The sequence below is a fragment of the Gallinula chloropus genome (assembly GCF_964237585.1).
Source record: "Gallinula chloropus genome assembly, chromosome: 2".
Taxonomy (NCBI): domain Eukaryota; kingdom Metazoa; phylum Chordata; class Aves; order Gruiformes; family Rallidae; genus Gallinula; species Gallinula chloropus.
In genome coordinates, this window is record NC_140086.1 from 70422569 (window position 1) to 70565048 (window position 142480).

Below are 142480 nucleotides of genomic sequence, written 5' to 3' on the forward strand. Positions count from 1 at the left end.
TTATCACAGTGTATGCTTTTGATTTTTAGGGAAGATTGTTCAAAGCAGCAGATACAGAATCAGAGCAATGACCACAGACCAAGCCAGTGATTTTAAATGTTTGATGTTGCTGCTCAGTTTAGATACCTGACACGGTATACATTGACACAGATTTTCAAAGGAGAAATGCTTAGTCCAGCATGGAAAATCAGGCTGCTGAAATGAGTGAGTCAGGCAAAACAGATCAGTAGACGTTATTGAGATGCATGAACTTACAGCAAAGTTCCTGCCAGTTTTTGAAGGTGGTTTGGTTTTGGTTTCTTTTTTAAAGTGCTCCCGAGAAACAACCTACCCCCCTTTTGCATTTGTTTGTTTTTTAATGAAGGTCTCAGAAAGACGTTTCCAAGATGTAGGAAGAATAAGAGAACTCCAACCCCTGCCCCACTTAACAGAGAGCATTTGCACTTGTTGGGATTCGTCATGCATCTGAAAACTATTGTGTGGCAAATCCAATAATCCAAATTATTGTTTGCTAATCCAATTAGGCATTTTAATTAAACTGTGCAAAGTTCAGCACTGCACTGTGAGTTTTTATATCTGGGTTTTGGTGGTTAATTTTATTTTATAATTCTCGGGTGTCATCAGACGACAGCGCTGTAGCTCGGAAAAACAAAGCGTCTGCATACTGGCATACCGAGTGGGTAGCTCTCAAACTTCCCTGTCACTTTTCCCTGAACAACCAAGCCAGATAAAATTGCAGGTCCTATCATTAGCAGAGGTACCCAGTCCATTTCTCTGCCACCAGCTCCCTCCTGGCCTGCATATTTACTTCTGCCTCCTTGTGACCTTCAGGTAACCTTTGAATTTGGCCAGAATACACTTACGGGATCCGAGCCCAAACTGATGTGAATGTTTTGTTACATAAACCAGCAAAGACCAGGAATAGACTGAGGGAGAAAGCACACGTGAACTCTGTGAATTCCACCTAAATAAGGCTAACTGAAGTATACCTAAGCTGCAGTTGCTCTGTACTTGACAGAAGAGCCCTACTATTCAAGCACACCCTTCACTCCACAGCACTCCTTGCTGCATGTATTCTCATGCTTGTGGGAAAGAAGGAAGAGGAGGAAAACATAACCCCCCTACAGCCACACATGGTAGTCCCGTCCCTTCATAGAAGAGAGTGGCCCACACAGTACCCTCTTCTCCCTAAGCGGAGTTGGAAGGAGGCAGAGAACCAACTCCCCGAGTAGAGAGGCTCAATAAGTTGACACGATCTAGTGTGACACTCTCAGGGTCAGTGTGAGCTTTCAACTCCAAGAGTGAGATATTTCCTTTTCCCTATGCACAAATAAGGCGGTTTCTGAACCAACTAAGAGTGACCCACCGGCCTCTTGGACAAACAATTTGAACATGACTCCTCCTCCTCCCCTCGTAGATGGGATATCAGACCTTGCCCACCTCTGGATGGATGGAAGAAACAGCTCCCTACCTGCAAAGGGGTAGGGCAGGCACCCGCCTCTCCTGATGCTTCTGGGGAGGAAGACTGGTGTAGCTTTAGCTCTCTTCTATGCTCCTACAGCACCATATGGACATGAGGGAGACTAGGAAAGTCGTCCTATATTTCTTTAATTTTATTCTTTGGAGATTTACTCTTTGCTACGTCCATATTGTCAGATTAATTATTTTTATTTTTCATTACTTTAAATATTATTTGATTATTTGATTTTTAATTATTTTAAATTCCTTTCACTTTGAATGATTATATACCTCCAAATGTCTCCTCCAAATCTCTCCATTTCAGGAAGACTAGAACAGGCCCTTTTCCCGCTGTGATGGGGGACATTAGACAGCCCTGCTGCTTGATGGGTGGAGAGCCAGGTTTCATGCTGGCAGTGAGGTTCTCATCAACTGCTGATTGAGATTTGTAAAATTATACATTAGCTGATAGCCGAGATCTGTAATTGCACTATTAACTATGCCTGCCAAAGGAGGCAGTAGAAAGATTCAGGCCAGAACACCAAATGCAAACCATCATTCTTGTTAGTACAATCATTAGCTCTGTCCTGCATCAGCATTTAGGATGTGCTTTACCTGGGACCGGACTTCAAGGCCACCCGGACATCAGCAGTGCGGCTACCCGTCTGCATGATGGATTCCCACCTTGGAAAACTCAGGTTTGGTGTCTCACAGGTTGTAATGTCTGCTTAATTGGTGGTTTTACTCTGTAGTAAGGTTGTTTATGATCTGGATTGTGGCTAACTCCCTGCTTACCCTTTTCCAGGGCTATCCAAGGAAGCAGCCAGGGAATTCTTTTCACCCCTCCTGACACTTGTTCTGTATCTCAGAGCAGGAGGTGTTACCCCTGGACAGGTCCCAGCTCTCCCAGTTGGCTGGGCAGAGCTCCAATTTGGGATCCAGTTTGGGACTGCTGCCAGGCTTATCTTATCTGTGAAGGTTTTTGTGCCTGAAGCCAGGCCTGGAGGGTTTTCTGTCCTCAGAAGTGAGTGGGATGTTTTGGTCTGACTTTTTCCAGAGGAGGCCATATCACTTTTGGTTCCCTCTCTTGTTTTCATGTAAACAACTCTGTAGTCTGCATAGATGTGCCTCCAGGCAGGTATAAGTACACTTTAGGAACGGAATAAATACCTCAGCTACACATTTGATCTTGGCAAGGAGGGAGTTACTTCACTGTGCAAGACTGAGATGGCCCTTGTTATGTAGGTAGATAAGAGGTAGTTTTCCAGAGCTACATCTCAATTCTAGCTTATACTTGGCAATGCTCCTATCTGAGTTATCTGAAGCTTCTAAAGTAAGATCCTTCTGTTCAGCGTGCTTGAAACATTCAGGGGTTTTATCCTTAAGAAAAGCTCAAATTTTCATGACTGGACCAGAGGCAAAAATAAAACGCATGCTGAATTTCAGTGTTCAAGGGAAGGGGGAGGTCACAGCACATCATTCAGAGAGAGCACGCAGCGACAGAGAGATCCAGCCACTCGGTAAGGCTGTGCACAGTCTCATTTCTTCTGTTACCCTTGGAAAATAAAATGAGATCACGTTTTCTCCACATGACTTTCTCCCCAGTGTCTTTCACAGACACTGTCTGACTGGCCCAGGGGGCTGGGCATACTCATCTGAAACACAATTTTCCTAGAAGCTGTTTTTTCAAAGAACTTGTGCATCAACAAATCAACACTCATCTCATTCCTATTTACTTGGTTTTATTGTTTTTTAACCAGAGAGTTGAGTCTTCCTCCCACAGTGAAGGAACCTTTGGCAAACCCATGCTTGGGCGCCCAGCCGCCCCTAATATCAGGAGCTGCATCTTGCAAATGCAGCTGTGGTGTTGCCACACTGTTGGGAGGGACTTGATCCCAGCTTTTCACCATATCCAACCGCTGCCTACAGCCCAGGCTCTGACCCCTCTAAAGACTGGATCACTGTGATCAGCATGTGCCTCTATTTCAGTTCTGACCTGGGTTTTGCTAGCTTCTGTCACTGGAGGCCCTTGTTGCAGCTCTGTTTGAGACTCTCTCTGCTCCAGTTTTCAAACGCAGTAAAACGTTAATTGCATTTGAACACATCAGCTGCTAACATTTAAGAGAGATTTTAATCGTAATGCTTTATCTCAATGTCTACATGTAAACCTAATTCAGTAACTTTCTGTTTACCTTTTCTGAATAACTCTATAAACCTGCTCAGCAGTTTCAGAAGACACTGAAACCACAAAACCCTGTTTTTAAATTTTATTTATTTATTTTTAAATTTAGTCTCCCAGAAAAGCCTGAGAAGTCATTAGAGCTCCAGACAAAAAGTAAGCACTCCATTTTTCCACATTCAAGAGGCATACCAGTAGCACACCAAAACTCTTTTCCACTCAGGTCAAATAAAATACATTGGCTCCAGTTCTCCATGAAACAGAATCCCATCATGAACACACTGGGGCTTGGATGTTGTGGGGTTCCAGGTTGCTGTCCCCTAGATGTGTGGCTTGATGGGCTAAGTTTTGTACAAGGAGTGCCCTGGGCAAGAAGTCAAGATGGTCCTATACCCCTGTGGGAAACAGGTCTAGCAGAGTTGAGATCTCCCTCACCTCCCTGGACCACAGGAGGGGAGCAGCTGGTAACCCTTGCTGCTAGACACAGGCCCCATTTCAGTGAAGCAGTGGCAAATCTTTTCCACCTCTCACTGATCCTCTGCATTCCTCCATGCAGGGCAACATCAGTGGACAAATGTTTATGCCCAGTCTGTTTTCCCATTTCATTTCCCTTCATCTATGATGGTGAGAATACTTAAATACCCAAACAGAGAACACTTACGGTTGCCTGCCTGTTAGCACAATTTTTTTACGCCTGCCTCCAAAACTGTAAACATGGGAATCAAACAACTGCTGTGTTTTCAGCAGGAGAAGGGATTACAGTGAGGTACAACTGCAAACGTTTTCTTTATTTCTAGCTTGGATTATTTTTTGTAATTGCTAAGAGTTTTAACACAATGATCTTACGCGCAGTATAAAAGAACTTACATTTAAATAGGCTTACAATTATTTTCACTATATATTAATAATTAGGATAACACATGCCTTGCTCTTTCATGAGCTGCCAGAATGAAAAAATCCCATCTAGCCCAGCAAACTTCTCTCTGCTTGGTTTCACACCAGTGAACAAGAAAGGAATGCTCCCTGAATCTCCAAGCTTCACCTAAAGCCGCCCAGTGACTTTGCCATGTCTGCCAGTGGTCCCATCTATCAGGGTTTAAGACAGATGTTTTCTGTGCTGCAGCTGTTAGAAGAGTTCACATGTTCAGACTTGTGAAAGAGACAGGCCACTGTGTTTTGAAATGTATCTGTGCCCAGTCAACAGAGTTCAGGTGTGGCTGAAGGCATGCCAAGTATTTCGGAGAAAATACCTATGGGGATTATTGTTCTCATTAAAAAATGAAGGTGTGTAAATGGATCTGCTCATTTCAGGCAGAATTCTCTTCATCAGCCATACTTGGTTTTAGAATGACTTAATTTTTAGCCAGATGTCTTGTGCGCCACAACTTGGACTACACTTAAGGGAAATTTAGGTAAACAAAAAAAAGTCATTTCTGTCTGTTACAATATTGCCAAAGCTATCAATGATATTATGATATTATGAAAATATCATTAAAAATACATATAAAGGATGCATATGATATTATATGACACTAATAAATTTTTTAACTTTTCCTGATCAAGATGTGGTACCCAGCACTTTGCTGTATGTCATTATACAATGATGCCTTCTGAGCAGAAGCTGTCCTTCATCAAATGCCCTTTGATGTTTGTTTTTTACAGAGAACATGTCTTTTTGTGTCTTTGTTTGACTTTTGAAAGATGAGAAAGATAAATAATTTTCTCTGCGTTCTTGGGACCCACCACCTTTCCTCCTGATGAAATTCACAGGATAGAGATTTCCTTCCACTGATGTAAGGAGGATCCTTCTGATCTCTCTGCATGCTCCAGCCAGTCTACATCACTTTAATTTTGGTTTTGGGAAAGGGCTTCTACAAACTTGCCAGAAGTTTTGCCCGGTGACTCAACTGGTAGATTGCCATAAGCATGGAAAGATCTCAAGAGATAGATGAGGACAGCCCTTTTCTACACTCGGTAGCACCATGGCCCTTTCTGCAGTCTAGCATCTCTCCAACTTACACTGCCATCATCTGACAGAGGATCTAGAGAGAATAAAAAAAAAACTTAAATAGAAATGTGTGTATGTGCCCAGAGAAAGAAAACAGCCTGAGAAGATCATTAGAGCAGTCTGACACCATCAGTGCAAGAGGGCACAGGACACTGTGCAAAGCACAGTGCATGGCAGTAAGAGGAAAGTGTTGAGCAAGAAGGAATGTCTGTGGACAGTCTGTGTACATATTAATATTTGATGGAGGAGAGGAAGGAGAGGAGGATTCAGAAAAGATTTCCTTCCGTTGGTGCTGTACTTAGGAAACAAACACCCCCCACCTCCCACACTCAGCAGGAAAGCAGCCTGTCAGAAAACTCAAGTGGTCAAGTAGCTGTTAAGTCGTTTAACAACTTCAAAATATTTTTCCCCTACTGGTCCTACATTGTGAAAAGATGCTGCTCTCCAACCATACCATGGAATTTTTAATGTACAATGAACTTTGATTTGTGTCTGACAACCAACCTTGGAAGCTAAAGTCACAGGAGAGGACTGTACGCTTCCCCACTGACATGCCATACAACAGACATGAAAAGCCATGCTGTGGGGCTGAATAAGTGACTCGGCCCTCCTTCCATCTTCCTCAGTGAGCATCAATGCAGGTTCCACTTTTGTGGCAGATTCCTGTTCTGGGGGAAGTAGATGGTATTTCATTTTATACTTGGGTTATGAGACACACAGACTACATTGTAATTAATATTCATTTTCTATTCTAAAATGAGCTGATTAATGCCTAGAAAAATGCAGTTTCTAAAAAAAAACAACAGCTACTGCACACTTCTACTTTATGAAGCAACTTTGTAATAACTCAACAGCTTGGTTCCACGTCCCTCAGCTTTCAGAAAAGCCTGTGGTAGAGAAGGTAAGTGTACAAATTGGAATACAAAAGGACTGCATTTTAAAAAATTTTTAATATTTAAACTTGATGGTTCAATCTTTCAGTCTACATTTGTTGACTAGTTTGTCTCCAAGGAGTTCCTCCTCTTGCAAGCACTAGTGCTCTGTCCTCCTTCCATCCTTTGTTCCCTGACTCTGAAACAGCCCAAGAGATAATGAGTCTGGCAGTTTTCACAACCAGTTCACTGCCCCACCATACCTATACAGCAAGGCACCATCCAACACCGCCGGGTCAGTCGAAGGGATATGGGTTGCAAAACTCAGGGTTTATTAATTCCTGCACAGCACAAGAAGCCATGGATCTCTCTTTTCAGTAGAGATATAATTAAAAAGCACATAATTACTGATAGAAAATATTTCAAGGAAACAGTTCCATCATGTGATGTTTGTTTATAGGTAATACTCTGAGCAATCTTCTAGTCTCCCCTAAGATTGAAATCAAAGTGGCGGAAAGATGCCTCGATTTTTCAGCTGAATATCTGGTATCTCTGCAATTTAACACAGCACTGAAAACCTTTCCTGTTATTGGTTTAAACCTAATTGTAGCTTTGAATATAAATAATTTCTATGCGTTGAGGTCAGAAGAAACTTGATAAACTCCTCACTAAAGGAAAGAATTATCTGATTAAGTCACATGGAACCTTCTTATTAGGTGGATGGGAGACATTGCAAAGTGTTCACTCAGCAAGAAAAATTTTCTGTAGATTTTCTGTAGAAAGGGTTTTGCTCTTACCTCCTTATCAACAAAACTCTCTGGCTATGCAAGAACACTCCTCTGAGCAGACACGCTTATTCTCCAGTGAATTACTTCTTTTATTTATTCTGACAGAAATAAAAAAGAAAATTTCTTTTCCGGAATATAAGGATTAACATGAACAGCAATAGCTGCCAAAATTAATTCCTGCTGTAACACTGGTATTGTTCCAAATGGAGAGGTATTAAATTTCTTTCCTAATGCAGTTCTTCTGTAACACTTGGGAGGAGATGGTTGATGGATTAGAAAGGAAAGCCCTGACTACCTATGGTCCTGCAGTACCTTTTGCAGGCACACATCCACTAGCCCCAGCATTGTGACCATGCAATCTGCATAATAAGCTTCTGCCTATCCCAATTCATATTTCCATTACAACTGTGTAAGAGGTTCTTAGTACTCTTCTCTGCTGTTAAACAGCTGCTGCATTTCAGTGTTGGTGAAATAGTTCTAGATACAATTTACTCTTTCCCCTCTTTTTCTTTGTAAGGAAAGGGCTTTGGGATCTCTCTAGCTGAGAGCTGGCATTGAAATGCAAATTATTCTTAGCCGTGTAACTCAGAATTATCTTTGCATTTTATTCTTGCTCTGTATATAAAGCAACCCTGGAAAACAGTGACATTAAAGCCTGCTCATATAACTGACATGCTTTGGGGCAATATAAAGGCAGGACTGCCAACTGCTACAGGAATGTTGTAATCCAATGAATGCTCATGCTTTAAAGTATCCCCTTTAATGAATTTCTGACGAAACAGTTTAATTTCATTTGTAAATTTGGAAAACAAAACCCAATCAATTTGTATGTGAAAGCCTGAGCTTTTTGGGTATGTTGTAACTCTTCAAGTTTCTTCCCCCCCCCCCCCCCCCGCCCGGTTTTATTAACACAGACATTTGGGCTCACACCAACACTTGTTCTTTGAATCCATTTATGTGAGTTCCCTTTAGTAATGACTGTAAAAAACCATATCCCGCCAGAAGCTTTCAAAATATAAGCTTGCTTAAGTTACTCAGTAAAGATACAATTTCTTCAAAAGTGCAGGAAAAGGAACTCTAGCTGCACACAAATTAAATTTAGATCCTTCCTTTGCAGACAGTGAAAGCCTGGCAGGCCAGGAAAAATCCATAACCTGACAGAAAGTAAAGGAAGGAAGAGGTCTCTGGTGTCCGGGCAGCGCGTGTGTACCCAGAGTGGGAGATGTCCCTTCACGGCAACGTCAGTGGTTCGCTCCCCATCCCCATCAGGTGGCTGCCTCCATTAACAAGCTTTCAAAAAAGCAAGCAGACAAGATCTGAATAAATCCAAAACTCTGAATGAAAGGGCAAGAATAAAGTGCTTGTCACACTCTTCTTATTTAGCCATGACCAGCAATAACATTGCCAGCGGTTACAGATATCCCATCCCGCTGCTGCTGCTGCTATGTAAATCTCAGTAAGGACTTTGATAAACACTCTCCTATTTACACAGCATTCAGCATTAGGGCAAAAAACACCTGTAAGGCTGGTTACTTGCAGAGATTGCTACCAGGGCTATGATAGGAGTTAGTACAAATGGTTCACCACCTTTCCTGTGGCAGTGATCAAATCATGACTCATGGTGAGACAGGAGTTCTGCTTGGGAGGCAGATGTTGTAGTGGAGGGCTATTTTAATAAAGATTTGAAAGTAAAGCCCTTAACTACAGCACAGGTGAGGACCACAGCAGTTTCTGCTTCTCTGTCTCACTAGAAAGCAAGCAAGAAGCAGACACTCTGAGAAGGAACTGTAAAGCAGAGGTAACAACCAACACAATCACTTTAGGGCTTGCCCACCTGAAAATCAAAAGAGGATGTAGATGGGTGGAACATAAGTAAAAACCCAAATGTAAATACTAGTTTAAATACCTCTCACCTTCCAATAAATGTATCATGGCATCCTCAGCACCTACAGATGCTCAAGGCTGTTGTTTCAGGGATAAAGATAACTCTGCTGGGGAACATGAGACAAAATAATGGTGGAACTGTTTTATTCCAAGAGTAGCTTTATTTCCTCCCACCACCAGCTCCTTCCAGAAGATCCTTTACCATGAGTGTTATCTCATATTGCTTAATATGGGACTGAATGGGACCTCAGCATCTCTGTGGTGGTTGGTTCTGTAAATATAGCACTGCCCCCAGGGTATGGCCACTGGCTTGCATCCTGGGGGCTGCTAATGCAAGTCAAGCAAGCCTAGGCTTTCCTATTGGGAAACGTCAGACTTCTGTCTTCATGACAAAAGTTGAGAAAGACAAAGGGCTGAAGTCTCACAGCTGGGTAAAGAACCTTCTCAGCGCTGCAAAAGGCTTTCTCGGTCCAGTCCTGAGTGATGCCAGACCTCCCTCCCACCCTGCTCTCCTTTACATCAGAACTGTTGTAGCTACCTCAGGAGACAATAGTATTTTTGCTGAATTTCCAGCCCTTAAGAAGATTTGTGTTGCTTATGGTATGCAAAAGAGCTGTGTAGGACTGTGGTATCTTCAGAGTGTTCAAGGTAACTGTGAAAGAACCCCCAGGTGCATATGCTGCACCCTTTGGGACCTGAAAGAAAATTCAAATTCTGCTCAAAAAAACCCAACAAACCACTTAAAATAAATCTATAATAAGGGTTCACTCTTGAACATTAGCAGGCAAAGATGAGCACCTTTCCACTCTGTTCCTATAAAAGTTCTTTCAGGCAGCTGTACAGCACAGGTTTGCAGATACGCCCCTGCCAAAGATCATGCAGTTTAGTGACGGTCTTGGCTGATGAGCCACTTCAAGCCCTGATACAGTGCCCTGAAGAAACACGGAAAAGGATGCACAAGCAGGAGGCAGTTACCTAATACTATCAAGTCTCAATAAAAAATGAGAAGCTGAGACATTTTGGCAGGCTCCCCGAATACCTAATAGGACAGTGCCTGTGTAAACCGGCCTGGAAGCAAGGTTAGGGGAAATAAATCGACAGCAGGGGAAAAAGAAAACAAACAAACAAACAAACAAAAATCCTGAAGCAGCAAATTCAGTTCAAAGCCCCTTAGATCACACCTGGCCGCGGGGTGATGGGATCAGCCCCACCGATTATTTCTGCAGGACACGATTCGCGGCCGGTATTTTACACACACACCAGCTCAGCAGCGGCTCTCCCGCCCGAGCCAGGACACATCAATATTGAACTTATTGGCGGAGGCGGCGTGGGTGCTCGCACCCGCAGGTTTGCGGTGGCACACCGACAGACCCGTGCTCACGGCCGCGGAAAGGAAAGGCGGCAAACCCCCCCCTCCCAGGGAAGAGCCGGAGGGTCCCGCGGGACTACATCCTCCTCTTTCCCCAAACACCCAGGCCACGGCGAGCGCAGAGGCAAGCGCGGGAGCGCTCCCACCCGCCGGGCAGGCGAGGCTGTGCGCAAAGGAGGGAGGCGGTGGCGGCGGGAGAGGCGGTGAGGTACCCTCCTCCTCTCCTCCTCCTCCTTCTCCCCGCGGGTCCCGCCGCTCCGGCCTCCCCCACCACAAGCGAGACGCGTCCTTCTGGCCGCGTCCTTCGTGGGTTTTTAATTCGCTGCTCACTTCCTCGGTTCCCGTCCGAAGGGGCGGATGCGGCAGACCGGGGAAAGACGCGGGGCGGAGGTGTGGGACAGAGCAGCGAGCTCGGCGCGAAGGACGGGCCGCCCCCCGTCCCGCCACGGCTGCGTGGCCGGGCGGTGGGTCCCGGCGGGCCGCTTCCCGGAGCGGAGAGAAACACCCGGAGGCGGCGGGCCCGGCCGCGAGAGGCGCCCCTGCCCCCGCAGGTGAAACCGGCAGCGCCCCCGCCCCGCCGCTCCTCTCCCCTCCCCGGCCCGGGGGCGGTGGCGAGGGGCAGCCACCGCGCAGACGCCGCCCCAACGGCCGTTCCGGCCGCCGCGGAGCCGGGGCAGTTGCTGGAAGAACAGCGCAGCGCTTCCCCCCGCCGCGCTGCGGGGCCGCGACCGACGGCGAGCGCGACTGAGGAGCGAGGAGCCGGCGAGCCGAAGGCGAACGCCCCGACCGCACCGCGACCGCCACCACAGGTGGCCTCTGGTCGCCCGCCTCAGCAGCTCCCCCTACCCGCCGCCCGCGTTCCCCCGCCTCAGCGGCGGCAGGAGAGACCGCGGCGCGGCCCGCCCCGCCCCGCCGGTGGCGGGCGGCGCTGCAGAGGGCGGAGCGGGCGGCAGGGGCGGGCCGGCCGGCGCCCGGCGCGGGCTGGCTCCCGGCGGGCGGCGCTGCTGCGTTGCTCTGGGAGGCGCCGTGGGGCCGGGCGCGGAGCTGCGGGCTCGGGGGTGTGAGCGGCCGGGCAGGGCGCCCCCAGGATGCTGCGGTTCCTGCGCAGGACCTTTGGCCGGCGGTCGATGCAGCGCTACGGGCGAGGAGCCGGGCGAGGTGGGCTCGGCGGCGAGGGGGACGAACGGGACGGGGGTCTGCGAGGAGCCGCCGCCGCCGTCGGCTCAGGAGGCTTCCCCTCCTCACCGCACCCCGGAGGGGTCGTGCACAGCGCCGGAGCCCCCGTCCACATCCCGGCGGCCGGCGGCAGTAAGCAGGTACTGCAGTGCCGCGTTCTCCTCCTGGACGGGACCGAAGTCAACGTGGAGCTGCCGGTGAGTAACGTGCACTTGCCTCCCCTGCCTGCGAAACGGCGCCTGCATGTATCTTCTTCCCTCCTCCGCATCGCTCCCCCTTTCCTCGTAACGGGCACCTGCGTTCGCCCCCCGCCCGCCCCCCCTGACGACTACACAACACGCGCCGTTCTCCGGGCAAGCCTCGCTAGCTGCTTCCTGGCCTCCGCGGGCGTCCTCGCCGGCCGTCCCCGCCTGCGTGCACCTGCTGCCAGGTACGCGGCGTGCCTCCCCGCCATGACCGACCGCCGCTCCGCTCGCCCCCCGCTGCCCGCCCCCTTTCTGCCGGCTGAAGCCGTCTGCGTCCTTCTTCCCTTTCCCCGGAGCCAGTGTGGAGGCGGACACCTGCTTTCCTTCGCCCCCACCACCACCCCCCCTCCCCCGCCGTTGACAAAATAACAGCCCCTCACGGCGGTGCCTTCAGCGGCCCCTCTCCCAGGAGGGGCCGCCCCCGTGGTGCGGGGCGCTACCTCTGTGTCCGCCCGGCTGCTGCGGACGGGGAGCGGAGCTGTCCGCAGACCCCTCCGGGCAGCAGCGCCGGCCTTAGGGGGGGAACCACGTCGTGCCACGGGGCGGGTGGGCGCTGAGCCTCTGCGGGGGGAGCGGTGCCTTTGACCTCGCCGTCCTCCGCCTTGCAGCCGGCCCGGGCGCCCCTAACCCCGCAGGCAGCACCTGTGGCGCCGGCAAGGGGGAACGGGGCGAGGCCGCGCTGCGCCCACCGCGGCTGGAGCCCGGCGGGGGCGCCGCCTCTTGATTTCTTGCTTCCCTACGCCCCCACCACCCTTCTGCCGGAGGGAGGCGAGCGGGGCTGGCTGAAGCGCTGCGGGGGCTTCACTCCGGCGTGCGACTCGAAGCCGCGCACAGCCTGCTTTCTGCTCGGAGGATGCCTGAGGCGCTGCCCCCGTCCCGGGCAAGCGCCTGCTCCGTGTGGGGAGGGACGCCCGGTTGCAGGGCCGCGGGGCCGGGGGACGCCCGGCCCGGCCCCCGAGGGTCCTGCCGCCCGCCCTCCAGCGGTGGGCCGTGAGGGGTTGGTCGGGCCGCCAGGGCTTCTGGCGGCGGCGGGGGGCCGGGGATCGGGCGGGTGCTCTGACGGTGCCGGCGCTGAACTTTCCCTCCTGCCGCCGTGCTGGAGGAATGAGGAAGGGACGGTGCCGGCCTGCGGAGCTCGGTGTGTGGGTTTCTGTTTGCCTGCTTGGTAGAGTTGGGTCGTGTTTGTAGGTGTTGGGCGTCCCCTTGCCTCTCTTAAAGGAGGCTGGACGGTGTGTTTTACTAAATTACAGAGCTTGCGTTCTGCCAGGCGTTTGTTCCCCGCAGCTGCTAAATACTTAGCACCTGTCCTTCTTTTCTGACCTTTTCCCTCCCTCTTGAAAACCAAGTTTTCCGTGTAATAGTGTGGAATTTTATCGTATCTGAGTAACATTTAATCCTCTTTCCGTTCCAACCCAAATAACCACCGGCTATTAAACAAAAACAGGTGGGGGATTTACTAATAATGAGTGTTAACAACCCGATAAATTGTGTGCTTTTTAATCTCAGGTAGTGTAAAAAGGTGGGTTTGTTTTTCTCAAAGTACCTCTTGCATCTTGTTAGGTGCCTGTCATATGAATAATTATCTGTATATACTGGCATAATTTCACTAAAACATGGAATTTGTCAACCCCGTGGTTTCAGCTTAAAAGAAATTGAAGAGATGGAGTAAGACTCTCACAAGTGAACATAGAAGCATGTGAATGGAGCCACCTAGGGATACTTGCTGCAGAATTACGAGGCCTGCCTTGCCTTATGGAGTAAATCGTGCATTTTCAGATACTGGAAATCCTAAAATATTTCCTTTCCTCCCTTCTCCTTAACAACTTGCTGCAGTCCTCCTGACAAATCTTTTCTAAAGAAGCCTTGATGAATGTTATCAGCGCGCTGAGGACTTACTTATAGAGCTCTATGTTGATAAGCACAGTAAATATTTTGCTTAAGGTTATACTCCCTCTGATTTATCAGAGCCTGGCTTTTGCTGTAGAGCCTGTTTAAGACAGTCTGATTTTTTTTGAAGCATCGGGAAATGAGGTAATGACGCTCTTCTAAAGAACCCGAGTATTGAAAATATATGGAAGCATCTGTTTAGTCCAGTAAAGCAGCTGTGGAATGCTCTTGCTTGCATTTGACCTCCAAATGAAGCCTACTAGGCTGTCAGCATTTTCAGACCACGAGCTGTGCATGTGGTGGTTGTAGTTTGTTTGTCCAAAGATGGGGTGAGAAGTTGGTACTTATTTTCACTTAAATCCCTAGTCTGGTGAAGGACTCTGGAGGACATAATAGCTGTTAATGTTTTGCGGATTAAAAGCTGTTCTGTTGAACTGCATATCTGCTCTTCAAGCTTCTTCTCTTTTCTTTCATGGAAAATAACACCCACACCAAGAGTTGGAAAAACTGAAAGAGGCGTTGCACCATTTATAGAAGTTGAGCAGTGAAGTTTCCTGAGCTGTGCAGCTCTAGATTTTATGGAGTTGGGGCCTGAAACAGAGTGTGCTTTAATACTCTGAAGCTGTGGTACTAGACTGATTAACCTGAATGAATTGAGTAGCATCATTTGTATTGAAAAAAAGTGTATGGTGATTTCTCCCCATTTCAGCTCAAGTTGTCTGTAAAGGGAGGGAGTGTGGGCTTCATCACCAGTGAGAAGCTTACTCATGAAGTCAAGTATGTAGATAATAGAGAATTTCACTGTGCTGCTGATTGTATCCACAAGCACTTATTTCAGCAGATACTGGCATTTGTAAAATATGTTCTTTTTACTACCTGCTAACATTACATATGTCTTTCCAGTGGAAAACTGAACTTGTTGATATTAGGACACGATACTCTTGCAATTACAACTGTTTAGGCTGCTACCTAAGACTTCACTTAGAAGTAATTGGAAGTTTTATTAGACTTGAAAGACCACAGGGTCTATTTGTGTGAAGGAGTGACAGAAGATTGACCTGGTGTAGAAAAAATGTTTCAGGGTTTTTTGACTTACTGGTTTTGTTGTTTTGTTTTGGGTTTTTCAACATATTCAAGTAATATTAAAACCCTGAAACTTTTGTCATGGTTAAATGTGCCGGGTTCTGCCCAAGTTTTCTTGAATATGAGGGCTGCTGGTGGTGGAAAAATAAGCCCTGCGTCAGTAGGTTGATAGCTATCTTTGGGGTTAACATTCTCCTTTATGAGATAGTATCTGCACATCATGAGCTCTTGCCTGCTCATGCTGGTAACAAAAGTAGAGACCTACCGTGATCTCCAAGTTCTTCCTTAGCCAGTCCTCCTCTGGGCTGTAGGGCAATATTGTGGCCAGAGTCACCTTCCTTTTATCTGCATTTCCACTCCTGCTGCTTTCTGGGCATTTTGCACTTCATTCATTCTCCTGCATGACCTCTGCCCTCGGACTACCCTCTGTGATAGCCTGCCTTCCCAAGGTGCTGTGCAGTCTTTCCCTTGGAGGTGCCCTCCAGCCTGCCTGGGTTTGCTTCCTACCTGGCTGTCCCCGTACAAATGTAAACATAAAATTACTCTGAGCACCGTAGGTTCCCCTGGATAATGGTTTCTATACTCAGCTTCTTGCATGAAATTTGAAGGATTGCTTAATGATACTGGCTTTTCTGTTCGCTCTTAAGGCAAGGATTGTGTACTTTGAAAGTCCTCTTTCTAAATAGAATAATGCACTGGATGGCTTTTTAAACCCGTGAACTCCTCAGGGCCCTGTGCTGAATGGGAGATGCTGTTAAGGTTTCATCTCTTGTATAGCAGTGAGTGGCAGTCAACCAGTTCTGCTGCTGTGGGGTGATTTCCCATGGGAAGGGGAGCATAAATGGTGTCGTTACTTCCTCTTGACCTGGCAACACAGGTCTGTGTATCTGAAATTTGGTTATAAGAATGGAGCGAGGAGAAAAATACTTAACTGAAACCATCCTTTCCTTCCTCTCACATGGGTATCGGTGTGTTTCTTCTGAGAAAGACCCATCTTCACTTCCACTGTTACAAACTCTAAACAAATCAATCAGCTGTTGGTAGATTGCCATTTGCTTGCTGCTGTCAAAACAGTCTTGCCTCTTTTCTTTTCTGGAGGACTCAGGACTTCAATGAAAGAAAAACTGGTTGTGGGTGATGCTGTGTTCTTACGTAAAGAATGTGGGGAAAGAGCATTGACTTTTATGCAGCAATGAGGATGCCTCCTAGTTAATATGTAAACAAAACTGTCTTTAGGTAGCTTTCAGGTAAGGCCAAAACCCCAAATTTTTGTTGACTTTACGTGGTTGCTAGCATTTCTAAAACCCAAGTCTGATGGCTAATTCAGTACATCTTAAGAAAGCTTATAGGTAGGATATGAAAGATGAATTTTTGGTGGGACTGTCCAGAGTAGCAGGAATTAATGTCCCTTAGTGCTACAGTATACCGCGATAAGCTGGGGGAGAGCAGGAGAGGAAGGAAGACATGTAGGGGGTTCTTGGGTTTGTTTTTTTGTTGGTTTGTTTTTCATCAAAGTGGGATAAATACGAGGGAACAAGTGGTAAGCTTACTGTACTGTGGAAATCCTCATCCTGCAAAGCCGATAAAGGATACCTCACATCTTCAGTGACATGAAACCACAGCAGTCAATGTGTTGTCTGTCATAAATATTCCTTTCTAAAATTCTCTTTGCTGTCATAAAATCTCTGTGCTGCTATGAATGTTGTTACAATGTGATGTATTAGAAAGTAGGTGATGTTTAATGATTAAATTAACGAACAAGTCAAATATAGGTCTGAGTTGTTCTCAGATGGATAGCTTTTGTATTATTTCTTTGCCTTCCTTTCGATGTATCTGTTTTAATAATTGTTTCGGCTGCTATGGAAACACTTCAGGGTAGGGATAGTAAATGTTCTTCAATACCCTTTTCTAATCTTCTATGTGTTGTAGCCTTTTCTTGTCTGAGTAAGGTGAACACAGCATAGAAGCCAAATATCAAATTTTCCTTACATGAAGTGTAAATGCTAAATTAACTCTTGAGTAGCCATCACCTAGCTGTGATTATTGTTTAGCCTATTTGACTTGATAAAAGTTATAAATATCAGGAGAGAAGTAGAACTCGTTATTTCTTTCTTGTGCATCACACATGATTTCCTAATGACATTTCAGGTATATTAACTCCAGAGAAGCGCACTAATGCGCGTGTAGGCACATTCAAGTTGTTCTCCTAACTGAGGAGTTACTCCACCCCACCCCAAAACAGCAGCATTATATCAGTTGCAGAACGTAATTTGTTATTCTTTAAAGCTTTTATCACTTAGGAAATTGATAATGTGCCTTCTTTATGCAGAAGTTACCTTTCAACAACATAAAATTAAGGTACATAAAACAAGGAAAAATGTTAAAAGCCTATTTGCAGCATAGGAAAGGCCTGTCGTGTGCATGAAGTCCTGTGGGCACCAGCGCCTGTACTCCCCTCCATAAAGCAATCAAGCTCCGTTTTTAGGAGGAGTTGGGTGGTTTGCTTCTGCAGCTCATGTTTGGATGCCTCCGCGTTACCTTACAGCTCTGATCAAGTGACTGTAGCCAGAGCTCCGAGTGTTGCCTTCTGGCAGTTGCCTTTACGCGTGTTGCTGGTGCTCTGTCGCGCTGCTGTGCGCACCGAAGGTGGGCGAGTAGCAGAGGTGGCAGGAGCACGCACTAACAGCCAGAGATGTAGGCAGCCCCAGGGAAGTAGGAGCGAGATGGGGTGCGCGCGTGTGACTGCAGCTGCGCTTCAGAAATGCGTGATGTGACAGGCTCTTGAGGGAGGAGGGGAAGTTTTAAGCCCTTGACACGCTCACCAAACGTCCCCAATAAATCTGCAGCAGGTGAAAGACATTTCCACAGTACGTAGTGAAAGAGGGAGACAGCCAACAGTGTTTTGTTTTGGCGTCTGTTAGATACGTTCTGCTTTAGAGTGAGTTCCACCGGTTGTTTATGGAAGCAAATACCATTTTTCAATGCAATACAGATAAGACAGGATAACAGGATCTCTGCTGCAAAGGACTGACAACCGGTGAGGGGGAGAAACCCAGCGATGGGAGAAGCATTCTGCAGAGACAAAAGTATGAGCACCTGGTGCTAATTCTCTGGAGAGCTTATGTGTTTGAAGAGATGGGGAGAGGATAAGACGGTTACATGCATTCTTTCGGAAGCCTTTTTACAATGGATTAGAACACAGCTATGCTTAGGAAAGTAACCATGTGAAATGCCGATGGGGCTGGGCCTCTTAGCACAAAAATGCATTTCAGTACCAGCTGTTTGCACTGGACTTAACTACACAATCATAACAGTGGAGAAACTCAGAAAACCACCATGGTTTGAAGTGGAGATAGTCAATCAGAAGGAAACTTTCGTCAGAGTTAGAAAATAACTGTTTGTTTTGTGTACAGCTAATATGTTTGGGATTTTTTTGCCTGTGTGGTTGTGTTCCAGACTAGATTGCTGAGTAGTAAATCTATAGCTTCAGGCTCTTAGTGTAGCAGTCCTAAAGAGGAAAAAGAATGTGTATGTGTGGTTTGTTTTTTTTTTTTTTTTTAAAAAAAAAAGTACTTAGGAGGTAGGGAATGTAAGCCAAAAGGCTTGGGAAGAGCAGCCCATATAGAACAGCAAGCAAGCAGAGGACTAGTTTTGTTGGGATTGCAGAAGACAGTACAGTTTCAAAGCCCACCTGGACACAGTCCAATGCAGCCCACTGTAGGTGAACCTGCTTTAGCAGGGGCTGTCCTGGTTCTGGCCAGGCCAGAGTGAATTCTCACAAGGAGCCAGCAGAGTGAGCTGAGCTGGCCATGGGGGTTTCCGCACCACATGACATCACGCCCCCATAAAAGGGGCCTGGTGGGGAGAGGTGTGTGTGGGGTGATCTGAGTGTGGGTTGTTGTTGGCGTGAGAGCTCTGTGTTATCCCTGTTTGTGTATATTCAGTCACGAGTACTGTCCTTGTTCCCCTCTCCCTGGGCTGTCCCAGCACACTGCCCTTCCTCCACCCCGGTTTGCCGGTTCTCCTGCCCATCCATCCTGCCGGGGGATGGAGGGGGAGCAATGTGCACCCAGTGCTCTGCTGCTCTAGATGATCTCCAGAGGTCCCTTCCAACCTCTACAGTTCTGTTGTTCCGTCATTCTGTCAGGCTGAAACAGTGAAGAAACTAGGAAGTGCCCCAAGTATGGGATGCACTATCAAGTTCTCTTCAGAAACTGAGGGGACAGCTATCTCTTCCCCTGCTTCTCTGTGTGTGCTTTCCTTTCTCACCTGCTTCTCGCAGCCCTTCTGTAAATGTCTTTAAACGCCCCCCACGCCCCCCCCCCCCCCACCCTGCAGAAGCCGTTTTCTTTGCATCCCAGGAGCAGCTGCAGAAACTGTGAAACAGTTCACTGCTGAGCATGTCTTCTGGGAGACACTTTAAAGAGTGATAGAGGTCTGCTTCCTCCTAGTTTGGGCCTCGAGCATCGTTCTCTGTCCTGTTCCCTCCTACCAGGTTAGATCACTTCCGTGGTTCTCTGCAGTTGCCAGAAATTTGAAATGCCCCTTCCTCATGAAAAAGCTGTTTCCCAGCTGTGGCCAGGTCTGTGGCCGGCTCAGCAGTGCATTCACTCAGGTTGGCTAGTAGAGGAATCTGGGTGTCAGGGCCAGGTGGCTGCTTGTCCCAGGTGCTCCCAGACGCCAGGCAGACAGAGGAACGTTGGTGGCAACTGGTGAAATAGTTAGTTCAAAGGTTAAAACATCCACGCTTTAAAAATGCATGGTTTCATATGAGACTACCAAAATGGACCTGAAAACTCAACTGGTGTGGGAAGGAGGTTGAAAAAAGAAGGGAGAACATATGTCATTGAATTTGTAGACCCTTTGCAAAGTAGAATAGAAGGATAAGTACAAGTAGTTTTTTGTTGTTGTTTTTTTTTCTGGAATGATGGAGTTGACAACTGTTTATGTACGGTATTGCTGGGTTTCTATTTTAACTTACTTGAGAAACGAATGGGGGTTTTAGTATTTGCTTTCCAATGCAGAGTGTGGTAAATGTTCTTTTTTTCTTTTTTCTTTCTGCAATGGAAATAAAAGGGTTGGAGGGTAATGAAGTGTTTAGAGTGACCATCTGCTCTTCATTTGACTTGATATTTCCATTTATTTCTACATTTCAATTTAAAAATGTCCTGGACCATTAGCTATGTTGTGATGAGATTATTTTGAAATATTTGTTGGAAGTTTTAAATTCAGACTCCAGCTATAAAGTGTGACAAATATTAAGAGTTAATTTATATTGGCTGTTTATTTTTTGATCTGTACAGATTCAGATTATTTTCCTTCCTTGTTGTTATGGAACCACAGTTTATCCAAACAAATACCAAATGTCATCTTTTTTTATCTAGTATACCAACAAACACATTGAATTGAGATGTTACTGTGTTTCATGGTTTTAATATATGTGGTGCAGTTTATGTGATAAATAGAGACTGGAAAACCTAATGGAGAATCCAGTTTAATGTTTGTGAAATACAATAAGTAACTCTACAGGAGTCCTTTCTTTTGTAGAACCTGGACTTGTATGAATGTAACAGTATCAAATACATAGGTAGGAAAGCATAGTGTTGTAACTTAGGGACTGTGACCTGTAATTAAATTACTGTAGACTACAACATTATTTCAAAGGTTAACTTACCCAAAGATGAATTACTTTGTGGCTGTTGGAAAAATAATGCTTTTCACAGCAGTTCCTTGCAGTACTAGTAGTAATTGATTGTAGGTGTTACTTTCATTGGTGTGCTATATATTCAAAAAAGTAGACTTGAGAGGAATTTCGTGGCTTAGCAGACTTGGCTGGGGAAACACCGGTTTCTTTTTCTGCCTGAATCAAGACTAAACAAGAAAGCCACTTCTCACTTTTAAGTTTAAATTCTCCTACTGTGTACGTTTCACTCTGTGAGGTTATGTGTTAGGCAGTAAGCGATTTCGGTTGGCTGCGTTGAACTTTAACATTGTCATAGGCTGTGAACAAATTCGTATTTTAATACTGATGGATAAAATAAACATGCTAACTGCATCACATCTTTTTTGTTGGTGTTAAGTCCAAACAAAATTACTTATGTTGAAATGTTACCTGCCCTGACTGTACGAGTGAGTGTTTTCCAAATTTTCTGAGAAAAGGAGCAGTTCTTTTGTGCTTTTTCCTCATCCTCCCTTGTTTCTATCCAGAATTGGTCAAGGCTGTTTTCTGTTGCTGTAATCTCTTTCATACCTTGTTAGTGGTTCCCAGAGCTGTGATATGGTATGATTTTAAATTGAGGGCTTGCATTTATGTAAAAAGACCAAACCCAAGAACTTCCATTTTTATAAGCAGATCTGAAAATGCCAGCACTGTGTACAATTGTGGTACAACAAAGATGGCTATTCAGCAGAGATGCAAATCCTCAGTATGGGGGTTTTATATTCAGGCTACTTACTGAGTAGAAATTCTTCCTGAATAATGAACCTTCCATGAGTGCTTTGCTTTGAGACATGATGAATGATGAGCCTGTTATCTCTTTGAATTAAGCAAGTAAGGGAAGAGGGGTGGTGTTCTTCAAAATAGGTCGTATCGCTAGGATGGGCAGCACCCTGGAAGTGTGAAGTCCAGTGGGCAGTATCCACTTCTCTTATGTTGTGATCTGTGGATGCCGATAAGTGTCTGTGAATTCAGACACCCTGCTGTAGCTTTGTGGAGGGAAGAGCTGGTTTAATAGAGCAGCAATATAACTTGCTTGTTGTGCAAAAGATTTTTGCTTCCTTTCTTCTCTCTTCCTGCTATTTTCTGTGTTCAGCTTGATTTAGTTCTTTTCCCTGCTGTTCAGCAGCCAGGAGATGGTGGCAGGGCGTTTTCTTACTTGTTACTGACATCCCTTTTCTCTGAGGAGGAGCGTTCCCAGCCAGCCCTGCTCCAGGGTGGCTCCATGAGTCCCACTTGCCCAGGCCGTGCTAGGAGCTGCAGCTTGGGACGCCTGGCAGTGGGGTGGCTCTGTGTGTGCCCAGGGCCTGCCTTGCACAATTAGTTCTGGGCCCAGCTCTCCGCAGCGCATTGGAGTTCTGTTCTTGACTTCCAGCTAATCAGAAGATGTTAATTTTGATGGGTTTTCTTGATGGGCCTCTATACTAAGATAGCTCGTTCCTTTTACAGAGGCTGGTGAAGCCATTAAATGCAGCACTTTCCCTCTTCTCCTTTAAACTCATTGCTTATGCTGTCATATACCTGTCTTTCTGCTCTCCCATCGCTCTCCTCCTCAAAATATCTCACAGCTGGCTTTTTTTTCTGGTGGATGAACTGTTGCAAAACTTGTAAAATAGGGAACTGAGCCCTTGGTTTTAAGTGTGAAACTGGGGGAATCTTTGGGGCATCAAAACCTTTGCCACAGTACTCAAAATGTTTGTTGCAAACAGTGGGCAGTTGGAGGGGAAATACTTTTCTTTCTTTACTGATGGATTTTGGTAGTTCATGAGAAGTGCTTGATATTTCTTAGGACATCAGTCTATGAGGAAATACACAACGCATAGTCTTACAGTATTCTTAAATTTAGAATTGGAAACAACATCAGGTTACTTGCTTTGTTTTCCTCTTGACTCCTCCAAGCCATTCCTTCTATTGTCAGTATTGCTTACAGTTGCTCTTTTCCTTGTGTAGCATGTTGATGCAGGATTTGCATTATAAATTTATCCTTTTGCAAAGCCTTTCTGATGCATGATTTCTGGCTTTAAAGAGTAAAGATGTTTTTCAAACTATGGGGAAGATGAGAGAGTTCAAGCATTTGTCTGTATTTCAGCAAAAATAGACAGAAGTTGACTGCATTTCTTGGAGGGGAGTGGGAATAGAAAAATTCAGCACTGTGAAACAAAAACAAGTGGGTTTTGTTTGCTGCTATTGAAGTTTCCCAGCAGATAAACTGTAAAATGAGAGTATGTACTTGGATTTTGATGTATCTTCACATTAAACAGCCAGCATATTTTGGTTTATAATTTGATCGTAAAGTGTGTTTAAAAAAAAAACCAAAAAAACTTGGGCAGTTTTCAGCAACCATTTTGCTTTAAGAATATGGTTATGGCCAGGAAAGGGGACCTTGATTTCTTCCCCTCATGTGTTATGGCTTTAGATACTGATTGAAGAACTTTTTCTACCTTTGATAGAGACAAACGGATCATCTGATAACATTTCCAGTGTGATCATAACCTCAAATTGTCAGACAAAGAAAAAAAAAAAAGATATTTCATAAATAGAAACTACTGCTAATCAAAAGTTTGTTTCAGAAAGCAGATTTTTCCCATTACAGCATTCAGTTTCTCAGCATTTGTGTAATGTCAGGAGTAGTGGAGACCTTCCCCAGCTGTTTCCTCAAGCTGAGTGCGGGAAGCTTTTCAGTCAGAGAAAATAGTCTGACCAACCCCTCTCCGGCTTCGCAGTGACTTTCAGTAGCTGTTGAAAGCAGCAAGCTGAAGTGCAGATGCTATCTTGAATAATAGTCCACAAAATGGGCTTTATTTCTTTTGCTTTCAGGTTTTCCAAGGCATCTCACTGTTTACTGAAATCAAATGTAATTTCTTAATTTGGCAGACAGAGCTTTAAAGTAATACCAAAGTCTTCAGCAAGGTCTTCAGAAAAGCTGTTTTTTTGCAGGCTACAGGGCAAACGTATGGCTAGGTTGCAAGGAAGATAGAGCAGTATTTAAAGAATATTAATTCCTCCTTGTTGCATATGCACTAACCTCATTAACAGGATAGGGCTGGCAAGATTAGGGCAGCACTAAGTGACTTGTGGGAGCTACCAAATATAGATCCTGTGGAAAGTCCCAGGCCCAAGGAGCTCTCCCTACAGAGAGCAGCTCTCCAAATGGTGCTGTCTGCTTTCCTGCAGGAATTCTGGGTCAGACCCAAGTGCTGGTATCTGCCTGGGCAGAAAGCTTTTCCTTCTGTGAATCTTAGAAGCCTGCAAACTGCTTGTATTGGTTTGCAGAAGGGCACAACAGTCGGTGGTGCGGAGCTGATACAGGTGAGATGGAGAATGAAGTTCTCCTTTTTGTTTCTGTGGTCCTGTACACGAAGTGAGAGCACTCACGGGAAACACACAGGCGGACAGTTGACTGACCCTGTATGATCCAACAGCAGTTTATAGTGCTCAAAAAATGTCCCTGAAGGCAAAATATGAATTCAGTGCAGTTCCAGAGGGACAAGATGTGACCACTTTGTCTGCTTCGATGACTGTCACCTGCTTTTCTTCAAAACTATGTTCTGTGAAATTCCAAACTCTGGTAACCTCTGCTTCTGCCTAGATGGTAGCTGAAGCCCTCTGAGATACGAACCAGGGAGTGGGAGACTGGGTGCAGGGCTGACAACAAAATCTGTGCTCTGCAATATACTTCTGTTTCTATTCTATGCATGGACATAACCTGCAGTGCTAATAAACTTGGAGTGGTTTTGGCTAAAGGACAGGTTATAAATGCAGAAACAGGCACCATAGTGCTAGGAGGCAAGTGTGCAGCTTCGGTTTCAGAGCTAAAGGAATTTATGGTGTTAGTCAAAGTGACTTTTGTATCTTAGTAGCTCCTGTGAGACTGCTGGTGGTGGTAAGGAATGAAATTGATGTCTGAGGTAGCTAGGATTTATGATGCATATTTTAATTTTTTTTTTTTGTACTTTTGTGCTTGAGTTGGTAGAAAAGAAAACGGGAGACAGTTTTCTTGTGGCCTAAGTGGCTACAAATTTATAAACACTAACAGGACTGTCTGTATTTATGAACAATTATTTTTCAAAGGGAATTGTTAGAGTGAAAGATTTACAGAAAATCACTTGTATGAAGTTTGTTATCTGTTTGTATTTTTTTTCCCTTTACCTTCTCTCTGAAGCCCTGGCAGCTTCACTGTTGCTTCCAATAGAGCTACTGCATTAGCTAAGAAAATTTGCTTTGGGTAGGTGGCTGGAAGAGGCTTTCTTTCTATTTCTTTGTCCTTTGAACAACTTCTGTTGAGGCTGTTATGATGATGTTAAATGGTAGTCAACTTGTTCTCCCTAGATATCATTTGGACAATCACTCTTTAAATTATATTGGAGAGTTAGTCATATAGATAGCTTGTAAATTAATAGCTTCTGGACTGTAGATTTGTTTCAGGTCAGAAAAGGATCATGGTGAACAATTAATCTGTTCTCCTTCCCTATTCAGTCTGCAGAACTTCTTCCAAGAAGGTGTTTTAAACCTGTCACTCTTCAGCATCATCTCTCTCCTTGGATCTCATTAGTTTGTCTGCCTTGGAGCCTTTAAGGTGGTTACTTATTCAGGCTGTATATGGACTCTTCAGAATAATAACAGGTCTTGAGCTATATCTGATATTCTTATGGTGTCTCTTATTCCCTGTTTGGGTACCTGAGCAGGCATGCCATGATGTCCTGAGACTATCAGGAAAAATATTCCCAGTGTGAAAGCACCTGAAATTGATATGCAAACCATCTCTTATCTTTGATTGTCTAAATAGGTAAAACCAAAATGTATTTCCAGATGCGTTTCAGACTGAAAATTATTCTTTGTAGCTTTGTTTCTGATTCTGTGTGTAGGGTACAGACCTTTGAGCTTTCACAGCAATGTTGCTATAGCGGTTTGCTGAATGTTAGCTGAAATGGCATCGCTCCTTATTCAATATTCCCTTGTTACACATTCAAGGCTAATGTTTACTTTCCCCACCGTAGCTTTATCTCATGGTCAGTTGTTTTGCTGTTGTTACACCAGAGTTATTACAGTGCTGCTGAAATCCAAGGCTCTATTTTTGACCTAGTGAGTGTGAGTGAAGCTTTTGTTCCTGTGTGTGTGACCTGTGGTTTCGCTGAATTTGGCTACAGGGCGTTGATGCAAATTGAAGCAATGAGAAGCAAATTGGTGTGTACAAGCAGCAAGACCCATCATCATCTGCTGCTGGTGCCAGTTTTGTGGAGTTCAGCATGAACAATTTTATTAGTTCTCTCCAAAGAAAAACTGGTGGTTGACTGTGAGCAGAACGCTTCAGGTGGCTGGCTGGCTGCATTTCTCCCTCTGTGTTTGGTTTGTTTTTTTTTTTTAAATCTGCCTGTCATGGACTACACACATTTATTTTAGGAATGCTTACACTCTCTTTTGTTGGGCTGTCTCATAGGCTGTGTTTTGAGAGTACAGGTGCTGTATGGTCAATGAGTTCACAGGTTTCTTGTCTTGTTCCTGTCCTGGTGCTGCAGGCAGATACATACCTGCCCTTTTAGCTGTTTGTGGGGCTGTGCTGAAAGCCAGGTCAGGGATCACATCCAGGGATGTTTCACTCCAAAAAATGATTTTTCAGCATTGTCAGAAATTTGTTAAAGGTATGGCATAAGTAAGAGGCCAAGCATTGGGGAAAAGCCTGACAAAGAGCATGGGAGCTCTGTAAGGCAAAAGTGCTATAATAAGCCCTGTGTTGTTGAACTGGGCCTTGAGGGTATAAATAATCACTTTATGAATGGTTTGATTGGTGTACTTAGTGCTCTCATAGCTTGATCATGTGAGTGCTCCCCACTAAAGTCAGGCAGATTAGTATGAAGTGGAGAAGAAAAGCTTAGTTGCTGCAGCGGTGTTCAATAACAGAATCTGTGGCAAGTAGCTCAAGCTAGATCAGCAAGAGCTCATCTCTGCCAAAGTCAGATACCTTGCAGAAACCTATTCTGAGATTCTTTGTTGCCACAATGAAGTATGTAGTCTTATGGAGGAAGAAGTTAGACTTTCTTTATGAGACTTAATTTTCTTGAAATCACGATGAGCGGTATAAATTATGCTGATATTAATTTATTGCTGATGGACCCAGTTGTCTCTGGTTTTTATCTTCAGACACTAATAAGGAGCAGTAATTGATAAGAATAACAAAGCTGATACTGAATTTAGAAAGATTCTAGGAACTATAGAGGATGCTTTTATAGGTTTCCCCTGTGGGCTTTCAAATGGAGCCAGGACTGATAAGATCATTTTATGGTCATTTACGGAGTGCACCCTCAGCAAGTTTGCTGGCAGTACTAAACTGTGAGGAGAATCACAGAACGTTAGGAGTTGGAAGGGACCTTGAAAGATGATCTAGTCCAATCTCCCTGTCAGAGCAGTATCACCTAGACTATCACATAGGAGAGGCTGATACACCAGAAGGGTGAGCTGCCATTCTGTGAGATCTCGACAGGCTAGAGAGAGTTGGGTGGAGAGAAACCAAATGAAATTAAACAAGGGCAAGCATAGGTTCCTGTATCTAAGGAGGAATAACCCCAGGCATCAGTACAGGTTAAGCGTTGGCCTGCTGGGAAGCAGCTCTGTGGAGAAGGACCTGGGAGTCCTGGTGCATAAGAAACTTGCCATGAGTCAGCAACATGCCCTTTTGGCCACGAAGGCCAGTGGTACCCTGGGGTGCATTAAGAGAAGCATGGCCAACAGGTTGAGGGAGGTTCTCCTCCTCCCTACTCTGCCCTGGTGAGGCCACATGTGTGGTACTGCACCTAGTTCTGGGATCCCCAGTTTAAGAAGGACAGGGAGCTACTGGCAAGACTCCAGTAGAGGGCTATGAGGATCACTGGGGGACAGGAACATCTCTCTTAATGAGGAAAGGTTGGGAGAGCTGCGTCTGTTTAGCCTGGAGAAGACTGAGAGGGGATCTGATCAATGTTTGTAAATATCTAAAAGGCAGCTGTTGGGAGAATGGCGTCAGAATCGCTTCAGTGGTGCTCAGTGACAGGACAGGTGGCACCAGGCACAAACTGAAACACATATCAGTATAAGGAAGCTCCATATCACCTATCAATATGAGGAAAAAAGTCCATGCTTTGAGTGTGTGAGAGAGCACTGGCACAGGCTGCCCAGAGAGGTTGCAGAGTCTCCATCTCTGGAGATACTCAAAACCTGCCTGCATGTGATCTTGTGCAGCCTGCTCTAGGTGACCCTGTTCTGGCAGAGGAGTTGGTCCATTCCAACCCTTGCTATTCTGTGGTTCTGTACTGGATGTGGATGTCCTGTGATGAAGTACTTCTACACTACTGAGCCCCCTTTGAGGCTGGCTGCAAGTGAGCTGAAGCTCTGGTGTTGAGGGAAAATGATGTCGCATTGAGCAGAGCCTGCCTAACCTGTCAGGGATCTGTAAATTTCAGGTGGTCTGAGTTTTAATTGTAAATCTTTATTTGTAGGTATAAAAAAATGAATCTTGCTGCTAGTACAAATGAAGTAATTCTTGATTGTGAGTAAAATGGAAAGATAAAAAATTCAAATTGAATTTTCACATTCCTCAGTTTTTAGTGTCTCAGAAACTGAACTGCAGATGATTTTGACTTCATGTTGCATTTTCCAAATTAGCCTTATTACATTTATGGGAATAAATTTTAAGAACATAATCTAAGCCAACGCTACTTCTTAAAAAGCAGGTGGAAGATTATTTATGTCTTTAAAGTACAAATGGACTGTTCTGAATCCTGCTGAAAAAGTTCCAGTGAAAAAAAGTGCTTTTAGTTCCAAATCCACCAGTTACGTTAGAAAGACAAGTTTCATCTAGAATGACAACTATTTCAAATATTTGAATAAACATACTTTAAAAAAAAAAAAAACCAAACCAAAACACAGGGGGAAAAATGTTTTGCTTCAGGACTTTCCTTCTTATGACCAACTAGTTGTGTTGTTCTGGTGGCTTGTGGAATTAATCCAACTTTCAGAATGCTTGAGTTCCCAGGCCCTCTTGTGCTTCTCTGTGGATATGTGTGCCTGCATCCATCCATATTCCATCGGGGTGGGGAGGGGGATCAACTTGAGTTCCTCCTTTGGGAAGCTAAAGGGTGAATGCATGCTGCCCAGAGACCTGAGAGGTGCTAGTTTTAGTGTTCATGGGTGAAGGTTTCCAATTTAAGATCCGATTATTTATTTATTTATTTATTTAAAGCCACAGGCATTTGCTGCTCCTCTGTGATGCTCCCAAAGCAATTTTGGAGCTGTTTCACTGTCACTAAGGTGACCCAAGCGTGTAATCCCCTTCTGGACAGAAAGACTTGAGGCTCTGATAAACCCTGAAAAGATGACTGGAGATTGCCTAAGGTGTTAGTGCCTTCAGGTGTCTGGCTCTGTGACTCAGCTGGCAGAAGGATGCATGGGCACCCTGTGCCTTAGCCTGCCTGTTGAATCACCAGATCTGAGTTTAAACTGTGAGATAGTGCAACTGAGATAATAGACATGTCTGCTCTGTGTCATGGAGGGAACGGTGACCTCCAGCAGGGATGTGGGAGCTTTGTAGAGAGCACTGCTCGGTTCAGTAGCTTCAGCACGATCGCTGATTTGGGCCTCATCGCTCTAAGGAAAAGCCTACTCTTCTAGCACGCTTCACCAGCAAAGAGTCACCAAATCCTTTGCTCTTGTGTTACCGTGATCTTGCTGCTTTAGTTTAGGAGCTCTGTGCCTGTAGTGTGACAGATGTCATGTGAGTGGAACACTGTTGGGGTTCTCTGAGGAGCTAAGAGCAGCAGTTGCTTGCTTTCAGCCTTTTTAGCATGGTTCTGAATTGCTCTTCCTGTATCCGTAGTATTCCTTTGTAGGGATTTTGTTTGGGAGACCCATGGAAACTACTACAGATGTACTACAGGAATAAATTTTGAGGGTTGGCGTTTTTTTGGGTGTTGTTTTATGTGGTGTGTGGTGGTTCTGGGTTTTTTTTTTTTTCCTTTCTGGCCAAAATAGGATCTTTTAGCACTGTCTTCAAGAGAAATGGGCTCTTCGTTGGACTGGCAAGCTACACAAGTGTAAGACGTACTGTATAGATGCAAAGTGTCTTGACTAGTGTAAGACTGAGAAAGTTAGTTTAGCCTTAGTGCCTTTTTATCTGGACTTTGTTCTAGAAGCAGAATTTCACCTTACACAAATACTGGAAGTTGACTAAAGGTATTGCAGTATTATAGTACAAAGTTCCTTTTGCTTTGTCATGTATTGGATTTAAACAACTGTCCTGTGATAACCTTGTAGGATGGAAAAGATGAACTTTACTTGTGGAACGCCCAGGGAGCCTGAATTAAAAACTTAAAGTTTTTTTTTACTTGAAGTTGTCCATGAAGAATTTGGTTAATGGTAGTGCTAAAGCACAAAGCTCACTAAATTAAGATTCTATCTGTACTACAACTAAGTACCTATAACTTGTCTAGCTATGTGTTAGTGACTTCCTACACTCTTGGAACTGCAGAAAACCAAACATTTGTCATGAACTTTTCAAATTGGTGGGTAAAATCTGGTTTGCTGTCTCCCAGTCCAAGTGCTTTAGATTAACAGTGTGGAGGGCTGGGCTTAGACAGCCAATTCCAAACCAATGAAGTTCAGGCCTCTGATTGCTGTGAGACTTTTGTTAAACATTTCTGCTGATTCTGAATGGGGGAGGAAGCAAAGTCCTTAACTGAATTTAAGTTTATGACTTGTCAAACACAGAAGTTACTCATTCTGTCATTTTGTATTAACACAATAAATGAAGATAGAGCTTAAATGCAATATTCTTATCTTGTGCATCATCCGAAATGCTTTAATATACTGTAGGTACAACTTTACCACTCTCAATGAAGTTGGTGCTTGCTTATAAATTGTCAGACAGCTGTCAGATAACAGCTATAACTGCTAGGCTGAGTGTGCAGTTCAGGGACTAGTAGCATGAGGGCTGTCTGCAGTTGTGACAGGCATGATGAATCACTCCACTGTGCTGTTTGTGCGTTTACAATTTTATGTATGTGTGTATGTATATAAACTTTTATACTTTTTGTAATAACCACATGTTTAAGGCTAGGGAACTGGCTTAAGTAGTAAATCTTAGTGTACTTTCTGGTAGAACCACGTTGATTGCCCCTTCCTTTCCTCTAGGAAGAAAAGGAAAGCTTTCTATCCTTATCGCTAATGCTGTTTTTAAGCTTCTGCATTCAAATCTGAAACTGTTGCCTTTAGTTGGGTGTGCTAGACCCACCAGACAAAAGAAAACTTTATACCACTGCCTGCCTTGGGTAACTAACTCCAGAGTAGAAAAAAGGTAAAGTTCGTGTTGCTTCTGTATTTTAACTTACCATCTTTGCATGCTTTTTCAAGGATGGTGTTGGTCTGAAAAGTGGCATTCCTGTAGTGCTGTGAAGTTGAACGTTGTTAATTTAATCTTACATTAAGGAATCTGAGGAGAGACAGAACAGCTTATTTTTCATCTAGTCTACCTCTCCTTCTGTTTTCAGGCTGATCAGCTTTCAAATTCAAGCTGGCGTCTTGTTCAAACTAGACCTTTTTTTTTTTTTAGTATGAAGTTATCACTGTAAGTTATGATCAAGATTTCAGCTATCATGTGAGTCTTAAATCTGATATCAGCGTGGCATGTGTCACCTGAATTGTCAGTGGCTTTGTATTGTGGGTAACAGGTGGAACAGAACTTAAAGAATGCTCAAATGAAGAAAGTCAGATCATGCCCTTAAGTAGAGCTGATTTCAGGCTGGTCCACCATTTTTTTGGGGGTGGGGTAAGGATGGGGGAGGAGTATTAACACTCTTTTTCTTTATGTCATCTGGAGTTCATTCTTTTTTTCCCCTCATGTTCCCAGGCGATATTTAGGACATCAGAGTCCCACTCTGTTGATATGTAAACCTCTGAGAATCTGCCAAGTGATAGTTGCATCCTTCTCCAAATCTCATGCTGCTGATACAGGAGACAGTTATTTTCCCATGCTAATCCTTTCCCATCAGATTCAGCTGTGCTGGCTGATATGTTCAAGGCTTTGCATTAATGTGACCAGTGGTGTAGCTGGATTTTTGTCTTGGTACGCCTCTAGCAGAGCTGACCAGTCTTCCCCAGTGGTTGTCCTCCCTGCAGCCGTTCCATGTGCTTTGTGTTTCTATGAATTTGACATACTCTTTGTTCTGGTGGGTGTATTGTTTTCCAGCTTAGTGGGCAGAATGTATACTCGCATAAATACTGGGGGGAGTGAGTCAGTCAATCAGTAGTTACCTTCTCCCATCTTCAGAAGCATAATCTTTTCTCTTGATGTTTTGTGTTGATCTTTGTCTTTTCTTAGAAATGTTTCATGGCTGGAACTTGTGGGGTTTCTTATGATATGAAGTGTGGTTTTGATATTTGATGACTGTATGTGGAAGAAGTGTTTACTGCCCATGTCTGAACTTGTTTTGTCTGAACTTGTGTGTTTTTGAGGAATCTGGGTCCTTTAAAATGTAAACCTGTGCAGGAAATTTCATTTCTGTGGATGGCATACCTTATGACTCTCATCTGTAAAGTAACATTTAAAAGTAAAGGCAGGAGAACGATGCTACCAACCTGTCAGACAGTCAAATAGCAGAGAGTTGCGATGCCCTGAAGCTGGGTGCTTCAGTGTGCAGTTTGTTTAAGCCAGGGGAAGAAATTTGACAAGGTGCTCTGCTTAGGGCTTCTAGTGAATAAGACCGTGTCTTGAAGCCCAGTAAAAAAATAATAGCCAAAAGGTGGGTTAAACTGGTTTTTATAACCTTAGTGATATTTGGATTTAGTTAAATGGAATGTTAAGCATTAACACATGAAAAGATTAATGGCAAAATATTGAAGTTAGAAACCGAACAGTTTATAGCAATCCATTTTAAGTGCATTTTTCTAAGCAAAGATGAACTCATATTTTTGTAATAAAGGCAGAGATTACATTAACTCTACTGGAAGCCTGTGTAATTTATCATAATTTGTTTATAATAGTAAGAAAGAATGTTACAAACCATGCAACTCAGCATAGTCGTTCTTCTTGTTGACACACTGAATTTGCATACTTACACAGCAGTCCTGACAAAAAAATCTGTCTTCAATTTGCTGCATGCTTTTAGGGGAGAAAAAACCTCAACCTGCGGTTGTCAGGCGTGTTTTTCCCCACCTTTAAGAATTTGAATGTGTTTGCTAACTCACATAGAAATAGGTGTAAAAGTGAGATGATGTGAGTTTGGAAAGTTTTGTGGGTTTGGTTTCTTTCAATACATAAACACTTGGTAAAGTTGATTCAAATCTTTTGCGTTCCTCAGTGATCTTATGCTCACGGAACGCAGTAACTTGGCATTTTTACTCCAATAATGCTAAAGTACACCTGTTGTTCAAACAAAACTTCATTACGTATGCTTTGTGACTATCTAATGATCGCTGTTTTGAGTTACCGTGACTCATGTGGGGATGGGCTGTGATGACAAACCAAACTCACAATTTTTGTTTTCTGCATTGCCTTCCTGAAGCTGTTGTGCTCTTCATATGAATTCTTAATGACCGTTTCCTGACTTCCTATCTTAATTGTATGTTGATGTATTCTGTGCTTGCTTTGGGCAAAGAAAACTCCAAGTACAGCTCTGGGATCGAAAGAACTACGAAGTGATAAAACCTTCTAAATTGGTAGATAAATAAACTGGCACCAGTATTTAGTGTTGGGAGAGTTGTCTTTGATGTAAAAGTAAACCTGAACTTGGGAAGATAAATGATGAGTTTATTTAGGGGGAAAAAAACCCCAACAAACTGTAGCTTTTGTCCTTCCACTGTCAGGGATGTACTTCTTCCGTTTAAAGGAAGAAATGGAATAAGAAAGAAAAGATTTGTGATCAAAGCCAGACTTGCATTCCTGAAACAAAAAGATTCTTTGATAGGGAAAAGACTTGACTGCTGTCATTAGGATAATAATCTCTTATGGTCAAGTAGTAGTCGAATAATTTCTGGTTGCCTTTATTATGGAGATTCTGTTATAAACAGCCAGAGGATCTTTATATAAAGTTAGGTTGAACAGCAATGCGTGTGTTTTCTAGAGTTGGATTCTTTTTTTCTTAAAAATTTCGTACTAACAGCTTTTAAAACCAGAGTCCTGGAAACCAGTGAGACCACAGCCTCTGCTGTGGAAGGTGTGGTGTAAAGGTTGGGAACCTTGTGTTAATTTACAATGTCACATGAAGGAAGGGCAAAGGCAGTAAAAATGTGACGCTGGCTGGCTGGCTGTGGCACGTGCGCAGCTTTTATGGCTCCAGATCACAAGCTGGCTTTGTTGATAGTCATCACCTCAGTGCACTTGCAGCAGTGTCATAGAACGAAGCAGGAATTGCGCTTCCTGGCTGATCACACTGGATGTTAGGCTTTGCTGTAGTAACACATGCAGGCAAGGTACATGTATATCTAATGTACGCCAATCCTGATTCTCCTTCCTGCATGCCCCCTCCTGCAGTAATTGTGACATCCAGTAATAAAGGTTCTCACAAGCACTTTGTACAATTTAAAAGTCTAGCAAAGATAAAGTACAGATTGTGATGCAGGGTAGGTTTGTTGTGTTTGGTGGTTTGGTTTTTTGTAGAAACTGGGATGAATGTGCCATCTTTCTGTTGAATTCGGGAATTCTGGCAGCCCAAAATGAGCAAGGAGGATAGTATGTAGTAGGGTGCAATATCTGAATAAGATCATTACTTTAACAAATACGTTTCTCCTAGAGTGATTTGGGAAAGTAGAGGCAGCTTATCCAGAAAACACCAGTCATTAAGTGCTGTTATTTATATTGTCCATTTAGCATGAGTGCCAATTTTCAGACAAAGGAAGTTGATGGGAACAGATTCAGGTCAACAGACTTGGGTTTAGCCCTGATGTTTAAGGGATTATATTCTTTGAGTTCATGTTGTTAGAAGCTTTTTGCCAGGAAAACCTATCAAAGATGAAATAAATCAACAATATGAACTTTATCCAATAGCTAAAATATCCTCTTGGCTGCAGTATTTATGTATTAAAATTGAACGCTTGTCTACTTTGCACAGGCCTTCCAAAGTAATTAACATGTATATATTGTTATATAGTAATTAAAACATAGGCAATTAAAAAGGCTCTATTAAACCCGAAAACGCCAGGCTTGAGGAAGCCATGTGTATGTGTGGTTGCTGGAGCAATTTGTCGTTTGAATTGAGAATGAAGGCCCTATTGAAAGCAAATGAACTAGGAAAGAACCAATCCAGCTGTATTGTAAATGGGCCTTAGAAATGAGTATAAGGCCAGTGTTCATTCAAACTGAAAATGTAAGATAGCTGTTTGTGACACTGGAAGGATATTTAACTGTTACATGATGAATTTATTTTTCCATAAGGATGTGAAGTAAGGAGGTAGAAGGCAGAGGGGGAAAGAAGCTTAAGAAAAAGTTGTAGCATGTTGCTTTTCATTAAGGGTTCTAAGCAAGCTGATCTGATGTCATGCTATTGGTCTTGATGCTAAATATGAGTTGTCTTGGGACTGCTACTTAAGTAGGGACTTGTGGTGAAAGTGTGTCCTTTCAAATGTCAGTGAATTGTAGTAGTTTGTAATTGGGTATTTTTACCTGCACGGATCCATTTTTGATGACGTACACTCTGGACATACTGAGACTAGGGTTTTTTTTGTCCAGTAGCATCATGTGTACAGCCTGTAGGCTCTTGCATTCCCCTCCTTGAAACCATGTTTTGGGTCCTATTTCATTGTAGTTCTTGGTCCCAGAGACCCATTTGCCTCTACAATGCTGTACTTGAAACGCAGGAAAAACACAACTGAGATTTCTGGACAGAACCAGAGTGAGATGAGTATTTCTGAGCTTATTGTGGTGCCAACAAGCTGGGACCTGCTTATTCCAGTGCTCCACCCATGTCAGGAGCCAAGCAGGCAGTGCAAACAGTAATATCTCAATAGGCCTTTCACCTGCTTAGAACAAACACAGATCTGGTAGACTATCTTGGCAGATGATGTGCATCCAACCGTGATGAATTTCTCTTCAATAGTTCAGATTTCATGGAGATCTGCTTCAGGCTGCCTTTTTTTCCTCTGTCTTCTCTATGCCTGCTTTTTAAATACAGTTTGGGGGGGTGGGGATTTGAGAAAGTAGTGAGTCAGTGCAAGCCGATCACTCAGCATCATTTAGGTGCCCTTCGGATTCATGTTTTGCCATTTTGGAAACTGGTTTGTTAAGAGAATAGACCAAGGCTGGTTCACCATGCAATAGAAATCTTTTGCAAGATTGCATTACTGATAACTGTCGGTGTTTTTCTTCGTACCTTGCATGTCACTATTTATAAAATTCTAGGAGGGGTGTGTTATACCAGCTACAGTTCAGTCTCCAGCAGTTTTTGGCTTGCATTGTTACAGCCTATATAGTAAGCTTTCAATATATAAGTTTTCAAGCCCTGTTCATGTACTGTATTCAGTTGCTCGTTCTTGAAGCTTACTCCCTGAAATCAATTCAGTGTGACGAGCTAGGTGTAGGCCACTATCTGCTTTAGTTAACTTGGGTTAAGGTGCTGCTGTGATCCTTCTACCTCCTCTTCCTACACTTTCTAGTTGCTTAGCATGTTGGGTTTGTTCAGATAAGCCAGAATGTTAATTGTACTCCTTCAAGTAATTTTTTTCTGCCTGGAAGATCTTTAGGTCCATTAGCTTTGTTGGTAGGGAAACACATGAGCAAATGAGGACTTTGTTCCTGGTTTGTCCAAGGAGACTGCTAGCTATCAGAGGTGCTCTTTTCCACTTGGAAAAGCACCATGGCAGCTTCTGCCTGTGTACAAAACTGGTTTTGTATTGGATGTCTGCGGGGCTGCTGCTTCTTCCTGAGTGTTCTTTCCCCAAAAATAATTCAGGAGTAGCCCAGTTCTTTTGTTCTTATTTAGGTGGCTAAAGGTAGCTGAGACTCAACCGATTCTTATCTTGCAGACTTTCAGATTTACTATTTGTTGCCACAAGTGGGATGAGAGTAGGCAGAATGTGAGGGAACAGATCTTACACAACCTGCGGTTGGTTGGACTGTTGAGTCTTACTTGGCTTGCGTTCCTCTTCTGCCCCCAGTTCTTCAGCACGGTTGATGCTGAGATGAGGCATTAGCAAGGGAAGTGGGACAGCAGAGACTAAGCTACCTTTATATAGAAATCCCCACATCTGGGGTGATTGAGGAGTTCTAGAGTCTCTGCTCTGCATGCCTGAGCAGTCTCCATGTACAGGGCCGGTTGGATACTGTCTGAAAAGGCTGTGGTGCTCGCCTGGGAGTTGTGAAATCCACAGAAATGTGTTTATCTTATAAAGACCCGGTTACTGAAGAGAGGCAATGGTGAGAGAGTTCTTCCAGCATACAAAATGGCACCATGTTCTGATCTTTCCAAGAGTGAGAGAGGCGCACAGAAGCTGCTGTTCTGAGCGCAGGTTCAGAGCAGAGGAGTGTTGCTGAGCACTGAAACCAAAATGAGGTTTTGATTCCTTTCTCTCCTGCCTGTCTTCTGATAAACGTGGAAACTCCAGCTACGTTTCGCAACCCTCACCTTTGGTATATGCCTTTTCATGTCATAATGTAATCTATTGTATGGTAATTAGCCATCCAGAGTATAACAGAAGCACGTAATGATTTTTATGCTAATTATGCTGCAGACTTCATTTTATTTCATGTCTAAGTGCTTGTGCATGGGAGGAAAAAAAATAACCACAGCACTGTCCACACAAAATTGATAGATCGGTTGCAGATAGCTTTATAACCTTGTCTGGTCATTGTAAATGACCTTTAGCAAGGAATTTTACAACTTGCACAGGTACCATGCTTGCCTGTGGTAATGAGAAGGGCTTCCAGGGCCTGCATAGATACTTACAGCAAAACCTACCCTCTATTTCAAGCTAAGGTGCAGATTTCTGGTGGTGGTCTACTTCTGTTGTACTCTGACAGATCTCCAGCGTGTTCACTGTGAGCTTGTGCTGTGATCTGCTGTAAAGGAGCTAGTAGTACAAACACTTCCATCTCTAATCTCTTACCCTATCAATAAGATTTGGCTGAAAACATCCGAAAAGACTTTTTTGAGTGCATGCCTAAATCCTGTTATGTAATACAGGTATGTATGACTTGTTGTTCAATCACTGAATGAAAAGATAAGAGAATTAACATTCCCTTAGAAAGATAATCAGTTTTCTTGCAATAGCTGCTTAAATAAATGAGAGATTGTGCTTTTCCCTGTCCTCCTTTCAAAAAAGGCTGAATTAATGGATGCTTTCATACCAGCCCTTAGGTATTCTGAATCTTAATTTAAGCTTGAATGAGGCTGGAATGTTGTTTGTTCTTGTGTGTGTGCCGTTTGAAAAAGACATTTATGCTACAGATCTTAGTAGTGACACCTGTTTTGTTTGATTCCTGTTTATTCTCTTTCTGTACTCCTAAATGACACGCATACCTGGAGGGTGTGCTTATTTTTTTTTAATGTAATTTTGAAGAAAACTAATTTTGGTGAATTTCTTGATGTACTTTAAGATGTTAAGGAGTTACACTCCTAGAATGGAGGACCCTTGATCTTACTCTGCATAAATATTTACATATAGGTTTGATTTTCTGAATACAGAAGAACTACTTCTGAAAGCTGATAGCATTTTTAAAAAAAGTGCAGACAAGTGTGGGATGTTTTTTGCTTTTGTGGGCTTTTTATTTTTTGTTGGTGGTTTTTTGGTTTGTTGGGTTGTTTGGGTTTTTTTATATGGGTCTTTTTAGTTTGGGTTTTTTTTTTTTTTTTTGGCTTTCCTGCATGGGAACAAATTACTGAGACAGAGCCATAGGAATGATGACATAGCTAACATGGATAAATATGGTTGTCCCCCAAACAAACTGGAAGCATGTGGAATAATTTTCTGCCAGTAAAGGTGCTGGAATCCCAGACAGAAGATAAGTTAGAAATTTCAGTAGATTAGAACATTTTGAGTATGTAGAAACTGGTCTGATTGCCTGTAATAAAGGAGCAGTGCTTCAGGTGAAAGCTGAACCCACATTCCAGGATTATCTGATCTGTATTATCAAGAAATGTTCCTCATGTGTTGGAGGAAATATAAACTCAGTGCTATTAAATAACCTGGAATAAAGCAGGCTTCTACCAGTCACAGCTTGCTTTTTTCAGTGTAATAATACACAGGAGAAACCAATGGAGAAAGAATCACTACAAACCTGAATTTCTCCACCTGAGTTTTGGGTGTTGAAACAGCAGAGTGATAACTGAGAATTTGCTTCTGTACTTGGAAGTAGACAGACATGCAAAGTGGCCCAGAATGAAGAACGCAATTACTAGCAATAATATTGGGAACAAATACAGCTTTTTATAAATTACATTCCTAATGGAATTACGTGGGCTTTGTGCAGGGTTAATTGAAAGTGCTACAGACCTCTGCCTGTGCTGCACATTGTTTATATCCCAAAACTTCAGAGACAGATGTTTCCCAAATTGGGAAAAGAAGGGACTGAAACAGTAGCAAAGTCTAGGGCTTAAAATCCGAAATCTGCCTCCTGGCACCAAGTTAGTTCTGTATGTTGTTGCCTTTCTTTTTGTTTTTAATGTATTCATTCTTCATTTGAACCTGAAGTACTGCTGAAAGTTACGTGCCTTGGAGGGTTGGTGCTGCGTGCCGGGATTTCACTTCATGGCAGTTGGGTGCTCGCTCCTTTGGGCTGCACGGTTAACACCAACCTCCATGCGTGCTTGGGGGGGGGTGGTGTTAAAGTCTTCATAGCATTTGTTTTGTTATATTTGATCTGGGCATCCATGTATATCAGCTCCCTGGTAGAGATGAGTCATATCTGAGACACTGTACAAGTACAGTGCTGTTTATCAAGTAGTAATTTCAGGCTTCATTTAAATACATTTCGTTTAGCTTGAAGGTGTGTGCGTGTTGAAGAACAGGCTTGACAAGATCTTGAAGTGTAAGTTGTAGCAAGGTAAATGTGATCTGTAAGAAGCTTATAGCTTTGAAGAGCAGTATTGAGACTTGAAATGATGCAGAGAACAGAAGAAAGATTTGCTAGCACATGAAAAATACAAAGGAAAGGAGGGAATGGAAAAAGTATAAGTTAAATGGGTTGCTCAAATCAATCTTGAACAGAATATAGCTTATAGAATGAAAGTTCTACTATGCACTTTAAAGCTAAGCTAATAAAAAGGCTGAAAAAGAGTAAAAAATAAGTAGAAATTAAAAAGGAATAAACAACAAGAAAAGAGTATTTAAGTCTTTTAAAATATGCCTAAATGCTGTGTGATGTTGTCCATGCACATGTGTGTGGGTGAGACTTCAGTGTTTTGAACTGTGGTAGGTTAGGACCTTCTTTGCATTTTGTGACTCCTAACTCTTGCACTAAAGCACGGAAAAGAGAACCTGCCCCCTCTCTCAAGTTGGTCTTACAGCAGTGGTAGGGAGACAATCTAGAAACCATTTAATCTTTTATCTTTCTTAGAAGTCGAAGACTGGATTGTGCTTTGGTTATTTGGTAGGAATGCTTACTCATTCTGTCCCTTAGTAAAGGCAAGTGCCGGCAGGACTAACCCCATGCACCAGCACATGCTGACCAGCTAGAAAGCAGCTTAGCAGGAAAGGACCTGGACTGCTGGTGGACACCAAGTGGAACGTGAGCTGCCAGTGCTTCTCACAAGGAAGGCTGATGGTATCCTGGGCTGCCTCAGGCGAAACATTGCTAGCAGGTCAAGGAAGGTGGTGCTTCCCCTTTATTCAGCACTGGTGAGGCCCCAGCTGGAGTGCTGTGTCTAGTTCTGGACTCCCCAAAACTAGAGAGATATAGTGGAGACTGATGAGTGAAGGGCTGCTGAGGTGATTAAGGGACTGGAGTATCTGTCGTAGGAGGAAAGTCTGAGAGAGCTGGCAGCATTCAGCCTCATGAAGAGAAACCTCGGGGAGAGATCTTATCAATGTCAAATACAAATGATGGTGTTTGCCCTCGATACTGGTGCAGAATCAAGTCTCATTGGGCTATTTATCAGTCTTGTTCTTGCAGTTCACTTAATGCAAGAGATACCCAAGGATTATGTGGTATCTTGTTCATTTGTTTTAGTGTTTTAACTATTAAAAGCTTATTCTTTTAGTGTTCTAAATATTACAACTTTATTCTCAGTCCCAACTGTAAACTTCCCTCTTCCATCCAGAGCCTCACTGCATTAAAAGAGTATGTTTAGATTAGATATCTGGCTGTGGGTTCTTAGCAGTAGGCATTTTTGAGACAAACATCCAAGCAGTCTTGTTATTTGTTCTTTATAAGCCATATTTGCTAAAAACATTCTCCTTGCAGGTGTCTCTGTATCTGAGAGCAGTTTAAAACATGGAGCCCCAAACTGAGTCTGGGATTACAACTGTGAGCTGTTATTAGCATCAAGGAACTATAATTGCTTTCCAGACCTCACTGATTGTCTACAATAACACCCCTCCTAGAAACGGGAGGCTTGCTTCTTTTTGTCAAGTCTCGTATTGGGCATGTGCAGTTTTAAATCCACTGTGAGGACCCAAATCTCCTCTTGCTGTGCTGCCTCATTGATTGATCTCCTTTGTATAATGTTTTATATTTGGGGGGTGGGGGGGAAGAGTAGGTTGTGCCCAAACATCTTTTAGCTGATACTTCACTAGTACCACTTTGACTTTTTAGTGTAACAGTTTAAAAACAAATATTGGTAGAGAACTGTTTACTTTGGACATTTTCACCTAAGTTATTTGAGCTATGGTCTGTCTTGATGCCATCTATAAATGTTTAAAATCCTATCCATTCTGTTGTCTAAACCACTAATTAAACTGTTGGAGAGAATCAAATCCAGAAAATAAATGTCCTTCTGCTGGTTTTAGGGCTGATGTCTCATGAGTGTGGTTGATGAAGCAGATGAGTCCCCACATCGTATTTTAGATCATATTTCTGTAACTTGTTTATGAGAGTGTTTAGGGAAATTTATGTTGGGAACCTGTAGAGATTGAACTACACTTAACCTCTAGCTCTGCTTTCAACCTTTGAGTTAATTGCTTTGTTGGAGTAGACAGAACAGGCTTTGAGATTAGGTAACATCTATCTTAATCCTACCCTCAGATATGTCTTCTGCTGTGCCGTCCTTTGGACTCTTAAGTGAGAGACACGGATTCCTGTAAGCAGTATGTCCTCTGGAAATAGTTGAAGTGCCCTTGTCTGAGGAGAAAGAAGTAAAATCTATTACATAATTCTCCTCCTGTGAAGAAAATCCAAATATTTTACGATGAAACCCAAAATACTGAGAATCTGTGGAAATAACCCATTCAAACTATGGAAGAGGGAGATTGTTTTCTACTCTAAGAGCTGCAAGCTAGAGAAAATAGAATTTGAAGAGTTTTAGCTTTTCTTAGTAGCAGTACACTGTTAAGCTCCTGATTTGTAAATGCAGTTGTCTTCATACTATTTGCTGTAATGTTTCCTAGACAAATCAAACCTCCTCTGTGGTAGATAATAAATAAATTTTTAAAAATATTTGTCCAGGATGTTTGTTCTAAGGGAACATGATGTGTGATTTGTTTATCAGAGGGTTTTTTCTCTTTGTTCTTTTTAGTGTGGATTTGCTTGTTTAGTAATGAGTAAATACAGGATCCAGTAGTGTGGAAGAGCTTATAGAAACTTCCTTCTTTGACCATTCTATATTTTGGGAACCCTGCCTTTGTATTTATCTCACTGAAGTGCCACCGTTGTTTCTCTTGTGTAAGGAAAAAAAATTGTGTTCTAGAAAAAGGTAAAGTTGCTTTGTAAAACTGTCTGGTCAGAGGAATATAAACAGGAAAATACTCAGGTCCTTTTCAGTAGAGTTGCTCCCCAGCTAATTAGACCCCAGCCAATACCATGGGCAACAGGCACAAACTGGAACACTGGAAGCTCTGTCCCAATATGAGGAAAAAACCACTCTGAGTGTGAGAGAGCACTGGCACAGGCTGCCCAGGGAGGCTGTGGAGTCTTAATCTCTGGAGATACTCAAAACCAACCTGGATGTGGTCCTGTGCAACCTATTCTAGGTGATCTTGCTCTGGCAGAGGGGTTGAACTACTTCTCCAGAGGTCCCTCGCAATCCTTGCCTTCCTTGAAGCACTTGTAGGCAGAAAGAAACAGTAGAGAAATTAAAAATATAGGGATGTTTTTTATTCAAGTGGTCACAAAACGAACACTTCCAGTTCAATATCTAAATGTTTTATGTCAAGCCTTTTTAAAAGGCACAGGTACTCTCAGAGGTGTTTTTCTGTTTTTCTCCTTCTTTTTCATAGAATTTGATCTATTCCACAATTTAAGTTTTGAAACTGCAGGTTTGTAACACGGTGAGGTTGTGTGTATGGGTGGAACAGAGTCATGGGTAGGTGTAGACTGTTTTGAAAGGATTGGAAGGAAAAGAGGGAAAGCTACATTCATAGTTGTGTAGCTCATTGTCTGCATAGAGTTCTAGTGTGAAAGCAGAGATGTATGCTTGTTGAGTCTGTGGGGCAGAATCAAGGAGGAGAGAACACAAGCAATGTTAATAGGGAGTTTTTTCAGATTGCCTGATTAGGTGGAAGTTGTGGTTAATGGTTTCTGCCAACAGCAAAAGCTGTCCTGCCCATTGTCCTCAGAGAGGTTTTTGGTCATCCAGATATCTGCTGGGAGAGCCCCAAAGCTTTGGGCAGATAACACTGGAAGCTCCCAGGAGGTGTAGGTGGTTAGTTCATAGCAGCCAGAGGTAACGTTGTGTATGACCTAATTGACCATGGTAATGGAAGAGGCAGGTGAATCTAAGATTTAAGTGACCATGAGATGCCCGAGTTCAGTCTGGGAAGCTTAGCAGTAAAATCAGGCCTGTGACTGTGGCTTATCTGAGTATTTGCCAAATTAGAATACCTGGGGAGATAATCAATAAAGGGCTTAAAAATAAAGTTTAAAAATCTTTTTAAAGAAAGTGCATGTCTGCTCAAGAGCAGACCATCTCATTTTCCAGGAAGATCGGGACTTAGAGCAGAAAGCCCACCACTTGGCTGAGCCAAGAGGCTTCTTGATGAACGAAACCACAGGAAAGGTGCATGTAAGAAGCAGAAATGCAGACCGGTAACAGAAGAGGGAGTATAAAAGCATTACTCAGCTATTTAAGGATGAAAACCCAGCCAAAGTTAGGGCTAATAAAGATTAACAAGAAGGGCTTCTTACACGTATGCTAGTAGAGAAATCAAGTTCGATCAGGATGCAGATCTACTGAGGGGTGAGGGAGCCAATCTAATGATAGGTGGTATGGGAAGGACTGGTGTATTCGATGCCTTTCTTGATTCAGTCTTTGAGAATTGCCTATCACTTTCATACCTTTGTGTGTACCAGTACAGACTGTGAAGAAGATGGGAAGATCCCATTCGGGACCAACAGATAAATGACTACTTAAAGCAACTGGGTACACTGAAATTGATGGTGCCAGGCTGAATGCACCTTAGCTGAAAGGGCTGCAAGGTGAAAAACCATGGGATAAGGCTAAATCCATCTGCAAGAAAGTAAAGAAAAACTCTTGAGTCTGGCAACCTTATTTCAGTCCCAGGAAGGATCCATGGCTTGTCTCCTCTTGGGTTCCATTTCCTAATATGTGGTCAAAAAATGAATACTTCATAGTCAGTGTGAATTTAACAGGAATATGCTTATCCAGTCTCTGGCTTCTGTGGCAGGCTGGCTGGCTGTATGAATGCCAGAACAGCAATTGTATTACTTCCTGAGTTTACTGAGGTTTTGGACTCTGTGTGCAGCTACATTCTCATTTTGAAGTTGAGGGCTGGTTTAACAATCTGCTTTATGGGTTGTAAATCAGCTGGACCATTACCAATAGCTCAACATCCAGGTGTCATCTGAGTGCAGTATGCCAAGGGTTTATTCTGGAGACCATATTTTTCAATACTTAGTGATTTGGATGATGACATATATTTGCAAGTGACACTAAATCAGTGGGACTGGCTGATATGATGCGTGGTGAAGAGGAAATCCCAAGAGATCTTGAGAGATTTAAGGACTGGGCCACCAGAGGCTTCGTGAAGTTGAATACAAACTGCAAAGTTGTGCACCTAAGGCTTAAAAATACTGTGAATCAGCACTGTCTGGGAGATGATAGGCAAATTGGCAGCTTTACTCTAAAAGACCGGGGGGTAGGGTTGAAACTAGGTTGAATCTGAACCAGTAGCATGCTGTAACTGTCAGTAAATCTAGTACTGTGCTACATTAGGAGTGTAGCAGGGATGTGGTGGGTTGACCCTGGCTGGAGACCAGGTGCCCACCAGAGTCACTCTATCACTGTCCATCCTCAGCTGGACATAAGAGGGAAAATGCAGTAAAAGGCTCAGGGTTAGAGAGAAGGACAGGGAGAGATCACTCACCAGTTACAGTCATGGGTAAACCAGACTCAACTTGGCAAAATTAGATGTATTACCCAGGGAAGGGTAATGAGAAATAAAACAAAACAAACATCTTTCCACCCCTCCCTTCCTCCCAGGTTTAACTTCACTCACAATTTCTCTACCTCCCCCCTGCCAGCAGCGCAGGGGGATGGGGAATGGGGATTGCAGTCAGTTCATCACATGTTGTCTCTGCTGCTCTTTCTTCCTCAGGGGAAAGACTCCTCAGACTCTTCCCCTGCTCCAGCCTGGGATTCCTCCCATGGGAGACAATCCTTCATGAACTTCTCCAACATGGGCTGCAGTTCTTCACAAACTATTCCAGTGTGAGTCCCTTCCACAGGGTACAGTTCTTCAGCCCCAGTCTGCTCCAGGGTGTCTCCCCTACAGTGTCACAAAGCCCTGCCAGCAAACCTGCTCTGGTGTGGACAGCTCTCTCCACAGGTACACGGGTGCTGCCAGAAGTCTGCTTCAGCACAGACTTCCTGTTAGGTCACAACTTTCTTTGGGTGCATCCACTTGCACCACACTGTGGGGTCCTCCATGGGCTGCAGGGGGTACAGCCTTCCTCACCATGGTTTTCTCCATGGGCTGCTTCAGGGGAATCTCTGCTCTGGTGCGCACACACACACACACCCCCCAAACCCTTCTCCCCACTGACCTTGGTGTGTGCAGAGTTGTTCCTCTCATAGTCTCACCCCTTTCTCCAGCTGCAATTGCACTTAAGTGTTGCACAGGGTTGTTGGTGGGTTTTTTTTTCCCCCAGAACTATCCCAGAGGTGCTACCTCTGTGGCTGATGGACTCAGCCTTGGCCAGTGGTAGGTCTGACTTGGAGCCCGTGGCTTTGACTGTATCGGACATGGGGGAAGCTTCTACCAGCTTCTCACAGAAGCCACCCCTGTAGTTCTCTCCACTACCATGCAAACCTTGCCATACAAACTCAATAGGCCTGATGAAATTCCACCAGGAATGCTCCTTCTGGACCCATGAATTTGAAATAAATGTCAAGAAACTGCGGATGTTTCAGTGGATGATTACCAGGGTGGTCCACCCGCAAGGGAAGGCTGAGGGAGTGGGCTTTGTCAAATGTAGAGTAGGCTAAGAGGTGATCCAATATCAGCCTGCATGTATTTGGAGGGCAGTTAGAAAGATGATGTAGCCAAGCATGTCCTGGTACTGGCAGATAATATAATAAGTCATAGACTTACAGAGGTTCACATTGAACACTATGAAAATCTTCTCCACTGAGAAGATAGTTTAGCACTGGAGCAGATTATTCAGAGAAGCTATGAGAATATCTACCCTTAAAGGCTTTCAGGAGTTGTCTGTACTATCTATCCATCCTTACTGTAACTGGACCTACAAGACAAAGGATACATTGGAGTCTGCCATCATTTGATAACTTTACATTACACTGGTTTGGTTTTCTTTATTATTTTACTTGGGAGCATGTGCATATAGATGTGAAACACCTCTGAATTCAGTGGAGAGGCTTTAACACTCTCTAGCAGCATGCTTTGCAGTTAATTACCTCTCGTTTGTAGGGGGAGAGGTGGGGAAAGTTAAATAAATAACACACCACAGTTGTGTCCCTTTGAAAAAGAAAGCTTTGTTCAGCTTTGGCACCACTATTCCTCTGGGCTTGGTCCTAGGGGAGCACAGTAATCTTGCTGGTTTCAGGACTGCAATCTGGCTTTTCTTCCTATCATGGTGCTGGAGTCTAGGCAGAGTTCTACTAGGCAGGGGGATTATTTTTTTTTTGTGGGTTTGTTGGGTTTTTCTTTTACTGTCTTCCACAAAACCATGAAAAATTTCCTCCTAGTAATAGAATTCTAACAGTGCTGTTGGGGGATCCTTAGTATCCTTCTAGACTTCGTTGCTTTGAATCAGCCTCTTGAGTGAAATGGGGCTGAAAAAGCGGGATCTTGAGAGCAGGTGGGTGTCTCCCCATGTGCACCCATGCATATGTTTGACTACTTTGGGGAGCTGGGAACTCCTCAGAATCAGTTTTTGGGTTTTTTTTTAACTCCTTGGATTTCACTAAATCTGCATCTCTGTCACAAGGGCTTTCTTTGTCACTGAGGGATGGCAGTTCAAGTTAAGCATAATAGTAAGCCAGAAACTTGAAAGCAGTAGAGAGCTTGTGAATTCTTAAGAGTATGTTTAGTAATCTGTGGCTTTAAGAGTCAGTAAAGACTGTGTATATTCATCCCAGAAGACTGGGTTTATATTTTGAAGATAAACATTGGCTTGCTGCTGCAACATAATCCGTATCTCTGTGCTTAATATACTTAATATGAAGTAAATTACACTTTCTGACTAGTATACCGCTGATCATCCCCTTACCTTCATCTCAGTTGCCACTTAATTATTATACTTCAGAAATAGTATATATGCCATACCTCTCTACACCTACGATTTTTGCCTGGAACTGATAGTAATTTTATAATACTCTTTTGAGTCTAGCTGTTCTGTAGCGAATGTGTTTTAAACATGAAGTACAAAACCTGCGTTGCTCGTGAGCTTGTGTTTGAAAGCCATAGCAGAAGAGTGGGCTGTTGGAGAACTGTTTCCTTTCCCTTTAGTTTGAGGCTCTGGCACTTGAGAGTTTGTTGCACAATTTTCTGGAGCCCTATGTCTGAGCGGTGTTGCTTGAGCAATCCTTGGAGTATGGGCTGTTGATTCAAGGCCTGCCAACTATTTGCCCAATTCATTTCCCTCCTGTACCTTGATTCTTGTCTTCTAGTCTGTTCTGTAGTGCAATTATTTACATGTGTGTGAATTTTGCTAGTTTTGGGGAGGGGGAAATAACAGTTTTAATACCAGTTTTAATAAATTTGTTCATAAATGTCTTGGCTGCTTTCTTTTTTCTAATGCCATCTACTTCCCCCGGTGGGCCCTGCAGGTTTGACTTCTACATTTGTTTCTGTAATTAAAGAAGTGGTTCTTAAGTAGCTTGAACTTAAAATAACTGTGTTCAGGCAACAGTCAGGCTGTCTCCTCTCAAGTCTGACAGCTGCCCAAGGCCCATCATATGAGCATCTAGATCATGTTAATGGTGCCAAACTAGGTACCAGTGAGGCTTGGTGTGGTACTGGGCCCTGCAAGGTCAGGCAGCAACATAAATTCATAACCCTAAACAGATCTTGTAAGACTCAGGAAAGGCTGTATAGCTTCTCATAGAGAAAGGTGGTGTATTAATACTGGTGATCCCTGTAGGTTCCAGGCTAGCAGAAGACAACCAGCTGGTTTCTTGTCTTTCTCCACATTATCTCTTCCACAAGTTGCATTCCCTAATTGTACCTTGTGTATGTTAAAATTTACACCTGCTTCTGTGGTTCATGTTCCCTTTTCCTTTTTATTGTTGCCTTGATTGCTTGAAAGCTGCAATATGTGGAGCATTTCTTTCTTCCACTTGAAGTCTTTCACCTCTACTTCACATCAGTGACTTTCTGATACTTCAGGTTCTGGATCAGTGGCTCATGTCGTGTTAGATGTATGCTGGTATTGCGTGTTTTCTTTGCCAGGTAACTGATCTGTGTACTGTGTTAAATGCAGGCAAGAATATTCCTTTTGTATTAATATCATAACAATACATGAACAACAGATAATTTGTCTGTACTAGCCCCCACCCAGTCCTAAGTAGGGTTTAGACAGTTTATCAAGATGCTGGAAAAAGAACATGGCATTAACAGCTGAGCTGCCACAAAGTGCCAGAAACACAGATGCCATCTACAGCTGTTGGAGAAAAAAATAATGATGTGGTTTTAGTGCATGATAAAAATACAACCTGTGATAGTGTTACATGTGCACCAGCTTGTTCTGACATGTAAATAAGGCAGTTCTTATTTCCTTTTGAGGCTTTGTAAATAGTGCAGCATACCTGCTGCTATCTTCCAAAGGAAGGAAGATGTTTGCAATTTGTGTAAATTCTCATCTCTGAGTATCATGTCATCGCCAGTGAAAAACACCACTGAGTGCATAGTACACTCAGTTCTTACTCATCTTGCTAAGCTAGATTCAGGACTGTTGGTAGATTCTTCTTCCTTATTTTGAGCAGTGTCTTTAGTATGGTCTTTGAACCCTTTTTAATCTTTTGGGAGTCAGTTTCACTATGCAGTGGGAAAATTATATGTGTTTAACCTAATTCTTAGTATTTAAGGCTGAATACAATATGCTTAATAAGCATAATAATAAGCAATAGGGCTACAGTGGCTGAGTAGTTCTAGCAGAGATGTTCTGCTGTGGTTACCTTGCAGACCTGTTTTGCCAGTGGTGATTAACTTGCTGAGAACTACTTCTTCTCAAGGTGCAGAAGTTACTCCAGAATAAACCACTTGTAGTGCAACCTCCCCGTGAAGGATGCAGAACGTTAGTTACTGTACAGAGTGGTGCTTTCCCAGGCTTTAGTGGTCCACATCCAACAGATAAAACAGCATTAACTCATTCCTTCATCTGTGTATCCTTTCCAGGGTCTTGAAAACAACTGGTGGCTCTCCAGAAGGTGATGTGTTAAATCTAGTTGGCTAGACGTGCATCCTTCTGAAAATTATTTCATCTCATGTGTCTCGAGAACCAGATGTATTACACCAGTGCATTCTTCTTCTTTTTTTAATGCTTGTTTTATGTAGTTAGGCTCCCATTTTTCATGCACTTACACTTGACTGACTAGACATTTTGCAGTAGAATAACATAGATGATTAAGTTAGTTTGATGTCTACCATTATCCTCGTGTTTCAGCAAATTCCTTCAATTTAATACTCACCCTAGTTTATGGTTTATCCTGAAAATTCAAAACAACCAGCAACTTTAACAGTGATGAAAGCTAGTACATAACATGAGAAAATGCTTTGTTTCTAAATGCTGCGTTGTAAACAAAACTGCATTAATTCAGTATGAGTTACACACAAAGTCAGGAAAAGCTTGTTAGCAGCAAACTGTCAATCTAAACTCTGAAGCCTGAATTAGGAGGTGAGGGAAAGTGGGAGAGTTTATGACTCTTATGGTTTGGGAGGTAATAAATCTAAGCCTGTGTTTACATTTAAAGCAACATAAAGCTTTAAAATGCTTTTGAAGTGTTAAATGTTTGTCATATTGGTAGCTTATAAATTTTGTTCTTTCATGATTCACTGGGGGAAATTGATTCACAGGGAATGAGAGCATAACTCAGACTGGGGAAGGACAGCTCCAAATACACAAGATTATGCAGTCCCTGGATGTTGTGAAAATGAGGTTGGAAAGCATTATGGGGTTGCTTGCAGGAGATGAGCGCTCCCCACTGACTCTGTGGCCCTTGGAGTCTTGGCCCTTCCCTTTGCACCAAAGTTTGAAGTGAGGAGGGAGGGTGCTCTCACATCAGAATAATCTATATTTTAGTGGGTAGATTGTGTCTGTAAATATATTAAAAATTGCCTCTTAATTGAATGCCCATTGTTACTGAATAATGGAGTAGTTTCCTCCTGAATGTTGGGGGTGGGGAGGGATGATGAGACAGACAAAGGAGCCATCCTGTTTCTCAGAGTGAGAGTTTTTATCTCTAGTTTGAGGACATGAGTTCAGTGCTCTGTATTGTGAGTAGGGAGTATAGCCTTTCAGTAACGATGAGTATGGCAGATGTAAGATAACCTTGCCTTGAGCTAAGAGTGACTAAGGTGACTCCCTGCTCCCAGTGATCCTCCCTCTGATCACTGGCTGTTTTGAATCTCATACTGGAGGCCTAGAAAATGCATGTGATGCACGAGGAGCCGAGGCTGTGGAGCCTACAAGGGAAGCTAGGCATCTGTATTAGGTTTACATGGCAAGGCTTTGGTAGTGGGGGGGCTGCAAGCATGGCTTGTGTGAGAAGATGCTAGAAGCTGTTCCAATGTCATGTGGAACCAGTTCCAGCTGGCTCCAAGATGGAACCGTTGCTGCCTAAAGCTGAGCCCATTAGTGACAATTGTAGCACCTCTGCATTAACATATTTAAGAAGGGGTAAAAAAACACTGCACAGCAGTTATGAGAGAGAGGAGTGAGAAAAATGTGAAAGAAATGACCCTGCAGGCACCAAGGTTACTAGAGAGGGAGGAGGTGCTCCAGGGACCAGAGCAAGATTCCAAGCCTGTTTAAAACAGATTAAAAAGTGATCTTTAAAACTTTGGTAGCCTTAGAACGTATGTTACTGCAACACATCAAATGTATTCTATAAATGTGCACTTGGTGCAAGACTGTTAGAAGTTCTAGCAAGTCACAGGTAAAACTGAAAGGGAAACTCTTAGATCAGTCAAATCAGAGATGCAGAATTATGTAGGTTGGAAGGGACCTAAGCAGGTTATTCAGTCCATCCTCCTGCTCAAGGGAGGATCATCACTGAAGACAGATGTGGTTGCTGATGTCTTTATCCAGTCAGGCCTTGAAAATGTCTGAGCTTGGAGATTCCATGGGCAACCTGCTCTAATATTTAAGTATCCTCATAGTGTAACTTTTTTCCATGTATCAGCTGGAACCTTTGCTATTTTGATTGATACTCACAGTCTCTTATTCTTCAAGAGACTGGCTCTGACCTTTGAGTAACAACACAATCAGTTTTGAAATGCTGCTCTTGGCTGTCATCTTTCCTTCAGACTGACCAGTTCCCTGAGCCTTTCCTGATGGGTCCAGTCTCTGAACACCATCACAGCCCTTTTCTGAACTCCAGTTTGTCAGCTTCCTTGTCCTACTGCCTTCAGCCAAGTCAGCTGTGCACCCCAATTTGGTGTCTTCAAAGAAGTCAGTGAAGATGTCTTCAGTCTCTTCCTTCTTGTGGTAGATGGTGCTAAACAAACAGGTTCCTGGATAGATATCTGAGGAATTCCACTTAGGATTGGTTTCCAGGTAGTGCAGTGATCCAGCCATTTTTTCACCCACAGTAACACACCCAACTAAACTGTAGCATTCCAGCTTGGATGCAAGGATATTGTGGGAAATCATGTAAACAGTCAAGATAAACAACATTTGCTGGTCCTTCGTGCAGGATTTAAGAAGAGGATGTAATTTAAGATCTTCAGTGTGCATGATGGGCGAGTGATTGAGCATTCAGCTTATCACTCTCTTCATCCAAAATTGCTTGTTTTCCCCCAACATATGGTATTTTCTATACAGTGAGATGAAAAACTGAGTCTTCCATAACGTACAGACTCTGTGGCTGTATCAACAGGCATATGTGCTTTTTGCTCAGCCTGAGTAAACCTCATCATATGCTGCCTTTTTCTCAATCGACACAGCTGAAAAGTGAGCTGACGCTCGTCTTTCCTGCATGGCTTGTGCAGTCTTGTATTCTGTCAGGGCCAAAGGCTCTGCTCAGTGTCATGCATTTGTATGACTTTGAAGTCAGCTGAGTTGTTGGTGTCCTTTAAAAGCCATTAGGCAGCAAAATTTGTCATTATGCCAGAGTTTGGCTGTCTTAACTTTGCTCCAGCAGAAGAACCAGTTTCCTTGTAACTCTGTTATCAGTCTGGAAACAAGAAACATTGTTTCTATTAGTGATAGAATAGCAAATTAGGACACCAAAATCTGACCCTCTGGTGATTTAGTCACTTCTTAAATGATTGGTCAGAACACTTGGTATTAATGCTGGTGGTTTCAGTTTAGTTGAACATTGATTATTTATTTAGTTGGAGTATTGTGAGTTTGTGGAAATTCTCTGTTTCTGTGTTCAGTTTCATTGTGAAATAAAATTCTGTGGCAGACCCCTGTGCTATTTTCTTTGTCTGCTTTATAAACAAAGGGTTTTGTTAACATCTGCATGGAGGCTGTTTTGGAGCTCCAAAGAACTGGTGGTGCCACCTTGCTGGGGCCACCACAGAGTGGTTTCCTTTTTAACTAGTTCATTGTCCCTCCAACTAAAAAGCTAAGCTGTGAAGTGGCTTCATGTCACAGCGGCTTTTGGATAGGAACTTGACTGTGCTTACATGGTCTGATATGTTGTTCTGGGTTCGGCTAGGATAGAGTTACATTTTCTTTCTGGTAGCTGGTATAGTGCTGTGGTTTGGTTTAGGATGAGAATCATGTTGGTGACACACTGATGTTTTTACTTGTTGTTGAGCAGTCCAAGACTTTTCAGCTTTTCATGCTGCCCTGCAAACGAGAAGGTGGGGGAGCTGCTTTGATGTTGGGATAACTGGGCCAGTAGCCTGGAATTAGATGTCAGGGAGGCCAAGCAGCTGGGATCCCTGGCTAAGGACAAAGCTCTCAACCTGTAGAGGCAACTTAGGTCAAGTGTGAGGGAAAGGTATGCGTTCATTGAAGGTGTGTTGGCCACCCAAGGGGACCACCATAGAGAGCGCTATCCAGTTCCTGAGAGAATTAGCCATGTGAGAGATGGTTTATTATGATCCAGACAATGAGCAGTTACCAACTGATCCTGATGATGCTCAATGTACCCAAGCCATGTGATGTAAGTTTGGATGAAGTTCATGGCTCCAGGATGCACGGTTTGGGGATGGTCTGGCTCTGGGACAGCTCTGGGCTGTACAGCCTGAGCTGTGAGGCTCGGTGAGAAACTGCATTTGTGTATCACCAGTTTCACATGTTTTGCTACGAAGTCCTGTTATTGTTATTTCTCCCTCTCTTTGCTGTCCCAGTAAAGTATCCTTAGCCCACAAGGTGTGCCTCGGGGGATTTTTTGGGAGGGATATGTTGTGTGTGTTTCATTTTTGGGGTGTTTCTGTCCCCCCACCCCAAGAGAGCAGCTGTGTGGTGCTCAGCTGCCAGCTGAGGCAAAACCATGACATGAATTCATACTTTAAGGAACTGGTGCATTTCTTCCCATTTGTTTCCTTGAATTAAAAAAAACAATATACCCCAAAACCCCATAATATTTGCCTGAAAGATATTACCCCTTTAAAGGGGGTAATATCTTGATTACCCCTCAAGTTACCCCTTTAAACTGAGATGGTGGCAGTTCAGCTATATGTGACTGGCCACTTCACAGTGTTTGAGCCGATCTGCCTTGAGGTCCAGACTCTGAGAAAAAGATTTTTTGCAAAAGTTGTCAAGCACAGCAAAACTTTGCTGAGGTAAAATGCCCAGGTGGAAGGAGCCAGCAGAAGGAACGCCTCATTAAACTGGGACCATCGCCAGTTTATGTACTACTGAATCTCTGTAGCAACAATGAATTTTTCTTAGGTCTGTGTGGCAGTCTGAATTAAGAGCATAAGTTCCTATTAAGGTGGTGTTAATGCCCAGGTAACAGAAGCAGGCTGAAAAGCTGATACTTTATTTCTTTTAAACTCCTTTATGGTGTTTGTGTTTAATTTCCACTTTAGTCTTTTGGATTCTGTTTTATTTCAGTTGACCTGTGAATATCTAAGACCTGTTTAATGGTGTGGAGGCAGACAGGGCAGCTAAACCTCAAAGTAAAAGACAAAACTCACACCTTCCTGCAAATAACTAAAAACTACATTCTGCTGCACATGTTGTTTTCAAATCAAACCACAGCAGGGAAGCCTTCTAACCACTGCTAATCTCTCTGTACCCAGTGGAAAGTATGTGCATGTAACATGTACCTTTGCTAATGTGTTTTCATTTTCATCTGTATTTTTCCCTAAACAATTCTGAAGGCAGTCTTTCAAAGTACAACCAAAGGACGTGCTGGCATATGATATTCCCTCCAAGCAGGCAGAAAAAATAGCAGCTTTCAGGGAACCTGGCAGGTGAAGTCTGACACTTTTGCAAATTTGTGGTTCCTCTTTTCTCTGTCTTTTTTTTTTTTTTGAAAAAGTCATTTTTCTCGATCCTGATCAATACTGTGAATTTCTACATACTAACTATGAGGTCAGAGGTTCTGTTATAATCACCACTTTTGTCTTATCAGCTTCTTAAGTTGATTGGATGGTCTGTTGGTTGCCATGAAATACAAGAAATCAATTTTATCTTATCTCCTACTCTTTCTGATCCTAATTTTTGCCACTCAGAACTTCTAATTAAACGTGTTTTCTTGAATTAGAAAAGCCCAGGCACATCAGTCTTTGTTCATTCTTCGGAATGGAGATAAGCAGAACATTGTGCTGCCATGCTGCTTTTGGTGCTGTAAGGTATTTATAACAGAGCAAGAAGTTAAATTCTATAGCATGATAAGAATTTATCTTGTCTCATATAATTCCTTTGAAGTACTGAGGAGATCAGTGTGTTGGACTTATTTTCAATGTAATAAACCTAGATCTGGCATTAGGGTTGTTTTTTACTGAGCAGTGCATCATCTTAGAAATTATTTCTGTAAGCTTGAGCAATTGTTTATTCTAACTTTTTATAAAAACAAAACCCTCACTAGAATACTTTTTAGAAAACCTGTTCCTAATGCATCTTTTGTCTTTCTACAAAGGAATGTAATTTGCACTGATTCTCCTTAGCTGCATATACTTGGCTGTGTTTATGTTTAAAGAGAATTATGTCTTCCCAGCTGCCCACTAAATAAAACATTTTTAGTGGCAAACTTCCCTGATCTTTAACTGTTTTTTAAACTGTTGATATAAACCTGCAGTTTAAGAGGTTTTACTGACTTTCTGAATCTCTGGATTTCTAGTTCTCTTCAGAGAAAAGCAAATAATTGGACTTGATTCTTTGGAGAGGTCCTGTACCTTAGTGTATGAAAGAAAGAGGTGTGAAGAGTATTGAAGTCAGTTGACTCTCTCGATAAACAGATGACTTCTAAAAGTGTTTGTCTTTATGTTTTAAATCTGTAGAGTTTCTGAGGAAGCACCACCTTAGGGCTTTGTCTCCAACTTCTAAGCTCCCTTTGCGGTCACTGCTGCTGTATTTCCCAGCTTTGAACATCGTTTAGTGGCTAAAACTGTCAGGGTGATCAATAATTAAATGACTTATGTGTAGGGTTTAGCACTTCATAAGACTTTGTGCTAGCTGAGGGAATAGGTAATTAACACTAATGTTAGCATGCATGTGGAATTAGTTTTCAGCTATGAAAAGTTCCAGAAATAGTATGTGTTATTGAAGTTTAAAATACATATATAGGAAAAAATGGAATGTGAGTTACACAAATATAAACAGTATGCAATATTTATGCTGTAGGAGAGGAGTGCTTCTAAGGAAGTTTTATTCAGACATAGATAAAAAGTAAATCCCTGCAACGTGCTTAATGTGATATTTCTAAAGGAACCTACACCTTTTTGGTTTTGTAGGTCCTGTTCTATACACTAAAAGCAGTGATCTGATTTATAAGGCATTGTGTAAGATGTCTGGTTTTAGAGCAGCCCTTCTAGGTTTTGCTTCCCAGCCACAACATGGCTTTTGTGGCCTCTTCACTACCCCAATTGCCCAATGTTTGAGAAACAGCTTTTGGCATGACAGGCCCTAAACCAGGCTGTACTATGTAGCCCCTACACTTAAAATCAGCAGTGATGCTATGCTGATGCAATTTCCCCCACGGGCAGGTCTTTGCTGGGTGTAGAGCTGTACAGCTGCACTGACAAACCTTTTGGGTCAGGCAGAAACACAACCTGTGACAGGGCTGGCTGGTTTCCCTCCTGTAAAGTACTGGTGGCTTTATTGCATGTGGGCCTTACTGGGGGCCTTAGCTGCAATGTGCCTGTAGAGCCTTATTGGTAAACTCATTTTAGATAGTCCTATGTGTCTTATTTAAAAAGAAATCCAAACATGGGGAGAGTTGAGTCAGGGACGCATACATGCACAGTGTGTTTGAAAGGCATGACCATATGGAAAATGCTGTTTGTGTAATTACCTCTATTAAAAACCGTCTCTACTCATAGAGCATTCAAATGGAGAAGTATAAGAAAGCAAAGACATCTTTTGAAACTTTGTTTCTGCTATTAGCATAAGAAAGCAGAGAGTCTTTGCTAAACTCTACTGGGATTCTCTTCTAGTAGCATTTGTCTTTTTCTCCTTGTTCTCTTTTAGGTCAACTTAGCTTATGCTGGCGTTCTATGTTTTTTCTAAAATTCAATTTAAAGGCATTACCTATAATCTTCTCTAGCAAAATGACAGCTATATCCCACTGTGATTTGTGTAGGAGGGCAATGGGCAAGTCACGAAAAGGAAGTGTAACGTTATGTATTGTGTTTGATGGTGTCATCTCTGAGGTGGCTACCACCTCAACACCCATAGTTTAGCTTTATCAAGTCCTATCTCGTCCTCTGGGGATGCAGAACTGTAAATTATATCTCAGCTGAATCATGGAGGTTAAGAAGTCTCGACATAGGTTTTTGTTCTACTCATCGTAGCTATTTTGTGTTCCTTAGGTATGTGTTTGAACCTGACTTGCATGTAGTATTTCAGGCAGGTCAGGAGGGGGAGCTGGCAGTCTAGGGGTGGAAAAGAATCTTCCATCCACACAAATAATGTTTTTTTGCTGGGGTGGTGTGTGTTGGGTTGGGTTTTTTTTGTTGTGGGGTTTTTTTTGGTGGTTGGGGTGGTTTTTGTGTTTTGTTGTTTGTTTTTTTAAATTGTGCCTCTGAGTGTAGAAATCTGAAATAACAGGAGTCTGGAGCCACATCTAAAGCATAAAGTTACATGTAAGGGCTTCTTTTTACTATTTTGTCCTGAGACTGACAGTAGTTTTGATCTATTGCCTGCAGATGCCATTTAGAAGTGTTGACAGTGCTTTTCTCTTGGAAGAGGTCTGTATTACCAGGTGTACATGTAAGTGATAGGGACAGTAAACAGAAATGCTCACCTTCCAGACCAATAAAATAAACATGTCAGTGTTGATATTAATGTTGCCAGCAGTAATTGCACTAATAGGGCACCCATCACAGTAGTCCCTGCTTGCCTTTCCTGTGGCTTTTGAAGAGATTAAAGGCTCTCCATGAGACAGCATGCCCTTCAGATGATTGCTGTCTTGATGAAAATGTAAATCTGCCCTGTGTAAGGGTTTCCCCACTGCGGCCTTAGCCAATGCCCAAGCTCTCACCTTGCCCCTTATTCAGTTCCCTCATCAGCAGGATGAAAGGAAAAAATATGCAGAGAAAATCAGGAGCAAGAAAACACATAGGTCAGGATAATGATAACTCTGAGGCTTTAGGTACATTACCTTCATTAGTTTTTGAAGGGCTGTACTGTACAGCTTAGTGAGAGTACATATGCAGGAAAAAACCTCTCCCAAACCAGCTGCCAGAAGAAGTTAGCATTCTACAGATCTTTTACAGATCTGGTCCACTACTTGTTGTCCTTGCCCACGTGAGGAAGAGGCAGAACGTGTTTCAGAGGTGGGGAAGGATGTAACTGGAAGCAGGGATACACAAACTGTCAAAAGCAAATGAAACCCTCACCTTTCAAATCTTCCCTGACATTCATGAATCTGTTTTACATTTTAAGTGTTGCTGTTCATACATTATCTTTCCAGCAGGCTACTTGGCATGGTTTGGAGCTCTTTACTAATTGTTCTGTATGTAAAGTAATTCCTTCTCTGCTGTATTTTCTGTTTGTTCTCTACAATGTTATGCTTATGTTTCAATCTCTGATTCATCTCTATGAGTTTGTGCTTCACAAATAATTAAAAATATTTTCTTCATTCCTATTGCAGAGCTTGAAAATAGCATATTATTCTTCCCTACCCTTAATTCTTTGGTTTGGGTTTCTTGTTGGTTGGTTTGGTTGTTGTTTTAATTTTGATGGTTTTATTCACGAGGGACTGCCCTTAGGTAGCTGGTAGGAAGCTTAGGCTGATGTGAGAGACTTGGCCAATGTCATGCTAGCACAGTGAAGGTATCATGATGTGACTAGGAGCCCAGCACCATTTGGGTTTATATAGTGCCTTGCCTGGGACATAGAAAATACAGTGATCTATTTATTTGTTCTTGTTCAGGTTTCTCCTCTGTACCAGTACTATAGACTTTCTACCTTCAGTCCATGCTGTCCTGTGGAAAGGAACAGAGGTGCTACTTGTATTTGGCAGTTGTTAATCCCTGTTTTCATATCATTCAGCAGGGAGGGAACACTGATTCTTCTTGCCAATAATTGGTGGAGAGATGAGAGTTTGAATGCTGTTGAGAAATGCTTCTATGAAGCAGTAGTGAGTTTTACTGTCCCCACTGTTTGTGGATTATGGTGTTTTTCCTTAAATATTTGTCTGGAAATTCTCATTGGCATCTTAGTCATAGAAACCTACTTCATTGCACTGTTAGTGCCGATCTATCAGCAGACAAAATGTACTTAATTGGTAGTGTGCTGTTTCTTTATTTTGAGGTTCCCCCTGTCCCCTTGATGGGATGGGTGTGACTTGTGAGAGTCCTAGTTTTATCATACACTTTGAGAATAATTTGAAGTAAGTGGCTTGGTTTGTTCATTGGGGCTTGGGGTAGTTTTTTGTTTGGTTTGTTGGGGTTTTTTTGCTTTGCTCATAAATAGCTTTTGTTCAGGAAATGGCAATTCTTATTTAGCATACTGACAGAAGTGATTGGGAGCCAAGTGTTTGTGCTTTCAAGGTCATAATAACTAAATGCCATTCAGGGGATTTTAAAAACTATTATTTATTTTATTTTTGACTCCTGATGAAGGGCTGGGTTTTGGTGATGTATCTGGCCAACATTTTTTATTGTTTGGGGGTTTTTGCAGAGGGAGGATAAAGGTTTGGTTCTTGTTTTATCCAATTTCTCAAATGGGTTAGCACGAATTTTGTTTTCCTTTAGCTAAAAGTTCATCAGTTGCTTTTCTCCTGGGCATGTTCAGGAATGCTGGTTTCTGATGTCCCTACTACATTTAGAAATAATTGGCATGCAGCAGCAGGCTCTGAAGCAATGCTGCTGTTACTGCCATGACCGGGTAAGAGGCTTAATAGTCATTTGAGCAGTGACATATTTTTAAGGGAGCTTGGAGCCACAAAGTCAATGGCTGACTGGTAAGAAAGTAACCTAACGTCTTCAAGGAGCTTAGGCAACTAAGCTCCATTTGAAATACAATGTAATAAGTTACTTACTTTTAATTTAGTCTTAACACTGGCTTCACAGAATCACAGAATGCTAGGAGTTGGAAAGGATCTAGTCCAAGCCCCCTGCCAGAGCAGGATCACCTAGGTTAGGTCACACATGAGTGTGTCTAAGAGGGTTTTGAATATCTCCAGAGAAAGAGACTCCACAGCCTCTCTGGGCAGCCTGTGCCAGAGCTCTGTCACCCTCACAGTGAAAAAGTTCCTCCTTACATTCACATGGAACTTCCTATGCTCCAGATTGCACCCGTTGCCCCTTGTCCTGTCATTGGACATCACTAATGGAGCCTGGCTCCATCCTCCTGACTCTCACCCTTTACATACTTATAAACATTAACAAGGACACCCCGCAGTCTCCTCCACGCTAAAGAGGCCCAGCTCCTTCAGCCTGCCCTCATAAGGAAGGTGTTCCACTCCTTTAATCACCTTGGTGGCCCTGTGCTGGTCTCTTTCAAGGAGTTGTATGTCCTTCTTGAACTGAGGGGCCCAGAACTGGACAATGCGGTCTCACCAAGGCAGAGCAGAGGGGTAGAAGGACCTCTCTTAACCTATTAACCGCACCCCTTTTAATACACCCCTGAATGCCATTGGCCTTCTTAGCCATGAGGACACATTGCTGGCTCATGGTCATCCTGCTGTTCACAGGGCCCCCAGGTGCCTCTCACCTACGCTGCTCTCCAAAGTGTTGTATATTGAAAGAAAGTACTATTTGCATAATTGTAAGGAGAGAAAAGCAACTCTCTCCATATTCTTACAAATCTGTTCACTAGGTCCCCTGGGGGAGGGAGGCACAGGCACCACAGTCATGACTAGTTTGCAGAGAGCAGCATGCTCTCTGTAGAGTGTCATCTCTGGATAGCAGCATGAAAACTGCAGCAGCATTGCTGGGCTGGATAGCATGGCTTTCTGTGCAGCCTTTGCAAGCCATGGACTCAACTGTGGACTTGGCTGAAGCTGTTTGGAGATCATAGCTATTGTGCTGTACAATGTGTACCTCTTTTTTTGTTATGAGCTAACTCTGATGTGTCTACAAGATTCGTGATCCAAAGGATGACTTGACTGTAGTCACATATCCCCCAGTGACCTAGCTTAGAGGATGCAGAGGGTGGTATCTGTCCCACACTCTTCCCAAGGGACTTAATTAACTTATTTCTAAGAATGTAGACAGAGTTGCATCCTTATGCTTAATATTATGCAAATATTGCTTTCTTTCAGTGCAGGTGAATGGGTTTGAGAAACTAAGGGTTTGTCTGTCCAGAAGAAAGAAACCATCCAGAAATCATCTGTCCAGACATATGATAATAAGCACCAAGATCAAGGCTAAGTAGAAGCCTGGGTGGCTTTATGCATGTTCAGCTTGTAGTATGTCTGAAATCTTGGGAAACAACATTGCCAGTAACTGTTAAAAAGCAAAGTTCTCATTGCTAAGCAATGTGGCCAGCAGTAAAGCTTTGGGTTTAGGTGAAAAATGAGATACTATCAGTTCATGTCCAAGAGGACCAAGCAGAACATACTGTTATACCCTGTTGCAGGAAAGGCCAATGAGAAGAAACACTGACACCATTGTAATTGAGCTGCAGAGCTGCGGAGGACTAGCTACAAATGCTCTTTTGCTAACTTACTAGAAGCTCAAGCCTGGTGTCTGTCACCATGAGATCATAGCAGCCCACTCTGCAAAAAGTATCTGATGTATTGCAGAATACATAACCCTGCGTTTTCTTTAGAAAAAAGAAACTAGGTGTGCCCTACCTACATAATGCTGCTACTTCCCAGTATTCACTTTGGGACACATTACAGTTCATTTGCTCTGGCTTTTTTCTTGGCAGTATTGTTTGTTTGTTTGTTTTCTTTTGTTATTTTGTCAATTTGTAGGCTACTTTGTTTACTCCTGACCTGTTCAATGGGTTGTTTTCCCAAGCACAACTTCATCTATTTCTGAAATCTGTTAATAGTTCATTTGTAGTGCTGTAATCCGAACTCTAACTAGTATAATTGAACAATTTCAGCCACTCCACCTGGGTTAGTGTGCTGTGCTGTGCTTGGTTGCTATATACAGCACTTCAGTTTGGGGGAAGGTGTACACGGAAACTCTTCTGCTTTGCTCTGTGTGCTCTGAGACTGACTAATGGGATTCTTCCACTGTATCTGCAGTAAACTGGGACTTCTCTGGCTTCTGTGTCCCTTTATTGTGCCCTTCAGCAGAACCTTTTAAACAATCCTGCAGTAGCTAAAATCAACACTGATCAGCTTGTTCGGACAGAGCTGTTAGGTGTAAAATGTCTCAGGCTGATGTGTTTGCCCTTCATGTCAGCCAAAAGCAGGTTAAAACCTCTTGTCTATTCACGTGTCAAGTCTGGAAGACTTTCTAATCAGAGAAGTTAATCCTTGTTTTGTCAGGTTTTAGCTGAGAATTTCCATAGATTCCCTGAGACTCAAGGTCTTTGGCAGCTAAAAATTTAGCCTACTAGAAATATGGGCCATGTAGTTGTCACCGTGGCTTCTACAAGGTGCTTTATACCCGTGCCAATTTCAGTTGTTGTAGGAGGACCCATCAAGAAGTCTTCATTAAACGTAAACATTTTCTCTGATGCCATGATTCTTAGTCCCAAAGAAAATATGGTAAGGGGATTTTTGAGAAGGGCTTCCCAGATACAGAGTGCAAAAAGCTGTCATTAACTGTCAAGCAACATGAGGCTGACTGACATGAGAAACACCCTTTCTTTTTTATTCCTTCCCTTTTTTTTCTCCTTTCTTTCAGTAGTTCTTCATTATCATGGACCTTCCCAACCTGCAATTCTTCCCTTCAAGGACGAACAGTCAGATGGAACACAAGTGACTGCCTCGTGCTAGTTCAGTTTTACCTTGGGCTGTGGCTGTAGTTTCGTTCTTAAGGCAGACATCTGAAATTTCCCTCCCAGCATTTGCCTGTGAGATCTCATGGTGCTCACACAAGTTCTGGCAGTGATTTCATTGTTGTTTTGTTTGGTTGGGATGGGTTTTTTGCTTTGTTTTTTAAACATAACTAAACAAAATCCAAAACCCATGCAAGGTTTTACAGCTTCCTTACGTTGCTGTTCCCAGTTATAGCAACTTTCATAACAACAAAGTAGTAACTATATATGTAATGGTATGTGTATATCATTTGTTGCCATGTACTTCCTTTTTTTTGAGACAGAAGTTAGGCAGGCCTTTTACATCTGATAGTTCTGAACCATCTGTCTAGCAAGGTAGGACTGTAAAGCATTCCTAGTTTAAGGTTGCCTTTCTTTACAAATCTTCTAAAAATATGTGCAAGTTGAGGGTCTATAGAGAAAGTGTGTTTTGTTAAGTTCCAACTGATTGGATCGAATATGAAAAATGTATTGTATGACCTGTTTCATAGTCTTCATGTTGCACCAAGTTTTGATAGAGGAAACTTTATTTTTTTTCAGCTTCTGTGTTACCTAGAAGGAGAGGAGGAGGGAATGGCTGTGAAAATTAAAGATTCTCTTAATATGGACTCTCTTGCTTTTTTTGCTTTTCTTTTTTTATTTTGTTAGAGACCACTTTCAAATGTGTGGGCATACATATGTGATTCCTGAGGATAACCCCTTCTATTTTGCCTGGTCTACCCAATCCGTTCAGTTCACAGGTACTAAGTTACCAGTTTGCAATCTCGACTCCCTAGATCGTCAGGCGGTTAGGAGGCAGGAGAGCAGGTCATCCTTCACTGTGAGCAGAGGAAAGGAGTCAGTCACACTTATATCCCCCTTTAGTGTAACACCTCAAAGGAAGTTTTTTGTCAGCAAGTTGTTGGCTGCAGCAGCTTTATCATCTAAGTGGTATCAGTTGCTGGGAAAGCTCATTTAGTGGCAAGTTAAATGTTATAATCTCCTGTAAGCTATGTATGTAACACTGTGTTTTATGGTCTGGCCATGCAGTGCAGAGCCATTCTCCGTGTAACACGCATGTTGAACATTAACTACTATTTGGGTACAGAAGGTGGAGTGTGCGCTCTCTGGTTTCTATTGGGTGTGTGGCGGTTGAAGATAAACACACTGGCATGGTCAATGCCATAAAACAAGCCACCAGGAATAGAATGGTCATAGGGCATCAAATCCTATTTCCTAGTTTTGTGAATGTCTCATGTCTTGCCATTTCCTTTTTATTGTTTTGGAGGTTTTTCTCCTCCCTCATCTGAGCAGAATCAGTTTAAATTCTGTTTTACTTTGGTTTAGTTTCTTTTATCAAGTGCTGAATTTACTACATAGGAGAAAATATGGCCTGGATACATTTTGGCAAACTTTGTGTTGGGTTTATAGCAATTATACATCTAAAGATGATGGTTTCCTAGCAATGTATTGCATTAAGCAGCTGTTGTATTCTCATACACCACCAAACAAAACAACCCAAAACCCCAAAACTTGCTGCCTCCATCTAAGCTTGCTTTGACCCTCTTGGAAAAATAGAGAAGTGAAACTCTTTATCTTGTCTTTTGCTGGAGAAGACTCCAGCTTGGAGTCCTGGACAGGAGTTCTGCTTGTTACAGTTGATGCTTTTGTGTACGAGGCCAAATTGAAGGAATTGAGCTCTATTTAGCTATTCTTCAGCTGAAATCAGTGAATTTTGCTACAATTTGTGTTGGTTTGGTTTCTTTTGTTGTTGTTAAGGAACTTGAAAACTTTGTCCCAAGTATCACAACAGTGTTTGCATCGGAAAACTCCTACATGCCTATAACCTCCAAACTTTGCTGCTTCTAATGTTTGAAGTTGAAGCACTGGGTACCAAAATTCTTAGCTTAAAGTACACAGGCCAATGCAGCCTAGTTTTAAGATCAGCCAAGTTTTCTACTGGTTAGTGTAGCCTGTGATTTGGGTTAGTTTTGTTCCTGTGCTTGTGTGTTGGAACAGCATACCAAGTAAAGAATTGCAGCTGCTTGTGTGTGTGTGTGTGTCTTCAAAGGCTATAAACATGAGTGCAATTAGCAACATTATTGAGGTTTTTTTAATCAAATCACATTAAGTTTCTTCACAGTGCCCTTCACAATACTCTTCAAGTATTCAAGCTGTTCACAATTTATTTTGCAGCTGCATGACTGTAGTTGTTATATGATAAGAGCCAGCAGATCTCAGACAGTGTGTCAAGCAAGGTTTTAGTGGAGAATTCGGCTTCCTGAGGTTTATAAGGTTGGCTCCATGACTTAGGACACTTACAGGACATACACCTTTCCTTTTTCTCCTCCACTTTGAGTTATAGCAAACTTTGAAAGCTTTCTTTGAGAGCAAAGTCTGATGCTTGTTGAAATAGCTGCAGACATGGAACAATGTGTCCCTGTGTCTTTCATGGAGAAAATAAAAGGAATGTCAATGCAATTATTTAGAATAAATGGAATTACTGTTTAGGTGTTGTTTTCTATTGTGCATGTCCTGTCCCCTTTCTGAACTTAAAAAGAAACGAAATAAACCCACACCCATCCACAAAAAAAACCAACCCACTTTCTTTTCTGTTACAGAAAAATGCAAAGGGACAGGAATTGTTTGACCAGATTGTGTATCACTTGGACCTTGTGGAAACAGATTACTTTGGCCTACAATTCATGGATGCTTCCCAGGTTACAGTAAGTAGAACTTCAGTTAATTTTTTTATGTTCTGCCGTAGTTTGTGTTACTTGTGTAGTTTCATGGAGAGATGTAGGCATTGGGGGATATACTGCTGAATCAACTGATAATCATGTTTGGTTCTTGGATATAAAGCTAAGTACACTAATTAAGTCATTTTGTATGATATGCATATGACTCGATAATACATAAGTGAAAAAGCAATAATTGTGGGTAAAGAAAAATGTGCTTTATGTTTAGTGGGCTTGTGTTGTTAAAAATAGGTTAAATTTCTTGCAAGCAAGGGTTTCTTGTAACTCCTACCTTTGCTGTTCTCTGCACAAAATATGTTGCTCTGTAGATTGTTTCATTTGCTGTAGAGAATATTTTTCCCTCTGTCTGCTATCTGATGACCCCCAGCATCTAGAGGTAAAAAAAACCCCAACAAACCAACATAAACCCAACTTATTTACAGATGCAAGTAGATAGATATACTAATAAGATAGGGCAGGTAGACAGATACACTAATAAGATTATGGCTCCACTATATTGCTCTATGTTTAATCTTTTCCTTTGCCTGTTCACTTTATGGGCTGAGGTATTGGTATGACAGCAACGTGGGTTGTGGATAGAGAATATAGAGACTTGGAAAATAAGTGTTTGCTTTTAGGTTATCTTTTAGGAAGTTTAGTATGTGATACTGATAAACTGTGTGTCTGATTATAAGGACACAGCTAATAGAACAGAGCCTGCTCATAGTAGGAAAAATAGATGATATTGTCACTAATCGTGAAGCCCTCTTGGGAACTTGACAGTCAGGAGTAGTTACTTAGCAAAGAGTTTTGAAATGTTTTGAAAGAAGGGAAGCAGAATGGGAGAAAAAAAATCCTTTCTTCACAAAAAATAGGGCAGATCAGAAGACCTGAATGAGGACAAAGAGAATGGTCATTTTCTTGTATATTTCCAAAACTGAAGGGTCGTTCTGAGTGGTGAGAAAGATGAATCAGAGATGTGAGGTACATATATTTTCTGTAACCAGCTCTATTCCTGGTGTTCAGGGCAAAATGTGCCTATATATGCAAGTGTTTTGGCTTGCTCTGTATGCTATTTCTTTCCTCTGTATTGGGTAGGAAGGATGTCATGGCATCTACAGTTACAAGAGGGATAAGGGGTATGAACTTCTGGGGGAGCTAAACAAGCCAATGCTGGTTGCAGGACTTCGGTAGTAGAGTTATGGTTTCCTGGATTAAGAGGAGTGTTGAAGGCAGAGTTCTTCACCTCCATAGCAGTGCAAAGCTAAAAGCTCTCATTTCACTTGGGGTTTTTGTTGGGGTTTATTGTCTGTCTCAAGCTGGGCAGAAAGTAGAGCTTAGTGAGGTTCCAGGCACAAGCTTGTATCTTCTCCACCACCCTGTGCGCAAAGGTCCCAGCGTTAACAGCCTTCCTTGGTCTGTTTTGAACTTGTGACCCACTCATTTCATTTGCATAATAATGAATGCATAGCCTCCATGTGCATTTACTTAGTGTCAGCCCACACAGGGGCAATTGCAGGATAAAGTTATATAAACACGTAAGCCTTTGTCTTTATTAGGTGTTGTTAAATGTTAAGCATCTTTAAGGCACCATGACAAATAAGAGTGCACGGAATGGTCTTGAATAGTGGAGGTTGCTTCTGTGTGCTCCAAGGCCAGCAGCTTTTGAGTGCACTGCTTCTTGCAGTCCTGTAACTTGGCAAAGAGTCTGTACAAGTATTGTTGATAAGGAAGTCATAATTAAAGCTTATCTGCTTTTTATCTGCCTTCAATGAAAGGAAAAACAAGCAAACAAACAAAACCCACGTTATTTGTCTGAACAGCTTAGTACCACCACTGCACCACTCTCCCTCCCAACCCCCATCCCATCCCCCACCATCCCCCCCCCTCCCCTCCCCCAAAAAATAAAAAGCAGCCAGCACAGGTGATCACACCCCAGTAAAAGTGGCTGCTCAGGGAGGGGCAGGTTCACGCAGCTCTGCGACAGTCCGAGTGTGGTTGGTCCTTGTATCGATTGTTGCGTAGGTGCAATGCTGTGTGTTACCTACCGGATGAGCTGATACAGTGCTCTGTGTTATCACTGGGTGTGTGTGTTCTGGCCCAGGCTCTGTTACTCCCCTGTCGCAGTGCTGTGTCAGTAATTGTCCTTATCTCAACCCATGGGGGCTCTGTCTGTTTCTCTTCCCACGGGAGGGGTGAGCAAGCCTGGGTGTGTGGTACTCAGCCGCTGCCTGGGGCTGAACCATGACCCCTGTATTCTTTTAAGATATCCATGAATAGAAGGATGTAGACAGTCACCTAGGAGTTTACTCTAAAGCAAAGCTTTGTGCACTACTGTATTTCAAGTTATGTGGTATTAACTCCAGAAGTAGAAATACTTGGGGGAGGGAAGTGGTAAGGTGTTGTGTGTTGAAGAACTTGATCTAATGGAAAACACTTATTTACGAGGTTTAAAAAGCAGCACACATCTGTTGCCTGCTGATACTCAGCACCTTGACTGATTACAATTTATAGGCTATAGTGAGGAAGAAAACTGCATCTTACTGTAGTTGCATTATTATGCTTTGGACCAACTCTTTTTCTAGCAGACTCAGTAACAAAACTCCCGAGACTTAGTGCTCTGCATCTGTTCTAGTGGTGGCTCTTTCATCATTCTCATCCTTTTTTAACTCCTGATTTTGTATGTGTTTTATAATGAGCATAATATAGTAATACAGGGCGATGTATATAATTTATAAATAAATAGACATATTTTGGAAGAGTGTGGTCAAACACATACTTCTTGCACCATCAGAAAAGGTTGGAGACCCCTGCTCTAGAACAGCTCTAGTGAGTCTGGGAGCATGGTAAAGTCCTTCAAATGTTTCCATTGTTTTGTAATAAAAACCTCGCTCTGCTCTTCTATCCCTCCTGTTTGTGGAAGGGAGGGAAGAGAGAGAGGGAAAGAAGGAGTGAAGGAAGGAAATGAGAATCAAAGAAATCATCTCTTGTTCAGCTGTTACAGGACTTGAACGGGGAAGTAGTGCCACTCTTGTGTAGGAGATCTCTGCAACAGTTTAGAGGAAATTTGAAGCTTATTGGGTTTTTAATTACTTTTATTATTATCTAACTATTCTAGCAGAACAGGAAGCCTTGAAAGCTGTAGTTGAGGTTCAAAATAACAATAATAAAATCCTGTGAGACCAGGACCACGCAAGGTCCAGGAAGCCTTGTGTTTCCCAAGGGTGGAGATTGTAGTGGGTCTGGTTGAGATGGAGTTACTGTTCCCCACAGCACCCCTCACAGCGCTGAGCTGTGTGCTGGCAGCCAGCAAGGTGTGGGTAACACACCAGCAATTTGACTGCTGCTGAGCAGTGCTGGCACAGCACCAAGGCTGTCTCTTTCCAGTATCTCCCACCCCTCAGCAGCAGGCTGGAGGTGGGCAAGATCTTGGGAGGGGATACAGCCAGGATAGTTGACCCAGAATGATCACAGGGATATTCCAGATGTTCCATACCATATTATGTCTGATCAGCAATGAAAGCTGAGAACTAGGGGGAGGAAGTGGGGGTATTAGTTTTTACAATAGTGGAGCAACCACTATATGTACTGAACCCTTGCTTCCTGGGAAGTGGCTGAACGTTACCTGCTGATTAGAAGTAGAGAATAATCTTTCATTTTTGCTCTGCTTCCATATGTGACCTTTTGTTGCTTTATACTGCCTTTATTTTGACCACAAGTCTGATTTTTCTTATTATTTTTCTCCCCTTCCCGTCCTGCTGAAGAAGGGGAGTGATAGAGCAACTCGGTAGCCACCTGTTGGTCTTAACCAACAGCCATGGTTAAGCCATCACACCATACTGTAAAACTGAGTTACCACAAGTGAAGTATTTTATTGATCTTTGCAGCAACTGTTTGTGTGTGAGATGTTCTATGGTTGGTTTGGGTACTTGACCATTATTTTAGGCTTCTAGTAGATAATGTTTACTCATCTCCTACTCAAACTTGTACTTTGTCTCTTTTTCTTACAATGATCTGGGTAGAATAAGGTCTTCTGTGGTTTACAGTTCCTTATGAGCTGCAGCATACTTTAGGATGCTCTCAGGATATGGATGTCGCTGTTTCTACAGCTGCATTCTTTGTTCCAGTTGTTTGGTGACAGCAAAATGTGGATACCCTTCCTGTCCACCCTTACTTTGTGGGAACAGCATTGCCCATGTTGATTAGCCTGGAACTTGCTTCTCTTTCCTCGTAATTATGTTTCTGATGATAAGAAATAGAATAATTGAAGGGGAAGAGGATTTAAGATTAATCTTAAAATATTTTGTTTGGTTTTGGTTTTAGCAAGTTGGCTGCTATAATCATTGAGGCATGAAACTTTAGTTGGGAATGCATGGAAGCAAAAGAATTAAAATACCACTTTTCTTCAGTGATCCTCTAAGTTCAAGTCCTTTGTCTGTTCTCTAATACCACAAAGGCCCCATGATTTAAAGTCCACGCAGAACAGACTTTCTCAGCTGGGGAGATAGATACATTGTGCTCTGCACCCGTTGAGCTGTTTTGAGCATGTGTACACATGTCCAATGTGTCTGGCACACTGGGAAATGTTGGAGTTATAGTGTGGGCACAGCACGGCTTCTGAGAGAGGACAGCCCAGGGCTCCCTGGGGAAATGGGGGCCAGGACCAACCTACAGTGAATTGTCCTGACAAGCTGTGTTTTTATCTGAACTTCTTAATAGTGACAGATTCCTAAAATGAGTTTTGAATAATATGCTGTGAGAGTCAAGAAGGCAGTGGAGGAAGAAGGTGGAGAAGAGTGTGTAGAAAATAAAACAGGATTTTGTGAAAGCAGTGTTTCAAGTACAAAAATGGGAGGAGGAAAGGGGGGGGAAGGCACAAAAACTGTGTTGCACAGACTGGCTTAACCAGCAGCATGGTGTGTCGTGATGCCCTGATCTGGACACTGAGATCCTTACCTCTCTGGAAGGCGGCCTTGTGGACGGGTTTTTCTGGGAGGATCAGGATCACGTATGCTTCACCACATTAAGTTTTCAACAATGCAGTGTGAGGGTGTAGGGTGAAGCAAGCTGGACAATGAAGAAAAATACCCAAATGCCTTTTTTTTTTTCTTTACACACCATGAACTAGAGTTCTGCATGTTTCAATAAGTACTGGGTCCGGGCCTCGGAGGGACTTGGTGCTTCCTGATTGCCTCTGCTGGATCTAGATGTTCTTATAAAGGCCTATTGTCGTTCAAATCAAGAGTTCTTTCACCTGCTTCATTTTGTATTAATGCTACAACTTAAGGGTGTGAGGGGTGTGGAAAAATGAGCAGCTCAAACCAGTCAATTAGCCTCATAGTCTGATATCCAGGAGTCTTTTTCCTTATGTACTGCATAATATGGTAACAACAAGTGCTCATTAGCCAGAACAGACTTGAGACAAGCATTACTGTTCAATTCATTGTTAGGTGAAAGGCAGACTGGTAAACATTTTGATAATGCAAAAAGGTTTGCTTTTCTGGTTCTGGTAGAAACATTGCATTTCCCCATGAATAAACCATTAAATTAATTTGTGAACTCTTTTCCCTCCCTGAAGCTCTCTTGTTTCTCTGAATGATGAGCTCTTTGGGACCATGGCCATTGCATGATGTGTGCCTGTGCATTGTAGCCCAGAACAACAAATAGCAGCTGGGGAGTGCCTGGAGCTGTAGGGATAAGTGTGTCCTGTAGTGCTTCAGTTGCTACTAGTGACAGTGATACAAACACTGGTTAGGTAACCGGACAAAGGCAGTGTGGCTGATTCCACAGACTTGTGGAATACTTGATGCAGGACTACATCCAAGTTTGGTCCAAAGCTGTACTGTAGCCTGTGAACACTCTGTGAGGGAGTCCAAAACATGAATTCCCGGAACATCTCAAATTCTTAGTCTTCTAGTAGAACTTGCAGTTACCAGAAGAACTGGAGAGAATTCCCCTGGCACAGACTTTGAGAAGCAGCCGTATGGGGCAGGTGGTTGCAATACTATCTATCGGTGATGCTTCTTTACCTACCTTCTCAATGTAAAGAAGTCAAATCTCCAGACTATTTGGGAGAGCAAAAAGTTTTCTTTTCTTTTATCTTTGTGCAAAGTCAAAGCATAAGCATCTTTCCTTAGTTTTCTTCCACAGGTCTGTCACCTTTTTGTTGCAAATGCTATCAATTGCTATCAAGTGCTATCACTCATTTTTGAGTGTTTGTGTACAGGCTAAAGAATTAAAGGTAATTTGATGTTATTGCTCCAGTAGGGAGGCATGAGGTGCTCCTGCAACATGGTTGGTGTGATCTCACAGATGAAAGCGGTGGTGATGAATTGGAAAGTGTAGGATCTAGGCATAATGTAGATGGCATAGAATAAGGGGTGGATAATGTCTTGGTTTTCAGCTAGGATAGAGTTTCAGGTTCAGACTAGATGTTTGGAAAAAATTCTTCACTGAAAGAGTTGTTGGGATGTGAACAGGCTGCCCAGGCAGGGAGTTGAGTCACCTTTCCTGGATGTGTTTAAAAGACAAGTTGATGAGGTACTTAGAGATTTGGTTTAGCATAGGACAGGAATGGTTGGACTCAGTGATCTTAAACGTCTTTTTCAACCTTGTGATTCTTAATTTTCACCAGAAGCTGGGATGATGGGACACAGCTAGGACAGGTGACCCAAACTAGGCAAAGAAGTATTCTGTACCATATGATGTGCTTAGCAAATAAAGGGATCTGGCTGGGGATAGCAGTGGCTGAGGGGTGAGATGGGTGTGTCCAGTCATCATCAGATGAGCAAATCACATTGTCTGTTACCCACTTTGTGTATTCTTGTGGAAGTATTCTTGTGGCTATTTTCTTCTTCCTTTGCTGACCCAGTAAACTCTCCTTATCCCAACCCACAATGTTTGCAATGCTTGCCTTCTGATTCTCCTCCCCATCCCACCAGGGTTTGGGAGAAGTGAGCACGTGGCTGCATGGTGCTTAGCTGCCACTTGGAGCCAAACCACAGCAGCTGTGAAGGGCAGGTCAGCCGATGGGGATGTCCCTTGCCATGTGGGGAAGGTAGACACTTGATGAAAGCCAGGCCCTCTCCCTCCTCTGCTCGGTGCAGAAGAGATGGCACCTTTTCAGGAGGGGTGGTTGGAAGGGGATGGGTAAGAGGGGCCCATGCAACCCTTGCCAATCAACAAGGAGGAGGGTTGTGGGTGCTGAGGGTCCCTTGAATTCCTTGTTTTCTTTTGCTTGTGCACGCGGCTTTTGCTTTACGTACTAAATTTGTCTTTGTCTCAACCTGTGAGTTTTTTCACTTTCACTCTTCCAATTATCTCCCCCATCCTGCTGCAGGGGAGTAAGCAGGTGGCTGCGTGCTGCTGGCTGGTGCAAAACCACAATGGGACTGGATAATAAACCTAATGAGAGTTATGCTACAAGGGGCAATTTTTTAATGTAATTTTGTGGTTTACTCTCACTTCCCTGTGATGGGAAGTTTCACTGCCAAGAAGAGAAAGGGAATAATGTTCTATGTCCTATTGTATTGTGTTGTAGGGTATTATCTGTATTCATGTTCAATTACAAGTTTTGCTTCTTCCATCTCAGCTCTGCGAAGCAAAATATTCCTTGGGCTGAAGTAGGTTATAATATGTATTTGAATTAAGATAGGATAATGGTCTTGAAGGAAGGATGTCCATATAGCTGTCTACTATTCATGTGTAGTCTGCCAGACTGCAGATAATCAATGTCACATATTAGGACGCTTCTGAGATGGCTCTGTAGGGACTCGGACAGGGAGTCAGGGAAGGGCAAGACTTTACTCATGAACACCACAGTTTGGTCTTATTGCATTTCAGTGTGCTGCTTTATATCCAGAATTAATACTGGGCTTCAGTTCCAATAATTTCTGAAGTAGCTCGAGCCCCTTCATATCCTGCCAGTATTTCCTTTTCTGTTGGGGTGTACTGGACCTTGGACCCTCTGTAGCCCCAACTCCAAAACCCCAGGGGTTGGCCTCGAGTCTCCCCTGGTGCTTTCTGCCAGAGACTCCAGGCAGGGCCATTCTCCCCAGCTGTGGTGTAGAGAACGTTCTTTACATCTGGCCCTGTCTGAATGGGCACAAGGGCTACACCATGGACTGTCACCTGCTTGATCTGTTCAAAGGCTTGTCACTGCTCAGGGCCCCTTTGGAAATTATTCTTCTCCTGGGTTACACAGTAGAGAGGGTTGACAATGAGCCTGTAGTTTGGGATATGCATTCACCAGAACCCCACAGTGCCTAGGAAAGCTTGTGTCTCCTCCTTCTTGGTTGGTGGAGACATCACTGCTATTTTATTCATAACATCCATGAGGATCTGACAACATCTGTCTTGCCATTTTATTCCTAAAAACTGGATTTCTTGAGCAGGTTCCTTGACCTTACTTTGTTTGATAGCAAAACCAGCTTTTAGGAGAATTTGGATTATTTCCTTCCCTTTCTCAAAAACTTCTGATGAGTTACCCCATACGATGATGTCATCGATATGCTGCAGGTCCTCTGGGACTTCACCCTTTTCTAATGCAGTCTGGATCAGTCCATGGCAGATGGTGGGGCTGTGTTTCCGATGAAGCAGCTATAAGGGACTTCAAGGATGAAATACAGCCGTTCCTCTTGGCAGATACGCAGTCGTCTGTCAGAATTACTCCAAAAGTATTGGGTTTGCTTTGCAAGATTTTCGTAGCAGTGGGTTTCTTGGAGCTGCTTCTGATGAGAGAAAATGCCAGAAACTGTCCCCATGTTGGACAGAACCAGTTCCAGACTGCTCTAGGACATTCTACCACTGGCTAAAGCTCAGCCAGTCAGCAATGTCAGTACTGCCTCTGTGATAAGATGTTTAAGAAGGAGTAAAAACTGCTGCACAACAGCAGCTGAAAGGAGTAAGAATTCATAAGATGAACAACTCTGATGACATTAAGGCCAGTGAAGAAGGATGGGGAAGAGGTACTCCAGGTGCTGGAGCAGAAATTCCCCTGCAGTTGGTGGAGAAGACCATGGTGAGGATGGCTGTTGCTTTGCAGCCCATGGAGGTTAGCAGTGGAGCAGATGCTCACCTGAAGCCTGTGGAGGACTCCATGCTGTAGCAAGTGGATGTAACCAAAGGATGCTGTTACCTAGTGGGAAGCCTGCATTGGAGCAGGCTCCTGGTAGGACTTGTGGCCCCTTGAAGAGAGGAGCCCATGCAGGAGCAGGTTTGCTGGCATGACTTGTGACCCCATGGTTGATCCATGCTGGAACAGACTGCACCCCATGGAAGAGGCCCACACTGGAGTATGTAATGAAAAATAGGAGCCTATGGGAAAAGTTCCTGGAGGACAGTCTGTTGTGGGAGGGACCCCACATCAGGGGAAAAGTGAGGAGGAAGGAGTGGCAGAGACAATGTGTGATGAACTGACTGTATCCCTATTCCTGGTCACCGTGTGCTGTTCAGGGGAAAGAAGTTGAGAAATAGGGAGTGAAGTTAAGCCTGGAAAGAAGGGAGGTATAGATGGAAGGTGTTTTTAAGATTTAGTTTTATATCTCATTACTCTATTCTGATGTGGCGGGTAATAAATGAAATTTGTTTTCCCAAGTGGAGTCTGTTTTACCTGTGATGCTAATTGATGAGTCATCTCTTCCTGTCCTTATCTTGACCCTCAAAACTATTGCCATGATTACTCCCCCTGTCCAGTTGTGGAGGGAGAGTGATAGAGCAGCTTAGTGGTCACATGATAATGTGCCAAGATCGAAGCGCTATATTAGAGCAAAAGCTGTCTCTAATGTCTTTGCTTGATCTTTTGCTATTTGTTGTGCACCACTACAGAGGGTCTGGATTCTTGTCCTCACACAGGGGAGAAAAAAAAAACCCCAAAAACCAAAAAAACACTTTCAGGCCCCAAGCCTGTAGCCCTCTGAGCATCTGCTCCTGTCATCCTGGTGCAGCAGCCCGATAGAAGCCAAGCACTCTTCTCCCCTTCCCTTGAGGCTCAGCCTGTAGTTCAGGAGTGCTGTAATTGTCCATGTTAATCTCCTAGAATCCTTATTTAAATAATTTATCTAGGTAGTTTAGAAATCCCTTTCAGTGCCCCAGCTTGCTCCTGCTTTCTCTCTCCACAGTATGAAGTCATTAGTAACCCTGCAGAGGTGCATTGTGTCCCATCATCCTGCTTCCTGTTGAAAATACTACCCTGTATCACCCCTGCTTTGAGTAGTATCTGAGCAACTTATCTAAAAGCAGTTTTTCTCTCCATCTGCGTTTTCAAGAGGAACGTAACTTTCTAGGGTGAATCACCTTTTATATATGTAAGAAACATACGTGAGTGTAAAGAACGTTCTTGTCATCTTAAACTGTGGGCTCTTGGGAACTTAGATTGTTTCTAAGTATGTGTTTGTATAGTCCAGGAGTTTCTACGTGATCCCAGTTTACCATTTAGATTTCTGTTACTCCATAATAATATTTAAAAGGTGACCCTCAGAAGAAAAGAGGAAAGGGCCTTTTCTCTTGTATTACTTTTCTACTTTATATGCCTGAAATCCCCAAACTGCGGTTAGTGGGTAGGGGTTTAATTGATTTGGGCTTAGTGATTCCTTCCTCCCATGTGTTAACATAGACTTTTCTCCCCTCTGCTTGAGAAGGCCGTGTGGCTAATGGCAAACATCTTGGTAGGATTCACGTGCCTAAGAAATCAGACAGCACGATGACAGTTGAAGGGATAATTGACTTTCAGTTTTAATGGTACTAGCTCTTGTTTAGCACACCACCTTTTCTTAAGCTGAACATTTGGCACTGTTTTCCTTCCTGTACCTCCAGGGAAAGCTTGAGAAAATACTTGGGCAATATTTATCAGAGAGCAAATAAAACTTCCAGTGAGAATGGGCTTCCTCTGACTGATACTTGTGTGTAAATAGGCATAAGAGAAAACAGTCTAGTGGAGACATTCTTCATGCATTTTAAACTAGCAAAACAAGCCAACCAAAAAAGGTCAAATGCATTTCTTTCTTTTCAGATCACCTTCGAGAGCTGTATAGATCAAGACAAGTATTTTTCATTCTTTTAGGAAGCAAGTAGAGAGGCAGTGGAATTTGCAAAGCTCAGGTGTGTGATGAGTTTGTGTCAACCTATGGCACTCCCCCTTTCAGTCTTCATTTGGCAGTCACTGTGGTCCTTATGTAGACCGCTCCAGTAGCTATAGTTTATCTTCTGTTTCTTGGCATAAATATATCTTTCCCTTGCTGTGTGACTATTTTGAGCAAATACTGGTTACTACCACTAGCAAAGTATTGAAATACTTATTCTTTCCTCTTCAGTAAATGGAGTGATCAACAGGAGAGCATGCAGAGATAGATATGTGCTTCTGTTATTTTAAGAAATCATTTTTAAAAATGATATTTCTTTCATGTGGAACTGATTGGTGTGTGTTTTCAACACATAAATCCCAACCAGCAACTACTGTTTGTTTCGGCTAATACTATAGAAAATATTATTCATTTGGCAAAGCAAATAAATTATGCTGGGAATGAACAAATTAATCCAGCATTTGAACTTCCACTTTACCTGACAGAAGTAAAGGAGCAACCTCATTGCTCTCTCCAGCTTCCTGAGTAAGGTGAACTGGAGAAGGAGGTGCTGATCTCCCGGTATCCAGTAATAGGACTCATGGTAATGATTCAAAGCTGCATCAGGGGAGGTTTAGACTGAACAATAGGAAGCATTTACATACTGAGAGGGTGGTCAAACACTGGAACAAGCTTCTTAAAGAGAAGGCTGATGTCCCCAAACCTGTCACTGTTTAAGAAGCATTTGGACAATGCTTTTGATAATGTGAAGTGGTCAGGCAGTTGAGCTAGATCAAAGAATCTTGAGTCTCTGCAGTTTGACTGGGTTTGTGGGTTTTTCCCCCTTACTGTGGGCAAAGTAGCTTGCTGTCTTCCTGTCATAACACCATCCCAAACCAATTAATCCCTTTCCTCCTCCCTGTTCTGCACTGATACTTCTGAGTCTAGCATGGATATGGGGAATGTGGCATTGTGGAATTCAAATGACTGTGGTAAGTCTCAGCCCTGTGCTGTGAGATCCACAGTTAAATCTCTTTGGTGAGGTCAGACCCTGAAGCAATGTACAGTCATTTAGCCAGAGCACAAGATAGGCAGAGCTACAGTCACAGGTGCTGAGAGTACCGAGAATGAATGGTAGCTTCCTGTCTAGGCTATAGTCTTATTTAATGGTCTGTGCAAGTAGTTCCTAGCTATTTTAGTTATTTTTAAACCTGCTTTGGAGTGTATACACTTAGAAATACTCAAGTTTGTTACTTGAGGTTTAATATACCTAGAACACCGTATTCCAAGATTGGGAGTATCAGCTATTACTCCACTGGGAATTTTTGTAGTTTGGATTGTGCAGTGTCTAATTCTGAACATTGTAGTAACGTGACCAACAGATTAAACATTGTTGGAGGGGGTTTTTTTGCCTGTAATATGGGTGTTATTCGTGTTTGACCTTATTAACATGAAGCTGAACTCTTCTTTTGATGGAATCAGTATATTTGTCTTTGAGTGGTTTATCTTTAGCCAAAATAAATATTGAGGGGAGAGACATTTTTGTAACTAGGTATTTTGAAGCACAAAAAGTTCATCTGCCCTGGAGGTGTGATAGTAATAGACTTGTATAATTTCAGTAAGCAAAGAAAAGTTTCAATGTTGATATTTTTTCCTTGACAAAAATTTTAAATTTCCCAAACCTTCTGTGAACTGCCATAGTTTCTGGTGTAATTCCTCATAGGGCAGCAAAGTAGAAGAATAAATTGCTTGCAACTCTAAGGAATGTATTTGTATGAGCTGTAACGTTCGTGTAATTTGTATGTACTGTAATGTTTTATTTCCATTGTGGTAGAGATTGCTCAGATTGTAAGGACGGATTCCTTGGCAGCCTTACCTAAGGGAGTCCAGCAAGTCTCATGCAAATAAAAGCACCTTCAGAATAGCTGCTCCATTTGTCTTTCTCTCCTTTTTTTTTGAGTGTGAGATTTATTTACCTACGTGGTTGTAAATTGTCAAACTTCAAATCTATACCTTTCTATAGCTGTGATAAATAAATCTTTGCCTTGGCTTAGGACATGCTTAGTAAATAAATACAAGCATTACTATCCAACAAATATTTTTTCACATTTATTTAGTCATGGTAGTGTGGTGTTAGTGGAATTCTAAGTACTCATTCAGAGAATCTCCTTCTGAAACCATTAATTCTTTAATAGAAATGAATCACACAGAATCACAGAATTGTAGGGGTTAGAAGGGACTTCCAGAGATTGAGTCCAACCTCCCTGCCAAAGCAGGTTGCCTAGAACAGGTCACACAGGTAGGTGTCCAGATGGGGGTTTGGTCTGCTTGTCCTCAGGGGACCTGGGCAACAGTTAAACCTGGGGAGAAAAGGGTATTTTCTTTAGCGCGTCACTTTGGATTTTTAGGTTTCCTCTCTGGAAGAGTGAAACTTCCCAGGCAGTACTGATGCATTTATAAGTTAACCTTTCCCCCTGATAAAAGCTAAATTGGTCAATGTGCAAATAAACATTTGCACGAATGTGTAGAAGCTTAGCAAATAAATAGGACAATATTTCCCTTTAAGATACTTTTATCTGTTAAATTTTCCTGTAATTACTGTATTGTGTCAACAAAATCTTGAAATGGAACTGCTTCTAAATGTGGATTTTCTTTTTTTAGCACTGGTTGGACCATTCAAAATTCATTAAGAAGCAAATAAAAAGTAAGTACCGTGTCTCTGCTTGTTTGTTTTGTTACTTCTTTAAGAATTTAAACTTAGACTACCTGTACATGTTTAAATATGTTCTTTAATGGAATAAATGTTTCTAAGGAAATAGATTTAGTTTAATAGCTAATTGGCTGACTGTATCACATCTAAATGCAGGAGCACTTAGAAGGATCACATCAGCCTTCAGTAGCCCTGGTTACGTATGTGCTGTTGATCGGAGGCAGAGTAGGTTGCCAGGTAGTTTAAGCCCGATCTGTAAAATCGGGTTGCCTGGACACAGATGGCAGTTTCTGTCACTGCTTCTGATCCAGATCAGAGTCCGTGTTTTTTTCCCCAAATTTCATTTTGTAATGGTTCACTCTTTCTTTTTTTATTTTTTCTTTTTTTTAAGTGTGTGTGTATATATATATATATTTATTACATATGTGTGTATATATATATAATAAATAAAACTAGCAGAAATAACTGCAGTTTCATTGAAGGGCATTTTGGGTGGAGGGGGGTTGGCTTTGGCCACTGAAGTTTTTATCTGGAAATTGGCTAAGGCTGGCAGGTTGCTCCTGCATCTCTGAGAACCTGGTTACGGGCCTGGGTACAGTATGGCATCAGCATTAGCGTGTTTCGTTTACATACTGCGGTTGGCTGCAGGCGTAGGCCCACTGATAATACTGCTTCTGCAAGATAAAACAGCATTTTGCAAGGGAAATGTTGACCCCTATGTAGGACCTCAGAGATGTTTATTGACTTCTTCAGTGGTGCTTTGCCTTTCTTACTGATAGGTATCCAAATATCTAGACAATTTTTATAAACAGTGAAGTTGTCTTCTTCAGAGGCTTTCACCCCATGGTGTGTGGCTCTCAGCCTGCTGGAATAGCAGGTAGCTGCCGTGGGTCAGGTTTTGGTGGTTGGTTTTCTCTCACTTTTTTTATCACATCACAGATTTATTTTTCCTTAAGTGACTATTTGATTTCCAGGTGCAATATGTGTGGAATACCCACAATTTTGTAACATCCCTCAAGTGGTGTAGTTGCACTGTTTTGTCTGTGCTTAACCTGCGAAGAGCCTGTTTTAAAAGAAATTGGCCAAGCTCTGCCTTGAGGAACTCCAAAGAGGGAAGCAATTTGTTGAGTACTGTGAAAGTGTGTCTCACAGTAGGATACTTTTCTTAACCTTGCATTCAGCAGGTGCTTTGAGAAGAGTTCCTCTTTCATGATGGATGTTGCTCACTGCTCTTTTTTTTTTTTTCTTCCTCAGCAGTGAGCAGGTAAGAGTCATTACCTCACTGATGTAGACCTTGCCAGTGGTGCCCATCAGCCTAGGGCATTACAACCTGTCTTTTAGGAGCTATTGTTGGGAGACAGTGTCAAAGCTTTGATTATTATAGATTTGGCTGCATGTTGTTCAGTAGATCAAATCAATAATAGACACAGGTATACTGCCTTGATGTGGTGTTACAGAAGACCTTAGGCACAAAGAAGAGTCTTCCAGCACTTAATACACCATCAGACTGTGGGCTGGAAGATTAAGCCTGAGCAGATAAGGGTGCTTTGGTCAGAGTCTTGCAGTAGTTGAGTAACATTTTCTGTTAAGAGGAACACTAAACCTAGCATTCACCTTCTAGCGTTAGAAAACAACAATTCTTGCAACTCTACTTTTGTGGAATTTATTAGCTTTCTGTGCTCATGGGTGCCTTCTAGAGTCCTCTCCAGCACTTCTCACCTTTCTTATCTCATCTTTTTTTATTCAGGTGTATCAAACAAAAAAATGTCTATAGGGTGGGTTTTTTTTTGGAGTTGTGTTTATACCTGGTAACAAGAACCATCACCCTCTCCTTTCATCCTTTTTCTTTTTTTTTTTTGATTAAAAAATATACTTCATTTTGGGTTTCTTGGGTTGTGGGGTGGTGCTGTTGTTCTGCCTTATCAGAACCACAACTAGTGTAAGCTTTTATGTTTCTTCTCCCCATTTAAAATCTCTGCATATATAGTTGGACCTCCGTACACGTTGCATTTTCGAATTAAGTACTATTCATCGGAACCGAACAACCTTCATGAGGAGTTTACAAGGTAGGAACTATGCATGGTTAACTGGGTGACTGGCAGGGGGTAAATAAGACATCCAAGGTACATGGGGGTACTGTGAGCAGGTGATTTGAGCTTTCCTACTAAGAATGGTCATTTTGTCTAATGATTTAAGTGTTTTCCTACTGTCAGAAAACTATCATCTTTTGTTATTTGCTGCCAAAATCATTCATGGGCCTAAGTGTTTTAGGATCTCCCATCTGTAGGAGATGCTATGTTCCAATACTTTGAAGTTAGCAAAGAAAAGCAACACTGGGTGGGGAGAGCTGCAGGTGCGAGACAGGTGCTCTTGACACCAGCAACACTTCTGAGAGTATTTTCCATTGTGCCCTTCTAAAAGGCTAGGGCTCTGCTTTGTCCCCTTGCTCTCTTAAACTTGGGGGTGATTCAGTAATGGTACAAAAGCCACGGAATGGTGGAATTCTTGGTTGATTGCATCTCTTCTACTTCCCTACAAGTTCTCTGTGGTACAAAAGGTGTAAAGGCTGCAGCATGTAAGGTCACCTTAGAATACCTGGAGGTCGTGTCTCAATCTGGTGGGCTGTTTCCCAGGTGGTGCGGACTTCACTGTGCTGGGTTCATAGCACCTTGGTGTGATCTAGAGGATATTCTGAAGATTGGGAAAAGAACAGCTGGAGGGAAAGGGATGACTTACTACTTACCTTTTATATCTGCCAACTTTGTGTCTTCTTTGTATACTAACCCCATTTAATTGGGGTTTTTATTTTTTTTCCTCACCATAGGGCGCTTTTTATGCCTTCTAATTTGCCTGGCAATAATCAGTGTACTCCCAATCAGCCTAAGATGTTAAAAGATTGTCAATTGTTGCAGTTCATGTGCATATGATACTTGGATTAAATTTAGGCCTGCAGGCCCTCGTTTACTTTCTCCTTTCATATCTGCTGTGTTGACCATGTATTTTGTTTTCCCTGCCTGAGACAAGATCAAAGAGCTAATTGTCACCACCTTATGAGTCTTGACATGTAGGCTTTAATATCCATTATGAATATAGTGCAGCAGTGTTAATTCTACAAAAGAGCATGTTTCTATACAATGTATAATTAACCTATAGAACTCCCTACCACTTAAATAATTGAGTATATCATCTCAGAGAACCCAAAAACCAGGATAATTTTTGGGCATCTCTAGTGAGAAAATGTAGTTAATTTAATAGGAATGATGTATATTTCCTGAAAATCGATATATCGGGGTGCATGTCTGACAAATACTACATCTCCCCTATGGTCAAATTATTCCATTACTGTCTACCACAAGATTTCTTGCTTCATCCTATGAAGCACATGATCCTAGTCACTGAGATGTGTGTTTGAGTTATGCGATCATTGCTGTGATCAAGTAAGACATTTCCTCTGAAAGTATTGACTTCTGATGCTTTGTGATCTAATTATTGGTGAAAGGTGGCATTTCAGAAGACTATTTCAATTAGACAAACACTTCAGTCAACTAAATTTATGGTATTATCAACAATCTTTTTTTTATATTACAAGCTTGATGGAAGAGCACAGTGAAACTAAGGAAGGAAAATGAAAGTGAGCTGGAAATTGATTTTACAGTGAAGAAAGTTTCTTTCTGGTTTGTGTTTTTTTGTTGTTGGGAAGGTACTTTTTGACTGTTTCTGGTTTCTTAAGAACCTTGGATCATATTTTCCATGTAGCGTGTTGAGTAAAGTGTGAAGATTTATTCCAAGTGGAAATGGAATTGGGAGGAAGAGGAGGAAGGAAACAATCGCTAACAGTAACCATGAACTGGCCTGGTTGGCAGGGGTTGGGGTTCAAAATTCCTTGTGTGAATACCTGTTTTCTAGTAGCCTCCTGTTTCTAGCAAAGCTTTCATAATTAGCACTGTAATGTATTGAAATGCTTTGCCCACTCCCATCTTTTTCCAATTTAAAACCACCAATGAAATCCAATGCATCCAATGTCAGTTTTATGGGACCTGATTAGTTTAGTTAGAAAAAACAACAGAGGAGCGTGTGTCTGTACATACATGTGTGTTGTGGAGAATTTCCCACAGTATTTTGCTGATTTGGGGAATATCAGCAGTTGAGAGGCCAGCGCTTGTCTGCACGCTGAAAAGGAGCCAGAGTGAGCCATGCCACCCAGAGCAGAGCACAACACTGCGCAGGCCGGCTGACACGGATAGAAACACTTCCCAGAGCTTTCTTGCAAATTTAGAAGAGCTCATGGGATTGTGAATCATCAGGGGAAAACAGTAAAAACAGGAAATATACTTGTCTACCCTTCATCTATGCATGCAGATACCCTGGTGTGATTGGCAAGTCAAGTATTAGCCAAGTATGTGAATCAGAGCTGTGACACAGAGCTAACATGGCTAAACCTGGTTCTGCTTTAGTGTGTCATGAGAAGTCTTTTTAGTCTTCTCATTTCTGTGTTCCTGCCTGATTCCAACTACTTATCCTTCACCATGTTCATAGCACATCCTATGTGATGAAAAATACTTTGTCTCTCCATCATCTTTTGTAAAGATAGGAGAGGTTTGCACTCATGTTTCCTGAGTTGTGTCTCAGAAATGCTTCATGCTTTCTTCCCAAGTCCCTCCTCATAGCAAACCTCACCCCACAGTGTCCAGAGCAGTTCAGAGCCTGCCTGTGCCATCCTGTCCTTCCATGGCTCTTGCATGGCCTGGGGGACTTCTGCATGTCTCAAGCCCCAGCTCGGAGGGGCTGTAAAATGAGAAGCATGCCTACAACTCAAGATTAGCAAGAGCTTAAAATACTGCTACAGTTTGAAGGCTGTCAATTCCTACTTGGCCTCCAAAATAAGCGTGTAGGCTCTGTGAAATTCAGGTTTCTTTTATTCAGAACATTTCTGCTATTTTAAGTGAAAATTCAGTCTGAGCTTTTAATTTTGCCCAGTTTGGACTTTTTCCATGTTCTGTATATCTGTTTGAGAAGGCACCCCTAAAGTCTTCACGCCTTTATCTGTGTTTTGCCTCTAGATCCTATAGGTTAATTCTTAGTTTAATTGGATAAGACCCAGTTTAGGAGATCATTGGAATGTCAGTAACATTTACATTCCTGGGGGGTATGCTCAGTGTAGAGCACATTCCTAAACAGCAAGGCTTCAGACAGTGTCCTGAACACAGAGAGCCAGGAGGTGGAAAACATTCTCTTTTTAGTTTTTGGGGTTTTTTTTCTTATTTTAGTGAGAGTTACGGGAACTTCAAAGGTTGCAGGGTGTATTTGAGTGATCCCAAGGCCCTTTTTTTTTTTTTTTTTTTTAAGAGCAAGTCAATGAAAACTTTGTGACTACTCAATGAATTGAAATATTTTTCCAGCCACTGGGGCTAGAAAGATGACATTCTGTATACACTTTTGACTTTCTGAATTTTCATTTGTCAGGTACCTGTTTGTATTACAGCTCCGGCAAGACATTCTTTCAGGGAAGTAAGTACCTCTTTGCTCTTGCAGCTGTAATTTAAAGTATTTATAATCTCTTAGTGATTTATGAATTGACTTTAACTACATAAGCATTTTAATTCTTTTGGGTATTTATGCACACATTATAAGCATAGTTTACAGTTCCACATGCATTTTTTTTCCCTATAGAATAGAGATAACATATGGCTTTGTGTGCATTATAACTATGTTATTGACAAATAGAATGGAGTAGTAATAGCTTTGATGGATTGACCAGGTGATAGAAACCTATAGAGAGCAAAGACTGTCCTGATTTTGTGACTTGAAAATGGTAACAGGAGTTTGCTGTGGTTTTTGGTACGGTAAGTAAAATAGAGGAGGAAAAGATGATGGAGTGCAACAATTTCTGTGCAGGCCAACTCTGCAAAAATATTTTAGTATTTATAGCCTCATCCTGGCTAATAAATCCACACCTCTTCTTTTAATTGCAAAATGAAAAAAACACAAAAGTACGTGTCTGAAACAGTGTGTTGGAGCAAAATTTTCTTAGTCATCTTTCTTAGTATTTTCTTAGTCAATTTAATGTTGTTGCTATTAAACTTGTTTTATGGTGAAGCTTATCATGTGTTTATTGCTAATTAGAATGTACCAAATTAGGAAATAATCATATGCAAGTAAAAATTAATTATAGATGTTCATATCATTAATAGCATGTGGAAGTTAATGTTTCCGTTTCATATATCAGATAACGTTTTAGCTTTATTGCAAGAGGAACTCAGTGAAGAAAAAATACATGATTTTTATAGCTTGGGTTGTTTTTTTTTTCTTTTTAAGACTTAAATGCCCGTATGAAACTGCTGTTGAACTAGCAGCTCTGTGTCTTCAAGGTAATGCAATCATTTGAAAGTGGTTTCTCTCAATGTGTTAAACTCGCCTACCAGTTTCTTTTCACTCACTTATACTAATGATTTGTCATTGTTCGTATCCAAATGGCATTCTTTATTCTGGAAGAATTTTAGGGAGATCATGTTCCTGCTTTCCCTCCATTCATAACTTGTGAACTGCATTAGCCAGTGTCTCCACATTTGCCAATGGGAAGAAGGAGCCTGCAAGGTGTGGGTGAAAACCAGGGGCTGACTGGGGAAGACAGACTGCTGTTAGTTCCTCGCTGAGGGAGAAGCTGTGGTGTGCGCTCAGCAGTAGGGCTTTGGCCTGCAGAGCCAGCTGGCCCTTCAGCACAGGCTCTGTAGCAGGCAAGTCCCTGGGGAGCTGGTTTTGAACATGGGCTGCCTGCTGCTTGGCCGGTGCTTGGGAGAGCAATCCCCAGCCTGTGACACAGGAGATGGTTACAAGGCGGGAAGGATGGGACAGCAGATACTGGGTAGGAGGGAATTGCACGGAAAGGTAAGAACTAAGATTACTCCTGTGTCAGGAGCAAGGGTTACAAGATTTTTAAAAAACAACAAAACAAAAAGCCACCACCTCACTCAAAACAAGTAAAAAGGACTCTAGGTTCCATTAGTATATTGTAGGAAGAAGAGAGGGGTTTATAGCGGCAAACGTGTTCATACAAATGATTTATTCCATTTCAGGCAGTTTGTTTTGCAGGTGGGAAGGAACTTGTGTAATGAAGCTCAAACCAGGTTAATTTTTTTTCAAAGATAAAGTGCGGTGATCTGGACCGTTCTAGCAGCAAAATGAATCGGAATGAAAAATACTCTTCTTGTTCCGCTGGTGGCTGGCAGTGGCACCTTGAGTGCTTAGGCAGCGTCTAGTACTTTAATACAGGAATATTAAGATGGACTTGACAGTCAAAACTGGGATTTCAGTTCCAAACAGCAACAGGTGTAAATCTCAGTTTCCATTGGCACCAGCCTGGTGCACAGGTTTGCACAGATGGTTAGGTGTGCACAGAACAGGCAAAGCTCCATTTGTCTTTTTGAGATGGAGAGAATCTGGAGCCTCTGTTTTATTCAGGACTTCAGTTTTCACAGATTAAAAGCACCATTACCCTCACCCCTGGTGTTAACAAGGAAAACCAAGTGAAAATAACTGGTTGATGCCTCAACATTTCGGGTAGTAACCGACACCTGATATTACTATGTAAATGCAATACAGTAGCTGTCCATCATGTCTCCGTCTAGGTACCAAAACAAACCCTTCTTGACACTGTCTGTGGGAACATATTTAAATTGTGAGGGCATTTTTATACCTTTTTGCTGATGTTTTTTTAACTTCAGTTTTCGACTCTTTTGGTGTCATCGCAATAAGTTTCTCCAAAATCATTTAATTACTGCAACTAATTTATGTATCTCTGCTGGCATATGCTACAAATTTCTTATAACATTTCTTACACTTTATTAACATTTTAACTAAGCAGAACAGTATAAAGAGATGTCAAATGGTTATTCACTTCTCAGTAGGTTACATGTTCTCTGTGAAATCCAGTCTTCCTTAGTGTTGCTTTCCTAAGACTGAGGCAGAAGTTATAAAAGGCTGTTTAAGAATTGATGTTCTAACCTTCTGAAAGGTCTTTTCTCTTTACAGGACAGCTTTAAACTTCATGTCTTTTCTTTATCAATGAATTTGTTCCATTACAGTAATTCTTTCTTTCAAACAACAGTTTCCAAGGCTGGTGTTTTGTGTGAGTCATCTTCCAAACATAAATTGTTGGGGTTTTGCCAGTCCCATGAAGGAAATTCTGTAGCAAATAACGAACTGCACTATGGGGTAACTTGTGAAGCAAATACATAATCACATGCTTCCCTTGGGGATTATCTTCAGAAAGGTTGTAATCAAATTCGAACTGTCACTGCTAGAATAAGTTTCTAACTACTTCCGTAGACTTGCATGGCTTTCATATTTATCCAGGTATGATTCTGAAACTAATAATTAAACTGAAGAGGAAAGCTTTCTCAGATCTCCAGTTTTCAGTTCTAATGATAAGACATCTTCATGGAATAGTGCAAACTTTGGTTTTTTTCCCTTCCATGTAAAAGAATCAACAGCATATTTACAGATAAACACCTTCGTGCAGTTTTCAAAAACTTTCTGGGAAACTTCCTTTTAAAAATGTCCCGCAGTTTATGCAGTGGTTATTTTTATTACTTAAATGTGTACACCCTCCCTAGCCCCTCACCCCCAAAAATAAGAAAAAGACTGGAAAGGGGGCATGCCAAAGCATGGTATTTTCCCACAAATGGAGAGGTGGGTCCTCTGCTGTGCCCTTGTGTTGAAAAATATTAGTGCTGCTGAGCCATTCAGGCAACACAACTCCACCAGGGCAGGCACTAATGAGAGCATCCTCATACAGAGCCCATGCTTCTCCCTTCTCCCACTGCCTCTCTTCCCTGTGCAGGGAGCTGCTGAGTGTCCTACTCTCAAAACAGATAATTTCTGCCAGATCAAAATGATGACGTCATTTGTTTGCCTGAAAGGAAATAAATAGCGAGTGCAGCTATTGAGAAACAAGGGTGATATTTTTCTTGTAGTATTTCTGCTCTAGTTTGTCCATATATCTTTTGTCCTGCATGCTCATAATCCTTCTCATCCTTACGCATCCTCTTTACAGCACAGTCATCTTTCCCTGCCTTCTCTAACTAGTAGAGAAGCTCCCCTGTTTTTCCTAGATAGTTGTTAACACGGGGAACTTGAGTTTCTTGCTTTTTCTTCCTGAAGTCTTTTTGCCGATGTGTTTGTTGCAGTTCCCTTTTATATGCTGAAGACTGAACTGCCAGTAATTCTTAGCAACATCTGTGTTAAATAGGCTTCCAACTTAGAACAGCAGCAGAACTGAGATCTCTGTTACTGAAAAAGTCATACAGCTAAGAGTACTGTAACTCGCTGTGGAAACGTTGAAGAGAAATTTGTGTGAGGCAGTAGTTAGAAATGAACATAGAATCACAGACTGCTTTGGGTTGGAAGGAGACATCTAGTTCCAACCCTCTGCCATGGGAGGGGACACCCTCTGCTAGACCAGGTTGCCGAAAGCCCCATGCAACCTGTCCTTGAGCACTGACAGGGAGGGGACAGCCACAGCTTTTCAGGGCAGCCTGTGCCAGGGTCTCACCATTCTCACAAAGAAGAATTTCTTTCTAATAGCTTATCTAAGTCTACCCTCTTTCATTTTAAACCAGTTACCCCTTGTTCTGCCATTCCACACCCTTGTAACCAGCCCCTCTCCAGCTTTCCAGCAGGCCCCTTCAGGTACTAGAAGGCCGCTATAAGGTCTCCCTGGAGCCTTCTCTTCTCCAGGCTGAACAACCCCAACTCCCTCAGCCTGTTTTCATAGGAGAGATGCTCCAGCCTTCTGATCATCTTGGTGACACTCTGGTCTAAAAGCTCCTTGTCTGTCTGATGCTGGGGTCAAGAGTTGGGCTCAGTACTCCATGTGGAGTCATCAGTGAACTCAGTCTGACTAATACCCTCAGGAATGCTAAACAGTTGAAAGAAGCTCAACTGCTCACAACCACCTAGTAGGTGTATCAGTCAACAGATTGCATTTTTAATGTAACTTCCTGTGTTCTAATGGATCTTGCTAGGAGAGTAAATTAAATGTTGTGAACTGTTATGCGTACAAATGAAACAGTAAAATGGCTTTCTACAAGGATTTCATTTTCCTCTTTCTTTTTTTGGTAGTAGAGTACTAGTAATCAAGAAACAGTGACAACAAAGGCCTAGTTTGGAATCACATCATGTGTCAGGGGACATGATGCTGCTGAACAGTGCGCTTGCTACTGATGTTTGTCTTACAGTCCTGTGGCAGTGACACCGCAGCCTCTTTGTATAGCTGAGCTTCCAGGAGCAAAGCATATTGGAAGAACAAGACAGTTACGGGCTTAAGTCACTGAGAGGCTCAGCACTTGCATCTCCTGCTGAGCTCAGTAGAGTTTGAAAGTGTTCTGATCCTAGAAAAGAAGATAACAGGCCTTAAGTAACTGAATAGAAAGTGACTCATCAATTATGTTAATGCTTTTAATCAATTATGTTAATGTTTTGGGTCATCCCCTGATCTCTGTGATTTTTAACCTCCCGACTGTTTGATTGCAGCTGAGCTGGGAGAGTGTGAGCACCCAGAGCACACACCAGAACTTGTGTCTGAATTCAGGTTTGCACCGAACCAGACCGAAGCAATGGAATTTGACATTTTTCAGAAATGGAAAGAGTGCAGGTAGGGATCCTGTGGGCGAGTGGTATCTCTAGCAGCTGGAGGTTTCCTTCTCTTCTGACATCAAATATATCCACAAGAACCTCTTCAACAGATGTAAAATGGCCATTTTGTCTGTCAGTTGGGAAGTATTCTCGACAGGTGTTGAGCCCTCCCCCTCCTCAGAAATAATCGGGCATAATTTAGGGAAGATGGGTAGGGTGAGTTTTTCCTTTTTTTGGCTGTTTTCTTTAGGTGATTTCTTAACAGTCTAAGCAGTCTGATCCTTTTTCTGTTTGAGTTGGAAACAATTCTCTTTCTCTTTTTGACTCATGTACACATAAAATTTTGTATTCAGGCTAGTAGTCAAGAGGTTTTTCTGTCTTTTGTTAATAACCATGCTAGATTTTGGTGATGCTGTCTTACCTGAACTGTCATCCTTATTGCAATTTTACATCACTTTAAATTTTTGTCCCTCTAGTGTGTTCTCATTTGGGTAGAAGAGGGTAAAAACATAAGCTAAGCCTGAAATACCATTTCATTTCATTAGGATTCAGGGCCCAAAGAAAAGGAGTAGGAAAACAAATTTTAGAACATTTAAAATGGGCAAAGATTTCCTACCATAACTATAAATTTTATGTTCTTAGGGGAAAGAGCCCAGCACAGGCCGAATTGTGCTACTTGAACAAAGCCAAATGGCTAGAAATGTACGGTGTAGATATGCATGTAGTTAAGGTAAGCTCCATGTTACACTTTATTTTATGAGTGTGGGGTCAGAACATTGAATGGAGATGCTGCCTCTGGCTAAACAGTCTTAACTCAAGGAATTTCACTTGAGTTTAATATACTTAATGCTTTTCACTTATTTTAATATACTGCCAATTAACTTAAATGTTTAATTACTGATTTAAGTACAGACCAAAAGTACCTCCCAAAGCATCCCACGTTTGGGGTCATCTGCACAACAGTGTGTTCATGCCACTTCCTGCTTCTCACTCATTTTCCTCTTCTGACCTGTGCTTTTTACTGCTCCTTTATGGGTCACCCATGGGCTACAGGCCCTCAGGGTTGTCCCTGCCCTGGTGTGGGTCAGTCCCTTAGGGGTGTCCTTGTTGTGGGGTGGGTTGCCCCGGCGTCATGGACCCTTAGAAGGACCTCCTTCTGCAGGAGAGGCTCCTCCCAAGGGCACATCTTCAGCCACGTCCTCCACAGTGGCCTTTTCCACATACCTTTTCCTATGTCCTTCAAATTTTCCCTTTTGTGTGTTCTTCCCCTGGCAGCTACTGCTTGCTCTTAAACTCCCATGAGCTGAGGTGTGGGGCTCCCTGGCTGCAGTGTTGGTGCGCTGGTGTTTCCATGGGCATCAGAGCCATCTGGGGCAACGCATGGCCTCCTCCCACATAGGGCACCCTGCAGCCACCCATTGACAAAACCTGACAGTTTGTACCCAGTAAAGATGCAGATAGCCCAATCCTTCTGGTCTGTTATGTTAAAAAAATAATAAAAATAATGAATTCTTCTTGTTTAGTTTAAAATGTACGGAGTTTGACTTACTACAGCAGTAAGATTTACACTACGAACGGCATATTGATTATCGATTCTGTGCTTACTTGCAGGGAAGAGACGGTTGTGAATATGCCCTTGGACTGACACCAACAGGCATATTGATCTTTGAAGGAGCCAACAAAATAGGCTTATTCTTTTGGTAAATTGTTTTTGTATTGTATTCCTTTCTGTTAAAATGCTGAAATCTCCCGTACATAATAAGGTCTTAACTGTATTTGCCTAGTGTAGATTGAATCTACAAGGTTAGAAGTACCACACTCAAATGCAAAGTGTTTGTTGAAAAATAGCCCTGTTTCTAGGAAAGCCTCCTTTTATTGTGATTCCTGAAGTGTTCCAGCACTGCAGACCACTCATACGTTTTGGAGGATTCTCCTGGGTCACAAAATACTATTTTTTCCATTAATTTTCTTTTTGCTTCTTGTGTTTAGGCCTAAAATCACAAAAATGGACTTTAAAAAGAGCAAACTAACACTCGTGGTTGTAGAAGATGACGAACAGGTAACTTTCTTCCCTTACTTGGGCCTGATCCAACAAAGCATTGTGTGTGCTCAGGCTGGTAAGAACACAAGGGAGGCTCGGCACACTGTTGGCTCAGGCTGTATTTCTCCTACCAAGGACAGTAACTAATGTCATGCATGCCAACTTCCATAGCTTTTGTTTCTGCATTTAGGGCAGAGAGCAAGAGCACACATTTGTTTTCCGGTTAGACAGTGCCAAAACGTGCAAACACCTGTGGAAGTGTGCGGTGGAGCACCACGCTTTCTTCAGATTGCGAGCCCCAGCAAACAGCAAATCTAGTAGATCCGACTTCATAAGGCTGGGATCACGCTTCAGATTCAGGTACTGAGCGAAGTAACAGCAACGTATTTGTGCTTATGGGAAGGAGGAGGCGCAGCACCCACCGAAAGGCAGTGCTTAACTTGGTTTGTTTCTGTATTCCAAGCGGGCGGACAGAGTACCAGGCGACACACGGGACGAGGTTACGCAGAACTAGTACGTTTGAAAGGAGGCCCAGCAAGCGGTACCCTTCTCGAAGGCATTCGACTTTTAAGGGTGAGTGTCTGTATGTGTGTTCCTGAACCAGTCATGTAAACACCATACTACAGCCATAAATCTGTACCACGGTATAAAAAATCTCAGACCAGCTAAAAAGTCAGAAATGTCCATGGGTTTGTTCCCTCCAAAGTCAGGGTCCGTTGTTTGTATCTATCATTTTTATTCCTGTCTGCAGTTAAATCTTCCATCCCCCATCTGAGGAGGAGGTACCCATGGTCTCTTCTGTCGCTCCATTGAGGAGGGAAGAAAAGTTGCACCAAACTCAGGGAAAGCATGTAGCATTTTCTTTGGAAAAGTGTCTTTTTCGTGTAGCATGGGGCAGTGTCCAAAAGCCCTGCTGACTTCCTTGTGTCGCCAGACAGTTGTAGGGTTACTCAGCAGTCTCATTACCCAGTTCTGCTGGTTTGCTGGTTGCTCACCTAGCCAGACTCTGAGCTTAGCCAGCTTTCTCTGGGAGTTGAAAAGTGCTGAATTTGAATGGAATGGCAAGGAATTGATTTCCCCTGTGGTTCTGTCATTCGTCCTTTAACACTTAAGCTTTTTATTTTAGAATTTTTAAGATTTTTATTTTTATTTTTTTTTTAGAAAAATAATTATAATTTTAGAAGGAGCACTGCAAGATAGTCCCCTCTAAATTCTGTATTATCTGGGGCTGGAGGTGTAGTTGCTGTATGGAGCAGGGTGAGCTGATACTCCCTTAGGATGTCTTTGCACTCCTTTGCCAAGGATTTCCTATAATAAGAACCTCAGTTCCACGAAAAATCCTTGTGGTGTTATGGGGGCACTTCTGTTTCTCACAGAGGCAAAAGGGTAGCAAGTACACACGCTTTCTAGAGGCTTTAACATGCCCCTCTGTGCCTTCTTCCTTAGTACAGGTCAGTTTCTTACAGAAACACACATTTATTACATTTGTAAGATATGGTTATGTGATACATGAGAGTCAATTAAATGATAAGTGGGGATGATTTTATGAGTGGAAGAATAGATTATTTTATTTTTACGTTAACAGGGTCTGTCAGACCTGCAGGTTACATCTTGTGTCTCAGTGCTTCTGTACTTCTGTCTGAGATGGGGGGGAGAAGAGAGAAAATGTGGCTTAAGCTCAGTTTAGTTCTCTGTTCTTATCCGCCAGGCAGAGCTGCTGCCAGACCTAGATGATCTCCCTCCAGAGAGCTCAGTAGCACATTTGCTAAGTTAAGGCAAAAATTCCCCCTAGATTATTGTCTTTCACACATCTCTTGGCCGTTAGGTCCTGTACCTAGTTGCAGCCCACAAGTGCTGGATTCTGTCCTAGCCCAGTTTCTCTGAGACTTCTACAGTGTCTCGTTAACTCTGTCACCCACTTCCTGCCTTCAGCAGAGACTTGGGTTTGGGGCTGTATCGCTCGGCAGTTGTTCAGTGCTCTTGAAAAATACACTGTCAGGAAAGGGAAACGATCCATCCTGGTTATCCAGCTGCCTTTGTCTCTGCCTTTCCAGCCTGTCCAAGCTGCTGTATTGCCAGCTGATTGACTTTTTTTGGCTACCCTTATTCACTGCAACAAGCCATAGGCTGTTACAAGCCATAGGCAATTCTGCCATTAGCATCTTCAGTAGTTTTCTGGTTTCTATAAGATGTAAAATTGCTGAGAGGAGTAGCTTCTGCTTCCCAAGGGACTCGATGGCATTGACATGGGTAGCTACAGCGAGGCGAGAAGAGTAGTGCCCTGGTTGTGCAGAACTCCCTCTGCCAGAACTCCTTCTGTGACATTTGGGAAGAGCACTCTTGTCTGCTGTCACCTTTGAGGGGTCTGGAACTGTTGCAGAAGCAGAGTGGGGTCTGTGTCTTCCTCATACTTTACCCACACAGGAATGCACTTGCAATTCTGATGTGTCTGGGCAAATATGTCTGCATGAGGATTCCCTTCAGCTGTAGTGTAACCTCCCAATCACAGTAGCTGCAAAATGAATGATGTTTCATGTCTTCAGGTTTTTTTCACCTGTCTTAAGGTTTTTTGGTTTTTGTCTTTAAGCAAACAATCCTGTGAAAGCGGCACAACTGTGGTAAGTGACTGCCCAAGTTCTCTCTACCTCTTAAGTGACATTGCCAGCCCAAAACAATCTTGAAGAACGTTTTTGCATTAGTGTTTGTCAAAACAAGTTCTCTGGTGTGGGATGACTTGCTTTGGGATCTCTCATTATGGAGCACCAGATTCTTCCTGGGATCTGCCTATGAGGCTTCCTTCAAGTGCTTCCATTTTGTAATGATTTGTGTGTGTGTGTTTGAGATCAGACTAAAGTAAATCATATTTGCTTTTTGCTTGTTGCTATTCTGCTAACTTATCTAGCATGATTTGTTCCTGTTTCATGTAAAATGAAGACAAAAAAATTTCACCCCTCTTTCTTTTGCACCCTAATTGCTGTTGGGTTTATCTTGAATAAAATATTGATATCCTTAACTGTAAAATATTGATATCCTTCACTGTAATACTTCTCTTAACTATAGGAAATTGTGACATAAAGTATTGATTACATAAAACCTAATTTTTTTTGTCCCCTAGTGCTAAAAATACTCCTGAAGTCCATAACTACCAGGTAAGAGTCTAACAATTGTTAAGGAGAATGCTGTCATTTTCTCATTTAGTGGTAAAGATTTTTGCTGCTATAATTAATACACGTTTAGCTCCCCTTTCCTTACTCTGGGGTGAGATTCTCTGTGGTGGTTCAGAAATAAACAGCATCACACTGGGAGTTAAGGAGAAGGCAGAGGGACTCTCCTTTCTTTCTTCCCTTGTGTTCTTGGATGCTCCACTTGCCCCTTCCCTTCCCATCCTGTCCCATGAAATCCCAGCTTAAAGCCTCTGGGACTGTGAATATGATGGACCCCAGGAGACTGCTCTTTGAGCCATGCTTTTGTCTAGAGCAGCCTTTCACACTGGATAATCTCTGACAAATTCAGAGTTGCAACAGTCTCCCCTGTCACAATGCTTAAGGGGTTCATTGCTGGTCAAATATTTGTGCTGGAACAGGCTGCCCAGAGAAGTAGTGGATGCCCTGTCCCTGGAGGTGTTCAAGGCCAGGTTGGATGGGGCCCTGGGCAGCTTTGTGTAGATCCAGGCCTGGAGGTCGGTGTCCCTGCCTGTGGCAGGGGGGTTGGAGCTCTATGATCCTTGGGGTCCCTTCCAACCCAGACCATTCTATGATTCTATGATTCTATGAACTATTTGTTTTTGTTTTTAAACGTACTCCTTTATACACACACTTCAGGGAGAAACCTCAACTGGCTTTCATCCATGATGCTAGGGGTCTGTGCAGCTGAGAAAGCAAGCTCTGCTTTCACCCAGGCTGAGTGTGTGCATGAAAACTTAAGTCCTAATGCTTGTTTTCATTAAAAGCCTTGCTAGTGATTTTTGTTTCACTGTTTCTCCTCAAGATCTCGGGGATATGAGAGAAATGCTGTCATCAAAGATAGGTGACCTTCTGAAGACTGCTATTACAATAGTAACCTTTCTCACTCTCCACCTTTGATTAAAGCTGACATTCTTTTGATGTGCTTTCTATGAGAAGCACTAGATGTGTCAGGCTGCCTTTCAAATAGGAAAGCAATTTTCTCTGTGTTTTCTCATGAGTGTGTCCTCACGGGCAAGCTCATCGCCAGGAGGTCTCATGTATGTGCTAAACAGCATGGGGGAAGGTCTGAAACAGTGGGGTTTCTAGGGCTCACGGGGAACATGTACCTCATGGCCCCAGGAAGACAAAGCATTCAAGTTAATAGGAAGGTTTTATACGATTTCATTAACCAGGTTCAATGTTTCCACTTGCAGCCACAGTATCATCCCAATATACATCCTGCTCAGCCACACTGGCATCCGCATACACCTGTGAACGTAAGGTAAGCAACCTTCCCTTTGTGAAAAAGAGGGTTACTTCTTGCTTTACCTTTGGCATGACACCTAGGTGTCCTTGATACTGGTGATTTTCTGCACGTGAAAACCAAACAGAATCTAGATGTACCTGATGTGGAGGCAGTATTAAATAGCTCCTATTTAGCTTTTGCTTTGGAACATCCTTAATCTCATGAAGAATGTTTTTTTCAGGTTACTTTTTAATTCAGTTAGATCCTTGCACTGCAGCAGCATTTAGTCTTTTGTAGAAATGTGTGTAGAAAAACAAGACGTATGTGGAAGCAAGTGTTAGGCACTTTGCAGTTAATGTTAGTGAAGTTACAGCACTGAGCTTTTGAGAAGTTTCACAAAAATACTCCTGTGTGTGCTACTGTGCTATCTTCTCCCAGTTTTTTGTTTTGTAACTAGTAATGAAAGAAATGGAGTGCAAAAGGATTTGGGAAGAAATTCAGTCCATGTTAGAACCAGTTTGGTGGAACCAGTGGAGGCACACACCTGCTGGTCGATATGTGTCTCTGCATGGGCACGTGATTGAAAGCTACTTTATCCTAATAAAAAAGTAACCTTTTTAGGTTACTGAGGGGGGGTAGCCAGAAATAGACTGAAAAATATCAATATCCTAATTTTCATTTCTATTCATCTTATGTTTTTATCTCTGTATTCTTATATCAGGATAGGGAGAGTGACAACTTAGTGTAGGCAGGCTCTGGAGATGAGGCTGAAAATGGTTGAATAGACAATGAAAGGACAGTTTGGTCCAAGTGTGAGGCTGAGAATGCAGGAAAAAAAAACAAAATATGCTATTGGAAATACTTACTAGGCAGAGAAACAGACATGCTTATTGTCATCTCAGAATTCCTGATATACAGCAGTAAAGCAGATACCAAATTTAGGCTAGGGACAAAAGACTGTTTAAACTGGGTAATTAGCTTTGCCTGTACTTCACGCTGAAGATTCTTCCTAGGTTCAAGGTTTACTTTTTGTGTGTGATTTAAAATGTACAATTTCACATTATAAAAGAGTGGCTGCCAAAAGAGGTTAATGATTTTTATGACTTGTTTGAGGTTTTGCTGAAATTCTTCTAAAGATTTCTTCACTTATGATACTAGCCTGTAACATTTTAAAGCCAAATAATTCACCCTGGAGCAGGGTGATATTGAAATAAACACAGTAACGTATTGTAATGTGTGTAGACAACCTCCCCCCCTCAGCCCCTCCACTGCCTGGGCAAAGATTAAGGTCAGTGAAATATGAACAATGGCTTTTTTATAGCGAGGCTTCTAAGTCTGAAAAACATACTTAAAAGCTCAGTTGTGCAAGCTCGGTAGGAAAGGTGCTCAGAATTTGTGTCCCAGTCAGATAGGAGCCATTTAAACCTGTGGTGAAAGTGGAAGCTTCAAGCTGTCCTAACTTGGAGTCTGAGGGGAAGAGTTGGATGTTTAACATCTTGGACAGCTTGACCTGAGAAAGCTTAAATCCACATGGCTGTGAACTTGAGATCAAACCACAGAGACATGACATTCTTCCTGCTGGGTGTGCAAGTCTAGAGCGGGCAAAGGGCTGAAAGGAAACTACCCACGCAATACCTGCTGTATATGTCAGGGTTTTTTTTTTTTAATAATTTGGGAAATAATATGTGGAATTGTGTCTCAGTCTCCTTACTAAAATCTTTGCAGTGAAATTAGCTGGTTGCAGTTAACTTAATGTTCGGTCTTGTGAGAAAATTAATTCCAAATAATAGTTGCCAGCATTCAACTTTAGCATATCTCCCAAAAAAAAGGTAATAGCTAAAGCTGCCTGTATTTCTGCTGGCATTAAACAAAATACCAAAATGAGAAGTGCAACTTCAGCTTGGTATTAAGGGAATCTGAAATATTGTCGTTTCCTACTTACTGGTCAAAATTTGTATGTGTCTGTGCTCCCCCTGCCCCCACAGTGGTTCAGGAGACACCATGGCTGAGGTTAATATCTCTAAGCAGCAATAAGTAATGAACAAATTAGGAAAGAATCTTTTTCCTCTCAGTGCTTCTGTGAGTTTCGCTGCACAGTCACAGCCAAGAGCCTGCTGCATGGGGTGTGGGCTCTGCTGTTCAGCTGAACAGGGTGCCTCTCTGTAGCTTGTCGGCTGCTTCAGCACACTTAATGGCACCAGTGCTGAATGAACAGCAATGTTCACAGAAGAGCAGTTTTCACCCTTAGTAGGATTGCCTTTGGTAATTTTTCAGGCCTAAGGGATACACTTTGCATGACCTCAACCTTTGGCATAATGCAGTTTATTTTACTTGCTTGTTGTACGCATTTAGTTTTCCAGTAGTCTCCCCTGCCCCCACCCCCACAACCCCTCTGGGTTTCAGGAGTCTGTAATGCTTGAAAACAGAGCTTTTAATGACTGAGCTCTGATTCAAAGCCTTTTAAAATCTGCTGAAAGATGCCTGGTTGCTTCCATGGCTTCTACGTCAGGCCTACAGGTCTGTCACCATGTCCTTCCAGCCACCCATCCCACCGCACCGCATGCACGCTTAGCACTTGCTGGATGAACTCATGAACTCATGTTACTGTGTAGCTCTCATAAGTTTGCTTCCATCTCTCACTAACCATTAACTGTGCAAATGGTACAGGCCACCCTATCATGATGACAGGCCATATTGGAAACCCCCCACAAGTGGAGAGGACAGCAATTTACGATATATCCAGGAGCAGAACCAGAAGAATTTAGGAGGAGTCCAAAGTATGGTGTACCAAGATAAACTCATGACGACTCTCTGAAAGACAGTCATCTTCATTTCACCTGCCATCTTAGACGATCATTGCATTCCATGGTCCTTGTCTGTCTGCAGTATGTTCACAGTGTATTGTGCATAAAGTGTGTGTCTTTGTATGTACATCCATCCTTGTTTAGTGTTCGTGGACATTCTTGGGAAAAGTGTTTTCCGCTTCTTTGTAAAAAAAAAATATCTTGAAAAACCTTCTGTAAAAGCTGGTGAGAATTTTCAGTGCACCAAATCCAGAAGTATTTCTGGGGATTTACATTCTACCATGCTTTCGAGTCTGTGACCCTCTGCCTGTTGTTCAAGGTCAGCCATTTGTGCCTTAAGTTTTTTTTGTTGTCTCATTTCTTTTGAGCCGGATTAATAGATGAAGTTTGAGAAATTCTGATTTTTGGCTGATACACAAATAGGAGATCGGAGGGAGGGAAAAAACAATTCACACTGGCAATCAAAACGGCTTGTGGACCACCAACAAAGGGAGCCTGCTGAGTTAGTCATAGCTTTTGGTGTCATTTGTTTTTAATTTCTGTGTTCTGCAGCAAAAATAGAGGTGCTTGCTTAACTTTGGAAACAGGTATAGGGAAAGAACACTGTAATAAACCCCGCAGAATACGTGTATTCCTGTTGTGACTTCCTGATTGTGATACTGATGGCATCCCCCAAAACCATGCCTGCTGCTATAAATAGCAAGAATGTTAAAAATGAATCCTTGCTTGAAAGGGTGCTGCTGTCGTCTTGTTTTCAATGTGATTATGGAAGTGAACTATACAATCGCGTAAAGCTACCTACTGATCATTTTTCCCCCGAGTGGACTGGAGAGCGCAGCTCGCGGTCGGTACACTACGAGAGGAGGACAATCCAGTGAAACAGCTCTATTTTTTTAACATAGACATTTGCAAAGGTGAATGTATACTTTACAGACCCAGGTGTTTAAACAGGCTTGGCTGATATTTTGATCGCTTGCCGATTTTATTTGTTTCTTAATTATTTTTTTTAAAAAAAAAAACCCACCCTGGAAATCAATAGTGCCATCATCATTCACGCCCTGGTTTTAATCAGGCCCATAGGTCTGTGGTCTCTCTCTCTGAAGTTGTTGGGATGAGCGAATCTTCATTTGGGATATTTTAAAAATGAAGTAGTTTTTAACTTGATTTTGATAAATAGAGGTTTATAAACAGCTATAACCATGAATTTTTTTTCAGAGCAAATTTGATAGTGTGCAACTTTTTGTGAAATACATTTGTTTACAAATGCTATCTTTTAATATTTGTTTTGATCTTTCCTGTATGTGCTAAGTACAAATAAAAGGTTTCAATCTTCCTACTCTGGTTATGATGCATTATTTATTTTTTGAATACTTTTGGAGGGAGGGTGGATAGATACAGTACACCTTGTATGTGTGCCTGTTTTGCCCTGTAGTCCCTAATGCTGTGCTGGATCAGCGTTTCCAGTGCAGCCTGTAGAGGGGAGGGAAAACAATAAAACAGTTGTGCACTGGGATGTGAAAATGCCAGAGTAAGCCTGAGGTGGGTAATCACAGAGGCTGACTTCAGCTTCCCAGGGCTAGTCTTCCTCTGTTTCAGCAGCCTTTTGTTTGGGAAAGGAAGAAAGAAAATCTCGGTTGGAGCCATCGGAACAAGAGCTGCTGCTCTGAATGCCCTCCAGAGCAGGATGATTTGAGTGCTCCCGGTGAAGCGGAGAGTTGCTGCTTCGTCGTTCACACACCTACATCCATAATACAGTATTGTCCTGGTCACATAACTTCTTTGGCTTCTGTTGTCAGTGCCTTGTTGTCAGTGTTCCTCCTCATCGTGTGGTGTTGTCTGCGCTTTGGTTTAACGCTCAAGGTGCACTGAATGTGAGGGGTCGCCACAACAGATCTCCAGAAAAGACAGTGCGAGGCCTGAAAGGTCCTTACACGTTACAGTGCCTTGTGCAGATCATCTGCACTACAACCAGCCTGTGGGACTTGTGTGCTCTCTTCACCTCAAGGGAAGCACTTGTCATTCTGCTTCTCTGGAGAAGCAGTTCACATGCTCTGCATTCCCGTGCACGTTTTCACCTCTCATCCCGCCTGCTGCCTGCAGACAAAGTCACCGAGCGATCAGATAGGTAAGAAGAGATGGATTTCTTTGTCCTGCTTTGCTCTAGTCTTAGTTGGCTTCTTGTAGACAAGGGGCTGGGATGTGGTGGGGAAGAGGGGGCATTTCTACCTGCTTCCTCTGCCCCCAGCACCTCTCTGGCTGGTGCAGCTTGTGTCACCTCTGCAAAGGTGGATATGGGTGCCCCTGCACTGAACTAAGTGGTACAAATAAGTTGCTTTAAATTTAAAAGCGTGTTTGGAGGGGTTGGGGGCTCATAGCTTACAAAGTGTTATCTTTAACAAGTGACTAATACAGGGCTTGTGGTGTTAGGAATGCGTTTTTGTGTTTGAAGCAACACAAAACGCTGCAGGTGCAAACCGGATTACGTGGGGAGAGAGCAGAAAGGTGGAAAATGCGTGGGGTAACTCCACTGTTAGGTGTAGTAGCACCTTTTGCTTGAAATGCTGAGAAAGCTCTGGCAACGTAAATCCGTACTGTATCCTCACTTCATGCTGCTATGAGAAGCCACTGGTAGTTCACAGAGGCACAGGCTCTGCACAGGGACTTGATGGCCCTGGTGTGTGAGTGTTTGTAGGCTGTGTTGAATTATTGTAACTTCTCCTCATGCGGAAATGCCACGCAGTTTTAGCAAAAAGCATCGTTTATGGTCATTTGAGGTATGGAGTAATCAACCCTTTTTGCACGTGTTCCAAACATACACGGAAGTTGTTTAAGGGGAAGCTTTGCAAACTGTCAGGAGGTGCCACCTTCTGAATCCAAGCGAAGCTCCTTCCCAGGGGCACCTGTTGAACTGTGTGTGCGAACATTCCCCGGCCCCTCCTGAAGTGTATCCATTGTGCAAGTCTCCAATCTTTTTTTGTACAAGTCCAGCATAGGCTTGGAAACTCTTGTGTAATCTGATTGCAGGTGACAAACACTGCCCTCGCTTCCCCTTGAGGGGGTGGAGGCAGTGTGCAGGAGTATGGCATTGGGCATCTGAGAAGTTCCACTGCTCTGAAGTCCTGTGTGCAATCAACCGGCTGCGTTCTTCCACATGCTGGAGAGCTGCTCAGTAATACGTCTTGGGGATCCTCTGATTGTCTGCATACCCTTCTTCCAGCGTTTCATACAGTTGGAGACCAGTTTCTCTGCAGCATAGCTGAGGCCTAGCTTTCTGCTCTCTGTATTCTGATTTACAGCAGGGTTACTTTTGCCCTGTAATAACTCTGTCATCATCCTGTCCCCTGGCACCTGGCGGAGGAATCAAGAAGCTGGTGATACCACATCTGTAACTTGGGCTGAAGCATATTGCTCTTCAGCCCCAGCCAGGCCCAGGCACACGAACTAATGACTAACAGGGAATGCTGAAACACAATACTGAGAGCGCTGGCACATTTGGTAAATTGTTTTAGTGTGGGCTTTTTCTTCAAACTTCCATTTTCAGCTGTTTTTTCTCCAGCTGATGTGAGTCACGGGCAAAGTGAACAAAGGGATCAGGTTTTGTCATACGTTTCCAAAGCTGGCACTCAGGGGATTGCTCACTTAAGGGAAAGAATCACCAGGTCCTTCCAGGCCTTCTTATTAGCAAACCCATGTGCAGACTGGCCAAAAGAAGGGCCACTTTCTCACACTGTGGATGGGAACAAAGCATGTATTATGGCCTTGTGGTGTAAAATGCCCCTTTTCCTTCACTCATCCGGAATGTTGCAGAAGGACATCTCTTCAGCCTGCAAAAAGAAGAGTGTTAGAGCTTCCAATTAGTTTTGAAAATGGAACTTCCGCTGCTGGCTGGGAAAAAAAAAAATGAGTATATGACGTGCTTCTCAGGCATCAAAGTTGGCCAGATGGAGCCCTCTGAGGGGGAAGACAGTTCAGTGCCACCATCACCTGTTTTCGGAGGAGGTTTTTTCCACCAGTCATTCCAGTTTGAGTGGCAGGCAGGGAGGCTACTACTGCCTAGCTTGAAGGAGAGAAGTTTTGATGTGCATCCATCTAACCTGACACACCAGATCTCTGGATGGGACTGTGGGTGACGAGTTGTTTTCCTCTTACTCTGCAGAGGAGAAGCCAGGAAAGCAGACAGGTCATGGAATGCTGTCATCACAGCGTTGCAGGTGGTAGCTGAAGAGACTGAGCCAGAGCTGCTACAGACCAGCTGGAATCAATGGACACAAAATAGAAACTGTATTTTTTGAAACTGATCTGTGCTTTGAATAGGTCTGCCAGGGGACCCTACCTTCTCTTCTTAAGATTGTACTAGCCAAGAACCTCCTTTGAGAGCCAGCTTAAACAAACACTCTGCTGGTCGAGCCTCTGCCCCCTAACTGAGCTTCTGCTGCAGTGTGAGGATCGAGATTGCAAACTGCTTCAGAATAAATACTATTTTTTGTTCAAACTGTGAGTTCTTGGAAAAAAACACAGCGCTGCTAGGTGGGCTCCCAAGTTGTGGTGTTGAAGGACCTGCAGGAAAACTCAGCCCTCCTTTCTCAGCAGGCAGCAAACACAGAGAAAGATCCAGGTTTTGGATAAAAATAGTAGCGTTCAAAATAGAGAAGAAAAAATGTAAAGGGACAGACCGCACCTTCTCTTGCACTGCAGGAGTAGATGGCAAAGCAGTGTGTGATAATGGTGAAGACCTTGTTCAGCTTCTCTTGTTTTCCATGTTCTGTGTCCCTTGAAGTGACTGGCCAAGTATCCTTCCTTTCCCAGCCTGCCTGCTGTTGCTCTTGCTGACCCTGCGTCGCAAAAAAAAAAGAGATAAAAACTAGATTCAGCCTGAGTTCCTCCCTTCATATGAGTCACTTCCAGTAATAAAGCTTCTGCAGACTAAATGCTGCTCTCCACTACTCACTAATGATGGTTTCATGACTGTCCTTTAAAGCAAAACAACTTACTTTAAAACAGCTGGATTCACAAGCGGCCATCTGAATTCAGTCGTAAGGTTGTAATCAACTGTCTCAGCAGCACGTATCGGTCGGCTGCTGCAGAAAACACAACCATGTCTGGAATAGTTTGCACATTGTTCTTAATTTCAGCATGTAATTGCCTTCAATTTCAAACTGGAGGGAAAAAACTGCAGTATCTCCCATCCAACTTTCCTAAAGAAGATGACAGGTTTGAGTTTACTTCTTTTGTTTTGGGTTTCTGGAATAATGGCTTTCTCTTGACTCTCTGGGGCTGCTGTTTTTAGTTTGCTGGTGTCTTACCTTCCATGATCTGTTGCATGTGTCTTTTCAGAAGAAATCCAGTTCATTTTCTCTCTGGCAGAAGAATCATTTGTGGTAACTGCCTTAGTCACCATGCCTTTTGTCAACTGAGGAATCTTCCAGTTTAAAAATGAGATTAATTTTGAGCTAAGGCTATTGGGGAGCCAGTGGAAATAACCCCTCGGGTTCTGTTTTCAGATCACCACCACAATTACATTTCCACTTTTGATTGAATTTTCTACTTTCTATCTTCTAAGATCTGTGATTCTGTAAGTTGGTGATGTGCGCCTTCTCTTTCTTCTTCTTCTTTTCCATGACCTTCAGCTCTAAGCTATCAAACAGCAAAGCCTGCAGTGCATCACATCAAAGACACACTGAGTTCAGCAAGAACCTGCGTTTCCTATAGGAACAGTTTGGAAAACCTATAGTTCCTGGCTTAGCAATGTCATATATTGAAAGATAATAAAAAACCCCAGTATTTATTTTTTTTAGTGAGGCAGTGAAAAACAGCTTTTATTTGCTGCATCCTAAAGAAAATGAAAGAAGTAGCCACACCTAATTAGAAGTAGGAAGTAATGATCTAATACAATTTAAACTCCAGACTGGAAGCTAAGTATTTATAATTTATTTATTTTCCCCTCACTAAATCCATTAAGGAACTGTGCTGGAATTCTAATTGCGATGGTTTACCTGCTAGTGCTGATTTCTGCAGTTTTGAGAACCTTGGAGAAGCAGAAACACAAAATGTTACTACGTCTCCAGTGCTCTCTAAACGCTGTAATGACGAAGCAATAAACTCAGGACCCGAACAGACAACAAAGTAGCTGTGTTCCTTTTCGTGTCAAGGTGCCAAGCCCCTGAATTGTGGGGCCCTGTTGGCAGGCAGGAGCGCCAGCATCTTGGTGGGTCTGAGCTGAGTCAGTAGGACTGCAGGAATGAGGCAGGCAGGAAGGAAGGAATGAAGAGCTCTGGAAAAAAGTAATAAAACAGGCTTTTTAGCTCAGGTAGAGGGTTTAGGAGAAGCAGTTTTGTGGTAGAACATGCAATGGGAGTAACTGGAAAAGTAAGAGCAATGAAATCTGCCAGAGACTCTGGGGATGGAAAAGAGCATGACTATGCTCTGCTTGGACACAATCCTGTGCAGCCTGCTCTGGGTGATCCTGCTCTGGCAGGAGAGTTGCATTAGATCATCTCCAGAGGTCCCTTCCAACCCCTGCCCTTTCTGTGAAGAGGAATAAATGAGGCAAGGGAGCTTCAAGACTTCAGTGCCTGTGTCTTCAGCACCTGGAGTTCCCTGAATTAATAAGCAGGGCTGGTGTGAGGCAAGGCTTCAAGGCGCTTTGATGTAAAACTGGATGCTGTGTTGGTATCAAAACTTTGAGCCCAGGAGAGCTCCGTTTCTAAGTCATTTTCAGATTCTGCTGTTGTATTTAATGTGTGTGTCTCATTGGTGATTTCTGCCTTGAAAAACAGTCTGGAAATTGCTTTTAAGATAAAATGAACGGTTTCTTGCTGCAACTCAGATAAGCTGCCCAAGTGTTGCAGTGAGAACAGAGATAGTACAGTCTGCAAGTATGTAAATAAGCAAGCCCTTGCTGTGCTGAGGGAGTGGTAATTTCACCTGTTAATGCTGAGCCGCTAAGGGAGAAATTCTCTGCTGCCTTGGTGAAGAGTTTTTACTTGCCATACACTGTCCTTGCTCAGTGGCTTCACTTGAAACGTGTTAAAAGGGCAAAAACCTGTAACACAAACTGAAGCAGTTTGTGTGGCAATGCTGTCAGGTGTGTTCAAGCTGGACTTCCTCATTATGGTGAATTACTGAAAATTTGGAATATTGCTTTGTAGGGCATCAGCAACATTCAGAATCCGAATAATTTTGAAGCATGAAACTTGCACAGTTTATTAATTTAAAAAAATCACGTTTTTGTCAAGGAATTTTTTAGGAAAAGAGATGGAAAGAAGGTTTCATAAGATGGGAGTATATTCTTAAGGGAAGCCAAATCTAGTGGCTAGGCTTTAAATCTGAAGTGATTTCACCTTCCTTGTCTGCTCAGTGTGAGGCTGGTGTCGTTCCTGGTTTCAGGAGCCCAGCCTGTAGAGATGCCGAGCACGTATTCCAGAGATTTGAATATACACTGCGCACATTCAGCCAACCATGCAGGGCAAAAGCAGTGGAGAGCAGCGCTTTTGCCAGCACCCACAGACAGCAGCATGCAAACATGGGCCAGCACAGAGAGCTCAGTCCTGTACACCCCCACAGGAAACAGGACTATAGTTCAGAAGAACGGCCCAGGCTGCAGCGATCGGGCTTGACCAACGAAGCACACCAACCCACCACCTGCTTACATGTGGCTGGTCCCTTTTCTCCCCCTCCTCTCCGCTTTCCGACGCTTGTACTTCCCTGATGCACAGAGACTCTCCCATTCCTTGCCTCCTCTCAGTTACCCCTGATTTATTCCCCATATTGCTCCCAGTTTTCCTAACTCAAATTTCCCAAGGCTACCTTGGCAGTTTGGACCTTACATGGCGTTACTGATAGGATTTCCTTGCAATGTTGTTCTCACCAAAATGTCTCTGATGTGCCCCTTTGGTGTGTGCTGAAGTTTGGCCATTTCTCATGTGGCTTTCCCATAACTACCTGTGAGATCCATGAACCCTTCAGGGCAGGCTTAGACTTTCATCTGTTATACCCAGCAATTTCTTCTGTCACCTCCCGTGGCTTCTCCTCCCCTCTGTTAACTGGGCCTCAGAGCCGTGCCGCCGCCGCTGTCCGCGTGCCGTGCTGAGGAAGGGAGGGAGAGGCCAGGGTGCGCTTAGCTTGGGGGACCCGGATTATTTCCTGGGCTGAGTGTCGGCAAAGGCTGTAGCGTGGTGAGCAGCCATAGATCAGCTGTTGGCTGTCTTGGAGGCCCAAGTTCCTCGCTTGGTGGTTGCTCCTATTGTAACCTGGGTTGGCTCGCTTGGCTCAGCCAGGCTGAGTTGTCTGCTTCCCCAAGGACAGGCGCACGTTGCCTGCCTATGACTGGAAGGAGAAGGCAGCACTGACTTCAGGGGAAGGATCTCATTTGTCTTAGAAAATTTCCTGTCTGCTTTTCAGAGTGTTTCTTATCTGCAAGGACACACGGGGCAATGAATTTTCTTGACAGGTGATTAAATATCATTAGCTGTAGTTATCATTAATTAAGACCATTTGTAAATGAAGAAAAGCAAGTTCTGTTCCCTAGTGGGCATATTTTGCATGGCAGCTTTGCAAGGCTGTATTTTTTTAGTGATCATTATGTAGATAAGGTGAAATCTGCGAGGACAACGGCTTTGTCAAGTTAAGATTTGTTTCTTTGCTGCGGGCTCTGTTCTTCTTGTGGATAATTCCAGATTACTCCTGCTTCAAAACTTGGTTCAGCATCTCATAATGCAAGAAGCTGCTGCACATACTTTTATCTCCTACGTGAGACATTTTCCCTGCTCTCATTACCATTTCTAAACCCCTTCCCTTCCTTCCCTTCCTCCTTCCCTGCTGCTGGCTGCCTGCTCTGCTTTTGAAGGTCTCCCTCAGAACAGATGGGATCCTGGGGTGCATTAAAAGGTGCATGGCCAGCAGGTCAAAGGAGGTGATCCTCCCCCTCTACTCTGCCCTGGTCAGGCCCCACCTGGAGTATTGTGTCCAGTTCTGGGCTCCCTAGTACAAAAAAGACAGGGATCTCCTGGAGAGAGTCTGGCGAAGGGCTACAAAGATGATCGAGGGACTGGAGCATCTCCCCTATGAGGAAAGGCTGAGTGAGCTGGGGCTGTTCTGCCTTGAGAAAAGAAGAGTGAGAGGGGATCTGAGTAATGTTTATAAATATCTAACATGTGGGAGACAGAGGGAAATAGCCTCTTTTCAGTGGTCTGTGGAGACAGGACAAGGGGCAATGGCCTCAAGTTGGAGCACAGGAAGTTCTGCACCAACATGTGGAAGAACTTTTTCCCAGTGAGGGTGACAGAGCCCTGGCACAGGCTGCCCAGGGGGGTTGTGGAATCTCCTTCTCTGGAGATATTCAAGACCCATCTGGACACCTACCTTTGCGACCTGTCCCAGGGAACCTGCTGTGGCAGGGGGTTGGACCCGATGATCTCTGGAGGTCCTTTCCAGCTCCTACAGTTCTGTGATTCTGATCATTCCTGGCAGCAGGGAGAGAAATCTGTAGCGCATTTTCCCAGGCCTTCCCGAAAGGATGCAAATGGGTCATCTTTCCTGTCAGCTGATGGTGTCAGGGCAGAGCATGGAAGTGCAATAGGGCTGTCACCTTTAGTTATACTTATCACAGTTTAGGAAGCCAGTTCTGGCCAGCAAAGAGTTCTTGGTTACATGCTGCAGGAGAAAAGAAAACATAGGTTTGGTTTTAGTGATCCCCATCCTCCTTTACTTTGGAATGCTCGCTGCTTTTAAGAGTCCTGGACCTTGGGTGCAAAAATAGAACTTCATCGTCCCTCTTCTATAAGCAGTCCTCCTGCCACGGTCTGTGATCTCTCCTTGTGCAACGCTGGGTCCTCTCAATGTCTTTTCATTCAACCAGTTGTTCTGGCCAGTAACTGCTAACCCACCCGCTTCCTATCCCCCCATTTCCTCCTCATTGCTCTCCACAGGGAAATTTCCAGAGTAAGCAGAATTCCCAGGCTGTCTGTGCCACTTCACGTGCTCTCACAACTCAGGGAGTGTGTGAGATTCTGAACGTGATTAAAGCAAGTTTGGCTAAAACTTCACTTAGGTTTGGTTTAGCTTCTGTGGGAGCATGGGCGTCCACTTCCAAAGGAAGAAACTAAGCCCAAAAAATGAATGTTCAGCTTAACATAGCTGTTAGGTCTCACCTCCTGAGCCACCAGGCCGAAGCTTCTGAGAGTCTCTTTACCATGCACCCACATTCACACACATACACGTTAGGGTACCCTGCAACAGCTCCACTGGCTGCTGCTTGGCAGCGCATCTAAAGCCCATTTAGCATTTTGATACAGTGATGGGTGAAATGTCTTCTGTTAAGGAGTGAAGTGGCTGGAGGAGCCCCCCAAAATGCTCAGCACAAAGCCTGCAGCGTGGATTTGAGCTGCCAAAAGCCATGCAAATCACCATCAGGCTTGGTCTGATCCACGGGTGGGGGAGGATTGAGAGGGGTTGTGGTGATGGTTGTGTAAAGTTTGAGGGGTTGGTGCAGAAGCAGAGTGTAAAGCAAGGGGTAGTGACATGCGTGGCATTTGTTGAAGGTTATTTTTAAAAAAATCACAACCAGACCTAGAAATCTGGGAGTTTTTTTAACTGCTGCTCAGCTATAGCAGGGAGGGTCTGAACTCCATGCTGAGTCATGCAGGAGGCAGGATAGCTTGAGCCCGCTTTCTGCTGTTACCTCACCAGTACCCCTGAGGAACAGAGAGCCCCACCATCTCCAAGTGTAACTTCAGACAGGTGAGAGATGCTTACAGGAGTGTGGAAGAAGGGGACACAGGCAGGGTGTGGGAGTAAGCCTGCTCTGGGACACAGGTGAAAGAGGTTCATGCAGATCTGCAGTTACATTCTGCAGGAGGAGGGTGGCTGCAGGGTGGATGGCACAGAAAGGCAATTAGTTTCTGGGAAAAATCTCACAGCTTGCACTGAAATGGGAAGCCCTCTCTCACCAGGCCTGTCATGGATGAGAGAAAAGCTCCAAATGGGTTGCGATCTTAGCACAGGAGAAAGTTTACGATGCAGTCTCACAAGGAATGATGATTGTGTTTGTACTGTTAGGTAGGAGTAACCTGCTGAGGGGGGAGGGGGGGCAGGAAACCTGGCCAGTTTGGGGAAGGGTATGGTAGTCTTGAGGATCAGAAGTTGAACATGAATCAACAACTCCAGGCTATTTAGGAAAAAGCAACCATCACATCCCAGTGTATAAACACTAGATCCCACAGGACGTGGGAAGCAACCCTTCCTCTTTGGGAAGCACTTGTAAGGCCTCAGCTGGAATGTGATGCCCAGTTCTGAGCACCACCTGTTAGAGGAGGAGCAGGGAGAAGGTGAGCAGACAGGGACTGCAAGACCTATCATAGCTGTAGGAAGTGCATGATGTGTGAGGGACAAGTGAAGAATTCAGAGCTTTTAGACTCTGATGGGAGATGTGAAGAGCCATTTAAAAAAACACAGGTTTCTGTAGCAAGAAATAACCTGTTCACCGTGTCTGTGATGGACGGGAGAAGAAACATCAAGCTTAAGTTGCAGCAAAGGAGACAGGATAAACAAAGTAAGTGTAGGCATGGTGAGACACTGAAATCTATTGCAGAGGGAGGTCATGGGGTCCCTGCTAGTGAAGGTGTTGAAGATTCAGTTCAGCTAATCAGCTGGGGTGACACAGGCTTGCTTAGTTCAGTTTTGAGGGGAGAGGTGGGTAATTCAGTCTTCAAATACCTTCCTGTTCCCCATTCTTCTGTGGTGTAACACTGTTGTGTGTGTTAGTTGTTCACTAGAGGAATGGTTTGGTAAGGCAGCAGATGGCTGAGGCACATTAAACGTAAGAATGTCAACTGAAAATAGTTTTTAAAGCAAAGGGTGAGGAGTATAAAAACAGGATAGAGGATTAGTAATGTAAATAAAATTTTAAAAATGGAAAAAAGCAAATCATGCATGTTGTTTGCCCCATTCCTCAATATGCTGCCTTTTTGGCCAGAAGAAAGTCTGCAAGTTTGAGACTCAAGGCAATACCTGCAAACTTTGAGTGGCTTTTTTGAAGGTTCAGCCTCTGTTAACTGGATCCTCAGGAGTGCTTTGCCCAAGGGAGGGACAGAGAAGGAAGAACCTTTCCTTCCTTTATAGGATGGCCTGTAGGGCAGTGCCTCGTTTTCTTTGAAGAACAGGAGTTGGTTTTATAGCAGGCAGCTGGAGCTTGCTGAGAAAATGACACCGGTAAATAACAAGAGAAAAAGGGAAGCTGTAGGAAAGTCAGTTGGCTATTCAAAGTAAAACAAAGGTGTAGTGTTGGCATACTAGGAGGGCCAAAAGATAAATGCAGGAGGAAGGATGAAAACTGATACCTGTCCATGTATGTACATAGTCTGGAGCACTACTAATGTCTGGGGAGCACGTATGAAAACGTGGAGTGCTTTGGATATAGTAAAAAAGCTGTTTGGTTTAAAGTAATGATTTATTTGCATCAATAGGTTGGGAAGGATGCATAAGGACATTATCTGTTCAAGTAGGCCAGAGAGAAGCAAGCAACAGAGAGAAAAGTTAATGGCAGAAAGATGCATTGAGGGGAACAGTGTCAGATTTCTACATTTAAGGCAGTGGAAGAACAGAACAGTAAGTGAAAAACAGATGTGACCTATGATAATAATGATGCCACCATATGGAAACTGCACTAGGATGCCCAGTGTGCCCGACTGTCCTGGTGCTAGCCAGGCCAGAGCTAACCTCCCCAGGCAGCCAGCCCAGGTGAGCTGAGTTAGCCAGGGCTTTTTCCACACCACCTGGCATCACTCCCGCATAAAAGGGGCTTGTCCGGGGAGGGGTGTTCTAGGGTTCCTCTAGGGCAGTCTGAGTGTGGCTGGGGCACTGGGTGGGTTCTTGTCTCACGCAGCACTCTCTAATGGTTGGTGAGGTACTCTGTATCACCGGGTGTGAGTGTAATTTGTCACAGGCTGTTGCTGTTCCCATTTCACAGGGCTTTTGTCAGTAAACTGTCATTACCCCAACCCTGTCTGTTTCTCCTCTGGGAGTGGTGTGGGGTGCTCAGCCACTGTCGGTAGTAGAGACTACGCAGAAATAGGATTTGGACTACTCATGATATTTTTGTTTGGGTACTGTCAGTTCTTTTGGCAGATTGGCTGTGGGGCTGCTGCAAGCCCAGTTGTTAATGACTGTTCAGTAACTCATCACTCTAGTAGTGAGGGTATGGGGTCAAAAGCCTTCCTCACCCCAAGCCCATACTCATCAGAAGCGCAAGAGCTGACTGACCCCTGAGATGAGTTTGCATCAATATCTGTTAGTTGCTGTCAGCCCTGGAAGGGTGCACATGACCTCATCCTTTTAAACAGGCCGGCAGTTTCAGCATGGGATATCAAATCAGAGAGTGCTGTCTGGGTATTCACATCCTGACAGGAGCTTTGTGACTTAACTGTCTTCAAGGAGGTCAGTCCACACCTGCACATCAGCTTTGCTGGGCTAGCTCCTCACTTTATTGAAGCAATGGTCATCCTGCACTTTACACTGTGCCAGCACTCCTCTCTGGACAGTGTTTCCTCTCAAGAAATACGTCTAGAGAATTTGGTGTGTGTTTGGTATCACAGAAGTTATCTCATGCCCATAGCAATGTGAGGAGTCCATGTAAGTACTTGGTGTGATCTCATTCATCTTGAAAAGACCAGTTGAAAATCTGCTAAACCAGCCTTCCAGCAGGTGAAACGAAAGCGACTCCCAAGCAGGTGGGGGTTTATGTCTTGGGAAAAAAAATAATAATTGAATCATAGACTGGAAAAAAAATGATGTGCTGAAGCTCCAGCTCAAAACTGATCTTATTTCCAATGCAGGTTTAACTTTGTGAACAATACCAGCTATCCTCTCAGTCCAAAAATGTCACTTCAATCCAAGTCGCTTGAAGGGAGAGTGCAGGAGGGCTGTTACAATTAGTGTGCAATCCCATTAGCCTGTACCTTTTTCCCCCAGTAGGCACTTGCTTGATTTCATTACAGCCATGGAGATACAGTGCAATTTCAAAAGACAGACCAGTCCTGGATTATCTGAGCTCACCAAAGCTGTCCCCTGTGGATCAGACCCCTGTTTGTAGCTTCCTTAAGGCAAATAAGGCATCAGAAGTGCCTTTATTGGCAGTCGTTGCTACATGCCGGGAACCTGCCAAGATTAATACACAAAACATTCCCCTCCCCACCTCCTGCTTTCAAAAAATAATCAGCGTAAAAGTGTTATTCAATTACTACCCAGTCGGAAACTTCATGTTGTCAGAAGTTGTTACTAAGAAGACAGTGGTTATTAATGATGTACCGAGTTGCATGCTTCAACATACCTTTGGAAGTGATACAGATGTGTTTATTTGCAGATGACTGGTTGATTTTGCTTTGAATCAGTAAGTAATCTGCAGAGAACACATGTAGCAAGTAGCTAGGTATAATTTATTCATTGTTCCTTTAATTACTCTGTTTTTCTTTATTCCATACTGTCAGCTGCTGTTAGCAGTAAAAGCAAACTGAAAACCCATGCAGCCGAAGATAAAATTTCTTTAGCATGTTTCAAATGGGCAGGGGATTCATCTTTTCTTGAAATTAATTGATTTACTGCAACTAGTGACTAATGAAATACTATAGAATAAGTTAAAAACTTGTAAAAATTTTAAGCACTCCTCTGAGAAAAGCACATTCAAGTCATTTGCAGTGTGAGATATGTGAAGTTATCTCAAGTCTGATTTAGTTGCTGGCATGGAGAGAAAATAGAATTTTTAGAAATTCATGGTCATTTCAAAGAATAAACAGCATCTGTTAATGCTGTCAAAGACAATCAACAGTGTCATTTGACACCTCTGAGAGATGACGGGTCAAAATTTCAACATGTTTCCATTTCTTCATATGCTGTAGACTGACAACAGTTAACCTCCCTTTTGCAAACATACGCAAACAAAACCCCACCCCAGTCAGGTTGCCAGCACAGGTATGATTCCTTTTTGAACAAGTGCTGTTTTGTATGTTGTTACAGGTAAAAGCTTTTCCTACTGATGGGACCTTTTCTCCATTTTTTTTCCCCCAAGTAACGATTTTTTCCTACAGCTATTTGCACCATAAATTTGGAGGCCCAAACTTTCTCAGGAATGTAATGTTATTCTGGCCATTCCCTGGCCTGCTCTTCTGAGACTTTTTCATTGAAGGAGGTATTGTTTGCTGCCTGACCACTCTCCTGTGCCCAGGGAAGCTGCAAATTCCTGCGGGACTAATTTGGATGGTTTAGGGGCTCATATACCCCATGTCAGTCAGAATTTGACTCGGTGTAAGGGTCTAACAGAGATTGTACAGTGTGTAAAATAAAAATTAATTCTGATATTGAAGTTATGCCAAAAAAGGAAGGGCATCCTTTTTCCTCACCTTATGACTCTCCTGTTAATGGAAAACCCTAAAGATTTGGGATATATCTCATTAAAAAATTGATTTACACAAAAGCTATGCCTTTCTTTCCCAAGAAAGTGTGCGCCTTGCCTCTCTTGCAGTTTGTCCTACTGATTACCACTCTAATTTGAACTGACTTTATTTTCTAGCTATCCCTTGAACAACAGTGACCTGCACCAGTTCAACATTGAGGAGAATGGTGGAGCACCGTATAGCGCCAAAATGCCCGCCAGGCACCACCACCACCACCGGCACCACCACCACCACGCGAATTACGGTGCCCTTGCTCCTGACAGCAAAGACATTGTTTCTGGAGTTCCAAACAGTAAGTCCACTGCAATGAGTGTCATTTCAGTAACTGTGCTGCTTTCAGATTCGTTTCTGGCAAGCGGGCGAAGGAAAGGAAAATAAACCAACACGCGTCTCAGTTTTCCTCTGTGAAGAACATGCTTCCTGCTCTTACTTGCTGGCTTTGTACTAGGTGCAAATGGGACAAGATTTGCAATTCCCTGGCTTTGCTATGAGGTTGCAGGATTTGCTGTGAGATTGGTGTTCCACAGCTGAACAAATACCCAGTTAGTCACAGATACTGAGTCTCTAGCCACTTGGCACAGGCTGTTTTTTCATTGTTACATTTTATTTGTATAGTTTTGCAAACCTCTCCTCTGCCCTTGTCTTTTGCTGATCTGACCAGCTGTCCTTCAGCCCTCATTGCTTCAATCTAACTCTTGCTTTCATGTCTAGGCACAAGCAAGAGAAATTTTGGAGCATCAGACAAACAGCATCTTGCTCTTAGTTTGGGTAATGGGAACAAGCTCAGCCCCAGTTACCATGACTCAAGTAAGCTTGCTTGCTCAGTGGAGAAATTCTTGACATGTAGAAAGTAAAGGGGAGAGAAGCCTGTTTGTTCCTGATGCAGCCTTGGGGAGTTTGGATGTCAGTCTGTGCTGCTGAACACATACAGCCTTTTTCAAGGGTACGTAGCTCAGCTGAGTGTTTGTAGGTTTACACAGGAACTAGATGAGAAACATCCCTGCCACTGAGCAATCCTACTTCTTGGTCTCCAAATTTATAATCTCTGCACGCTGCAGCACATGAGATGCTGAAGCTGTGGAAGAATTTCAGAAGATGGGCAAAACAAGGTATGATCTATTATTTTCCTTGCCTCAAGGGGATGATAAATTCATCCTTAGCCCAGTTTTTGCTTTTATAATTATAAATCACGCTGAGATAGGCATCCATTATGGAAACTTTTAGCCTGGGCAGTTAATCAGACAACTTTCAAATGGCTGAAACCAAGACCTTGTGTGGGTGGTGCTGGGTCACCTGGACTGTAGGCTGTCCCACCTCAGCAGTACTGCACAGGCATCTACGTGTATAGACACTTTAATCAGACTTTGGCTCAGAAACTCAGAAACGTTTTCTTTAGTTTTCTTACCCAAGGAGAGAGAGAAAACAGAATTTAGGAGCGAAGCTCAGGATGTTAAATGCAAGGCATTGTAGATGTTTCAGGAATGAATCCTAAGCAGCAATATAAATTGCTCGCTGGGGCTTTACATAAAGCTACTCCCTTAGGAGCAACCTACAGCAGACATGCTGCCTTTTATAGATTGTACACTCTACACTGGCATACCTTCATGCTGTGAAGTGTGTGGGGCTTCATGGCACACCGCCAGCACAGCCTCCCTCTACCTGGTGCTGTGTCAGAGGCCCAGGGGTGGGCTGCTGGGCATTCCTGCACCATCGATGGGCATCCACATCTTGGCTGTGGTCTGTGGAGACCAGCACCAGTCAGGAAGGTGGTGCAAACCACCCTGTTTGGTAACTCCATGGCCATGTACCTGCTGGGCCTCATCTGGCCACTCACAGAGCTGCCATGAGTGGTAGCTGAGCGCTGGCATCAGAGGGATGCTGGCAAGGCTGAGCTGGAAAGCCTCGCCTGGGCTGTCAGCCTGGTGCAGCAGGGAGGCGGTGACCTTTCTGGGGGGTGTGCCAGCCCACATTTTTCTTTCCCAAATTAGAATTGAAGCATGCCAGGAAATCCAGTCAGAGGCAGCTATGCTGCTGCTGAGTGTCCTGCCTGAGGGCACTGCGCGCTGCCCCTGTCCTGCTCAGGGCTCCATGTTGGCCCCTCCGGGGTCTCAGGCTCTGTCCCCGCAATCCTGCAGAGTTGAGCTCCAGCTCCCCACAGCCCTGCCATGGGCCCTGCTGAGCCAGGCCTACCATTAGAGTGGAAGGTGATTAAAGGAACAGCAGCAAAAAATACAGTACAGGGTGTTTATTCCAGCTGTGCATCTCCTCTTGGGACTCAGTGCTTTCCCATTCCTCCTTGTGGGTGAAATACCTTGGAAAACCATAGGGGCAAACAGCAGGGGTAATTCTGTTTGTGCCTGGCAGGTATTACCTGTGAGATGAAATGTGCCCCTCCTCACACGGTGGGGGAGGGTGAGCTCTCTCCCCAAAACCCACACTGCTCACAGGCTGCAGCCTCCCCAGCCTGTCTGGCAGCTGCAATGCTCCGAAGGGGACTTTGACAGCCCAGACAGGCATGTAGCACCGATTCCTGGAGACAGACATACCTTTCTCTTCATTTTGTCTGCTTATGGTTCATGCTAGCTATTTGATGAAAGAAAAGGACATCAGTGCTGTTTCCTGACATGGCTTAATGCCAGTAGTGCCAAATGCCAATTCCTGGTTTCTCTAAGGGAGCAGAAAGAGACAGGGACACCTCTGGAGGGAGGCTGCGGTTGCAGACTCACCAGCTGCCTCCAGCTGAGCTGTTCAGGTGGCTGGGTGTGCTCTGTGATGGCTTGTCCGAATGCAGGCATGCTGCCCTGCCCCACAGCAACCCATGCCTGATGGCTGAGGACCCCTGTACTCATGTAAAGCTGATTTCCTTACAAAGACCAGTCAGTAGTTAGATCTGGTGTGATTACACCCTTAGAGCAGGGGCAGTGTGGGTAGGGCGGCTTCTCTCAAAGCAAAGTTACTCCTTTGCTGTTTGAGGTGACAGGTCTTGGGTGCCTTTTCATGGCTGGTGCTCGGTGGTTTTGGTTTCGTTTCTTTTGGTTGTAACAGATCCTTTTAAACATTGTTCAGGCTGGTTTAGCTGAGAAAAATATCTTGTGGAAAAGGCTCACAGTTTATGTGGCAAAATGTTTAGGAGCATGCTGTCTGTCAGGCGGTTATCTAGGCTGGCACACAGCAGAGTCTGCGGGACCAGAAAAGTATCAGTCATCAAGGAGACACTATGAAGGGTCTGCATCAGTAACTTGGGGACATGGGGAACTGATGTCTGGCTCCAGGCTGTGTTGAAAGGCTGCTGCTGGGAAAGCATTTCTAGGAAGTAAGTGGTCACTTACCTGGGGACACTCTCAGGGAACAGTGTGCTTGTGACCAAAATATCTTAAGTGGAAATGCCTGGAGAGTCAAAAGGTCTCGTGGGAGAATACACTGTCCTAGTGGAAGATTCCCCATGAGGCTGACAGAGTTGAGGCTGTGTGTACACCAGCACTTCATTTCAGCTACCATTTGGTTTTCCATGGGAATGTAGGCATTTTGTGACTTAGTTCAGCTCCTATGGGCTGGAGTTATCTCTGAGCTCTCAGGGGGTTTTAAATTCATCTGAAGTAGAACACGGAATGACCCATCTATATGTACCCAGCCTTGGGTCGAGAGAGGTTAGAAAGTGTCTGTCTTTCCTCAGCTTACACCTATTCTGATAAATGCCAAAATTCCAGCACAATTCACAGCACACGGGCAGGAGAAAGGGAAATGACAGTATACCCAGACAAGGTTCCCTTTAAATACTGGTGCATGTTTCTCAGAAAACACATGGCCTGGGATTTTGTTACAGAAAACAAACCTAGGCCAGACCTGCCTGATTTTTCACATTCCAAGTAATTTGTCTACTTCAATTACTGGAAGAAGTGAAATCTGGTGAAACAAATCTGATGTGTGTGATTATGAAGGCAGTTCAGCAGAAGATGTTGTTTTCCTGTGTTCAGCCTGTTACTGTATTTGTGATGCTGCCCTTCACCTCAAAGCTAATGCGCACAGATCGTATCTTTTTACGCAGCAGATCTTCCCCTGGGTCTAGTGGTCCCAGGCCCAGGGACCACCGTATTCAAAGAGCAGTCAGCCTCAGAGTGACAGTGCTGCAGCGCAGAGAGGGTGAGCTGCTTGCTAAGCCTAATTGGCATGGCAACATCGTGCATGGATTACCAGGTGCACGTGAGCTGATCCGCTGGCAGCAGCTGGGGCTTTCGCCAGAAGCAGATGTCAACATGTATGCGGTGTAGCTCACAGAATTTTTATGATGGAAAGGGATGAATGAGAAGAGGGGTCCCAGCTTGCTTCTTGAACTCTGGGATGAGCTTGTGGATTATCACTTAAAAAAAATACCCTCCTTTTTTCCTGAACTGCTCACTGAAAAACTCCTTGGGTAACCCTGAGCAGAGAATGGTGTAACGGACTGAGTACCAGGCTGAAAAAACACAGTGCTGCCAGATCCTGTCTTGAAATGAAAGCCTGCTATTGCAGAAGCTTAATGCTGACTCACAAAACATATACCTTTTGTAGGACTTCATTTTTTGCCTTTCTTAAAATCTTTTTTCAAGTGTGAGTTAAAAGGCTAGACTGGCTAGCTTGTTTTCCAGAGCTCTCCCTTTAAAAAAAAAAAAATCCCCCAAAACCAGCTTAAAAGTCAATTGAAATCACAGCAAACTTGAATAATTTAAATAGCACACTTTTAGCTGTCTATGTTCTTTCTCACCAGGAAAATATTGTGACTGTGTGTCTTAAAAAAGCCACCATTGTGTCTTATCTCACAGCTGTGGTAATTTATTCCCCGGTAGCATCGGGCAGTTTCACAGTCTCATATCCATGGGAGCAGCTGTGATGTGAGAAACACCGAACTCTGGCATCACTAACGTGTGATGAGGGACCACCAAGGAGAGGTCAATGCTGATACTCTAACCCCTTCTAGGATATTATTACCTCAGGGTCTGATAATGTTTCACCAATGCCAAAACCAGCTTTTTGTTTCCACCCCTATAAGCTGGTTTTAGCAGTTTTTCTCTAGTCAACAAAGCCCTTAATGTATATTTAAACAGCTGTAGAGCTAGATCTTGAGTGAGTAATATTTGATAATCTTAGGATAGCTTAAGAACCTGATCCAATCAAAATTGCAGTCAGTGCAAGGTTTTTTATTGATTTCAGTGGGCTTTGAATCAGACACCAGAGATTACTGGATTGTTCCCAACTGTTATTACCTAGAATACATCGCAAAACAAATATGGGAGGGCGCTGGGATTTGTTAAGTCATCACATTATGAAGCTCATTTTTCTCAGAATACTTGCAAATATACCTATATATGCTGTGCCATTGCCAAGATATTGGCCCAGACCTTTCAGGGCTGTTTCAAAAAATACTTTTCATTGTCTTCCAGTATCGGTGGTTTGCTCAAAATCTCTGTTGACAAAGCACAGCAAATACCTGACAACAGTCTTAAGGAGGCTGACATAAAAATAAAGATGTCTGAGAGAAGCCAAAAGCTATACTCTGATCTCTTTACACATCACATGTTCTGAGAGTGGCACCTTGGCTGCATAAATAATTCCTCTGGTGTCAGCTGAGTTTTAGAATGCAGGGTTGGTAAAGGAGGGGGAGCTGGGGGAGTTAAAGGGGAGAAGCATCTAGCCCAAAGCTTGAAAAAGCCCTGCTGAAATGAAGGGATGGGTGAGAAGGAGGAGGGGGAGGAATTGTGTGCTAGGAAAATAAAAAAAGACCCGGCGGGCATCGTTATGAAACATTTTAGAGGTCTGACAGGGAAGATGGTTTGCTGACCACTGTCACTTCAAATGCAGCTGAGTGTCTTGCTCTGTGGTTCTTCTGTAGCCTCCCTTCAGACTGTTTTCTTTCTTTCTTTCTTTCTTTTGGGCCTCTTTTTAGAGCTGAGCTCAGGACTTCCCCTTCTTTATGATGAAACTTCTCATCTGAAGAAAATAGAAACGGAGAGTGTGAAGGTAGTTGGACCATGGCCAGCCCTGCACGTCAGCATGAACAAGGTATAGCATATACATAAATACTTTTACATATATGTGCTGGAGAGCCCCTTTGTCACATCAAAATCAAAAGCTGCTGCTTTTCCACCTCCAATTCCAATCGACATTCACTGTCTTGCTTTTTCATCACCGCTCACCATCTCCTTATGGGACTGGGGTTTGGTTTTTAGATTTTTAACATTTCTTTCAGCTTTGCCTTTTATAATTTCAGAAGCTGCTGCAACAATGTTATGATGTAGTTTTAGTTTAGTTGTGAAGAGTTAGTCATCTAGGCAGTCCAGAGCTGTAAAAAAATAACAACACTTAAAGTGATAAAAAAAAATCTTGCTTTTCTACATGAGGAGTCAGCATTATGCCTTAAAATCCCTTTGGCATAGCATGTCAGTGGGTGTATTATGAGTGAGTTTTTGCAGGGGTGGCAAAACAGCCATGTTCCACTGTTTCTGCTAGAGATCAGAGGCCACCAGGTTGGTGGTTCCTTGTGTCCATGCAAGGCAAAATCCACTGTGCCTGTGCTGTGGGTGCCTTGAGCTGAGTCTGGATAGAGGCACAGAGACCTGGGCTTCTGGTTTTCAACCAAATCGGTCTTGAGCTGAACCCAGTGAAGTCAAGGAGAGCATTTCCTGCAAATGAGGTGGGTCAGGGCCCCCAGTGACTAACCTGTTAAAAGAAATGTGGTGTTCTGAGTTTTCTGTCAGTTCAAGGGAGAACTCAGTTAAATTACTTTACTTTGGTTTTATAGACAGCCTTTAATTATTTATGTTATTTCAACAAGTGTTAGGGAAATTAAAATCAAAGAGAAGGTGGCAAAGCGTATCTAAAATACAAGCAGAAAGGGACTGCATATCTATATTACATAACCTTTCTTCTGGATGATGATCCAGGAGAGGGAAGTCAAGGCTGAAAATCAGTCAGGTGTTAATAATAAAATATGAAATCTTGGAATATTTTTCTCCAACATTCTAGTTAATTGAAGTCAATCCATAATGCTGTGGGTTTTCTGTCATGAAGATTTGCTAGAAAAACTGCCTTCAGGGTGTGTCATGGGGTGGTGGTATAGTTCAGCTAAGGACTGCCTTGTGATTGTGGTCATGAGGCAGTGACCTATGTCGTGACTTCTGAAGACTTCTGAGTGAACAAAAGAAGGAGGAATAGTTTAGACTTTTCCCCAAATATGTTTGGCTATCAGCTGTGAGGACCTGTCATTTTGTCAGTCTGTTTGGTTTGAGCAGGAAGAAAAAGTTAACTCATCAAGTAGGCAAACTGGGATTAAATGGAAAATAAGTTGTCTTTGTCCCACGCACATTTCTCAAGTTCTTCTTCCAGAAATGCTTTGAACTGGCAATAAGTAAAGTCTTTTGTAGGCAAAGGTAATGAAGAAATGATGTAGTTTGCCAAAGGAAAATTCTCCATATCACAGATTCATTCAGTGAATACCCAGGTCTTGTGAGAGGAGCACCACAGTTCCGATGTATTTAGTGATACTCTTATCTTAACCCCAGCTAAAAACATTCACTTAGATGCAGTGTCCAAAACATGCTTTAAAGGACGGTCCAACACTACTGAGCTTATTGACAGGCTCAGTCAGGGCTAAAGTGAAGAAGTATGAAGACTCTCTCCATAATCACCACAGTATATAAAGTGGATAAACCAATCTGACCTGTGTTGCTAAAAAGATCTGAATAGATTATCTTAATGATACCCTTCTGATCTCAAAACAAGTAGATTTATAGTCTTTTTTCTTTACATGAAATATTAAAACATTTTGGTTCTGTATTCCACCATACTGTGCAATTGGTCCCAAAGAGTCCCTGCAAATTCTGCCTGGCAAAGCTTCTGATCCTCTTCCTCTTCTTTCTTCTCTGAAAATCTGCAGAGGGAGAACTCCACTCTTCTGTAATTAATGGTTTTCTTTGGCTTGTCCTGACAGCTCTAGAATCTTGTCCACAGTCAGATGGATTATTTATTTAAGGACTAATTAGCAGAACCCAGTATCACAGCAAGTCAGCGCTTTGCAATAAAAGCAGCTGCACAGTAAATGTAGCCTCTGTCTGTGGTAAGACTTCCATCAGTCAACATTTAGCTCATGAAAAAGTCTTGCAGTGAGCACCAGGATCTGCTAAATGCGTCTGTTTCTGGCAGAATCTCAGCAGAAGGCCAGGCTAGAGACATGGCCTGTCTAATGAAAACCCTTTCCTGGCAGTCGTAGAGGGTTTGGGTTTAAGAGCTGGGCAGCAATCCCATGTGAATGCAAAGGAGGCCAGTCACTCAGATTTTATTAAAATTGCAATTTTGAGCCATCTGAAAATTGTACATGGTCTTAAAAGAGGCCCAGATTCACTACTGGAAAGCACCTCAGTGATCAAGCCCTTATGTTAAAGCCTGTGGGTTATGACCAGCAAATCATTCTGAATTTTTTTTGGCCCCTTGCTTGTGGTTTCTTCTTCAAGCACCATTTTCTGTCCTAGATCCAACTGAAATGTGTACACAGAGCTCGTAAAGCTAAAACAAACAAACCACAGGCCTTTGAGCTTTTAGTGGAGCCTGGAGTCACCTCAGCAGATGGCTTCTCCAGTGAAAGAGAGGGACAGCCTGTAAATATTGGGCTATCCCTGGACTGAAATGCTGTGGAGCGTCACCCAACACAAAGGCAGTGGGGCAGGTTAGACAGGATTAAAAAGCCTTAAACTGTGATAAAGTGGTTTTTTTCTGAGAATGTGGCCTTTAAAGGTCCTTTGGTTATGGTAGATAACCAGCTACCCAGTCCAATAGCAAACAAATTTTAATGAGTGGTCAGTGTGTTTAGTTTCTGGCAAAAAAATGAAATGTTAACAGCTCTCTTGCACCACTCAGTTGATTTCCAGTCTGTTAAGTGCTTTTTACTGCCTGGTTTTGCATCCTCTGAAATATTATATTTAAACAAAACCAGTGAAGCAGTTATGAAGCTGCTTTGTTTACTCTGTTTCTGAAAATAAAGCAATGGTTTCCACATCTGTTGTGGAGTCACTCACTTTCACTCTCTCTCCTCCTGTTGCTAATTATTATTTTTTCAAACAAAGTGCTTTGGGGCTGGAATTTGTCAGGCTTAATATTCAACCCATAGGAGAGTTAACAAGAAATTGGGTAAATTAGATTCAGCAGTTAATTTGATTGTCCACTACAGCAAACAACTTCTCATGGGAATGACAAATGGATGTGTCCAATCTTTTTTCCAGAGCTATTTGGTACAGTGGACGTGTCTGTCCACCTGCTGAATGATAAAATTCAGTTTCAGTATGTGTTTCATGCCTTTTGGTGCTAGTGAACTCCTTAATCTCCAGGAAAGACAAGCCTAAGTGTTGTAGCTGTGAATGTATTTCCGATTTTCTTTCTTGCATGCCTTTTCTTAGAAAAATATGTTCTCCCATTCCCCATGAGGGTATAAATGTGTATATATATGTAAATAACATAAAGCCAGGAATGTATTGTTAGCCTTTCTGAAATCTTGGGACTTTAATAATTATTAAAGTCCAGATTTAATTATTACATAAAAGGAAAGAATACTAATAGAGTTCAAATTGTTTCTACCTGCTTTCTTGGTGTTATGCTCACCCTTCCCATACACCTCTGGCTCCTAAGCTCATTGATTCTGGTGGGGGCCAGAGGAGTGTTATGGAGAGTCCTCCAGGAAGAAGAATATGGTGGGTTCACTTTGGGTCCTTTCTGTGTGTTTACACAAATGCTTTTACACCTTGCTCTTTCCTCATTGATCTGCATCTTCAATCTACACCCAAATTTACTATACCTGCTTGCGCTCTTCCACACCTCCTCTTGCACCTCCACTTCTCAAGGCCTCAGTTATCACACCAACCCTGTGTTGCTTTATAGTTCATCATTGTGTTAGTGTCATAAATTTCTTATTCTACAAAGAATAACTGCTTGTGTTACTGTGTTCTGTATAAAGTTATTGCTGTCACAGCTAAAGCTAGTAAGAGCTAAACCTAGTAAGACAAAGCTGCAAGCAGGTCAAGAAAGGTTCAGAGTGAGCCTGATGAGCCTCAACTGCTTTGCAAACTCTGTTCAAAGATTATGGCCTTTTGCTGGCATGACAATACCATATTATGTTTTTAAATTGGAAGAGAGCAGACTGAGATTGGATATTAGGAAGAAATTCTTCACTAGGAGGGTGGTGAGGCACTAGCACAGGTTGCTCAGAGAAGCTGTGGCTGACCCCTCCCTGGAGGTGTTCAGGACTGAGTTGGATGGAGCCTTGAGCAGCCTGGTCTAGTGAGAGGTAACTCTGCCCATAGCAGGGGGGTTGGAACTAGATGGTCTTTAAGGTCCTTCCAACCCTAATCATTCAATGATTCTATGATTTTACAGGGCTAACCACTTATATTATTTCCAAATGATGCCACTTGCAAAAAAATCTGTGGAATTTCCTGCCCTGTGCACAACTGCAAACCTTAAAGATGCCACAGTTCCAAAAATCATTCCTGGTTAAAAAAGAAAACCAAAACAAACCCACTCTGTTGATATATCTGAGACTCTTCTGTGTGATACACTGAACAGAGGGTATACCCCAGGAAACATTGCTCCCATGATTCATTAAGGCTACTGTGAAGTTTGGCACAAACAGAGGTAGGATCTAATAATGTTGAGCAAGAACATTTTATAAAATAAATTTTAAACTAGGAGCTAAAGAGCTTTGCTCCAAGAATATAAGCAAGACAAAATTTATTGGGATTTATGTCTTTCATTAGACCAACTGATAGTCGACCTGAGGAAGGTCTTGTGTATCTGACAGCTTTATGAGGGTGTTCGTTTGTTTGTTTGTTTGTCTGGTTTTCCAAATGTGTTTTCTAATAAAAAATACAGCTTCTGCTTGAAAACCTTGCCTCAGATAAGACTAACACATAATTTTACAGGTTTTACCATTATGGTGTCTGTTTGTAATTGATGTTGGCTATCACAGGGAAAAAATCGAATGAATCACCTGGTGGAAAAGGAGCAAAAGAGTCTGTAGATTTTCATGCACATTTTCAGGTGTGGTGGAGTCCCAGGAAACCAAAGGGTTTGACCTTACATAGCTGATGCACATTCAGAACCTCTGTATCTGTCTTGGCTTCATTAGAACTTTACCTCCCACTAGCAGTGATGACTAGCAGTGAAGAATAGGCCTGCAGTCCTAAACAAAATATTCATTCTACTCTTCCGACGCCGCCAGCTAAGTGTGTGTTTTAAACATGCTGTTTGGCTAAGAAGAGACTGTTGGTAAATTCACAGAGGCAAAGGTCATGAGTCTTGCTCTTGGTACAAAGCTTGCTGTGGAACAAAGCATGAACCTTTAAAAGCAGGGAGAATGGAAATGTTAAGTACAGGAGTGATATCGCTGTACTTCATGCAACTATTTTTATATTCTGTATGTGTACTTAATATTCAGTTAGCTTAGCAAACTAAAGCCAGTGTCATCATCATCTAACGCTGTACAAATCTGCCTTCAGTTCTACTATCAGCAAATGTAATTGAATTTAAAGTAAATGTTTGGGAAGAGAAAAGCAAACCTAAGACCTCAATTATAAAAAGAAAAAAAAAAAAAGGCATCTAGCTTTATGTGTGTATATATCTGAGCTTGTTTAGCCCACTTCTATCAAAACCCATTTAAATGCAATTCGCCAGTGTTTTTCTCTGGGAAAATAAAGTTCTGCATCAGTGGTGAAAGCGATGTGAACATATTGCTATTTTTCAGCAGAACTGGAGATGGAAAATTGGAGTGTTATCAGGTATCTTTACTTAATGGGGTTTTTTTTCTTCATTTCTAAACCTTTTAGAATTATTTTAGATCATAATCAAGAAGATGATTTCTTTCAAATGCAAGTTTGACTCTCAGATATTTACTTGCAAGGGGCATCTCAGGGTTTTTTTAGAATTATGTAATAAGAAATGATAAAATCGGAAGTTTCATTAACATTGTGCCATGTTTAGTTTTCTAATTACTTCCACATAGAATGCTCTTAGTTTATAAATGAAAATAAAATTTTAATAACTGCTAGCCTGGTGCGACATTTGAATACCCAACTGCTATCTTTATACTTCACTTATCACTGAAAGGGATGAAGATTCTGGAAACATGAGATTTCTTTATTATACAGCAAAATAAAAGTACAGCTTTCATTCTTGCAGCAATAGTGTGTAAAGATTCCTAAAGCAGGCAGGTTTTGCAACTTTGATTTCTTTATAAACTAGGGAAATGAACCATAGAAAGTACTGTATGCTTTTATATAGTCCTGAAATGATGGTTTGTTTTTTTTTTTTTTTTTCCTTTTGCCTTCTTGATGACAATTATACTTTACAAGTTAAATTAGGGGATGAATTGGGTTATATGTAAAGATTAGTGGCATTAAGAAACATTAGGAATTTATATAGGTGTTTAGAAGTGCTCATAGTCTCCACTTTGTTCTTGATTTGAGTTCACTTTTAGTCTGGATCTTCAGTGCCATTGCACTTGTATGTGTCATAGCTAATCAGCCACTCAGGAGCAGAATCCAGTAATGGTTCAGGATCCACTGCACCGTGGTAGAAGCACCCATCATTGCCAAGGCAGGCTGACAAAGACGTGTTTGTCTCTCACATACATTCAGAAGCTAGAGGAGGTCTGGGTCAGGTCAAGTACTCCCAAGCCCCATATGGGATTTGTGTGTGGTAGCATTACCACTGGGGTGGGGGGTGCTGAGGCCAAGCAGCCCATTGCAGCAATGTCTGCTCCTCATGTGTGATCAGTCACTAAAGGTTGAAACCCTTATGGTCTGACCCGAAGAAGGGCTAATGCAAAAACAAATGCCCAGAAGTGGTTTCCAAGAAGGTTGGAACCTCCAGCAGAGGCATCAGCTTCCCCTTTCCAGCCAGGTCAGTGAGCTGGTGCATTTGGACCTCTGAAATCTTGAGAATCAGAATGTGAAACTTGCACATCAGACCTTGCACTGGGGGCAGCCTCCATTACCTGAAGTTATCTAATCCTCACTACAGCAGAATGTTTAGACCTTTTGAGGGTTCTCAGCTACAGGACAGCCCTGAGGGCTTTTATGTTTCTCTTGGTCTCGAGCAAATCAGAAAGGGGAGGAAGAGGGTAAGGACTGAAAAATATCCATATCCATCTGAACAACAGATGGACTGAACTTAAGAACTTTTCAAGTTACAAAACAAGCTTGTGTCCTAAACAAGCATTGTTTTCTTGATTTAGCTAGTAAAATATAGTGGCTTAATCTTTCTTCACTGGAATGATATTTAAATAGTATCCAGTGTTGAAACAAAGGTGGGGTTTTGCATGGCCTATAGAAATGCCTCTGCATCACACATTGTTCTTTCTGCTCTTAGAAATCAATGCAGTTAAAAGTTCACAATAATAGCAGCCTTTTAAAGTGCATGGTAGTGTGCTGTGGCTACCAAGACTATTGGTCAGGGAAAAGTTGTGCTTGTTTTGCAGTTTATTTTATTCTTTTGATAATCTCCATGTCTCAGCTTCATGAGTATCCCAGAAAAGCCACCTATGGCAAATGAATTTTTAATGGGGGGTTTTCATACATTTGCCAGAACTACCATTATATTCAAGACTGAATAGATGGCTGCAGTTCCCTAAGTTGCTCCAGCTAGATGCTGTCACTTTTCATTTTAAGTATTTTCTTTTTCCCTTAGGAGGAAAGTGGGGAGAATAAAAAGTCAAAAACCATCTTCCATTAAGAGCAGCAAATACAGCTAGGCAAGTAAACATGTAAGAATTATTAGAAGTTTGCCAGAGAAGAAAATCTCACAATGGACAATCTTGTTCCAAATCATACCAGGCAGCTCCGGTGTTTTGGATGCAGAAGTCTGCTGGACCAACTTTGCTTACACATGAGAAATATCTTGCAGTCTCAATGGAGTTCAGCAGAGGTCTGGCTCTTTCCCTCCCCAGTGTTTGCAGAGCAGTTTCCTTAGGCAACATAATTGCATTTGTGATTTGCTCCACTTGCAGGAACTGTCCCCTGAATCTTAATGCTCCCTTTTGTCTGTGATTGCTTGCAGACCTGAGAGAGGAGTCAGTAAGATTGTGGTTACTGTCAGTGGGATGCCGTGAGGGAGGGCAGAAGGAAGGGTTGAGGAGACAAGTTTTGAAGTTACAGAGTTAATCAGATGGTAATTACAGTGGCTAAAATATGACCAGTTCTGTCTCAAAATGCTTTGCTGGAGGTGAACCTCAGGGATGTACTGGACGTGGTTTACTGATGCCTTGTCCCTGTTTTGTCTGAAACTGGCATGACAGCATTACATATCTGTTCTTTCCAGGTGCATACAGCCACTTCTTTGCAGCAGTGATAGTGGAAAATGAATGCATCATGTAGGTTGTTACCAGGTTGTCATTCAGTTCTCATTTCCAGGAAGAATAGGAAAGTTTGCAGTGGCTGTTATGCCAATTCTTCCTGGAAAATATGTAAGATATTACAGTTTGATGGTTTAAGAGTACATGTCTATAATCCTGGTCTCATTCATACCCTGTTTGTTTATACAATAATATTACACTGCCTTTTTTTTTTCTTTTTATGATTCTCTTTTTTTCTTTTCTGCATAGGAAGTTTATTCATGCTGGCATTTCAGCTGGATGTAGTTTGTTCAAGGCACAAAAACTTTAGGTCATGTTTGAACAGGTCATTAAACAAGCTGTCCTGAGGTTTTAGATTTCTGATTCAGAATACTGTGTAGGTAGGGGGTTGACATCAAGTGAAAACAGCAGCAGCGACGCTTAAACTCCTGGGTTTTTATTTTCTTTCTGGTGGGGACTTTGCTTGGCTTGCAATTACACAGAGATTCCTTCAAATCCCTCTGGTTAAATTTGCAAAGCCCCTTTACAAACCAATGTTCATTTAGGCTGAGCATTGTTAACCTTTCCTTCTGCTGCATGCTGTGGGATATTTTGAGACAATGTTTTGTTTCCCCACAGGTTTGGGCAACCACTCTAGGGCCTGCCTGGGCTTTTTTGCTCTACATCGTTTTCTTGCTACTATTACTCAGGCTTCCCTGGGGCTCTTCTTGTCTTGAAAATAGTATCAAGTCATTAAATATTTTGAAAACTTTTTATTGTAAGATGTATCTGTCAGGGTATGAACACAGAAGTTTTATCCAGTATTGCTGAATCCAGTTGTTTCAAGTTAAAAATTGGACTTTTGACCATTTTGTTAACTTATCTTTCTAATATATGTTACTGTGCTGGTCTGTTATATTATTATATTACAGGTTGAAGAGAAGAAAGTACCCGAAAAGACTCTTCATGCCCCTGTGTCACCTTCGTCTGTACCTGACCACATGAAGTGCAACATCCTTAAAGCTCAAGTGGAAGCTGCTTTTAGAGTAGGCACCCAGGTAATCTGTGTTTATTGTTTTGCCTTTCTAGTTTTGCCAGAGCTTACACCACTATTCCAAAATCATGTGGCTCCCACTATTCCAAAATCATGTGGCTCCCGAGGAAGCACCTTATTTTATCTCAAGTGTCCACACTGACCTAGTTTTCTCTAGCTGCTCTGTACTTTCTGCAGGTAACTGAAAATTATTAACATGATAGAAGTAGGAATATCTTCCTGACTGTCATGAATAATACAGCTAAGAGAGGCTGAGAAAACAGGAGAGAAGGGCCCAGGAAATCTCCATGTTTTGATGTTGCCACCATAGCTTTTGTTTACTCTGTAGCTGTGAAACAATAACCTTTGGAGTTTTCTGAGGTGCTCCCCACCACTTACAGAAACTGTGGTTAAGGGTGTTCTCAAGATAATATCTATGCATCCAGATGCAGCCTTTATTTTAGGGGATTAACTTTAGGAGTCTGAAGGTGAAATGTTACCTAGTCTGTTATTTTCTTATTTGTTCATGTGCTTTTAACTAAATTTTAAGCTGCTGTTTTCACTGCTTGGTCAGTGTCTCCATCAGATACCTCTGGTTTCAAAAATACCCCAAGCCTTGTAATGATGTCATGCAACTGAAAACTGCCACGGGTCTGTAAAGTTAATTTCCTGGTCAGAGGTAAATTTCAGTGAAACCTACAATATGTGATTCTTTACAAGTGTAATTTTTGGACATAGATAATGCCATTGGTGCCAAAAATAAAGCCAAATAGAATGCTTTGGGAACAGAAGTAGAGGCAGGAGATTCCTATGACTCTTATCCCCACTTCCTGTGGTATCCCTGTGCATACTGTTCTCTTTGAATACAAATTATGTTGGTGTTTCCATTGCTTTGTTTCTTTTCACAATAAAACATCAGGTCAACTTGCCCTGCAAAGGATTTTGTTAACAATCATCTCTGTGTATTTGTTGTTCCCTGGCAGATCTTTTATCTGAGAGCTAGATTACATCTGGTCCAGCTAGACCTCAGGAAGTATCAAAATTTGACTATTCTGACTGCCCTAGATTTCAGGAACAGAAACCTTAAATCTGACAGCACACGGGGGAAGGAGATTGGGGTTTTATTGTTTAGTTTTTGCTTAAAGCAGTTTTCCCACCTTTCTGAATTCTGTGTTGTATCCCCTGTGTTTTCTGCAGCGTATTTCTTGCTTGATTGCCCCTGGGTTTGCCCTCTGTTTTTACCATGTATCTTTTCTGCCGGCCAGCACCGTGTATTTCTCTCATTTTATTTTCTCCTGAATGTTCTTAATGATCATGTTTGAGGGGATAGTTAAAGACTGGAAGCAGTGTGTGCTGCTGCATTCAGAATACAGCATTACTAAGGGCAGATAGGAAATGTGCTTAACATATGCATCTCTCAATTCACCTGCCCTGCCTTAATTTTTCACCCTGAGGCTTTCCAAGGAACAACATCCCCACTGCTTTTCCACACATGCTGTAATTGTATCCTTTAGCTGCTGGTATGTTGTAAATAGGTTTCAGCTGAGCGTTTCTTTTTGCCTCCTTACCTGTGGTGTTTTTGCACAAGCCTTTAGCAGTCAGGCTGGATTAAGCAGGTGTCTGTAGGCTTGGCCTCTCTAAGAAAAATCTCATGATTTCAGGAGGAAGGACAGAACAGACTGTTGCAGAGTAGCATGGATTGTGGAAAAATAATGGCATACAGTTCAGTTTGAAATCCCTGAAGCTTTCAGTGCTAACAAAGTATGGCTTAAGAGTTATAGCCAGTAAATTAGAATGCCATATTAATCTTGGAAATACTCGTTCAACTCCCTGCATAGCCACAAAATTGCCTGTGCAACTAAAGATGAGTTCTTCTGCACTTGAGCTCCCCTTCTGTCAAGTATGAAAGATTACCCTTCTCAGATACATTGCAAAAATAAGTAGGCAGAGAGTAGGAAATGGTCAGCCATTACTGTAAGAAGCTGTGGCTACACAAGCACTGGAAGGAGCAGACCAAAGTATTGTGGTGAAGAAATGAGCAGAAACATACCATCTATAACCTAGACCACGGGAGGGGAGAAGGGGGTTACAGGAAGCCCAAATAAGCCACCATAAAACCAGACAGTTCTCTACTCTCTCCAACATAAACAACCAGTTGAATCACAAAATGGTTTGGGTTGGAAGGGACCTCAAAGGTTATCTCATTCCAACCCCCCTGTCATGAGCAGGGACACCCTCCACTAGACCAGGTTGCCCAAAGCCCCATCCATCCTGGCCTTGAACACTGCCAGGGAGGGGACAGCCACAGCTTCTCTGGGCAGCCTGTGCCAGGGCCTCACCACCCTCACAGGGAAGAAAGTCTTCCTAATCTCTAATCTAAATCTACCCTCTTTCAGTTGAAACCCATTACCACTTATCCTTGTAAACAGTCCCTCTCCCACAGGCCCCTTCAGGTACTGGAAGGCTGCTACAAAGTGTTCCCAGAGCCTTCTCCAGGCTGAACGTGCCCAACTGCCTCAGCCTGTCTTCATAGGAGAGATGCTTTAGCCCTCTGATCATTTTTGTGGCCCTCCTTTGGACCTGGTCCATCAAGTCCTTGGCTTTCTTGCTCTGGGAAACCCAGAACTGGACACAGCATTCCAAGTGGGATCTCTAGAGAGAAGAGCAGAGAGGGAGAATCACCTCCCTTGACCTGCTGGTCACACTTAGTTCGATGCGGCCCAGGACACAGTTGGCCTTCTGGGCTAAAGGCATGCACTGCTGGCTGACATTGTGCTTTACATTAACCAGCTTGGTCCTGAGTCCTTCTCCTCAGGGCTGCTGCCAATCCATTCTCCTGTCATTGTGCTTGGGATTGCACCGACCCACATGCAGGACCTTGCACTTGGCCTTGTTGAACTTCATGTAGATCTCATGGGCTCACGTCTCATCAAACCTGTCAAGGTCCCTCTGGATGGCATCCCTTCCCTCCAGCGTATCAACTGCACCACGTAGCTTGGTGTCACCAGCAAACTTGCTGAGAGTGCACTCAATTCCAGAGACCATGCTGCTGACAAAGATGGCAAACATTTCTGGCCCCAGTACCAACCCCTGAAGAACACCATTCGACATTGGTCTCCACTTGGACATTGAGCCATTGACTGCAACTCTTTGTGTGCCACCACCCAACCAATTCCTTATCCAAAGAGTGGTCCCTCCATAAAATCCATGTCTCTCCAATTTAGAGACAAGGATGTTGTGTGGGAGAGTGTCGAATGCTTTACAAAGTCCAGATAGATGACATCAACTTTTCTTCCCTTATCCACCAATGGTATAACCCTGGTGTAGAAGGCCACCAAATCTGTCAGGCACAATTTTCTTTTAGTGAGGCCATGTTGGCTTTTGCAAATCACCTCATAATACCAGTAGATAAGCCATTTCCCAGTGGCAGTTCGGTGATCTTCTGGGAAAAGTTAGCCTAGGGGGCTCTGCTCAGAGACACTTACAGCATCCTTTTCAGGGAGCAGGTAAGAAATAGCTTCTTCATGCAAGACAACCATTTAATTCCATATATTCCTTCAGGGCTGGGATCCTGCCCACCTTTGACCTCATCTAACACATTCTGCTGCCCAGTGTATCAGGACTGTGTTATCTTCTGTCCGATACTATCTTTTAACACCAGTGTCATATTAAATCCCTGAGAAGTCCTGCCTTCTGGCCTTAATTCTTAAAACTCCAATTTCTCATCTCTTGTTTTCTGTAGTGTCATATTTCAAGTTACAAGGCAGCTGAGGCAAGAAGTATATCTAGGTTCTCTAAGGCACAGCCTATATTCCTCAAGCTGTAAAGCAAGAGAGACTGATTTTCCTCATGTACAGCATAGATCTTCCTTTATTTGTGGTATCACCAAAAAAAAACAAATAAAATGATTTGTTCCCATCTATTTTGTAAAAGGAAGAAGAAAGAACCAAATTCTGTCTTCTGCAGACACTGTTTGAAATGAAATGTTCTTTTAAAGGCTCGAAATATCTATGGTCTAACTTGTCCTTCATGGGGCATCTTTGTTATACAGTTAAGTGTAAAAGCATGAGAAAAATATTGGTGTGGTGTAGGATTGGATCCAAAATTAACAAACTGTTGCTTGAAATATTTGTAACAGCTCGCTCTCTAAGCAGTAGGAATATTTTCAATACCATATGCTACTAACATCAGGATGTGACAAGTTTATGAAGGCACCTCCTGCATGTAGTAGAAGAAGAAGCTGTTCCTTGTTAATTCTGAGAATGGAGTGAATGTTTGCAAGTGGAAAATATAAACTGGGACAGGAAATTTTCTGTAGTCTTCTTTCTTTATGGCAGCTAGACACCAACACGAGAGAGCCTTAGAAATGAATTATCCCAATGCTTATGTTCCAAAATAAAAACCAGAGAAAATTATGCAACACACTTGAAAATGTATTCTGGAAGATGATCTCTGCACTGCTTCATTTCAGAATTATGCTGAAGAGCTGTTTATCACATTCCTAGGGGGCAATACCCCATCTCCCATGGCTATAGTCCCGACTTAGAGAGTGAAGATTTGTAAGTGTATGGTGCTGATCACTGAGCTCTCTGCATGTGGTTTAGAGTTACAGAGCAGAGTGGGTTTGTTTATTTCATGGAGATGGAAATATTTATGTGCCGTTCTGCTAGCTGGAGAATCGAACTGCACTGTGCATGGGGATGGTGGAAGCTGAATCCAGGAGCACACTGCCGCAGACACCACAGGTGAGAAATGCGAGGAACCCACGCATGACTGCAGGAACCTGTGGCTTGCACAGGGCATGCCATACGGTATCTGCAGGTCTAGAGCAAAGGAGGAGTCTTTCACCACACACCTTTCAAACTGTGCCACAGGATCTGCCACCTTCTAGCTGACAGACCGCGTATCACAGTTCCCACATAATTAAGCTCCAGGGGAGCACTAAACACTGTGGAGCAAGTGACATCTTTTCTTCATTTTTTTTTATCTTCCTTTTTTTGCATTTATTCCAGACTTCATTTGAGAGGGAGTGGTATAAAGCAGCAGTGAGGAGCTGCCAGAATACAAAAGACCCAGCTCTCCCTGGCATTTAAAACCCCTTTGCAGCTCGCATGAGTCAGTGCTGATATGCTGTGATTGATCAGACGACTTCTAGTACCACAGGAGTCCCTTTTGCCAAACAATTCATGGCCCAACTGATGGGGAGAAGGATACTAGCGGGTTTCAGTTGCTATTTATATCCACTTTGGCTCTGGGCAAATCCTAATTATCCTTAGAATTAAGCACAGGCTCCCGAGCAAATGTGCATCTACCTCAGCGGGGCTGTTACTTTTGGCGGGCAGCGCGTGTTGTGTGCTAGTGGTAGTTTGTCTTCTACCAGGGGTGGTTGTATTTCCGGAACCCTCAAGCCTGACAGGTCAGCAGGAGGATGGAACTGAGATCCTGTTTCTCAGAGGTACCTACTGCAGCTGATGTTCACATCTTTCTCTGCAGACAAGGGAAGGCCAAGCACACTTTTAGGATACACATTTGCTCATGGAAGTCAGGCAGGCGTGGTGTTACCACAGACTTGTTCCTCGCTGAATATGATGGGTTGTTTGTTAAGAAAAAAGTAAGTGGGAAAAGGTAGTTTGGAGATAGTTATATACGAAGAACACACAAAATCCCATTTGCTTCTGCTTTATCAGCCCCAAGGGAAACTCTTGGCTAACACCAGGTTATCTTCTATCAGCCAAATTTGCGTTCTTGAGCAATTGATTCCCCTGTAGACAAAGGGACATTTACTCTGAATAAAGGGACGTTCAATCCTCTAGCCCCTTTCACACACTTTCTTCACAGGCTTATACACATGTAAATTTTTAGGCCAGCGTTGATAGCCATCTCTCTCGGGTTTTCCTCCCTGTCCTAGAAACGGGTACAGGCCGATGATCATGTCATTCTGCTTGAAGTATTGCAAATGTGTGAGCCCAGGTTGCTTGTGTCCTCTAGAGTTGCCTCAAGGAAAGGACTGGACTGTGGTACAGAGAATGTCTCAGGACATGCATGGGTACAGGTGTCATCCTGCAGCCTGTGCTCTCTACATAGATGCAAACCATGGCTGCAAATGTAAATGAGACTGAGTTCTATGCATTATTTATGGTAGAAAGGGTGCATAAGTGAGGTGACTCACAGTGCTAGTCTTTCTTAGCTACATTTTTTGACGATTCTTGGCCTTTTTCATTGTGCTGTCTCCTTTAAGGAAAGATCCAGCTTCAGAGTCTGCATGCTTTTGCCATGTATTTCCAGAAAAAAATCGCTGTCTTTATGTGATCTGGGTCTTTGGAGCTTTATTCACTTAAGGGGATCTGGATTCAAACCCTAATCAGGTCATGAATGAAAATAGAGTAGGTGAGGGGAAGACACTTGAGGATTTATAATCTTATGCGATCTTTCTTATAATAGGACTTAAACAAATCCTTCTGGATCCCCAGAGGAGTTCTTAGCTTTCACTAGATGTTGACTTAAGTACCTGGAAAGGATCAGCTTTTCCAACATTTTAACCTCTTTCCATCATGAATTAGATGCTGTTTGCTTCCCTCTCCTCCTTTCCTCCCCCCCTCCACCCGTCCTTATTCACAGCACAGAGCTACTGCGCAACTTGACAGTCTTCGCACAGAGATCAGAGCTGGAATTATGTGAGTGTAACAGGTCACAGCTGAGGTGTTCAGGCTGTGGGGGAAGCTTGCACAGCTCCTTATGTACACGACGCTTTGCTAAAGCTGTTGCTGTTACTCACCCACTTGGATGAGCAATAAATTCACCGTTGAATTTCAGGCTCAGTAAAAAGAGGCAACTGCACTGGGACTCTGGGCTCGAGCAGCAGCGAGCACGACATCGCGTCAGTTATAATTGCTCATAACAATGGGAGTTAAAAATGGCTCTTCTTCAAAGCTTCTGCGTTCAGTTCCTACGTTGAAACAGGTTTGCTTAACTGTAAAAGTGAGGCTACAGGAAATGAAGGGTGTCAACGTATAGGAATACAAGATTCTGAATGTGTGTGGGCCAGAATGATCAATAGGTGATACACAGCAGCTCATTAGAAGTGTGTCAGCAATGATACCCCAAGGCCGTGCAAGGAGCTGAGGAAATGATGTGGCAGCCTGGCTGAGATACCGAAGGGGAGGGAGGAGATAGATAAACAGAATGTGGGAAAAGGGAAATCTTTAATTTATTCCCTGGGATGCTGGAGGTAAATGTGGCAGTGGTGTCACAAGACTGTGGCGAGGCATTGTGGATATGTCAGCTATGTCTCCTAGCTGGCATGTCTGTAAGTGCTGGTACATGATGAGACAAGTACTGTTAATTGCAGTGATGTGTAGGAGCCCTGCCATAGCCCAGCAGACACACGGTGCCAGGCCCTGTTCAGAGGAAGAAAAACAAGAGTAGTCTGTTCCCAAGGGATCTAACTGTGATGCCTTTCTGCCTGAAAGGGTACATGTGGCATATTAAATCACCAAGGTATGTTAGCCTTGGCAGGACATTCTTCCCAATGATGTGTTCCTTAGCCTGTATTATCTAATGAGATCAGGTGTGGCTGACAAATACCAAAAGTGCTGATGAAAAGCTGAAAAGCCTGGTGTGCTTCAGCCTCCTTCTCATTGTTACAGGGCCAGAAAGAGCCAAGATAGCGAAGTATTTCCAGGCCACTGCAGTGAGAACCATTGCTTCCTTACTTTTGAAGATTTCCAAACATGTGAAAGTTTGGAAATCTCCCTTTGTGTAACTAAGAACTTTGTGAAATTGCTAAAAAGAGACAACATGTGTTTCATATGAGCCTCCCAGACCCTTGTCTTTCTCAGATGAGAACCTGACACCCACCCTTAGCTGCAAAGATCAGATTCTTCATGCAGTCTTTTTTCTGATTCAATATATTCCTATTGTGGATCAGAGGGGATGAGAGCTGCAGCGATGCCACATGTAATGGAGGAGAGGCACAGAGGGCATTAGCTCTCCAAGATAGTTGCTTGAGGTTTGAAGAACACAGCCTGCTTTGCTCAGTGTGCCGCTGGAGGCTCACCAGCCCACAGTCCCAGCCAGAGTTAGTCGTCTGTGCAGAAGCAGAGAAAGCTGGAGCCAAAATTGTGTCTTTCCTGTATTCTCACATTTGGTATGTGCCCAGCACAACCAATTCCCATTTCAAAGTCCCGTTCTCTGTCCTCCTGTGGCTAACTCTTCCTTCAGAAGGAAATAGAAGGAGCTGCTGTTCACTAGGCAAATCCAGGCTTATGAATTCTTATGTGGAGTTGCTCCCAGAGGGCAGAAAGCATTCCCACCCCTCCTGGAAAGCTCAACAGGGTCTGATGGGGCATCCCTGGTACATCACTTCCTCTCTCTAAGGCTCTAAAGAGCCTGTCTGCAGTAGACAACATTTGGTGTTCCTTAGTCGCTGTCTTCCTCTTTTCATCTTTTGATGAAAGTGGCATTTCTCAGCAATCATCTGTGCTATGTCTCTAGTGTGATAAAGTAATGCTTTACCTTTATTGCTGACACTATCCAGAAAGTTAATTGCACATGAATTTGGAACATTATTAATTTTTCTGTTTATCTGGGCCCAGTGCAGATAAGAAAAGAGAATGGTACTGTATGGATGGATTATATGGATTGACCTTTAATTTTGTTTGGTTTGCAGTCTGGTAGCCAGAAGAGCCAGCTTGTTTCTCCTTGGGTAATTATTAAATGAATCTGCTTCTGTATAAATGAAGTTTCCAGGCCTGTTATGCCCTGACATCTCTCTCAGGGCAACAGACTGGGTGAAGGGAGAATCGGTCTTACTTAAGGAGGTCTGAGCAGCTCTATGCTGTTGTCACTCTCCTTACACAGCTCAGTGCTGGGCTTTCTGTGGGTGTCAGAGCCTCTGCCTGGCTCTCCACACCACTCCCTACCAGGTACCTTCTGTTAGCTTTGGTTAAATTCCCTGTTACACTGATGGAGGTCATCCTGCAGTGGTAACCCAAAGCCTGGCCCTAATGCATGCACTTGTTTTCAGATGAAGGAAAACCATCTGTGGGAGTTGTGTACAGGTATAACCCTTGTTTTACATACACATCTTTGAAGTAAGGCTGAGGAAGTCCTTGCTGAGTTAGGAGGAAAAATAAAAGAAACTTGCTGTCACCTGATGACTTACTGACCTCCTTCTGAAAACAAGCAAACAAGCAATCAATCAAACCACAAGCCAACAAGCTAACCAGTAAAGCAAGGGTGGTACAGTTCCTGATGGCTGAAGCCCTTGCAGAAATATTTGCAGATAGAATGTTTTTCTATGTCTGTTCATCATGGAGAAGAGGCATGAGGTGAGGAGAATTAACCCATTAATGTGTACCCAGGGTGCACACCTGCATCACCTGAGGCTGTTCTGGCCTCTCCATTTCTTTACATGCTCCCTCACTCCCTCCAGTTCTGAGTGGGATTCCTTGCTCTCTGGTCTGCAGTGCTTACTGTGGGTAGAGGAGTTTTTTCTGTTCTCTGAAGCATGATTAATAATGGAGAAAATTAATACCAAGAGAAGATCCTCAGACTGCTGATCATGCTGTTTAGGAATATACCACTTCTTGGGACACAAACCTAGCCTTCCAGTGCAGAAAAGGCAAAATACAATGGTAATGTGGTCACACAGCTGAGGAGAAACCAAGGGTCACTTACTAGGTACTAATGCACTGAAGTCCTTGCAACTGGCTAATGAGATCCATGGCTTAGAGTGTTTAGGTAGGCAAAGCTTTAATCATCTCATTCCTGGTCACAGTCCCTGCTTTACACCCTTGATCTCCGTATTCTCTTTTCTATTGTTACATTCAAGTGCAGCTCAATTGATTTGGTGAAAATTGTAATAAAGTAAAATTTATGGTTTTACAAAGTAACCAATTTGACACAAAATAAGCAGCTAGCTTGTCAGGCTTCATAAAATGTTGTTAAGACATCAGCATGGAAGAAGAAACTCTAAGTTTCTGACAGCTGGATTCATGTTTACAGCTTTCAGAAACCCAACAGCTTTATAAAAAGCATTATAAATTCTGTAGAACAAAGAAATATTACTTCAGTGCTCATCTGTGCCTACAAAGAATGATTTTCAATGCTTTCTCTCAGTTCCATAAAAAACAGTTTCTTTCTTTTCAAGAAAGCACTAGATTTTGAATAAACATTATGCTAGACAGAACTACTACAAGACCAGTTTAAAAAAAAAAAAAAAGGAAATCTAGAGTTGAGATATATTTCTTAAGGATATGAATTTATTGAAATTTAAAAATTTCATTCCTGGTCCTGAAATTATTCATGGTGTGATGCTAATTCACTGTGAAGACCTTAGCTGCAAAACATTTGATGGCTGAGTTACAATGGTAGTGATGCTACAGTTACTTTTATCCATTTCCCTTATGTTTAAAGCATTTACCCAGGACTGGGGAAACCTCTGGCTGAGGGAGATTAAATCCAAACATGCACTACATGTGGGTAGAGCATCTCCAGCACCTAATGCTGATCTTTTTCTTGGAGTTAACTAGCTGTAAACTAACTTCCTCTGTGCAAACTAACTCCCCCAGGAGAGGGGCCAACCTGCTAGTGAGGTCCAGAGGGTCCCCTCTCTGCTGTTGCTTGTTTTGGTGTCAATACACAAGGTGCACAGGAAAGATTGCGAAGGGACTTACCTCAGAATCCTCCCTAACTCATTATTTCAGGTACTTGCCTGGACTGGAGTAGGCCCAGGACAGAGTTCCTTTTCTGCCAGGTTCCCAGTGGTTCCAGTTTAATTGCCCATACAGTTAATAGTGTGTACAAGCTGGAACAGTCTCTTCCCACTGTGGCTGATGCTCTGATAAATAATGACCTGGGAAGCAGCAATGGGGGTTTTGTTATATCTGGCACAAAGTGGGGGGGACACACACCAAACCTAAAACTATCACAACTTGGGCAAGTTCCCCAAGGGCTGAGCATGTCTACTGATATTCTGTATTTCATTGCTAAGGTATAGAAGATATTCAGCTTTCATTCTGTTTCTTTTTCTTATGAGTACTGGCAAATGAAATATATTATTTTGTGTTGAACAGAAAGTCTCCTGTCAAATTTACAATATTTTTGCATGTCTGTGAAATTCTTTCATTTGGATTTGAAGAAACCTGTCTCCTCCTTTTTGAAGAGGATGAAACTGACACATTTAATTCAATTTGATCTGGACCAATGGCCTCAAATTATTACAGTTCAGATATTGAACTCTGAAAAAACCCAGTATCAGTTCCCTTCTATCCATTTAGCAGAATGGAAATGTCAGAGGCTGCCAAGTCCATTACTGATTTGGAGATATTCTTGTGTCTTCAGCCAGTATTTTCTATAGAAGGGTGTGGTGTTGAGCTGACACTGGCATTTACACACAGATTGTGGAACCCTGCATCACATTTGAAGAGTGTAATTTACCAACACCTGTCCAAATTAGGTGTTTCCTCAGTAATCAAGCAATTTTCATGTAAGTCATTTTGCAATACTGGTATTTTCAACTCTATAGACAAATGGTATGTGAGAGGCAGGAGTCTGTAATTTAGCAGAGAGCAGCAGTGGGTGAGATTTTCTTTGAATTGCATGTACAGTGTGATTACATGTAGGGGATATAATTTTTCAATTAATTTTTCAAAGACCGAATGAAAAATTAGCATCATTGTTTTGATTAGACTACATAAATATTTATTCTACTCCAATTAAAAGAGAAACACAACTACATTTTTTTTTGCCTGGCTTGCTTTTTATTATTTCTCCTCAGATGCTTCAAGGACAAACCATAAGTATCAGTGTTCCTTGCTTTCTCCTTTCTCCCTATCCAATCTCTTTCTAACACTATTCCTCTGCACATTGTACAATGTAGCTCATCACAGTGAATTTTGGCTGTAGGAGACGAGATGAAAAAAGTAAATTGCCATGCCTTTTAAATCTGGACAGAATAGGCTTTCTGGATATTGCAGTTTTCTAAGGTGCCACAGGTTTATTATTTTTTTCATAAACAGATGTGTAATCATAAGTGCATGTATGATGTATTAAACTTTGGCTGCTTCTTTTCACAGGCTGTGAAAGAAGAGACCCCTTTTGTAAATACCAGTAAGACCTCCAGCCTGCAGGACCCTAATGTAAGGTCTGTTGCTTCTTGTCCGTAGGGAAAACATCAAATAAATGCATGATATAGTGAGGTGTTTTCCAAACATTATCTCAAACAGGAGTTACAAGTCAATTTCCTTATCCCCAAGTCAAGTTACAGGTCAGGTTGCTGTGTAAAGTTGAACAATCAAAGACATGAGGAGCAGATGTCTGACAGAATGTAGCTTATTTTATATACATATATCATATATAGTTGA

The 142480-nt window shown here is 42.9% G+C and overlaps 1 protein-coding gene across 1 annotated transcript; it reads left to right on the forward strand.

The window, feature by feature from the left end:
• Positions 1-11646: 11646 nt before the first annotated feature.
• EPB41L4B (erythrocyte membrane protein band 4.1 like 4B) lies at positions 11647-100628 on the forward strand (the record flags this gene model as incomplete). The annotated part of the gene is made up of 16 exons (XM_084280586.1): positions 11647-11931; positions 65522-65626; positions 79357-79399; positions 81393-81471; positions 84869-84913; positions 85721-85773; positions 89936-90056; positions 90680-90767; positions 91649-91737; positions 92027-92096; positions 92269-92438; positions 92542-92651; positions 94666-94696; positions 95194-95227; positions 96457-96524; positions 99156-100628. 16 exons carry the CDS (start codon positions 11647-11649, stop codon positions 99301-99303), a joined length of 1539 nt encoding a protein of 512 aa, XP_084136712.1. The 3' UTR covers positions 99304-100628.
• Positions 100629-142480: the final 41852 nt, after the last annotated feature.